Consider the following 106,457-nt stretch of genomic DNA (forward strand, 5'->3'; position numbering starts at 1 on the left):
ATTACACAAAGTGTCTTCTGAGATCTCTGTAACCTACAGTGAAGCTACACCAAAACCAGCTGTAGTCAGTACATGAAAAAAAATCCATTCCTCATCTGAATTCCAACTGAATATCTGATTTATACCTTTATAATAATCATAGTTAATATGATTGGGTAACATGATTAATATATTTTAAATTTTATATTTTTATCCAGTATTTTTGTACATTAAAATTATAAAATTGCACTTTAGCTTAGACTAGAACACTAGATTCTAAAAACCATGAGATTTCATGGCATTTTTATTCGGCATATGTCGTGGCAATGTTGCTGGTACTGTTCCTTACATGGCTTCATTTCATGCAACATGGGTTCACCATTCAGCAGGTCAGTGGGGTGGGCTGCTGAAGATTCATATGTAACGAAGCCATGCGAGCACACGAGTTACGACCGCTTCCTGATGTCCCCTCCGTGAGGCCCCCGTGAGCTGACGGATGTAGCATTCTCAGGTTGTCATCCTGTCACTCTGAATCAGCTCCGGCTTGCTCTATAAGTCAGCGCGGAGCTTGATGTGGGCCCCTGACTCGGCCAATTATCCTGACCTCCGCTGTAGGCTACCTGGCATTAGTGTCCCCCTTCAAGCCAGGGAACACCAGACCGCAGAGTATGACTCCACCGCTCCTTTAGGCCCTCATTGACTTTAACAAATCTTTCAGAGCCACTTTTAGTCCTGAGCTTGACTTACAACTTCAGCAGCAGCAGGAGAGGAAATATATAAACCATCTAGCCCTCATTTCACCCTTGTGTGAGTGCACTTTAACTGTTTATATCCACTACCCTTGGGAACTTCAGTGACGGTACATTCATGATCATGATGATGACTGCTTGAATGGGTCATGTTTTACAGAATTCCCCAAAAATGAAAGCTTGCTCAATATCAAAGAGGGCTTAGTTTTACACACGTATTACTGGCCATAGAGCATATCCCTTTAAAACCCATGTATGTGATAAGTATATTGATTCAATTTTAGATGGTGTATATTAAATGTTCAGTTTTCTCTCCATTGAAATAGTGATGAAATAACTAAGGAACATTCAGGAAGGACAGTTCAATATACCGGGCAGTTGAGTTCAGTACGGCTCATTTCTCTTTACTGACATATTAGGTGTATCCTGTCAGTCCTTTCAGATTTACTTTGCACCTTTAAGCAGAAATATTTTCTTTCATTTCTTCATCTTTTGAGGTTAGGCTTTAAAAACCTCATATCCATGCATATATATGCAGTTTTGTGCACATTGCTGGGGTTGTGACTCATTATTTTCCAAGATATACATATTCTGACATGACACTTAGTCAGTTTTCCCTTCCAACCTTTCCGTGCAGGAAAAGGTTGAAAAAGTTGTGCGCCATATTAGCAATCGTGTGCAACAGCAACATTGTTAGTAACTAGACAGGCAATGTCCAGTGAAATAAACATAAAAAAACAAGTTTTTTATTTGACATTTGATATTGAATTTTATATTTTAATAAATGCACCACATTTGGTAACCTTGCAATACTTAGTCTATCTTAGTCTAACATTAGACTTAGTCTAATGTTGAGTTTTTACTTTATTTAAGCATGGAATAGCTTAATATTCTGTCTGTGGCCTGAAACTCGGAGACAGACTGTAAGACACATCCATTAATTAATGTTACATTTACATTTACATTTATTTATTTAGCAGACGCTTTTATCCAAAGCGACTTACAAAAGACTCAACCAGTGTGATAAATTAATTTCACTACCCCAATGTGCTCATTGGTTATACAAGGATGCACATGTGCACATAAATGCCTGAAAGTATTGTAAAGTTTTCATGTGCCCTGTAGGTAGCCTACTATCGGCTCCTGAGGTTAGTGACTCATTGGTAAAGTCTCAGGTTTTCTTTGAAAGTGGTAGCTAGGTAGTGAACACAAAAGAAAATAATTTTATTGTAATACATTGCACTTTAACACTGTCCTTTGAAAATGGAGTTTGACATTTCAATGCTCATGTCTATTTGACAACAGCATTCAAAACTCAACACCTAATATGAATAAAAGATAAAAGCCTACTGAAAACTCAAGCTTCAGCAGTGGCATTATTTGTAGCTATAATTGAATGGTAGCTAGTTAGTTGGCTAGCTGGTTTGACTACATTGAATGCATTTTCTAGGTTTATGCACACTTAAGATCATGTAAATGAAACAATTTTCTACCAGATTGGACACAGTGCTGTGAGAGAGCTGACACAACTGTCCCAGAATAGTAAGCAATTGGAGCCACTTTGCAAGCTAGCTAGCTAGTCTGAAGTATTTGCTAATTCAGACCATAGAAAACCTCCTCTCCTACAGCTCACAGATGCCAGCATAAAATTCCACTGCATTCAACTTAAAATTGACAGTTGTAATTATACAGCTTCCATTACATTGTAATTCAAACAGCTGTAATGTACTACAAACTTCCATCCTTTGCTTTTGCTGGGTTATCTATCCAATGAATAATATGACAGAAAACTTTGAATTACGTACATGATGGCGTTTTCCTTTTTATAACTAAATTGTGACAGTCCACAGACATTTTTAAGTCATATAAATTTATTCAGAAGTATTGAAAAGGCTGATCTTGGTCCTGGACTGCTATTTTGTCTACAGTATCTGCTCATCTTGAATTATTGGGTATCTTGTGACTGCATTCTGCAATAAGGACTAATAACTCCATGAGAAAATCAGGCTCCAAGCAGGAGGGTGTGGTTTTCCAAGGCAATTTACATTTTTCCACAGTACAGAACTTTGTACCACCCATTTGAAGAGATATGGGGGTGTGTAAATTCAATCTGAATCCCCCCCCAAAAAAACAAAACTGAAAAACACTCAAGTATGGCACACAAAAAAACTCTCAGCTCTCTTAAGTCAGAATCAACCCCAAATAGACTTCTTCCTCATTGAAACTTTTCCTTTTTATGTTCGAGTGAAAACGCACGCACACTAAAAGACATCTCTGTCCTCTGTATCTGAGCATACATCCCATGTCTTCTCTTTACTGCTGAGATCAGACCTGCCTCCCATCAACTACAAAGGCTCTGCTATTCAACTCTGAAATCTCAGATTCAAGCAACCTCTTCATTTTGAATTTAACAGTGTGGCCCATTTTTTTAACTAAGAAGTTGTTCCTGCAAAAAAAATCAAACGCATGAGCTGATTTTTTTTTTTTTTTCAGTTCAGATTTTTAACTCTTTTTAATCCTTCCTCTTATTTTTAATTCTACAGCTGTACCCATGTAATGCTGGAATTTTTCTGTCTCCTCAAAGAGTGGGAGACAGAAAAGCAAGAACCCACCCACACATTCTACCTGTGTGAAACACATTCTAATTGATTTGTACACTGTAATATGCATGTTGCCATTAACGCCCACACTAATTAGGATTCACAAAACTGTTTCAAAACACATGGGGCCGGGGGGGGGCTGGGTGAAAGCATACAATTACGATAATCACACAAAGAGCTGTTTATTGCAAGCTCCATATTACAGAGTGATTGGATGGAGTTTCCCTGCCAGCAGCTGAGTTAATTATACCTCCCTGCATTTATAATTAAGGAGCAGTTTCTTTATGGGGACCATATGTGTCCAGCAATGTAAAGACAATGAAAAATAACTTCTTATTCATTCATCTCACAAATTAGATCATTTGGATGTTGCTCTGCAGCAAGCATTTAATATAATCTCATTAAGTCGATTTAGCTATAAGTATAAATAAGTATAAGATACAAGGGAATGTAGTGCACATTTCTTTTCATGGAAACGGAATGCATAATCTGGTACAATGTAGTCATATTGATATTTGTATGACTGTCTGCTAATCCAAACCATTAAATTATTTAAAACAGTTGAGTAGCACACATTTATGTAATACAAAACTCTACAAGAAATACAAAAACAACTTTTAAGACACAAAATCCTGAATTATGAAAAGGAGGCTAGGGTGTAAGAGTGGGGAAAAAAAAGTTTTGTTTTTTTTAACCACAGTATGGGTGTCTTAATTTACTCTCTTTGCTATTTTAGATTTTCATTCAATGGGTTTGTTAGGGGCAACTCACAATATTTTATTTATATATAGTAGGTCTCATTTGCCATATGGTTGAAACAAGCAGCAGTCTGAAGACTGTATTCTGTGTTTTGCTCTTCTCCACATCCTGTCAGTCCCAAACACTGAAGATATTTTAATATGCAAAATTTTCACAGCTTTAATCATATGAACATTTGACACATTCATCTGGGGTTTTATAGTGAAAATGCAGCTCCTAGTTGGTGTTCAGCAATGTAACCCCTGCTTATATTGCGTCTATAGGAAAATAGGATTGAATTGATAATGATCTGGTTTTCAAGAGGGTTCCCAAGGACGTGTGTCGTGAAAGACGGGACTGCATGTATAAGACATACACTGCTGTGTGTAAGTCTTAGACAATTAGAATTTTATACACTGATTTATATATATATAAGATACAAAAAGCCTTTGCTGGATGGAGATTTTCATATTTATCAATAGCGACCTCCATTGTGTTGATGGATGGTCGCTGGCACGTAAGCCTTTTGCTAGTTATACTCATGTTATGAATTCAGTGCTTGTTTTCTTGTATTCCATAAACACTACATTTCCTTCTTCAGCAGTGTTTCAGTCTTCCAATCCTGGATTTCTTACATTTATCTGCACTTGTTGATCATGCTTCAGGTAATCACACCCTCAACCTATGTGCTGTGCTGCGAGTAACTTCACTCAGTATTTTTTCATTTTAATTCAGTAACACGTTTTTATAGTGATGTTGTCCATAGAAGAAGTTATATACATATTTATACAAGTATAAATATATTTGCATAATTGGGGGAGAAGACAGATTCCTGGTGAGTCACCAATAATATGGGACACATTGCAAGGAGCTTCAGAGGAGGAGTTAAGTGATCTCAAAACAGCCAAAATGGAGAAACCAAGCAGACCACCACCTTATATATCTGCATTTATACATGCAAAAGGTCATGATGTGCCTGTGATGAATAAAAGCATATTTTTTCTTGTAAAGGTAAAAGATGCTGCATGTAATTGAAACAGGTTGAACTTCAGCACCAGGCTTTATCTGGGGACTGAATTCTGTAATGGTTCCAGAATGGAATAAGTTATATCTGATCTTGTACAAAAGGAAGGCATGGCATCTGAATGTAGAGTTCAGCAGTTGCTAGACAAAGGCCCCAACAGGTGAAAATGTTCCACAAGGCAATTGAATGCAAGCAGTAACATTTTTCTTGTCCCTAGTCCCTATTTTAACGTTAAACAAAAGAGCCCCCTTCTCTTTCTCCCAATGTGCCCAGAGACAGTATAATGCATAATGCAAAGGGGGGATCGGATCATAATATAGGCCCGATATTCACCTGATTGCAGTATAGCACATACATCCATCTCTCACAGAGGCATCAGGCAGAGGGCTTACCCTCCCATGAGTCACCCCTGTCTGTCACTGCCCCCCCCCCCCCCCCCCACCCCCACCACAAATATTTAATTACAGGCCAGAGCAACTACATTGAGAAACTCTTGCGTCTTTTCTAAATGCACTGGGTTATGAAGTTGCAACCAAGCTGAGCGTATTACGATAATTTATCATGGCTGTCCTCGGTTTGGTCGTGACCTCATAACGATTAAAGGAGATGATGAATTCCACACATGCTCGGCGGCACCATGAACACAGCCTCCTTTTCTGAGCCGCTCTTGAGGGACCCGTGTCAGCTGGCATTAAGTAATCTTTTATATAAAAAGGACCCCGCGATCGATAGGTGTGGGGGCGATCTTTCAGGTGGAGAAGATGAGCGTGCGTTAATACACAGTGATGTGTTTCTCGCACACACACCAGCCAGGTGCCGTGAAGGAGAACTCATATTTCTGTACTCCCAGAGGTTTATTACAATGGCAGGTTTGATGTGCCTTTTCGGGGGGAAACGGGGATCATTGAAACTTTGGCTGTGATAGGAGGTGCCTTTGGAATGAGAATGCATGTAGAAAAAGGTTAGAAAAAGAGACAGGTGCAGGATTTCTTTTCAAGTTATTAACGCATGGAAGATTGCTTCCTCCCCCATTTCGCGCACGAATGTGAGAAGGTGATGCCGGGATGAGAATGATGAATAATAATATTTTTCCACCCACTTCCATCTCCAGGTTATTTGCAAGAAGAAACAGTTGCATTTACAGTGAATTTGCAGGAAATTGTGAGGGTGGCCTTTTTTTGCACTTTGTTTTCGTGCCACACACCGGATGTGTCTCTCACTGTTAATGGCAAGGGGAGCCTAAATGCATCCTTAATGTGAAGATTCATATGTCATATTTGTACACTTCAGCTTTCACATTCTGAGAGAGTCAATTTAAAGACAAACTAGACACTGCCCTTCCAACAAACATGTACGTACTATTCAAACAGGCCACCCTCAGCTTACTGAAGGACTCATAATCGTTGTCTATTTACAGGAAAAAAATAAAAGTCAGCAGGGCTGTTCCAACAATCTGAATTGCAGATACCCAGGGAGGGACCAGAAAAATCTGTCTGCATGTCTGATATTTGATGACCTTTCAAGATGACTTACTGTGCTAATGTTGGTCTAAAAATCAGCTTGATTTTGAATAAAATGCCCCAAGGCAATCCAACACGGCACAGCAACCAATGAGAAAAACAGCAGCACTGTATGTAAAGTTAAGAAAACCAACTGCTGAGGCCTCTGACTTAAGCCTGGATCAATTGTAAAACATAAATAACATCACCATCGCAGTTCATCGGTCAGCCACTCACAAATGCTGTCTCCAACAGTCTCCTGAAAGGAAAGCTGAATGGATGCTGGCGGGAATAAGGGAAGTAACTGAGGGTAAGGCAGTACTGCGAGCCCCTCATTGCCTCCATCCCAACAGGTAATGAGTGCTGAAAGCCGTGAGTAACGGATGAGGCGGGCAGTGGACAGATTGAGGACACGCACCGGCTGACACGACCCCCTGAGGGGGGGTAGTCTCCTCTCCTGTATCACCATGCCAACCCCAGTGGCTCTTCGCCGTACCCCCACGCAGGGATCTTTGCAAACTAAATAAATAAACAAACAAAGGTCTCGCCCCCTCTCCTGTCAGTCCCTTTAGACTTTAAAGCACTGAAGCTCACTGCGGGGCGTTGAGCTTGAAAAAAGGAAGGCGAGGACAGAGCAGTGCAGGAGCTGAACCCGGGCCACAAGAGTTCTCTAAAAATGGATAAGCATGCTTGAACATCCATGGTACACTCATGCAAACTCGCCCCGTTCGCGCACAGCAAAGTGCTTAAAAGCAGCTGCACTCCCCCACACACAATGGCTGTGGCTGAAATGATTTTATCGCATGATCACTTTTAATCTGAAAGTGGGCATTCTGCTCCAAACTTACCTTTGGCTCACTTTCTGAACTGTTATTCATCCCTTTCAGCCTCAGGGCATTGATCAAGTCACAATTAGCCCCCAATACAGCAATTTTAATCAGCCAATTGTTTGCACTGTCATGACACTAATTGCCACTAATTACTTATTTTAATTGCATCCATTATACACATGGTGGGAGACAAGTGGCATGACCGTATTTACCTGAATCAGAGTTGGACATTTCTTTCCAAAGGTGGTGGGGGAGTGACATGCTTTTAAATGCGTGTTTGGTTTTTGGTTTAGCTTAATAAAATGACCATCGTCGCCCAATCAGTTGCTGAATCGCACAATCATGTGTTTGAACTCAGAGACATATGTGAACAACAACCACCATCTGCTTTGAAAAGGAAGTAGGGCAGTATGCTTCAGTGCAAAAGGTGCCATACAATTCTACCACAACCAAACTAATCCCCCCTTATTGTACTCTGGCACAAAGGATTGAGGGCCTTTATTCCTGTGATCAACGGAGCTAGAACATGAGCTCTGTGTTTGTGTCAGAAGAAGGACGACTGACATTTCCATTTAGCACCAATACTCTTCAACATCTTCAGTAGTAAACATCAGTAAAAAGTCAAATGAATCATGTTACGCTGCATGGCACATTGTCTCTGGCACTCAGTACATGATAAATACATGGTCACTCTTGTAGCCATTAGTCTACTGCACAACTTTGAACCAGGATCCTGAAGGTATGTGGTAAAGTAGCTCAGGGAGGTAAAAGAAACCAAAAGGAGCAAAAAGCTAACAGAAATAATGTTTTTGTCATTTATCATGTTCAGCTTCAGCTGTGTTTCTTTCATACCAATTATTCAAATATAAAAGTCACCTAGGTGCTACTTCAGATTTGAACGGTATGTGTGAACTTCCACAAAGGTACTGCATAGCCCAATTTTGACAAATGTTTTATTCAAGAATTATCTGTATTTATTATACTGTATTTTGCATATTTAGTTTTCTTCATGACCAGAATGTGAATTCTGTGGTTTTATTCTGTGCAATTATGTGTACGTATGTTGGTTGTGACAAAAATTAAGGTGTGATTTGGAATTAATATGGCATTACCACTAGTGGTAATATTGCTAATCTTCACTGAGTTAGAGATTAAAGTCTTTCCTCTTATAGCCAATATTTGCGTATGAAATGTAAAACATGCTTGGCAATTTTTAACTGAATGACATGCAATGGAAACAAAATGTTACAGCTACAGGATGTCCACCAGTGTCTACGAAAACAGTCAGATGGCGCTCCACAGAAGCTCCATCTGACAGGCACTGTTAACCTTTAGCTACAAACAATGCTGGAGGGCAATGCTTGTAAGCAAGCCATCTAAGGCAGGCAAATCTCTCCCCCTGCCCAATGCTGACGCTCTCTCCACGCTTCTCGCAGGTGTCAGGAAACAAGATGTTCCAGTCCCCCCCGCGCCATTCCTCCTCCTCCTCCCCTAGGCCCAGCGAACCACCGTAACTCCAACGCTCCTATCCTGGGGACCGTAATCGTAAGTGACATATTTGTAATCCCACAAGCCTCAGTTCCATTTAAGCTTGACTTGGCAAGACAGCAGAGTCATGAGAAATATTTTGGGAGTCTTTTTGTTTCTGAAAAGGCAATTTAACTATAAAGGGATGGAGGAAACCGATTTTGTATTTGAAACGTCCAAAGATAGGCCATTTGCATCTCTCAAAAGCAGTCTAGTTTTTGTTTTTTTTAATGAAAGGAACATCACTGTTTGGCTGCTGTAGCCATGAATACATGAGCATATGCAGTGCCCTCCAATGATCTACTTGTTTTTTTTTTTACATTGTGTTTTTATCGTGTGTTTTTATCATGCATATATACACAGCCAACACTGTGTCCCCTTCTCCCTCCCTCTGGGACCCCTGCACCTGTGACAGTGCAGCTCACTGGGCTGTGCCCCCCTCTCACATGAGCGCCCGGTGGCGAGCGAACCTCCCAGAGCTGGCTCAGTTCGGGGGGGCATGGAAGGAGAACAATCTGTCACTTGTGGCAGAGATACATTGACACATGTCAAGAAAGCACTGGGCGAGAAGTGAAGACAGTCTGTCTCTCTGCAGAAACAGGCAGGGGGCGGAGGAGGGAGGGGGGGGGGGGGTTGGTCTCCAGACAAGGCAAGTGACGGACAGCGGACAGCTCGAAGTCAAGGCATCCTCAAATAGGAGAAAGCCCCATCTTAATTTCATTCAGCTGCTCTAATTAGGAGATTTACCAACAAGTCCTTCTCTTCGCTAACACGGTTGGCCCTTGGATTCAGCAAGGGATCCCGTGGCCACAGCTGTGCTAATGGGCTCCGGCACAGTCATCTGTCACTGCCCTCGCAGTGAACATCACGAGGCTGCTGCGAAAATCACGCAGCTGTCATTGCAGTTCTGGCCAAATCATCACCCGCCCACGGTACAAGCTCGGAGAACACCGCAGCGGGCTCCAATACGCACACAAAGAGCAAGGTACTTTTTTCTGCCACTCGGCTGTAGGCACTCTGCTTTGCATTCCCCACACAACTACACCTGGGTTACCGGAATATTCTGCCCCGCTCCCAAGCGGCCGAAATAAACATAAAGACAGCGTCCATCTGTCACTGTTTCAGAAACCTTGTCTGTGCTCATGTTTCATTCTGTCGGTGAAAAATTTACTGCGCCCTTTCTGCCGAACAAAATTCACTCCTCCAGCTACTAACTTAAATTATTCAGGAAAGGAGTCAGCTTTGAGAGTTGAAAAATTAAAAACAGAAATACCATTTAACCCCCCCCCCCACCACCACTCACACACCACACCCTTATATTTTTCTTCATGCTGGTGGGGGTTTGCTGCCTGCGGTGGCTCGGGGCTGAATCTCAGGCCTGTGTTATGCTTTGCATCTGCACAGAGACAAATCGCCCGAGACGTGAGTAAATTGCCAGGGGTGGTCTCCATTTCCTGTTAATAATTGACAAAAGAGTGCATGTACACAGAGGTTAGATTGGTGTGGTACGAAGCAGGCCGCAGTAAATGTTGGCGTTAGTGTTAACCTCTGAGGACCTTACTCGGTGGCACCCTGCCATGAAGATGGCTCTGGATTTGCTCTGCCTGTCAGAGCACGTTAGCGTAAATTTTCCCTCACCTGCCAGCACTAGAGTAAGGAAGTATTAACCAGCATAGAAATAACTAGAACTTTAAGAACTAACCAGAAGGCTTCAGAACTAACATCTCACTTGTTTGCATGAGGAACGCAAGTGAAAAAAAACAAGGAAGCAGTAAACCTGGTCCTGTGTGTTGCCCACTGTGAAAATGAGGTCAGGAACCAGAGACGGCAAGAAAGCCATGTATGTACATTTGAGGCAGGGTGAGGCAGCTTTGTGATATGGAGGGAGAGCTAAATGGTGAGCTCACATTTAGAGCACAACATTTAGAACATTTAACGTGCCTTTTTTGCTTGAGCAACAAGGACTCCATTCTATAGTGGAGCACAAAAGTACAGTACAAGTTACAAAGCAAAGTAGCGCAAAAAAGGGTAATGTTGCCACTTCTTGTTAGATAGGGACTAAGGAAACACTCAGGGGACACTCAGCATTAGAGGGTTTTTTGTTGTATTTTACATCTCAGAGAGCAAGGGCCAATATGGAGGTCCATTTCAGAACACACCACTGACAGAGAACAGCAATAACACAGCTGCATGTATGCATCACACAAGTTCTCAGATTCCACAGGGCACTCATTGATCAGCAGTCTCTACACACCATCAGTCTATACTGACCTTTGCCCTCAGCCACACACTTTACCCAACAAAATGTCACCCATGGTTTCACCAGCTGAGCTCTTGCAATGGTTATCGCCGTGCATCCACAACAGAAACTCCCTGACTTGTTCTCTCCGGTTCATTTCAGAGACAATTTTGTTCATTATATTTTTGCAGACATTTCTCTGCTCAATAATTAATGTGAGTGAATTAAAGTGAGTCACTTTGGTAAATTGCTTGTTTTAATCCACAGTTTCTATGCGATGCAGTTATTAACTTTTGGCCTTGACAATGGCCCACACAAACAAAACAGTGCTTCCCCAAACACATTAGCTGTCTCCGTATTTATTCGACTGGTCCTCCACTGCTCGTTGCGTACTGAAACGGCTGAATAATTTTTCATGCCATGAAAACCAATGTAATGTCTTCATGGGAGGCCTTTAGAGGTTAATTGTTTAACTGCTGAATCAGAAAATTGAGACTGAACTGCTGAGAAATAAGAAATGCACATTTTACAGAGCATGAATACATTCTTTACTGCAAAAAAACCATGCTAACCATTTCAAGGTTCACAGAAACAACCTCTCCAACCTGAAATTGGGCAATATAACCAGTGCTGTTGTCACTGACAGAAGGTGACGTCACACACAGACTAGAGATGAGGTGAGCAAACACTACTGTCAGGGAGAGATATTGTGGGCTTAAATGCTTCAAACCTCTCTCCCATCTCCTTTGATCAATACCGCCTCTCTCACTGTTAAATCACAGTTCAGCTGCTACATCAATCAGAGTGTCTAGAGCAGATTTGATTTATCATTGCTGTTTGACCCTGAAACACGCGTGCACACGTGCACACACACACACACACACACACACACACACACACACACACACACACACACACGCACGAACGCACACACACACACACCTCCCCCCTACTCTCTCCTCCTACCCGAGCTCTCACTTTCAAGTGAACCGTAGAAGTAAATGAACTAGGCTGCCAAGGCAGTCTTATCTCAGGAGTGGGAGCAGCATTTGATTAACGTCCACCTTTCCCCTCCTTTCCGTGTGTCCCCTCTATTTCTTCTGAGCAACACCTTTAACAGCCTTCCACCCTCGTTGTCCAAAACGGCCCCACAGCTCCTCCCATTCACAGAAAAAGCGGCCAAAGCATTCATCTTATCCAGCCCCATCTCTACCTTAACGATAAAGAGCAAAGGGAATGAGAAGGAATGAGGAATAAATCGATCTAAATTACTAGGGTGGCTAAAAAAGAGGAGACTAATTTGCATTTAAAATGTATTTCCATGCGCAGAACTGCAAATATATGAAATGTAAAATACATTTCTCTGCATTTGAACGTGACAAGTATTTTAGCCTCCGCTTTTATTTCGCTTCAGTTTGAGCTCTGTGATGTGGCTGCAGAGCAAAGTGGTTGCAATAAAGTTTTCAATTCGAGGGATATGGGTGAGAACGGAGAGGGAGACTGTTGGAGGAGTCGCAGGTTTTTTACAGCACTGACTAAAGCTGTGTCAGAGCAGGGGAGTGCACACCCAGCACGTCAGTCTTGAAACAGGCCAGCTAGAGTGGAGCAAGGCTCAGGTGTCCATTCGTGCACTGTGATTACCTGTGAAAGCATCACCATGGAAAGAATCCCATATTTATAACCAGGGTGCTATGAGCTAGACCATACATGTAAAGTAATACAGCCAATGACACATTCCACAGATGTGTTAAAGCACATAGATTTACTAAGGCCCTTAACTTTTGTCGAATTCAAAATACACATGTCCACAACTTGGCTACAATACTTTATGGGGAAGAGTCAACATGGGATGTTTAAATACAACAGAATTACAATTCATTATGATTTCACCCAACACAAATACTGTCAGTGTGCACAATTCTTAATTATAATTCAAGTCTGAGAGAACAATAATATTATCCTATTCCATAATACCATGATATATACCATATATAACAGTGGTTCACAATAGAATCTGTATCAGTTTGATGCTGGTAATGTTAGTGCCACAGTCAGTGACTGCACATCAATATATGGTAAAATATGTGCAGTTATATTGTACATTGTGAAATGTGCACGCATATTGTGAAAAGGTTTATCATTTTGACATATCGGTGAATTGTTACACCTTTAGGATTTACATGCAGATAGCAGTTGTTAAATTATGCAGAGAGGTAATCTCCAGAAGGGGTCTAGAGTTGGTTCTGGGTCAGTGGCATCACAGGAAGAGAAGCCCGTCTGAGCTGCTGAAGCCTGCTGAAGACGCGACGCACACCCCAACACAGCTCACTCCTCACAGCAATTAAACAAACCGCAGTGGGCGAGCCGAGACCTCAGCAACATGGTGCTGTCAACATCTCCTGACATTATGTATTATGTATGTTCTCCATCCTGAATGTCTTTAATGTAGTGATGCTGTTCACACACAGATCCTCTCAGGAATTTCAACAGGAATGCTTCAGCATAGGAAGATCATTTGCATTGAACCTTCATTATAGCTTTTCAGAGTGCAGAATTAAGGTCTGAAACCTGCTTTAAAGTTTAAAAAACTGCTGATCCAGTACTGTCAGGGCTGCAAACCTAAACAATGTTGTGAAGTTTCTGCTGACAAGCTCAATATAAACACTTCAACCATCCCTCCCTCTGCGTTAATACATAAATCATTTGCATGCAGTTTGTTTCAGTGCAGCCATTAAAGAACAAACAGGCATGGCTGTGGATATCAAATAAGGATAAAGGAGTTGTTTATTTGTCAAACTTTCAGTGTACATATTTCCAACACATGATAAGATGAAATGATGCCTGTCTGGTCTTAAACATTGCCAGCCCTGTTTATTATTCATTGACAGACATTAAATCAGAAAATTAATTAGTATTTATGATTCTGTACAACTGTGGCTCTCGGTGCCCACACACAACAAAATGGGTCACCTCTAGTATTAGATTAAACTCATTAATTAGCGAATTCGTCTTTGATCTCTGGTGAGTCAAAGCTCGTCATTACCAACACACCGATCTCGCCAATAAACAAATGGCGCCTGCGAATTGACAGCCACTTTGATCTGCCGATGGAAAAAACAGGGCAATTCCCGGCAAAGGCTTTGTTCAACATATTCATCTGTCTTTTTTATCACTCGCACTTAGGTGCCCCATTCAAATCTAAACCATGCATCCCGGTCTGCTTTGACGTGATCAAAGCGAGTGATTAGCACGATGAGAAAGTGCTTTGGTGCTCGTCTGGCTACATAGGTTTTCAAGGCTTTAAAAGCCACGGGAAAGCCCCATTGGATTCCTCAACATCTGCTCTTGTGACCCAGCTGGGTTCTGAAGCTTGGAGTAGTGCTGAGAGTGGGAGACACCTCTGGCAATGGACAGGGAGAGGAACGCGTAATTGGTAAGGGGAAAAAAGGCACTGATCTGTGATCAGCGATGTCAGGCGAGAGGTAGACAGAGGTACGGGGGTGGAAGGGTTCCTCGCTGTGCTCCGCGCCACTTGTGATGTGCTCCCACGCACCCCGGCTGCGCTCTAAGCTTTGAGGGTGCTTTCAGACATCCTCAATACAGCGGACCTCAAAAGCTCAGTGGAGAGTCACTTGTCATCCCCCTCAAGACCGTGGTTTAACCGTCCACTTCCCCGGGTTTACAATTCAAGCTCTCCCTCCCTCCTTGTACATTTATTCATTTGGCAGATGTTTTTATCCAAAGCGACTTACAAATGAGGCGGAGTACAGCACAAACAAAAAGCCATATAAGGAATCAACAATATATGAAGCGCTGCATGACCAATTTTCAATATATATATATATGTTAAACAAAGCTTAAGACATAAGAAATTGCAATAGGCATGAGGCTAATCAGATCAATACATCTCTCCCATCCATGCTTCAGTCTCATCAATGAACATGCTCACGGAGCCAGACAGGTTTTGTACTGGGAACACTCCCAGCGGTTCCCGCGTCTCTCTCCATCTCCTTCTATGTCGCTCTTCCATTGCCAGCAAGACTCCCTGATCAATACAGCTCTAGTGGGAGCTGTCAGGGTCGGTCTTGTCTGATCTCCCGCTCGAAGCACACCATGCTGACAGACAAACCACAGTCTGCACGGAACAAAGATCTTTCAACAGCACCGGGGCTGGGATCGGCGAAGAGAGGCAGATGAAAAGAAGGAAGCAGGAAGATGTTGAGAGGAAATACCCTGAGACATGAGAAAGTGGGGGGGGGGACAGCGGAACAGCGTCAGCACCTTTTTTTTTTTCTTTTTTTACACAGGGTGCTAGAGGTGCCTCCTGCTTGTTCTGCAGAGCCCTCACATCACTGACCCAAGGGGCACTGAAGAGCAGATGGTGCTCAGTGTTCAGGATTCAGAAGGGAGAAGGACTTGTTTACAGCAGCATATTTTGTTTGTTTTGTTTTTCCCATCAGTCCGCAGAAGGCAATAGATTTTCACAGCAGTCGTCAGCGTCCTTGACAAGAAATAAATGCCAAACCACAGACGCATTGTGCATTCCCATTCAATGTGACTGTTTTGACAACTGTTTCAATGAATGATGTCCTTGGAAAAAAAGGTTTGGTATTATTCACAGAGTTACCTATACTTAGCAATAAATCCTTCTTGCTCTAAATACATTACTCATCGTCCTTTTAACAGTAGCAGGTAGATGCCTGAGTGGCTGCTACACCTTTCAGTGGAGTGCCAAGCAGGTAGTGGTTCTGAAAGGTTCTTTACACCTTTGGGGAACATTATGTTGAGCACAAATCAAAATGTCCAATTGTAAATTGTAATTCCAGATGTGGTTACAAATTAATGCTCTTGCGACACATGCCCTGTGGCACTATTCCAAACACACAGTAGGGGCCAGGTGTGACAAAACCTAGTCACGGTGGTCTTCTGTTTGCAGACATAGCAGTGTCTGCTGGTGTGTCTGAACAAAACATTTGGAGGTTGAATGATCATTAGAGATGTCCTTTTGGACATCGCATGTTGCATTGCTGTGTAGACCTTCCCTTTGAAGTCGCTTTTGAAGTCGCTTTTTGTAATCAACCTGCTAGCTACTGGGTAAGAAGGTCAGTTTGGGACAAGCCACTGAAGACCTGGGGTTGTGTGGCCTCATTTTGCATTATTTCATTTTTAAATGGCACTTTTCGACCTTTTCTAAATGGCACATTAACTGAATTATAAAACGGAGGCCAACGCAGGAGTCCCCAGGTCATCACTGCATGAAGTTCCAACAGACGCATGGAGACAGCAGGCTAGTGTGGAGGGTACGTGCTTTTATGCAAGAGGGTGAGTTGGCTATTCATCATGTACTCCCAGTGTATATGGGTCCAATTATGCCACAGTCTCACTCCAAAGTGCTTTGTTTATTTGCTTTTCTTTTCTTTGACTACACACAGTAGGTTGCAGTCTTCCCAGGTGGCCATGCAACTAGTTAGGTAAATAGCTTATACATCATGTAGCTGGTGAGCTCGTTATCCAGTTGTTCACTATAAAGGCTACACCTGTGAGGGGTTTAGAGTTGGTGTGCAACAGTACTAGAAATACACAGTAAAATATTTGTTCGTAATATTTAGCTTAATCCAACAATTTGGTCGCAGAACCAGGCCTTTACCAACGTGCAAATATCACATACACTTTCTACATCAAGGCAGTACTTACTACTGACTCTCACCAAACTTGGAAAGTTTTTGCTTGATGTAAATGAATACCTGGAACAGCAATGCTGATCCAAAGAAATGGGGAGATGCAGAAAGTGAAAAGTGCCTTTTAAAAGAAGAATTACACACTTTGATTCTGAGATTTGGCAATCCTAAGAATGCCAGCTCATTGGACAAAAAATCATGTTGATCAGGAATAATGTACAGTGTGATTTTTACATGAAATTTAATGATGACTCACACTGTCAAAAACATAAGAAAGTGCACACAGGCATGCATGCAGATACACACACACACACACACACACACACACACACACACACACACACCCCATAACCACAAACAAGCAGTTTGAATAGAAGGAAAGAATCAACAGCAATTCTATTTCAAAATGAAGCATGAATGTTTTATGAGATGGTTTTGGGGGTTTTTAAGTTTTACTGTGCATTGCTTCCCTATGAAACATACCAACCCTATTCTCAAAACCACAGCCCTCTCGTAGGAACGAAACAAAAAGAGTTTGTAGTGGGCTTCAGTTTTATTCCATTTTATAACAGTGCTGTAATTAAGGAACAAGCACTCCACCAAATGGAGTAGGAGTAGGAGTAAGGCAGAGGTGAAACATACTTGTGCATTTTAAAAATATAGCTAAAATTTTAAAAAGCTTTCTGTATTTCTATCAGATTAATTGAAACCAGGCAGCAAGTCTATGACATCTGAGATCACTACAGGTAAACCTACGCACTGTTGAAGGGTTTAACACATTTCCCACATTGATTTACTCAGTATTTTCGAGACACCCGTACCGTTCAGAATCATAATAGAAATGGCAGGTCTCACACTGTAATAGGCTGGCAGATGACCCATCCATTCAACCCATGTGACTTTGAGAAGCTGGACTGGAAGAAGCAGTGAGAACAGCAAGAAATGCAAACAGAACAAACCAATTCAACATCAGCAACACATTTTAAAAATAACACCGACTTGGTTGACACTTACTTACTTAATTCAGCATTCAGACCAGCAGATTGTGTTGATTCCTATGCCCAGCACTGAAACTCCAAGATAAAATTATGCCTAGTGGAGGAATAAGCCATGCGTGTGTTATTGTTTCAAAGATTTATTTCAAAAAAGTTTTAATTAAAAAAAGCATGAGTGTGAGCTTTTCTGACAAGAAAATCCATTTGGGTTCCAGTTTCATTTTGAGGAACTAGAGGAATGTAATAATCTCCCACATTGCTTTCAATAGCTCTGATATCGGGAGGCTCACATACAGCTGCAGGCTCTTGCTTGTTCAGTAGTGTTATAAGCTGTCTTCGTTTCAGGGTCTTCAGCTCAATTTTACAGAGCTTAAGAAAAGAGTGTTTTGGATGGCAGCACTTACATATTGGGGATTTTATTTAAAATTAATTCATAACTTAAAATGAAAGTTTAATTTATTGGCTCTCCTGCATTCTCTGTCTGCCCATTTCCATTTCAGTTTAATGGATAATATCAGTGCCTTCTATTTCAAGGATACATGAATGAATTTTGAAAATACACAATTGTAATGCACCATGAATTTTATTGTTTAGAGAGCCAAAACATAGACATATAAAGACCACCTGTTGGATCCAGGTCCCACTGTCTACATACAGTTATCAGTTAGTACTCATTAGATCAACTACATCGTATCCACACCTGACAGCAAAATTCATTCTGCTGTTTGTCTGACCGTAGAGTAGAGTAAGAGCTGAAGAGATATGGCAACTCAATAACAACATACTTCAAGTTATAGTATACATATAACATTAACACATTATGTGTATCAACTGTATAGATAATGTACTTATTATATACAATTCTTTTCTTGACAAAATCAAACCTAGACTTAGTCTGTTGCTGGGTGTACCTGACAAGTGCACCATCATTAGTCTGACCAATCTGTAATTGCTGACATTCAGAGCCAATCAATGCTCAGGAGGTGTGCACATACAGTCCTGCTGGGACCATAGGTGGCTGAGGAGGGGCACGGCTCAGCAGGACAATCTGCAAGATTTTGGCCTCTGCGCATCATGTCTGCATAGTTCTGCTGTGCGTGAATGCTTGTGTATGACGAGAGCGTGCGTGCGTGCGTGTACATGCGTGCGTGTGCATGTGTCTGTGTGTGTGTGTGTGTGTGTGTGTGTGTGTGTGTGTGCGTGTGTGCGTGTGTGCGTGTGTGCGTGTGTGCGTGTGTCTATGTGTGTGTGTGTCTGTGTGCATGTGAGTCACTGTAGCAGGGGAACTGTACACAGAGCAGCCCTGTCAGAGCTGGTTTCCTCGCTATGAGCAATGGCTCCCAGGCTTGTAGAAGCAGACAAATGCGGCCGCCGGACATGCCACCAGCATTGAAGGTCCCACACTTTTCAAGCTAATGCAATTTTAAAGACAGCATCAATCAAAGGGCCCAATCAATATGCCACACAGTGTATTTCAGCGGCCACGCAAACACACCAGCAGTCTACAAATCACCCCCAACAGAACATTTTTGTCAAACACTTTTTTACTCAATATGCTGCTGCCTGCACATCAGAATTCTTCACTTTATAAAACAAAAGTGAGACCAATTTATTTAGATTTGAGGTTACCTGTTCTGTGAAAAAAATCTAGAGGGTGTACTTTTTAAAACTTTAAAATCTCCTAAGACATAATCCTCACTCTCATAATCAGCATCATCAGGGGTGCAACATGGGAGACTGCAACCCACATTTACCAGTTAGTTTTCAACTTTCTTTCCCCTCCTATTGTATTTTACGGTCCAGTATATAATTGTCTTATTGTGCTCAAACATTATTGATTTTCCTTTTTTTGGTAATTTCTTTAAAGAATCAAACGCCAATAGGCATGCCAAGTTATTAACTGAAAACACAAGAGGAATATGTGCACACTCAAGGTTTCTACCACTCTCCCTTTTCAAAAAAACCCCGCAGCTGTATATTAAAGCATTTATACAAATGTATTCTTGCCTTATTCAAAGAGTGCTGCATGTAGGTGAATAATTAATCACAGTTTACAAGTCTGCAGTTTACTGTAAGCAGTCCCATGGCAGACAGAATACACAATACTGGCAATGTGCAGACACGGCTTCTCATATCAAACATTTAATAACTAAGCAGCTTAGCTAAGGGCAGTCAATTGAAGGGTGAGGGACACAGCCAGAATAATGAGGAACTGCATGAATGATTTTTTAAACATACAGCTGGACTGCTAAGACTACAGGTTAATGCCACATCTCTCTATTAGACAGCCCAGAGAGTGTAAAACTACAATATTAACATAGCCCACCACAATCAGTGACTCAACTGGTAATTGTATCTCAGTTTTAGGTGAACAGCTAAGCATGTGATAATATATCTAACCTCCCAGGGTCTCCAACACATTGTCTTTAGCGTCATTCTCAGCAGAGATGGCCGATGCAGGTCATGTGACCTGTGCTTAAGTAGGTCTGAGTTGGGGGCAAGTGAGGCCATTTGTGGCGCTTTCAGTTGTGCCACATAAAACAGCTGGCAGAACACAGTGGGTGAACTGGGCCAGCGCTGGCCTGATTACCCCACATGTACTATGCGTTCAGGTGAGTCAGAGCCAGGGGAGGGGAGGGGGCGACATTCTCCCGGGGGCCCCACGATGCGTTTCGTGCCATTAAAGGTGCACTGGAGGAGCACAGAGATCTCATTTGCAGCTGCCACTTCCACACGCAATTCAAGAGAACCTATTTGGGGAGCTGTGCACACATCACAGAGTTCATCTTATCCACAGGCAGTTTGATAAATAGTCACCTCGAACACGCAGTGAGGGGAAGGCATTTCTGCGGTTTCCATAAGCGGATAAACAACTCACAGGCACCCACATTAATCAAGAGAGAGCAGATGGATGGTTCCTAGATTGAGGTCACGGAGATGCAGAAACAAACTGCTGTTATGTAAGTGTTTTCACCCCTTACTGTGTTAAGAATATGGCTGAGCATTGTTTGAGGAAACCCAAGAGAAATTAAATTACGATAGGTTACTTCTCATTCACCTTGTTCAGCCATGCGCTGGGGAATTGTGTTTGCTGTGGTGTTTGGTTTGTTTCTCCGTTGAAATGTGCTTTTTCAGTCAAGAGTGTCATTTTTCCCCTCTCTTCCACAGGCCTCCCACACACAAAGGTAATTTTCTCAAAGTCTGAAAAAAAGTTGCAGTCCATTATAGTCAATGGTATTTTATACACGAAAATCTCTTTCATTGCAGTGTGGACACACTATGCTTAAAATCAGAGCTATGATATATAAATTGTCACAGGCAACCTTTGGTTTGGCATCCATGTCTCTCGCTCAATCATAGACACAGACTCACCCACACACCCACACACCCATACTCCCACACGGACACACCCTACCAAAATCCCACACACACTCAACTACTGTAACTTACACACGTACAGTCACAGTGCTCTTCACATACTGCAGACACACTGAGGCATCTGGCTGGAATTCTGGGCAGGCTGCTCTGAGAACACCCTTTCAGTAAAACAAGAAGCGATACCTTCCCCTCTCTTGTGTGCTATGACACACAAGCAAACACAACAATCCCGCATAAGGTTCCTGTGACAAAATGGCAGACCGATGACAGTAAGGTTCAGTTCACTAATGCAACCATTTCACAGTCACTGGCTTCAGCAGATGCACACAGCGAGAGACAGGGAGAGGAAATATCTCTTTTACATTCAAAGAGATGCCCCGATGGTCTGTTCCTGCCTTTATTTAACGATTCGCTTCCCTGTCCATTTAGGACAGTGGCACTCATTTTCCAGCAAGCATCAATTACCTGATAAGGGCCCCCCTCAGCAGCATACTAGTGACATCCCACTTCCAATGCTAAAATCTCATAAATCAGAAGCTGGACTCATTGTCACATCTCTCTTACACACAGTCAGCAACCTCATTATTTCACAACTGATTTTAAAATAAACTGGACTGGCAAAATAGCTGTACGTATCCAGACTGTGGCTGGAAACTGACTGTAACCGATTGCTTCAGTCAGCAGTGCGATCACGACAATATATGCATGTAACTGCACCTTTGAGAAATGCATACTTGGACAGGCACCACAGAGCCTTCAGTGAAGCAGCTTCCGTTTGTCACATACATACTTCTGGAAGGTGCTTTATCCTAAATAAAATACAAAGGGGCAAGGGGTCTTCATCTGAACACAATGTTTGACACTTGAAAAAATAAAATAAAATAATGATAATAATAATAATAATAATAATAATAATAATGACATGATCAAATGAAGATTTATCCACCCCACCAACACAGAGACTCTAGTAAATTCACCTCCTCAGATTTTTCCTTTGTCGTTTCTCTGGTGTAAATTATAAAGATGTGCTTCAATGACTCTGCAGACCTGAGTGCTTCTGAGGTGGTGAGAGGGTACTGGGTACCTCCTGCAGTCTGGCTTTCACTTTGCGGGGGAGGGGAGGGGGGGGTGGGGGGTTGGCAAGCAGAGCAGCATCATACCAGGCTTGCTCTGGCCTCCCGCGGGGAGCATAGCACGGCCACAGGAAAACGGCGGCGAGGCGCACACGTGGGAGGCCATTCCGGTAACGCGGGCCAAATGAAGCGCTCACAAAGGATGCATATGCACATCCGCGTCATCTTCACGTTTTCCCTGGAAACGGCTAGAGTGGCCCATCTGTGCTGGGTATTAAATCAATCAGTCATCTCGTCCTCGCCCGGGTGGAAAATGTCACAGCGGATGCAGACATGCCTCTGTCAAAGAGCGGAGTCACATAAAGAGGGCCTTCGATCGGAGTCATCGCTTAGTACAGGGAGTGCATTAAATTCACTGTGCTGAGTGAACTTCACCAGGCTCAGGGTGTCATTAACAGGAGGGACGATGATTTATCCATTCAATCCCAAATCAAAATCAACACATTGTATTGAATTACTTGAAATGCAGTATCTGTGCAGCTGTGTTTTTTACTTTCACATTTCAGGAGGGGCCTGGAAATGCAATAGTTCACTTTTTGCACAGACTGACCGCCAGCAATTTCAGTTGACAGAGGCAATTGGTGCTCAGTGATATTGCCAGTGTCTAAGCAGACTCGCTTGGGGTAACGCACTGTGTCATGTGATGAATTTCCAGAGCACTGCCTTTCCAGGAACATAATGAGAAACCTGTTTGCTCACTGCCTCCTTGTGAATTTTTAGCATCTCAAGGACACCATTATGTTCTCCATTCAGGTTCTCTTTTGAAAGCTACTCCACTCAACGCATATCTTCCCCATGATTCTAAACTATAATGGAGGCTACATGATGGGGGATTTTTAGGAGGGATTCAAACATCTTGGGAACAAACTGGGAGGGATTAGATGGGCTCTTTGTCATTTTAATTCCTACCAGAGTAGCATATTTCCCAACCACATTTCAGCCATGTTGCAAACAAAAGCTTGAATACCTCCTCTTCTATGGATAAGTCTCTATAGTTTGCAGTCTGTATAAAAAAAATCCACACAAAAAACACTTCCCACAGCTGACTTCAGTAACTCTTCATAATACGTGGAACTTTTTAATGTCTACAGTGAGAGTTCTGGAAATAAGCCAAGGCTAATTTTGCATATCTTTGGGTAAAGCATAGATTTTATGTGTGGAGGTGTGCAAGGGGAAATGTCCACTAGCAAACCGACCTTCATTAATCAGAAACAACCCTGGGCATTAGAGTGGAGGAAGAAACAGTCCATGACTGTGCTCCATGTGACCGCAATCTGAGCGGTCACCTCAGCCATTGCCTCCATTAACGCATCTATTTGAAAATCTGCTCATGTTTTTCATCAGCCCACAGATTGAAACACAGTCCTGGCTACATTTATCCCATTTGTTTCAAGGCAAGGCACTGCTCTCATGCATAGTTTTCCTGGAAGACTTCCATATCATTAGCAGCACATTTATTATAATGTTAGAGACCGGGATGTGTATCTGAATTTTTTCCTAATAGGACAACAATGTTCAGAACATTTATGCCGAAAGTCAGATTCCAAAGCCATATACTGTACTCAGACCTTCTTCATGTAGCTCATAGTAGCCAATGATTTCAATAATTTAAGTTATTAGTTTGACACTTTCATTTACAGTAAATTAGAAATCCATCAGGGCAAAGATATATTACTTAAATATTACAGGAGCAACAAAAATATACATATAAGTAAAACTATGCATCAAGCTTAATATCAGACCTATGTGCATACATAGTTACTGTTTGTGTAGACTAAATTAAATGCTATACACAGGATATGTCCAGGTCCTGGAAACCAAATGGAACTGTGGCCAGGTGGGTTTTCGGTCAGTAATAGATGATGGTGAGCAATTCTGTAGGTCTGCAGGTCGTGGGTGCTGTAGCTCATTCTGGTGTGTGTGTGTGTTTGTGTTTGTGTGTGTGTGTGTTGTCATGGAGAAAAGGAACTGCCAGGCTACTAGAGGTGGCAGAGCCAAGAGCTCTTTCAGGGGTTTAAGGTCTGACAATGTTATGTAAGTCATGCCCTTGACTATGCAGTAGATAAGCACCAGGGTACTGACGTTTATGCAAGTTGCCAGTGAAGTTAAATAAGAGGCCAGACATAGGCAGAATTTAGGAGGATGAGACCAGCCAAGCAGCATCATTCTGAAGGAGTTAAAGTGGCCCAGTGGCATACATAGGGAGGTAAAACAAAAGCCTTGCCTGGTTGGCATCTAGGTGGGAAGGTACAAAGGCCTGAACAAAGGAGCTGGGATGAGTAGATGTGTGAAACCAATAGTTTATTACATTGTTGAGGACGATCTTGTAGGAAGAGAGACTGAAGCAAAAATCTACACAAAGCTGAGCTTCTTATTGAGAGTAATATATATATATGTATATGTATGTGTGTGTGTGTGTGTGTGTGTGTGTGTGTGTGTGTGTGTGTGTGTGTGTGTGTGTGTGTGTGTGTTTGTGTGTGTGTGTGGAAATGCTCAGGTTAGTTAACCCAGCCACAAGAGATGAGAGGCATGCACTTAACTTATCAGTAATCATTTAGGGTTCAAAGTCATCATGCTTTTTTCATTTAGGATTCTTGACCCTTTAGCCTTGAATGAATGGTACAGTTTTCTTCCTGCTTTAAGAATAGCATAGGCCATTAGACTCTATTCCATTTAATTTTCCAATGGTATTTTACTCAGTTAAGTGCTGGTCTGCCATCTCATCTGGCTGAGATGATTAACCTTAATGTTTCCTTCCATTACGAGGAAAACATACTGCATGTCCATGCACATTGAACAAAAATATTGAATAAAATTGCTACAGATATGTTTTTTCTGGATAGTTTTCATTCATAAATATATACTTTCATCTGTATTTTACTAGAACAACTACTCAAAGACAGGGAAAAAAAAACAGATTTATCAATAATAAGAACAGAATACAAAAAACCTCAAATCTTACAATGCTTCACATTAAAAAGACAATAGCAAAACAAAACAAAGGAGCGGGTAAAAATGAAAATCAATGGTTGCTGCGTTATATAATGCTGAAAATCCTGGATACTGGGATGGATGTGAGCGGTGAGCTCAGAATGCAAAATTCAGGATCCTCTGTGCTAGAACTGCTCTAATCAAAATGTTTTAAAAATATGAAATGTGAAATGTTCTTAATTTTTTTTTTACTTCTGCCAGCATTGCAGGATTAATATGAATATAATACACAAGAGTGCAGATTCTATAAATCTAATCTTCTTCCCAGCCCCATAGTTAGAGCCAGCTAAGGGAGAAGCAAAGAAAGGCCACTGCAAACATCTGAAGGCTTATACCTTATCAGCACAGTCCTCCTGGGGCTTTTTCAGTCCTATTATGTCATAATGCTCTTGAACCACTCTTTCATCTACCTGAATGCTTTATTATTATTACTGCCATTATTATATTTATTGATCAGAAAAACCTTAAAGCCCCACAGGAGAGCTTTCCATTTTTTCCCCCCCACACCAAATTTGTTGTTTCAAGGTTCGATTCTACAGTTGATGCTGAGACACAATGGTCCTGCTGATTAATGTCCCTGCATGGCCATCTAATAAACAAATAAATCTCGGCAGCCACAGTTCTGGGAAGTTGCCTCTGCCTAGGCCATCTGCTGTGGAAATTCCCCAACCACAAGTTGCCTTTGTCTCTGCGCTGCGGTACTCGGAGGTGTGGAGGAGAACAGATGCTGAGATGGGATACAGCCACTTAGTGTCTTTAAAAAAAATCTGGACTGAGGCCAATAACCGCTGATGACGTATCCAAATAAGGAAAAACAGGATCAGTTTAGATACGGATCGTGCTCTCGACGGTGAGTGACACTGGGTCATGCATGGGGCAGCACAAGAGCGGTAATAATTTTAATACTTTTCAGCAGCAAAAACACACTGCAACTTGAAGTCACAGTAAGGAAACAATTCTCCACTTGAAGCACACGTCATGCTGTTCTCCAGTAGATGACTGATGTCAAAAATTGAGTAATTTGTTGATTTTTAAATAATCTGTATGCCCTCACCATTCCCCTTAGGTTCTCCCTCTAAATCACATGACCTTGGCCTCAACTGTGACTCACAGAGCCTCAGTCTCACAGGTTGACACAGGCTGAAAGCACAGCACTCTACCTCTAGCCCTCTGCCTTGATTTATGCAACAGGAAAAAAAAAACAGAGAGGAGAGAGGGAATGATGCACCTATGTATTGCATCCCTTATTATTCACCACTTTGCATTGACATTAAGGATAGAATTTTTTTTTTTGTCCTACATGTGTTTCACTGAGGCAAGCTGGGTTCAGCCACCATTGATGAATGAAGTCATTGACAAGTCTCCCTTCCCCAGTATGGTATTAGCTACCAACAGAAAATCTTCAATCTGCAGACAGTATTTGAAATCAATTTCTAATTATTTTGTTGAACCCACAGTCAGTATACAATCTCCTCCACAAATTAGAAAAGCTACACTTGCTGGTCAAAAGCAACACCATCTACTGTATGCTCTATGTCTCCATTCCCCACATCCCAAATTGCTCTTTTTGTTGCTGCAATAGATGTATATAGATGTGCAATATACTGTATGTGCATATATATGGATACTGTATATACCAATTCATCACGTGTGGTCATCCTCATTTACAGGCAAATGTATGCCCCCCAAGTGTGCATGTGCGTGTGCGTGCACACACACACACACACACACACACACACACACACACACACACACACACACACACACACACACACACACACTTATATCATCTGTCTCCACCTATGTCTCTCTATGTGTCAAAACAAAGTTTCACCTGAATTCTTTCAACTGTATCCTCCCTTGTTCATATCTTGACAACAGTTGTGCTAATCATAACTGGCCACTCCAAAACAATTATTGGTCATATCCTGGCCACCCTATGTGAAAAGTTCTGGACCTGCTGCTGCACCCAACCACTGCATTATTGCAATTAGAATACCACGCAGACCAACGTTGTTTCACCAAGCGTGACTGTTGTCAGGGAATTGTATTGGAAGCTTTCATCGCACTGCAATGTTGCTGTCCTGTTAGCTGGGGGTGGGGGGTGGGGGGGTGGGGGCAGGGGGTTTCCAGTGTGGCCTCTTTAGAAATGTAGGACCAGGTTACAACTGAAACATTGCCCTGCCTGCTACAAAAATGCCAAAAGCTAGAGCTGATGGCAGGTGCTCTCAAAAAGTACAGCCAAAAAGCCCTTGCTTAGCCTATGAAAAATGTTGCATCAGTTGCTGAAATCAGTAGGTGGCTAAAGGTTGGCACAGGAGCTAGAGGGAGATCATTTTTAATTTCACTGTATCCACAGCCTGGACTCAGCTCTTCTTTATTGTCGCTGCACAGCTGAGCAGTGCTCAGGGACATAGCACCTGCCATCGCTCACTTGATCGATGTCCCTCTCTCTCCTTTGTGCGGTCTTCACCCACGCTGAGTCATGGTTTTTGGATTCTCATTTTGGTCGTTCTGTTGCTCAATGGTCAAGTCAAGGTTTCATTCACAAATATAGCACACACTAGTGCCTTACAAGGTCATTGAGTCAATATCCTATGCGCACTCTGTTAAAGTGCAAGTTTCATGGTAATTTTTGAGGTGGTTGATTTTTGGTTATTAGCAACTATGCTGTTAAGTGTCTATATGCCTGTCGGTGAGCTTCGATTTGTGACCACTGGTCTTCCTTCCTGATGCATTTTCTCCTTGTTTGGCATATGCAGTCATGATTTTCGACATGTTCCCCTTGATACATTAAATACTTTAGCGGTTTCTGTGACTTACGGATCTGCAATTCGGGAATCTATTTGACCTGCACTCTCAAAATCCATTGCTCTCATGTTGCTTTAGATACTCACATTAAAATTTTAAAACATCTTTTTCAGCAGAAACACACTAGTAATTAGTACTGACATTAAGATGAAACACACGTGTAGACTCCTTTTTTAACTGTGATTTGGCTACTTCAAAATGTCCTTTGACATTTCCATTATTTTGTCTACACCCTTCATGTGAGAATTTGTTTTTCTTTAGGAGAAGAGACCGTGGCTTTCAAGAAACGCTGTTGATATTTAAAATGTTCTTCACACAGAGAGAGATTGAGGAATACCTCTTGCAATTTGGACTTCCCTGCAGTGAGGATGCACAGCAACAATCTTATGTTTTCATTAGATCTTGCAGACAAGGATATGTTCAAATGCAATTTCAAAGAGAGGAAATTGAATTCTGGGACTGAAGTTTTTTGTCATAAAGCGTAGTTCATTTCAGTAACTCATGCCCAAATACTTTAATAAATGAAAATAAAAAAAGATGCATCTGCACACACTCCAGGCTCTTGTATTCATTCAAGTTATTTGCAGTTTAGAAAAACTAGAATTAGACATTTTAAAAATTGGCCCAAGATGTTAAGTTTAGCATCTTGAGTATCCTGGCAGAATGGGGTGGGGGAGCTAAGCTACTCGGTGGTATTAGATTACACATAATATTATATTATTTATTTACTTTCATTTCATTATCTAGGGAATGTGCCATATCTTACATTTTACAAATTATCCATTCAGAAGGCCGTATATTTCACTGAGATAATTCACTGTGCCACACTTCTGCCCTGAGTTACTTTGTCTTGGCCACTTCAGGGAATTCAATTATGTTGTCTTAGAAACAAAGCTTTACCTCAGTCTTTTCTGTCTCTGAGTTTACTGCTTGTGTGCCTGCTGTGATTGGTCCAATAATGCTATTTGCATTAACACTCCCCTCTAGTTAATATCCCAAAAATGTCACATATTCTTCTTTTACTGTGTTATATGATACAGACAATTAAATAAATGACAATACATCATGGTGGGGCTTGTAGACAAACATCACTGTACTGCATCCTACCTACATAGCTACAGACTGAATGCCAGACATTACCAGGATCTTAAGAACACTTGTCATGTACTGATATGTTCAGTGAACAAATAATATAGAACATAATTCTGTAATACTTGAATATCACACAACATGTCTTTCACATTCACAAAACACTAACACACACACACACACAACATGCTGCTGTCAAAATATGCTTCCTGTTGGCAGAAATTAATTTCGGAAGTGTTCAACTGAGCATTTGCCCTTAAGGCATGCTACACAATATATGTACAGCACACATCCTATTATAAATACACACAGTATCTTCACCATGCCCCCAAGTCATTATAAACCATGCAATTAAGCTGCATGAGTGTTGCTTTACAGTTTTGTCTTGATTTTACCATTGGCTTTAATGCAGTTAGAGCTGGGTGGAGAGCAGATGTCAACCCTATTTTCACCTTGCTTCTCTGACACAAGTGAACAACTAGAAACCAGTGCAACTCTTAGCTAGCAAGATAAAAAAAAAAGCCCTAGGTCACTTATCAGCTAGGTATGTAGAAATACAGTCCAACTCAACAGATATTAATATCCCTCTGCACATCTTTGTCTGTAACATCAGATAATCACTTGAGCTTGGAAGAGCATAGTGCACAGAAAATATCCAATTGTGAATAAAATCAAAATGAAATTCTTCCTCCATGCAGGGAACAATGTTTACAAATGCCTGGACTTGTGTAATGTTCAGTTTTAAAAACATTTTAAACTGCAGATCACTCCATTTACTTGCCTTTCATCATGGATCCCATGGGCATCCCTACTTCTACCAAACAGAGCAAGACTGCCTTTGCCACAGTGAGTTCTCAGCAGCAATGCCTATCCAGAGGTCTCCACTGTCATCCCTGTCCTACCTACAGCTGGATCAAAGTGAAAATGTCCATGCAGGCATGGCCACTTCCAAACACACCTCGTCACATGTGAGAGTACCCCAGCCTTCACTTAATTGTTGTTAGGTGGCTCAGATACTATCACTTAGTTTCAAACAGCTCACATTGTTTGAGGCAGTGTTGTAACTACTAGCATCCCACTAACTACTACATACATACATCATCAATGAAAAGAAATAAGTGTCAAAAATGTCAAGCTTATCAACAGAGTTATGGAAAAGTAGCATTTAATGAGGCCTATGCTGAAATGAACTGATGGCACTGTTAATAAATCCCCATTCTATCTGAGGGCAGCCCTGCGGCCCCTAACGCACCTGCATCTTATCTCCAGCAATTGCTGCCTGATTACACAGGTGCAGGTCAATTAACTGAGTGCAAAGCCTGCAGCAGACAGTCTTGTGTACTCTCTACTTGATTGATAATATGCACTGTTTAAACAGAATAGTTGTCCAATGAAATGATAAGGGTACACATTTAAATTCAAACCTCACAGACTCTGAATCTCACTGAATCTTTCTATGCTTTTCTATGCTGTGAAATTCACAGGCAGGTTAACACTTTCATCACACTGACTGTTTTTTTTAAGCTTACCCAGGTAATATCTCTGCAACATGTCTGCTGACCACTATGTGAATGTACACCAAGAGCTTGCATGTTGATATGGAAGAACATTGTGGGTACAGTGGCCTGTGACAGAATGACTTAGCAACTCTTCACAAAGATGGCCTTAACAGTACATTGTAAATATGAAACCCTTTACATCTATAGTTTTCCTGCCTTATAACATCTGTGTTGCTTGATCATCTGTGAGTTGTTTATATTCTCTCAGATCTTTTTCCACTAATAAAACAGGAGCTCCTAGGCAGCTCCTTACCAGTCTTGTGAAAGCAATCAGACCAGAGTCCCTGGTCTTTCTTTAAGCACGAGTCAGTCTGACCACTGTGGCATCACAGACTGACCCCAGACACACAAAGAGGAGATTAAAGGAAAACTCTACACCCAAAAGACTGCAGAGTCCAAATGTGAAGTGCAGCCAGCTTCTGTCGAGTGTCAGACTCCGCTCAATGTGAATCCATCTATGACTGAGAGTGCACTTAAGCTCATGAAAAAAAAATCTACTCAGGGCTGATCAGAAACTGCCAGTTAATCACAGCCTGCCTTGAAAGAAACCAGTCTCAATGCTTTCACCACATATTTGGGAAGCCATGAAGGATGGAGGATGGAGACACCTTCTTGTGATCACATTAGTTCTGCTATTAGGCTCAAAGTCATCCAGGAGCTTCCGAATTATTCTAAAGGGTAGTGAATGGTACACCTGCCAACACCTGCAAACACCTGCAAAAGGGTGTAACAGAGACCTAGCCAAACTGGCTGAGGAGGTTAGCATTGCTGGCCATGAAAGAGAGACACTTCCTACCTGGAAGCAGCCACCATGCCTACGTGACAGTAGAGCAAGGCCTCCCGTGGTGCTCACTACACGGAGTGACACGACAAGACCAGTAACCTTCCATCTGCATGTGTTTAAAGCAACCATAAAGCCCCCTGTATATTCCCAGTTGAAGAATCTTCACAGCTTCCCTGACATGCAGTGTTATTTATCTGGAGCAGCTGACATCCTCACAGACCTCCGTCTGCTTGTAAATTATGATGAAAAGGACCTTTTGGAATTTCCTGGTACCAGTTGATCATGATGTGTTCCCTGGATTTATCACTATAGCTTAACCGAGATGCAGCTTTACTGTCAATGGTCTCCCAATGCTCTGTCTCACACATTTTGCTTAAAAAGGCACACACCGTAAATACCACGGTTAAATATATCTCCTCTTGGCATAAATGAGCCTGAGATGTCCATCTGACCACTTAGCCATTAAGCATACAATTTGATATTAAACATACTATACTGTCCATATACTAGGTTTAGTAAGAATATACGAATCTGAGGCCATGCAGTTATTTTGATGATGCTTCAGGGTTTAGTTCTGAGCACTCAGGGACTCACGCCTCATTTCAGCGATGTAGTACCTTCCTCGCTCAGGCGTTGGTTTTACCATGTGCTAAGTCGTTTGAAACTGTCACCAACACCATCTATACTATCGGTTTTCATGATGGATTTCCTCCTTCCAACGCGGTGGCAGCTAAAGCTGTGACAGGAGCATCACAGCGCCGTATTTTGCCTACTTGCCCATTCGATCCATTTGCTGTCCACGCAGTTATCAGTAAACTTTTGTACTGGTCGTACTTGTAAATCGTTCGTCCCTTGTCTTCAGATCAATGAACATATTTCTTCCCACCTCAGCATATTTTTTCGCCAGAGGTATTTTAACGTAAACCCCAATATTCGCCCTATGTTAAAGACATCAGCATCCTTATGTCAGGTTAGGGAAACATTTTTCAGTTCCCTCGGATATACCAATTAATTTCTTTCCGTATTTTAAAGTGATTTTTCATAAGTGATTTACTACGGCCTCGTGAAACATGCACTAAATACTGTGGATATAGCCCACCACCTAGCGGATCATTAAGCAACGGTTGTCACAATTACGGAATAGTAACATCTGTGTACTTTCTTGTACCTGATTCACTTGATTGCAGAAGTCGTGATAGGGTGCAGCTATGGTCACATATTATATTCAGTTAATTTCACTGTTGACTTCGGCCAGCTGCTTCAGGTTAGGGTTCGTGCCACTCGTCGTAGTGAAATAGTCTACTGTCCAGAAAGCTAGACATACCAAATATATGTCCCATAATGGACGAATCAAGTCGCCTATGTTACGTGGATACAGTAACGTTAAGACACCATTTGGCAGTATTGTTGTTAGGATCGTTATTATTTTAGCATCTCAGCAGGTTCTCATTTCGTTTCATATCTCATTTTTTATAGCAGGATATTACCCTAGTGTGGATTTCGTTGGGTAACAGGATTTGGTGCACAAGTAGAAATACATTCCTAAGCGCTCGCCCCCATATAATAATAAGCGGTCCATTCATGGCTGGTTCATAATACCTGGTTAAACTTGCACTTTCACACTTTGAGAAACACAATGGAAATCACAGACTCGTAACATGTACCAGCGACCTCCGAAGGACTGAAGTTGACGTAACTTGCAGTGCGCCCCAAGTTCGAATAGCTCCGTGCTGTCTCCGGGTGGTTCTCTGATATACTGTAGGTGTCGAGTGCCCTGAAGTGAAGTAAAACAGGACAAATGCGTAGGTGAGTCCATGTCAGCCTTTAAACTATGTATGTCAGCAGTGTTTTTGCGTTTGCCGTGAGTATTTGAGTTATTTGAGTTTGTTGTTGTAAAGAGAGGAGTAGGCCTAATAATGCATTAACTGTTCAATAGGAAGCGATGCGGATCCGCAGAACACTAATTTTGCTGGTTTGATCAAGTGTTCTTGATTCACAGCCTCAAATTTTTAACCGCTCCACAGCAACCCTTTTAGTAGCCTGACAGTTTAATCGACTGTATTGAAAATGACGTGAAAGTTGAAAAAATATTTGCAACTTATTAACTCATGAATCAGTAGCTAGGGAACGAACACTTTCTTGGACCGTACAGCAAGACCTCGGAGTGCAGGTGCTATTCCTTTTGACACTTCAATTTGTTGTTTTCACGCATGAAAGCGCGATGCCAGTTGGTTTTTCGTGCGCTTTCTTCTCGATCGACTGTGAATGAGGGTTGTCATGTTCCTATAGCGGAGGCCGTATGGCGGTTCTGTTTTTAAAAAGTATAGAAAGAAGGATGGATTTTAACGATGGAAAGTTATTTTATAGACGTGTTGCTCAGACAACTTTAAGGAAATTACAGTAAGTCATCTATTGACGGTAGAATTTTTGAAATCATTGCGTAACGTAAAAGAAAAAAAAAACAGCAACGAGTATCTGTAACGGGAACGCTTACCACTGTGAATTTTGTTTGAACTTGTACTAGTACGTATGTTAATTGTTATGGCAGCGTTTGTCAAGTTGTCAGCATATGTAAAACATTTGCCTTTGGTCTCTTTTATCTTATTGAATAAACACAAGTCTCCTCCCTTGATGTTTTAGTCGTTTATAGTCAGGATTCTTTGTGTTTCAGCACAGAACATCAATACAGTTCACCTGCTATGAGATAAGATCATTTTGATTCATGTGAACAAATTAAGTTGCTCATCTGAACTCCATTATTATTATCAGAGGTGTCCAAGCACAGTACTAAGGGTCCAATCAGAATTAATTTATGCTTTAAAGCTACTGGAGCTGTAGTAGTAACAATGATTTATGATTTAAACACAGAGAGGAATAGGAGGTAGAAAATAAATGAATTTTGGACATAATTCTGAATTATGAGTGGGCCATTTTTTTTTTTTTATCTGGAACTTGCCTCTCACTTACCAAACCTTTGGTAACTAATGGCCCAGGTAGAACATGCACTTTACAGTACTCATTCATTACATTACGCCCAAAACATGTTAAGTACTATGCTTAACAAGACAATCAATAGCATGAATACTGAATACTGTGTATGATTCTCTTTTCAATGAGCTTCTTAGCAAAGCAAGGGGCAGTGTTTGGTGCTGAGCCGAACCGGGCACGCCTCCAGCGCAGTCACTTGACTCGTTGTGCCTGTGAACTTTGGAGAAGTTGGTCACTGGTGAAATGTGTTTTAACTCTACAAGCCACCTGCAGTTCACAAGGTGGGATTTGTTTGTCTTTTTTTTTTTTTTTTTTTTTGCTTTTTCCTCATTGAACACCAGCATATTTAAAATGATCATGGGATGGTTTTGATCAAGGACAGCCAGCCTCTGTTTTTAGTCTTGCTATCTGCAACTCAGCCATCTTACCATTCAATGTCAATGCCATCAAACATTAAGGTGAGCCCAGTTTTTTCTCCATACCCGGAGAGAAATATTGACATCCTATTTTGTGAATTATCATTGGAACTTAGATCTGTTTGATTTGTTTGTTTTGTTCAATTGAAGCAGTTAATAGGTTTCTGTGGGAACTGACATAGGACCTGTTGGCCAAAACACACACTTAAGAAAACCAAATTACAAAGACTGTTAGGGGTAGGTTGACACATTCATTTTAGGGTTAACTGGCACATGAGAATGGCCTTTACTTAGATATATAGTATATTTAGTTTCTTGAAAACTATGCAAGTCAAACTTCAAAACGAATCAGTGAGAAGTGCAACCACAAAAACATTGAACATCAGCTATCAAATATAGATTTTGCCAAAGTTCACTGTGGATCAAAATGAGCAGCTATCAAATAGTCATTCCAAAGAAGGTCAGATGCAGTACTTTGAATATGAAATGAAGACTCAAAAGGCTTGTACTGTCAAATTTGCCAACACACGTATGTCACTTTTGTGATGCCTGTAATTCAGAGGAAATGTAAGAAATACACTACCTGTATATGATTTCTCAAAGGAGTGTCCTTTGTTTGCAATTGAACCAGACAAGGACTTTTAAATAATAAAAGTGTGGCACTGAAGATTACTGTAAAGATAAAAGTAAGCTTAAAAGTAACAACTTTTGCATGCATTGAATAATTGATTCCTTTCCATCCCCAGTGTTTTGAATTGCAAAATAAAAATAATGTGATAAAGATGAGTGCTTGATTATCTAGTCTGTCAACCATTGAAAAGTTATTACATTTAATGAGCCCTTTGAGACACTATTTGCTGGCTTTTTATATAAAGACTATGATCTGATTTATTGCCATTTTCCTGTTTTCTTATTGTTCTCCTGTTCAAGTGGGGTCTTTTTTGGGTTCACCACATTTTTATTCAACTGTTGTCCTAGTATGTATCTATTGTGATATGTAATTAAACACTGTGTTATGACTCTGAATATATCTCTGTTTTAAAACATTATATAAGAGTGGTATCTCCTCTATATCACCGATCCACACATCCATTTTAAAGATTACATTTAGCAGCTGGGCTTTTTGTGGAAATGTATTCTTGGTAATATCTTGAGGGTATGTCTCTAACTTTTTAAATTTACTGTTATGAACCTAACTGGTATGAACTGTAGATGGTATAGCAATGGAAACGACAGTGTACGGCTTTTAGAACTGCAATAACTGTAAAATGTAAAAAGAACCGAGATAGTTAACTGTTCTCTGCTCTGTATGTTATGACTAGTGAACTGTAGATTAATCCTGTTAAAGTATTAAAACATTCCAGACTTGCTTTTCAGATGATTTCTGGTAATGGTGAGCATGCACCACAGCCATTTCAAAATAGCGTTTTTCTCCTCAGTAGTGCCTATCAACCTGCTACCTGCTACATTGGCTGCAGTTTTCATCATAATTTTAAGATATACTGAATAATTTAGCTATTCTGCTGTGAAGGAGTTTTAATATTACAAACAAAAAGATATAATTACATGGTAAGATTATTAGATTCACAGCTGCGAAATAAGGTATTCACAGATATTTCTTAGCTCTGTTTGAATTTTGCCTTCCTTACCTTGAAGAAATGGAGAGTTTATTTTTATCTTCATGAAGCATTGTTATGTTTTTCCCCACAGTGCTTTCATTTTCTAGAAGGAACAAAATCTCAGCCCTATCTGGCTTCAGTGCTTTCTCATGTTGCATGTTTCCTTCTGTCGTTGTGTACATCTAACAGGAGCTTATTAGTAATTAGTGTTTAATTAAAAAGTTATTGTCTACTAGGAGACACCACTCTTAGGAAACACCACTGTTATATAAATGTTTTAAAAACAGAAGTAATATATTTAACACAGTGTTTAACTGAGACCTAACACAGTATTTATGTCTTATAAACACTGTGTTAATTAGAGCTTATTATAAATGAACTCTAGTTGGTCTAGTTTGATGTACAAGCCAAACATTAAATCAGTACCCCCTGCAAGGCAGTTTTATCAATATGTAAAAGTCCAAGCAACCACTTTCCATGGCTTTTATATATTCATACAACAATGCTAAGCATCTTTTAAAGGGCATCAAAACCAAGAACAAAGCAAACGAGAGCCTTGAAAATTAATTACTTGTTGCTCTAACAGGGACTGTTGCTGTCTAAGGCACTGTCGCAGGACCATCCAGCTACATCACTAAAACAGCTTTATATTTTTCCCATCATGCCTAATTTCATCCATTCAGCTTCTCAACAGAACGTCTGCCAGCCGGTGGAGAGGTAGTGCTTAACTATGCAGTCTTTCCATTGCCTCTGAGAGTGGTGCTTTTAGGGGATACAAGCAGCCAAAAATGGAGTCAGTAGTAGGTTGTAATGTGCACTCTTGTAACACAGTAGGCATGTTGTGGTGAACTTGTTCAGTTTTCCCTGTATAATGCATTGAGTTCAGGTTCTCACTATACCAGCAATACACCAGAATAATACCAGCATCACTCACAACATGTCCTATTATTTTGACATCCAACAAAATCAGTGTGCCTGCAGGATGCTAAAGTTTGATTTAACAGATTTGGCAGAGCGGCAGGGACTCTCGGCCCTCGCAGGTGCTGTGTGACTCCAGATGGGGCGGAGCAGGGTGTGGTTAATGAGTAACTCGGCTGGGCAGAGGGCAGGTGGGTGCAGTCCTGTTTGTGTAGCCCGGAACCCTGTGAGAGAGCAGTCAGTGTTGCGGCCGTAAGACACGAACCTCAGATTCACATCTCTGTCGCACTAAAGGGTAAGATTTGATTTTGATCCTTACAATGTTCCTCCTTCAACTGGTACTTTTGTGGTGTGCTGCTTTCAGTAAACTGCCAAACAAGCTGCCAACAAGGATGTGGTCAAAGAAATGCCTAGAGAGCCTAGACAGGGATAGGGCAGAGTATATGGGGCCTTTTCTTTCAAGTGCAATATTTTACTGAGTGGTGTGATACTGTGAATAGTAATGCTACAGTAGAAGTACAGAGTAGAGGTAGTTGTTAGCCAAATGGGAGAAAATATTTGTCCATTGTACAGTCCCATGTAAAAGTGTAGATTCTTTGTATTTTTTCTTTGTGCAAAATCAACAGAGGCTATGTAAAAACTGACATATCGATGATGATACTATATAATCTGCTTTTATCAATAACATGTTTAGATACCTGCTGAGAATCTATGGATGTCTCAGTTTTGAGTGAACAATGTGTGTCATTTCCAAATGTTTCAAGTGTGTAACATTACTGACATCAAGCCAAGCTGTGTATGCTTTACAGGTGTGACTCAATATACAGCGGACAATGGAGCTGTGTAAACATGTCTCACCTGAACTGAAGGCTGTCATTGCATTGCCCATTCTTGCATGAAATCTTTTGATAGGCACCATTAAAATGAAGCATATGGTAGTTTTTTATGTATATATTCAATATTACTGTTGATAGCCATATCCAAGCACAGAACAGAATAACAAACTGAGGCTGTATGTAGGGAGTAACCAATCCTCTCTTTGCTGTAGAGACTTTATAGGAGCAAATGTGCATACTTTTACAGATGAGCACAGACCCATAGTGCACAGGCCCACTCCCTGATCCAAGCCCTCATTGCTGGGAACCAGCGTCGCCATGGAGACAGTGGTGATTGTGGCCATCGGAGTGCTGGCCACCATTTTCCTGGCATCTTTCATCGCTCTGGTGGTCGTCTGCCGTCACCGCTACTGCCATCCACCTGACCTGCTGCACCAGTTTGAAACCAAGTCAGTACCGAGGGGACTGGTGGGGGGGTTAAGGTGTCGCTCAGAAGGGTGAGGGCCTCGGAGCAGCGGGACTCCATGTAAGGGGTGATGTGTACTGCACCTTGCAGGCTTGTGAGAAGGGGCAAGTGAAGCCGGTGAAGGAAGTGGGGCCCACATGGCACAACACCCTGGGCTACACTCACCTTCCTGACGTCTCATCCTTGCACAGGGTGCTGGGCCACTTCTTCTGTTTGCAGTACTTCAGCACACAGTGTGCACTACACAGCTCTGCGTGTCACAACCATCTCCTGTCCTGAGGCCTGGGGAGGGTTTCAGTAAGCATTCAATGAGTAGTAACAAAACTAGAGACAGAGGGTTCAGCTGTTAACAATCCACAGTGCGTAAATCAGTAAACCCACACAGACAAGATACCTATGCATCCACAAAAGGCTTCTCATTGGAATTCTTAGGTAAAGCCTCTGTGCAATAATCATAAAACATTATATACAGCTCTGCAAAGAAGTACTGGTACATTTTTACACTTAAATTGCTGGGAAATGGGTGACAGAATTGCTTTAACCATCAAACAACACAGCTGCCTCCTATTGCAGTAGTAAAATAACTCATAACTGGTAATAACCGACAATGAAAGGAATTCAATCTGCCACACTGAAATATAGACATGAATCAAAATATTCAGTGTCCTGCTGTTCAGTGGAAGTCGGTAATTGACAAAGGTAATGTGGGCGAAAAGAGCCAGGCTTTTTCTGAACAAACACAAAAAACAGTTTCTTCCAATACAAATAATGGCTTCTAACAAAAGCGATGTTTGCATCTAGCTCAGTCGGTAGGGCAGACCACTGTGTCTCACACATTAATGTGTAATATTGGCCTGTGTTCTGCCTGCTGGGAGTGGGGCCTGTTTTAATTGACTTAAATTGCAATGTAAAGCTCATCTCAGACACAGTGTGATTTTCAATACTGTTTACAGCCAGCCATTATTGCAGGCACTCTCTGCTTTTGGTGATCAACAAACATTTGATTGCAGATAAGTGCTACTAAGTTATACTTGCATTGTGCTCCACAAACAAAATTAAAAAAAAAAAATGATGGTGTGGTCTGTTCTGCGTGGAGGTTTAGATGGTGCGGTCTGTTCTGTGTGGAGGTTTAGATGGTGCGGTCTGTTCTGCGTGGAGGTTTAGATGGTGCGGTCTGTTCTGTGTGGAGGTGTAGATGGTGCGGTCTGTTCTGCGTGGAGGTTTAGATGATGCGGTCTGTTCTGCGTGGAGGTTTAGATGGTACGGTCTGTTCTGCGTGGAGGTTTAGATGGTGCGGTCTGTTCTGTGTGGAGGTGTAGATGGTGCGGTCTGTTCTGCGTGGAGGTTTAGATGATGCGGTCTGTCCCTCACTGCAGCTGCATGCCCCGTCTCAGCCTTTCTCTTTCGCACCTGTGCTTCCACAGGCCCACTGCTGACCTCATAGGTGCCATGGAGACCCAGAGCGAGCCCTCAGAGCTGGAGCTGGACGACGTGGTCATCACCAACCCGCACATCGAGGCCATCCTGGAGAACGAGGACTGGATTGAGGATGCCTCGTACGTCTGTCTGCAGCTCTTACACCGTCACCATCAGCATCATCGTCACCGTACCCTTTATCACTGATCTTAACTTCATCAGCAGAATGCAAACTGTTATCAGTGTCCACAGCATTATCTCAAACATTGTAACTAATGCTCTTTCGGATCATCTCACCTACCAGTCAAATCCACTAGCCAAAAAACTTGCCAAACATTTGTTTTTTTAACAATTATTCTTTTTTCTGTTTTACAGTGGTTTGGTGTCACATTGTATCTCAATCTTAAAGGTAATGTTTACAGTCTTAAAAATTACATATATATATATCATATGTGTGTGTGTGTGTGTGTGTGTGTGTGTTTAACAGCAGTTTGAGCATGACCTGACTTAATTCAGTCCTTGTTTGTCCCCTGGAGATATGCCACACACTGACTGAAAAGCTCGTGGCAATGACAATGGGCTCAGGGGCAAAGGTCAAAGCCCCGGCCAGCCTCAGTGACATCATCACTGCAGCCAAGCGCATCAGTCCCAGGTGTGTCTACATATCATTGCAGGATCATTTATAGATTTGTGCAAATGACAAGTGAGATGAACCTGTTGTGGCAGTACAGCACTTCTGCGCTGCTTTCAGCTGTCTCTCCACCATTCTCTGTTGCTACAGGGTGGATGACGTTGTGAGATCCATGTACCCACCCCTGGACCCAATCCTTCTTGATGCCAGGCAATTATGTTTTAAAGCATTCATGGGGCTCAGGTTCAGCTCATAGAAGATTACAGCCTTACCTTATCTGAAGACTGCAAATGTCATGCATATAAGCAGGAGATTTGTTAATTCTGCTTGTATGTTATGTTAACAGTAATCTGATACACAATATGAGCGCTGAGGGTTTCATCAGTAGAGAGTGCGAAGGAAAAGGCTGTTTCTCTGGTATCTCTAGTGAGTGATCATTTCCTAATCACGAGCATGTGGCTGAATTGTGTCCCCGCAGAGCCACCGCCCTGCTGCTCTCCGTCAGCCACCTGGTGCTGGTGACCCGCAACGCTTGCCACATGTCGGGCAGCCTGGACTGGATCGACATGTCCCTGCACGCGGCCGAGGACCACATGGTGGCGCTGCGGGAGGCGGCGCTGGCGTCCGAACCTGACCGCAACCCGCCGGGAGCGGAGGCCATCCAGAAGGAGCAGGCCATCTAGGTCTGCTGCGAACATCAGCAGGCTCCAATGCCAGGGCAGCAAGCACACATATTCTATACGTGCACATACAAGCTATAGCGCATATAGCTATAGCTACGTAATACTCTCACAGGTGCATTTTTGCTTCTCAAACTTGACTGATGCAAGAGCTAGAATGAGAGTGCTGATATTGAGGTAGGAGTGTGCAGTGTCCAGCAGCAGCTCTCTATCCCTCTTTTATACCTTTACTTGTGATATTTTCATGCCATTGAATGCATAAGAAAGGACTGTTTTATTTTTCCGCGTAAAATATGAAATCCTGAATTTCACGCCTCGTACTGCCCGAGCAGACGCGAGACACAAGGGTTCCCGATTTCCTCAAAAGGGAGGATTTCACAGCTCTGGGTTTTTAAACGGGAATCGCTCACAACAATGGTTTCCAGTCTCGGCCCTGCACTGTAATCCGGGTGCTGAAATTACTCGACTTTCACGGCTCTGAAGCAGCCGATCCTGGGCTCGCGCTGATGCTGTGTGAGAGGAATGAAACGGCAGACCTGTGCAGCTACAGCATTAGCTGTTCCCACAGTTCAGAACATCATGCCGCAATCATAAGAGTGAGATGTCCAAAAATAGCAGAATAAAGCATAAAAGGCCCTTATGTAAAACAATTTGAATAATAATGAAAAAAGACACTCAAATAGGCCATTGTCAGAGGTCACTTTCAGATATGGCATTCACTTCCTATCTGTTTACTTTGATCCTTAATTAAGGATTACTATTTAATCTTTTCACAGTGCGCATTGCCTAAACATGTACAGTATATAGGGAATATAAAAGACATGCCACCATTCATTTATATTTATGTTATAACTCTCTAAGGCAATGTAAGCAACACGAAAGGTGCCATCCGTATGTAAGGATGAAGATGAAGGTTGCTGTGTACTGTGTAAAGAAAAGGTTTGTCAGGGTCCAACAGTGTCCTGTGTTCCTGGAGGTATTTTTAATGCTGTGGGCTTCCCCATGCTCTGTGGCCTAGATGCAGCCCCTAATCCGCTAATAATTGGAGACTAACATCGTGTCATGGAATGTCGTCCAAAGTGGCTTATTCCTCAGTAATCCATACCCTCCTCCGTACTGACAAAACTGCAACAAAAAAACCACACATGAAGGGTCAGACCACAGTGTGACCATGATGTGGGCAGAAAGTGCCAGGATTTAACTGTCCGTGGGAGAGGAATGGGGATAAAGTTGAGTATCTGGGCAGGGAATAACTTTCTGAGCATAGGATTAGTGATTCTGTGCACATTGAACAGTGCATAGTACACCAAGCCTGTGAGCAACATGCCTCTCAGAAAGTATAGAACAAAGATCTGATAGGTCTTGCACATTGTAACCACATGGCACATCTGTAATGTAAACTTCTTGCGTAGTGATAAAGTGCATACAGTACATTTTACATTATGTTAAATGCAAATTTGGAGAAGTATTCAATGGCTAAAATATTTCCTGTTTATAATGTTTGATGTTTCTAAGCCTCATTGGGGGCCAGCCACTTTGATGTAATTGTGATTTTTCTTACAGCAATGTAATTGCAGCACAAAGGCCAGATGAGACATAGAGCTCTGCTGAGGCAATGCTGGGGTGAAACTAATCAAGAAAAAACTGCACTTTTATCTTCATTTTCCTTTTGCTTTTAACCAATATGTTAAGTACTCTTGTGTTCTGTTATTGCCATCATCTGTCCCTCTGTTACTGATGTTCCCTTATGTTCTATCCCCCCCCCCTCTCCAATTTGTTTCTCAATTCATTTGTACATTTAAATTAAAGTTTCTTAGAAAAATAAATGGTTTATATGGTTTTATGGTCAAGCATCTTCCTTCTAGTCTGCTGAAAGGCATAATGGTAACATGCAAAGAATTAACACATTTAGAAACAGCATTAATAAAAATACAGAGAAAGCATGTTTTCAGCTACAGAATATGACAAATTATCCATGGGACAAAGCCACATATTCCCACCGTAAAGGTTCCATAAGGTACACAAAAAAGGGCATCACGTTTCTTAAAAAACTACAGACTTTTATTTTTTCTTTCCACAAGAGCACTGTGTGTTATATAAATTCATAGCTTTGAAGGCGGTTCACCACTCAGGTGGCTAGCAGAGCGCAGACCGTGGACAATGAGGGTGAAAGGAAGAGGAGTCGCTGCCCTGGACACGCTACAAGCGCACAGGCCGGCAAGGAGGAAGGAGGGCTTCAAGCTTAAGAACAGCTTCCCAGAGGACGGCTGCCTTTGCACTACACTCCCACGCATGCCTCAAGCACCATCTCTGTCATTTGTGGATCTCCCTCTATTGTCACGGTTCCTGTGACATTTGCACATGTGTGTAGAAGGGGGGGGGGGGGGGGGGGGGGACAGTACGTTTATAAAACACTAATAAATCAGGCTTTGTCTTGAAAATGTATAAAGGCGAATAGAGTATTTGGAAAATGGTAGGTAAAGGCTGCCTTTCCATCGGGCAGAAACAAATCACTGAGTGGGATAAGTTCAATTTGACTGTACTTAAATGACACACAGAGAAAAAAGGTTTAAAACAGCAAATACAGAATGTACATTTAAACGCTGTTGCTTTACAAGAAAATACGCTCCTCTTAAAAATTCAACATACAAAAAAGTGCAGAAATTCTTGTAATTTCTTTTGTTTACAGAAATAAGGTAAGATAATATTGTTTCTCTTTTTCAAAAGAGTCCTTTGCTTTTTTTCAGGTTGACTTGTTTCCAGTTCGGAAGGGAGTTGAATTCATCCCTGCTCATCTCCAAAATCCGCTGAAAGAAAATGGCATGTACTTGAATCAAAAACGTCCAACATTGTAAAAAGTTGCACAGGGTGTGAAAACTATGCAACTGATTACAAAATACACTGTCTACAGCAGTCTACAGCTGTTAGTGAGTCTGTAGCCTATAGCAGTCAGACATTCAGGGGTCTATTCCAGTTAAAAATGTACTGGTCTATAGTAGGAGTAGGAGTCTATGAGAGAAAATGGAACAGGGGTCAAATTCCTCGTATGTGTAGAAGCATTCTTATAAATAAAATAAATTCTGATTCTGATTCTGAGTCTGAGCGAAAGGGAGAGTAGCGTTGAGCTGTGAGGCTACAGAGATGAGACAGGTGGGAAGCACCTTACTGGATTGGTAGAGGAGCATAGCTTACCTGGAAGTCTGGGTCAGAGAGGTATATCTCCAGTCGCAGAGCGTCAACCCCCTCGGGCAGCGGCTTGGACAGCAGCTCGTCCACTGAGTACTGGGTCCTGCTGAGCTTGGCCAGGGCATCCTGCACCAGCGTCACCTTGCTCCTCACAGCCTCGCCCTGCACCCAGACACGCAGATTACCATGTGCGCACACATGAGGATGACTCGGTTGCGCAGTGTACAGGAGGTTCTCCTCTCCTACCTGCAGCTTTTTGGAGTCCCTCTCCCAGCGGGGGAAGATGTTGGTGAATGTGAGTGGCTCTGTGCCTGCATCGATCAGGTAGGCCTGTGGGGGGCGTCTTGAGTTCTTCTCTGAAAAACACCAGTGATATGTTCTCAGCTAGCCTGCAAGGAGTGACACACTGTGCTGAAGTTCCAAAGGGCCTAGACTGCCTTTCCCAAAGAATCAACACAACTGTGTTTGGACCTGGTTTCTCACGACACAAACAAACAATACCATTTTGACAGACATACAGAAGCAAGGTTAAAAAAAAATATTGCAGCACTTTTGTTGAAAACTGTTTCTATTGGGGGTTCTTACAAAAACACATTTCAAAAGTCTTGTGTTTGCCTGCACCATATTGTCCCTGATACCCTGATTCTGTGCCCTCCAGTCATCAGCCAGGAGACTCCATTCCTAGTGAACTCTCACCTTTGCAGTACTGAAGCACTGTCTCCATGGCACACTTCCTCTCACTGTCCCAGCGGATCCTCGCTGAGGCAGTGGGCTCTGCATCGTCGGGCTGCTTGCCCTGCCACAGGTACATCTCCATCCGGTTATCCAGCAGAAACAGCGCTGGAGGGAGACGGACACAAGCACTAAGCATGTTCCTAGCAACACAGTAGCTCTCTCACATTGTAAACGGCATTTTTTTAAGCGAGACATGATCGTGACAAAATCACTGAAACACAGTAGCACTCTCACATTGCGAACAGCATTTCATGAAAATAAGAAAAATTTAAATCTATGTGCTGTACTTAACACAGTCTATCTAAGATGGCAGGCAGCAGTGTAGCATAGGGGTAAGGAGCAGGGCTCATAACCAAAAAGTTGCCAGTTTGATTTCCCACTGCTGCCGTAGCCTTGGGCAAGGTAATAAACTCAGAATTTCCTCAGTAAAATCCAGCTGTATAAATGGACAGCATGTAAAAATTGTATCCTATGTAAGTCACTCTGGATAACAGTGTCTGCTAAATGACAATAATGTAATAGAATGTAAGATTCTGTGACCGCACTTCCACCATCTGCCCCATGTGCGTTTAGTCTTTCACCAGCAGGCACGTAGCAGTGGCAACCTTCCAAGACAGCCAAGCTGGAGGTGGTGTTGGTGAGTTACAACTGTCCCTACTACTGATGACATTGAAAACCAATCCCTATTCAATGTATGTGTAGTCTCTTCGAAGATCAAATGTACAAAGACATTTTCAATTTGCTTTGTAAAGCATTCTAGATAAGAGCATCTGCCAAATGAATAAATGTGAAGTGACAGGGGCACTCTGCTGTGGGAGGATGTGTCTTCCAAATGAGATGATGTAGATGTTATAGAAAACTGAGCTGCCGAGTCCATTATAGTCAATAAATATCTCATTACATTTATATGGAGTATAGGCATTACTCTCGGTGCCTTGCCTCATTTTCAACCTGGCAATTTAAATTTAAACACCCCCAATCTAATACACAGAGTAGCTGAGTTTCCTTACCCAAGGTACTATATAAATGCAAGTCATGATCATCATCATCATTTCAAATCACTCTGGTGTTGCAGTGTGTGACATATGGAGGTGTGTGGGAGTGGTGTTGCTGCCCACCTGGCTGTGGCACAGAGTACAGGACCTCCTGCGGAAAGGGCATGGCCGTGACACTGCCGGTCACCCGGGCGGGGCCCAGCTGCTCCTCCCCCTCAAACACCCCCGAGCAAGCGCTCAGATGGAACAGCCGTGGGGTGAAGTTGTACTTGCCCGGGTCTGTGGAAAACGAGAACAAATCCGTCAAGGCAGCTGCATGTGCCTGACACGGTCAACATCTGAATATTCTTCTATGCAGCATACTGCAATGCGGCTTTCATAAGGGTACCACTGAATGGACACCCTAAATGGGGTTTAGTATCAATGTTACAATCTCAGTGTGAAAACAATCCATGGCTCTTTCCCCACCGTGAAACTGGGAATAAGCTAAGCTCCATGCATACCTGAAAAGAGCTGTATCAGTTGTGTAAGTGCGTTTGCTACCTTGCAGCATACAGTCATAGGCCTTCCTGTCCTGCTGCCCTAGAGCATTCCAGAACTCTACCGGCTCTGCCCCCTCCTCCACCTCTTGCACCCTCAGACTGCTGTTACTGTTCAATCCCAGCTCAGGAGGACACCTAGCTCAAACACACACACACACACAAATAAACATATTCATAATCAGCAAAACATTGCATTGATTTACTGTCATTATAACTCATTAAAGCAGAGCGCATTCTTGAGAACGGACGCAAGGAGGACTTACGTCTGCATGAGGCACTCCACGGCCCTCTTGCCCACCTCGCGGGTGCCGATGAGGGACTTGCAGCCGTACCACAGGAAGAGAGCCCCCTGGTGGGCGTTGAGCAGAACGAGGGAGCTGCGGGAGCGCAGGCTGCTGCAGCAGCACTCCACCTCCAGCAGCGAGCCCTCGGCCGCCGCCTCGCCCTGCACGCAGAACAGGCGCCAGCCCCCTGCCACACGCACAGACAGCAGTCAGCACCGACAGACACCATCACATTCTAATCTGCACTGCGCAGAGAGAGACTGGAATGTGCCTGTCAGTGGCATTCTGAAAAGCACTGTGTGCTGTAAAGTACTGTATACACACCCACAAGAGCAATTAGCGCTTGTTTTAATAAGCTTCTGCGCCAGATATACTACCTGCTGTGAGGCAGCCTAAAATTATTATGTTCAGATTCTTAATAGCAGAATATTTAAATAGCATTAGTATGTGAATAATTGTTGTGTCAGTGTTTCTGATGAGTACATGTGATGAATTCTAACACTGTATCAGCAATTCTTATAAACATGCACACAGTAGGGCAGGAACTAAAAGGATGGTGCAGGAGTGCGCACTAAACATAGACAGCAGTCAGACTGCCTGGACATGAAAAAAACTAGCTACCTGAAGAATCAAACATAATATAATGCACTGCCTAACTCACATAGGCAGGCCCTAGAGTTACATATCGCTGTGTTGGCAGTCTCACTTAAAGACTATCTGCAGTGGTGGAATTAGTGCTGACTGCACCTGTGCTGGCGGCACTCTCATCACGTCTGCCTTTGTGGATGACCAGGCCTCCCTGGAAGAGCTGCAGGAAGCAGGGCGGCTCGCTCCCCTGTGCCACCAGCACCTGCACTCAACCAGCACAGAGAACACCAGGTATCAGTCACCTGCTGAATACACCTCCTGCTCTCTCGCAAAGCAACTATTCAGTGACATCCCCATTTACAGTGGGGGAACTACTACCTCCCTATGCCCCCCTCAATTTGCAAAAAACGATTGTGAAGGTCCATTTTGTGACTGAATGACATTACAGGATAAATCTGAAGATGTTGTAAAATAACCACACCAAATGAGACCAGACTGATAGACACTCTATATGTGCTGAATCTACACACAACTGGTGGAGGTATTAGGAGACATGCTTACCTGCGCTGCCCTGTGGTTGCCCAGCTCCATTGTCATGAGCGCCGATGTGCCCTTCCCACTGACAGTGGAGTGCCGGCCCTGCCAGAAGAAGCAGGCACAGCGCTCGCGCCCCTGACCCCCGCTGGCCAGCTCCGCAGGGCTCTGCCTCTGCCCCTCTGGAGACACACACACCCAGTTACAGACGCAATGTATTGTTTACATGCATACATAAAAAACAAGAATACAAACAACGAAACACATCTTATCCCTAAAATTATTACTATATGCATATTTGTCTAAGAAACACATGTCCCGAATGACAATATATCAATTTATGAATTGAAATTATTGTAAAGTGAAATTCCTATCCTGCAGTTTTGTTTGCGTTCTTCTTTTTCATCTCAACCAATCATATTTCACAATGATGCAGGCCTGATTCATGCATCAAAACCTTCCAAACAGCTGTGGAAATGATGGCTTCATTGCATGTGTTGCATGTTCGCAAACAGTTTGACAAACACCAGAGTCTGAAGTCCAAATACTGCAGACTATCCCTGAACAGCCTGAATCGGCTGAGTAAGCACGGAGCTCTCCTGTGCAGGAGTGCTGGTGTGCCACGCCTAGGAACTACACTGTCATTACATACCTCATGTGAGGTACAAAAATGTAATGCCACCACATACTGTACATGTAGTTTACTGAAAAGGGAGCCGGCACCAGATGGGTGCTCCTCATTTAAATTGCCATGAAAAAAAACAATCAACTATTAGCCTGTTGTATTTCAATAAGTCTGCATTTGCATGGACACTAACTTGATTCAAAAATATTACCATGTAAATTAAATATAACTCAGAAAATGTCCTCCAATTTCCAGTAAAGCAACTTCATAATATGTATTATAACTCAAGTTACATCACAGACTCCAGATGGCAAACCTGAGATAAACACACCATGGTGACAATCTTTCTAGAGCCAGAGACTCACCCACGCTGGTGACGGAGTACTTCCAGCGGACAACATAGGTGTCCCCCTCGTGCAGCTGGCCGAAACTCTCGCGCGGGAGCTCGCAGTCACCGAACTCCTGGATGTGCCAGATGTCCACGGCTACGGTGCTCAGCTCCGCCTGCTGCCCTTCTTCCAAGCACACTGGACCGTGCCCCCTCTGTACGTCCACGCCCTCCAGGATCATGCTCACCGCCCCTCCCCCGCCTGCCAGCAGGGCCTTGGCATCACAGGGCCGCAGCTCGCACTCGGGAGGTGCGGGATGCACAGGACTCTGGGTAGGAGAGAGGGACACACGGGATGATGTCAGGCGCCACACTCGCTCTCTCTACCCAGTTCAGCTTCACAGAGGAGCAACAAGGAAATACATCAACATTCAATCCATGTATTGATTTGGTCATAAATTGAGAATGTGACGGCCACACAGATGAAAGTGTGGACACTGTGCATATAACGATGGCTCAAAAACTTTGTGACAAATCATTGAACGCCCATATCAAACTACGCTTCCATGAAGCTGAGACTGAGCTGACTGATCTCGGATCAGTTCCTCCCCCTTACCATCAGCTCCTCTACAGCACCTTCCTCCTTGCTGCTGCTCCTCTCAGCCCAGTCCAAGAACTTCTCCCTGAAGAGAGCGGTTTCGTTGTGCTCCGACAGACGGCCGAACAGCGCCCAGCTGGGCCGCCCCACGCCCTGCCTGCAGGGACACATCAAGACTGCCACTCAGTGCCAATACAAGAAGGAAAGCCCCAAGACTTCACTGTGCTATTTAAGGGAAATGCTGTTTATGGATCTGGAATACAGCATTAGAGTAACCTGGATTTTATTTAGGAAAAAAACAAATAGGCAAACAGTTTCAGGCTAAATCCTATGAGGAAAGGTGGATGGAACAAAAGGCAAACATAGGCATTGTTTCACGTGCTGGCAGCAGCTGCAAAAGCAATGAAACCCTTCCCTGAGGGAGCCCCATGTTGTGCCGATTGCAGTGCAGTGTGTGCTTATAATACAGCAGATGAAAGATAAAGGTAAAATCACTGCTCAAAGCTCAAACAATCGGGGCACCAGTGTTAACATTTACTTTGGCTGCAATGTTCAGATTTTATTATACAGTGCACATAACTACCAGTTACACAACATGTGTTAAGCAGCATGATTAATACAAATCCAAAACATAAAAATCCAAGTAATTCAGATTCAGACTGCCATTCGTCTGCAGTGGCAGAAGCTGAATAATACTAGGAATTCCCATCGAAACACCCAGCCGCACTGCAGCTCCAACCAAACGCACTGAGTGAATGATCAGATCCCTCTCCACAATACTGCTTAGCCTCATCTTATCTGTCATTCCACTAGGTGTGTACAGACTACATCCTGAGAGAGTGATCTGTGTGTGTGTGTGTGTGTGTGTGTGTGTGTGTATGTGTGTATGCCTGTGTGTGTGTGTGTGCATGTGTTTGTGTAAGGACTCACTGTTGAATCTCTGTGCTGCAGGCTGAGGGGTTGAGAGGGTTCACCCTACAGTTGCCGTAGTCGTAGGGCCCGCCCCACACCTGTCTGCCCAGCTGCAGCGCCACCTTCCTGTCCCCCAAGGGAACGTCCTTTCCATGCCATACGTAGACCTCGCTGCCAAAGTCAAACACCAGCACCTGGGAGGCAGAACCCACAGACAGAGATGCACTTGTATATTCCACTCAGCATCCCTCTGTCTGAGAGGTAATCATGGTGCAATCGCACAAACACACGAACACGCACACACATGCTCCCACACATACAGACAAGACATGCACAGCTTGAATTAAAACAGAGACAGAGCAACAGTCAAGCAAACACCCACACATATAGGCACAGTGGAAAACAAAGAGATACACATACACAGACATACTCAGGATCAGACTGACACTGGTCCTCAGTGTAGTGGATCTGACCTCTTTGGAGTTGAGCAGGGCAATGCTGGGGATGGTGGCCCAGGCCTCATCATGGGGGACCAGCCTGTCCTCCACCAGACGGTACACACAGTTAGATTCCACCACTCCACTCTCATATACCTCGTCCTCCTCTGGCCCCCCAGGTCCTGCTTGTGAACAAACAGCATGCGTGCGCACGCACACACACACACACACACACACACACACACACACAACAGGGACAGGACACAAGACTATCAGGCACTGACTTTCGAATACTATTACTACTTTCTACTTTTACGGATATTGAACCAACAACCTCAAATCTGACTTAAAGCACTTAAAGCAGGTTGAATTACTGACTCTCCATGTGTTTACTCTTCAAGTAACTGCAGCTGTCCGTGTGTGTACGTATATGTCTCTGTATACTGTGTACGTGTGTGTATAAACATTTACATTTGTATGTGCGTATATGCCAGGCCATGTGCCTTTGAGTACTGGGTTTGTGTCTGTGAGTCCGTGATCTCGCACCTCTGTATTCCACCTTGCCCCCCAGCAGGTCCCAGAACTCCTTGGCCAGGGTGCAGTCTGTGTTGACGCCCTCCTCTAGGACAGTCACCTGTGGTGCCCTGCAGCCCAAGTCCCGCTGCCCCTGGACAAAGGACGCGACCTCCGAGGCCTAAGGGAGGAACGCAGGTTCAGAGGGAGTGGGTCACTGCTGTGTCACACTGCTGAAGTGATTACAGAGACAGAGAAAGCCCTTTCCCACACAGAGGAACCCTACCCCTACACAGAGAGCCTATTCAAGTACGGGATTCACAGAGAAGCGAAAGCATACTGCAACACTATTGATAATACCACAAGTATATTCCGTTTGGTAATTTACAGTTACCAGAACATGCAAATAATCTCCAGGATACTATCATAGAAACTGGTGTAAAACTGGCAGACAATGAATAAACAAAGACACACTGGCTGTACCTTGAGCAAGGTAATTAACATGTACAGTTCTGAGGAGAAGCTGTGTAAATTGATAGATTTTGTGTAAGCATCAACACGTCAGTGACATTTAATACAGACATTACTTAGTCTTACATTCATTTGGTCACCCTTGTCTTGGATGACTAACACTACATTTGTTTTATGTATTTTTCATTTAACAGGTAAAACACCATGTTCAGGTACTACAGTAGTGCTATGGAATTTAACCCTGCAGCAGTTAATTTCTCTAACCCCTGTTCCATACTACTTCTACCACCACACACTGATGGTGCTGAAGCAGTACCTTGGCTTTCTCGATGACGTTGGCAAACTCCCCAATCCACAGGAAGCAGTGCACGGGTGTGATGAGCAGGAAGCAGTCCCCGCTATTTAGCGATCGGGCCATGGGCTCCACCAGGCGCACCTGGATGTGTTGCCGTCCTGGCAACGGAAAGCACGCACACCATCAGTGACCTCACCTGCCAGGTCACGCTCAGAGAGCATTAAACTCTCTGACCCTAACAGAATTAGCAAACTGCAAGCTCCTGATGGCATATGATATTTCTTACTGGTGGGTATGTTTCTTACATTGATTTTTTCACATTAGAGACACCAATGTGGAGGAAGTGCATTTGAAGCCAAACTCTGGCTAAATCCACTTCTGCAAGACTACTGCAGACTATACAACAGCAGTTTCTGCTTTACCCAAAATGCAAAAAGAAATTAAGAAAAACTACACCCCAGCAGCTCCAACAGCCTAGTTACCTATCATTCCCTGCCAGACATAAGGTTTGACAGCCCGCTCTTGTGCTGACCTTTGATGTGGATGAGCATCAGGTTGCTGTAGGGCAGGAAGCTGTTGTTGGTCACCAACTCGGTGGAGCTGATGTCACGCAGGTTCATGTCAAGGAAGTTCTCTGTACTGGCTAGTCCTGCCAGGGCCTCTTCTGCCATGCTGGAATGCTCGGCCACTACAGAAGGAAACCACACAAGACGATTACGCCAAATGTCCAAAACAAGCTTATTTATTTGGTTGTGAACACATAGACGTTTAACATTAAATCCACTAAATCATATTAAGATTAATATGATTAAATATTCATTGCAAACCATTAATCTCAATCTTTCAAATACAAAATCTTTCAGAAGCTTGAACAGAAGAAAAGTGATTGTATGAAGTCTTCAGTTTTTCCTTGATATCAAGTGATAATGCATCTGATACACCCTGCTGGGCCGCCCTCCAGATTCTGATCTCTCTCAGACTCTCCTCAGAGGAGAAGAGATCATTCAGGCTGAGTGAAGAACATGGACAGGGATAGAAAATGACTGCTCATCTTCTCCCAGAGTGCTCTTTTCCATCTGGTGTTTATGTACTGTTACATATACATGACTGTCTTCTTCCATCTGCACATTACATATGCACTTTCATCACTGTGTGCTACTAGGGGACAGGTTTCATTAGGGAGTCAGGCAAGCAAACAAGGAAATACAGTGCCAGGGAATGGAAAGGGCTGCTTCCGTGTTACTAATATCAGCTGCCCCCCCCCCCGCCTCCCTCCCCTCCCCTCCCCATCCCACAGTGCGGGTCATGTGACTCACTCTTCTCTACTTGTATACTGGTTGTCTCCACTGAGGCCACACTGAGGTGCTGCTCTGTGTACTCCTGCCGGATGTCCTCCCGCGCAGCCAGCGCCCGCAGCGGGTTCCGGGAGCCCTGCGTCTTCCGGGCCGGACGCACTGCCCGCTTGTGCTCCGCCACCGCAGACGTCAGCCTGGTGTACAGCACAGGAGAGGCAGTGAGCGCGCGCACACACACACACACACACACATGTGAGGACAGGCGATAGGCAGGCATGAGCACATTTACACACACATGCAAAGAGAGGGAGGTGACATACAATCTGTGACACTGGCACTGAGATAAAGATTAGAGATGATCAGAGATAAACAAAAACACAGAAGAGACACACAAATGAGGAAACAAATACAGAAACACACACACATACAGTACAAATCCAGAGAAAGAGAAAGATATAGTATCTGACACAAAAAAAGTTGCTACAAAGATAATAACAACAACAGACTGACAGTGTCATTGTCACAGAGAGAAAGACATACAGACAGCTTTACTGCTATAGGAAAAAATCCCACTGCATACCAAAGGAGACAGGCTGATGGAAAGAGGGACAGGTTACACATGGGTGTGGCTTACTTTGGCGTAGTGGATTGGATGATGGCACTGAAGTCCTGCCCAGTGTCAGCGGAGCTGTGAACAGAGGACACAGCCCTGTAGAAGCCACCAAACGTGTCCCCATCATCCAGAGTCATCACCTCCTTCACCATCTCCGTTGTCACTTCAATGGAAGTCTCCCGTTGCCCAGATGCTAGTGAAAGGGGGAACCAGGGGACAGTTTACAAGAATCCTACTACACTGCACAAACATCATTTTTCAGATCTTCAAGAAGACTGTAACACCCCTGCTAATCATCATGGGATGTGAAGGGAAAAATATGCTGAAGAAGCAATCAACTAAAATGGTTAGGTCTGGCTTTGCTGCTTTCTGAAGCACTGCTTGCCCCTCACAAACTGCTCCACTAAGGCAAGGTTGTCATTTCTAGGAGGGGACATGCTTTGCCCCCCTTAGGACATGCTTTAGGACACAGGCCTTTAGGACATGTGCTGGGACGCTTTACGACATGCTCACCTGTGCTGTGCAGCTTGTCCAGGAAGGACTCCAGCTTGTCCAGCCTGCTGTCCTCCTCAACCTCCATATCAGGGTGCATGGAGATCCCTGTGAAAGCCAGAGAAGTCAGGCTAAGACGGGCCAGAAAAACAACTGTCTAAAAATGATCACCCCTAATGCAGAGCCCAGTCCACAAGAGCAGTGCTGGTTCAGGAAAGGATGTTACCTTCTTGTGGCTTGCCAGGAGGTCCTGTGGTAGACTCCCTGCTGTTGACTGTTGGAGAGTTTTCCCTGTCTGATACAGGAGACACCAAGCCTGTTAGGAAGAACATGCTGGGGTCACCACACAGTCAATGGGAACGGACAATCAGTGTATCTTAAATGAAGAGATGAGGTGTCTTCCGCATTTATTCATACCCCTGAGTAAATAGGAACAAAAACATGCTATAAAAGAAAAAAAATACATACTGGTAATATTTTCTACTTTAATAATTTAAAAAAATGTTGTACTTTAATCTAAATAGCACTGCAGTGCAACTTCATGAGATTAGCTCTTCACAGAACTAACCTCCCATTACGTATAATGTAAAGACAGTGTAATGTAGGAACCGATCTGAAAAGAGATGTTCTGACCCCTCATGGCCAAGCGTCCGGCGACAGTGAACTGCGCGGAGTCGTTGGAGACGCCCTGACCCTTGACCTTCCACTGCTCTTCGTTCTCCTGCAGGTTGCGCATGCGCTCCGCCAGCGACACCTTCGTCTCCACCTCCCCTGCGGACTTCCGTGCAGACAGACAGCATTTCTGTTACTCCAGCAGCACTTCCATAAGCTGCAAGAGTCAACAGCTCAACCGGAAAGAAGTGGTATTGATGTTTATGGCCCCAGAGTCCCGAATTAAATCCTTGATCAGATACAGCCCTTTGTCCATTAAAATAGCTGCAGTCAACAGCAACTCAGCAAAGTCTCATTTAATGCCGGGTTTGAATGAAACCAATGCTGAGTAAAGGCTTTCTTAAAAAGTTCAACACAACTAAACACACATACACACACACACACTGGTTCAAGTTTCAGAGAGGGCTTCTGAATCTGTAATACTGATTTAAAAACTCAGTTTGCGCCGTGCAGTCATGTGAGTGAATGTGTGAATGAGTAAGTGGCTGTAGGTGCCTGGGGAAATGCGTGTATGTGTGTATGTTTGAAATGTTTAAGCTGTGAAAGAGACTGTGTATCACCTTTTGCCTCCACTGGGGCTGAGAGTTGCCCTCGACAGAAGAGCAGACCTCTTGGGCCTCGTAGGAGAGAGTGGTCTGAACGAGGAGAAGAGGAGAAGAGGAAACACGGCTGAGAGGTAGAGAGGAAGCAGCTCAAACTCTGCACGCAAAGCACTCCATGCTTTATTGCAGCTTTCAATTACATATGTACTGCACAGGCATGGAGCATGGCAATGGTGTCGCGGGTCATGAACCACATATTAGTTCAATGTCACAGTAAAGCCTTGATGCAATGACTCTGATTTAGTGAAAGACAAGAAAACGGGCTCCCGAGTGGCTCAAAGGCTAAGACAGAGTCTGAGCTGTATGAAATGCCAACAATGACCAGGAGTACATAGCGCCAGCATGCAACTGGCTTCATTTTTCCTGACATGAACGTGTCTCATCAGTCATGGGTCCTTTGTGGCACTGCTCATGAGTCTTGCCTATCCCCTGTTCAGCATTTGCTCTCCTGGTGCACTATGGGAGGCATGCATGTGTATTAGAGGATTGCCTTCACTATGCCCCAGGACTCCTGTGTGAGTGCAGAGGACGTTGAAAAGGGTGGCAAAAATAAAGAAAGAAAGACAAGAAATTGCAAGAAATCTATAATAAACTGCAGCCAGCTGGTTTTGTTACATTATGGCATGCAAAAAAAAAAAAAAAATCAATTTCTACATACACCCACACACACACAGAGCAGACGGAGAAAAAATACACAAAAGAGAGGCAGATGAACTCCCAATATAGTGCGTGCTTGAACCCCACAGCAAGGGGGCGCCAGAGTCTTGGCTCCAGCCACAGTCTATACACACTGGCATCTGATATTTACAGCTCCTACAGGTGCTGTTGCCACACCAGCTCGTAAATTCAAACTGTTGTTCATGTTTCCCTCACAAAGACCCATTTTGGTCAGGTCCTCTTTGGTGGCCACCCTAGGCTGAGTCACAGGAGAGGAAAACAACACAATGCACACTGGTGTTGTTGTGATCCTCTTAGCAAGAGGAAATGCCTCAAACTGACAGTCGGAGAGACCACTCTGACAAAACCCTAAGGGAAACCTGCAATTTACAGCCATGAAAGATGCCCTAAGCTTGGCCTGCATTTGCCTTCTTACTTATAGAAGCTGGATACCACAATGCACAACAATCAAAAACATGATTTCAACATTCCAACTGGCACTGACACTCAAGAATATGGTTCAAATTAAAGTACAGCGTACCTAATTAAGTGAAAAGTTCAGCAAGTAAACATGCATGACTTTGACAGTCACACAAGAAAAACAGTCACAGGCATAAACGTCATGCACGTGCAAATACTCACCTGATTGTAACAGACTACATATTGGGAGGTGGTGCTAGCAGGTACAAAGAGAGAGGAGAAGACGGGCTCCTGGGACAGACAGGAGGGGGGAGGAGGACAGGGCAGGGTCTGGGTAAAACTGGACATACTGCCTGGACTGCCACAGCTCTACAGTCACCGATTATGACTTCACTTTCCTATGGCTCAGGATTTCCCCAGCAGTCTCCATATTTATTTATACCCTTGTTAAATTTAGACAAAAACATGATTTAACTAGTATCCAAATATTACTCAATTGCTCAAATCAATTCAAAATGTGGTTGCGGAATGTCTTTCACAATTAATGACATCTTAAAAATCAATAGCCAAAAGTATTCACATTTTGAGAGGGTTCTCTGATTTTAACTCTGATGACAGATGCTACATGATAGATTTCTTTACTATTGTGTTACCTCCTTTCATGCCCCATGGAAACAGGTGATCTTTGCAAGCTTCTGCCATGTTCCAGGAACTTAGTGTTAATGTTCACACAACAGAACTTTAAAGCAGGATATTCTACAGGATTTTCGTTTACTGATACTTAGAGGATTGAATAATACTGATCCATGTGTTTTTGAGACACAAATATTGGAAAGCAAATCATGTTGTCCGTGGATGTTAGTCTTAAGAATATGACTACTTTCCATTTATCTGAGCAAGAAATATATGATGAAAATATACTTTGTTTCTTCTGAATGATGGTTTTGTTGAAATTTAACAAGGGAATGGACAGGGGTTCCTGAGTGGCTCTTGCTTAGAGCATGTCCTGAGACCTACTGCCAGGGTTTGAAACTGACCGTGTCATCTACTAACTATAACTGGGAGCCCACAGCGGCAGAACAAACTGGCTTCATTCCACCAGGGATAGGGGTGAGTAGGCCTGCCAGGGTCTCCTCATTGCACTGTGTGGAATGTGTGTGTATGGAGGATTGAACTTGTTACACTCCACAGGTTTCCACAGTGAAACAAGCTTAATGCACAATTGGAAATTGGGAGGGAAAGACAGAAAAGCATAGATGTAAAATGGGGAATGGATAAATATGGAGAGACACATTCGTGTGTGAGGAAATGTAAGTTAAAATGAAAAACAAGTTCTCAGCGTGAACAAAGACTGACGTTTGCCCAGTCATGAAAGCATGATCCTCAAATACACCTCTCATTGCGACAGGAGCCTCATTTCAATGCAACATTCTTTCCCTGCCTGCCAGTGACCAATATAACCATACCTGGCATCTGTACACGCGTCAATGTGATGGACAAAAACAAAAACAAGTCCTATAAAGGTTTGTGTTTACTCATGATACAGGCTTGCTTTGATAGCTTGTTCACTACCAGCACAACAGCATGGAGAGCCAAGCTTACCCAGCACATAGTGTGGACAGTGGCATCATGGCAAATCTCACTCTCAACCTACAAGGGAAAGCATGGGGAAGGGAGGGAGGAGGGAAAAGAGGAAAGACAGAGAAGGCAGAGGAAAAAGGGATTGAAACATGGCAACCAGGAATAAAAGAGGATATAGCTTGAGCCCCAAAGTCTCCAGAACCTGAGAATGAACTTGGGGCTTAAGTGAACCAAGCTCCCTCAACCATTACACAGAAATAATTTAATCTCTACATGTTCTTTAATGGCAGAGATACATGCACAAAAAGCCAATCATAATACCTGGCAGGAGGTTATAAATGAGGGCTCTTTTGTCAGTATATAAGAACAGGCTGAGTAACTGAACAGACACCAGGGAATTAAGGAAGAAAGACAGGAAAGAAAACGGTAGAGAGGGCATTATTATGATCCCCAATCTTCCCAAAAAGTTTTTCTCTTTTTTCAATTCCAGTCCACCTATGATGTCAAGGCCCCAAGGGTGAAGGTTGGAGGGTAGGCTGAGAGCAATTTGTACAGTAGGTTAGGATGAAGGTGAGCAGGGGAGGAGATTTGCATCTATTTTGCATCTATTTGCATCTTTTTCATACCAACAGCCTCATAGTCTTTCGGTGAGTTGCTCTGGCTTGTTTGGTTTTGTTCACGTTTGCCCAATGATCAACAGCACGGTACAATGAACATGACAGAAATAAAGAACCGCACAACTACTCCGAGGGAGACCTGCTTCTATGAACGGTTGTCTACTGATTAATAAAACTGAGATAACACATGAGCACAAGGCACATATCTTATGACTCTTTTCTTTCAGTCCACTCCTGAGAGGCCACAAAACAGAATTGACTTAATTGGTGTAATTGGCCACTTCACCCTTCACTGGAAAAACATAAACCCCTGCCTGGAACTTGAGTGTCAACACAAACCAGCTGAGGCTAAAAGGTCAAGAGGGAGTCCTTTTCAACAAGCATGTCTTGGTCTTAAACTAAATGACAGCTATTAAACACTAGAATGTAATTAGGAGTGTTTGGGGAAGGGTAAACTATACAAAATGGTCCAGGATAGCAGATGGATGCTACACAGTCCACAAATTTCCAGACCTGTAAGGCTTTATTTGTTCTAGTGCAAAGGTAGGCTTTCCTTTTACTCCTTTTCCTCTCACCCCCAGAGAAGACACCCTGCTTCGTGCTCTCTAATGGGATTGCACTTGAGCTGCGGCCTGGACCATCCCAAAACCAGGTCACCATTTGTGTGGCTGCCCTCTGTGTGAACCCTGCACTTTCACTCAGTGACTCCATGGGATCCAGACAAATTCACTCAAGATTAGCTGAGACAGATTAAGGCAAGAAATCCTCAGACTTGTCTTGGATGGTGTACAGTTCTTATCAACATGCTCTCCGGAATCCCCTGAGAGACCTCTATTTGGTAATCTTAGGATGGCTACAGAAGCACTTTTCGGGCTGAAGACAGATTTGGCTTGTTCTTAAAATGAACTATGTCACAGCATGAATGGGTATCACCTTAACTAAGTATGCAAATTCCTCATTCCCCAAACCTACCTCAGCACAACAATATCAGACAGAACCTTTATACTACTCTGATTACAATGATGCATTCCATAATTCAGATCACTAAAGTCTCAACCACTGCATTCTACACCCAGAATTACTAGGAAACCCAACACACAGCCTTGCGAAGGGAGGTGCATGAGGCCTAAAGGAGGAGATGACAGTATAATAACCATACAGCCAGGTTCGAACACCCTATCTGTGTAACAGGACGGCAAAGAGTGTGGGGTACTCTGCTGTCTTGCACTGAGCTTAGTATGGAAGGCCATACCTTCTTCCTCCAGGAGTTCTCAGCATCCTGCAGCTGACTGCAGCAATCAGCCAGGGACACTTGGACCGGCTCACTGGGCGTGCTCTTCATCAGCCCAGACGTCTGTTCATTTTCACCACTGTGCTGGTCTTCCAATCTGCTGGAGGGCCAAGAGACTCAGAGAAGGACACACACACCACTCCCTAGTGACAGTCAGCATGCCAACCTTACATCATATGAGCACTCCACTATTTAGATCACATTATATGTATTTAGCAGACGCTCTCATCCAGAGCAACTTCCAGCACAATAAACGCAAGTATATCCATTCAAGTTAAATGAGTAACAGTGTCAGACCAGGCTAACAACACTCCCAAACCAGTGAGTGTGAGCATAACACCATTCAAACACCATTCACTTATCTTTAGAGGCTGAAGATATTAGACAGAGCTAATAGAGATAATAGATGGAGGTGCTTTAATCTACAGTGTTAGCCTCGAGTTCAGTACCTGTCGTTCAGGGAGGAGTTTTGGCTGCTGTCCAACTCCTCAGCTTTCTCAGACAGGGAGGGGGTCTTCTCCAGCGACAGGCATTCTTCAGGGGAGGGTCTGCAGGGCTTGATGCTGGGTTCCCCCTTGGAATGGGGGGTGCTGGACCTTGCCCTCCGTCTCCATGGGACAGTTGGGGCAGGGCTGCCATTTCTTGACAAACCCTCAGTGCTCCCCTGGTCATTGTGACTGCCTGCCTCCGTCAGCACGCCCCCTTCCTCTCTGTGATCGTGCTCCCTCTTCTCCGCTACCTTCTGCTGGCTGACGCTACCAGCAACATCGAGCTGCTTCCCCTCAGGGATTTCGTGAGCTGGTGTCCCCGTCTCCCTGTGCCGACTGCGCCGGTCCATCCTGGCAGATTCAATCCGGTTCTTCTTCAGGATGCTCTTGATCTCTGGCGGCTCAGACTTTGGCCGCTGCAGGATGGGCAGAGGGGGGCGGAAATGCTCTGGCTTCACGCTGGGAACCACGCTGGACTCCCAGGCGTCAGTAGCTGGGGGCTCTGGCTGGGGCTGGGGCTGGAGCTGGAGCTGAGACTGGCGCATCTCGCTGGGCTTCAGGTTGACGGACTGGGACTGCTGTCTGTCAGAGAGCTGGGCGGACAGGTGCAGAGGGGGCAGCTGGATGGGCCCTCTCTGGAGCTACGGTGACAACAGGGAACAACAGGACTGTGGCGGTTAAACTCACCCCCAAACCCACCCCCACTTCTGCACGTTAACTCTATCCAACCTTGTATTTCGCAAAACTTAGCTGTTTTAACTTGCACTTCCCCATCCATCCTACAGGTGTCTCCTGATGCTGCTGCACTGAATCAAATGTGTGTGAGGACTACAGGAACAATGTATCATTGAGAAGAGGACAGCTGAAAAACATATGGGGGCATCCCCCCACATCCCCCCCTTTCCCACCTCCCACTTCTGTGCAAAGCCCTGGCATTACTGGGCTGTGTTTCCTCCTTCAGTGCTGGCTGCCCACAGGGGCATTACTGGAAGTGAATTTGACCCATTGGAGCCTGTGTGCCAACGAGAATATGTTGACTTACAGGGTGCATTCCACTGTGGTACATGGGCAGCGCGCACCATCAGCTGGCTGTGCTCTAGGGGTAGGACTGCGAGGTAGAGTGGAGGAGGGGAGGTGCAACTTGCAGTGCGTGGTGGGGGTCTGTGGTGGTTTGTACAGCCAGGCACTGGAGCAGAATACTACCATTGATCTCTCCTCTTATGGCCAGCTGTGCACAGCAAAGGCTGTTCCATTTGGAGCATCTACCCTAGGGCTATGTCCACATGGAGTTGGTGACACACACATTGCATGTATGTATGGCACTGTAGCATAGTGGTTAAGTACCCACGGGGGTACTACTGCTGTACCCTTGGGCAAGGTACTTAACCCACAAATGCCTCAGTAAATATCCAGCTGTGTAAATGGATAACACTGTAAAAACCTGCAATTGATGTAAGTCGCTCTGTATAAGAGCGTCTGCTAAATGCCAATAATGTTATGTAATATAATGTATTTAATCCACACCAACAGCTCTGAGACCAAAGGACACTCCTTACTCCCTGCCCTGTCCTGCTTTCAACTCTCAACATAAACATACAAACTGTCCACTATTTATAGCGATCTGTTGTTGATTGCCCAATGTTTAATTTCTATTTCTGATGCAAGATGCCTTGTGCTGCTGTTCACATGGGTGTAAACATGTGCTGTGTGCATGCACTGTACACTTCCTCTTACATAAATTCAAAAATGAACAGTTTTTCATTGGCTTCACACACACGGGTGGTCTGGTTTGGCTCACACATTTTCCCTCGAGTCAACCGTTACAAAATGCGCATATATTTGACATACACAACATTCTCCTGGGAGTTAGGGGAAGACTCCTGGGAAAGTCAGGGGTGAGTTTCTCAGACTTTCGGGCTCACCAGTTTGACCTCGTCCATGGTGATGGGCTGAGTGCGGTACCGCGGCCCCTTCTGCCTGCGCTTATCTGAGGCCTCCGGCGCCAGCTCCGGCTTCTTCTCCGGCTGGGCCAGCTTGTTGAAGAGGGCCATCTTCTCGCTCAGGGTCAGCTTGGAGCTCTCATCCTCCCCTTCCGGCCCATCTCCTTCCTGCCCCGCCAGCTCAGCCTGGGCCTCGCCTGGCGCCGCAGAATTAGGCTGGCTGAGGTACAAGGGGGGAAGAGAGAGAGAGGGTGGGGGATGTCATGCATCAACATCTGAGCCAGCACCATTTAACAAGGACAGGTTGAGTGAAAGCTTGCTTGCTTCGTTTCAATCAGGACTGAAAATGCTATGTTCGGCATTCGAATGTGCGGAGTAAATCAGTGTTCAATGGAACAGTCCAAATTCCTCTAAGGTCAGTCGAGCCTGGATCTAGGAGGGTCTTAACTGATATAGCTCCCGCTAGTTATGCAGATCAGCTCACTCCTCTCAGTAAAGGCGCGTAAATACGTCATCCCCTGATGTGCAGCCACGCAGGTGTGGGTCAGCCCTGATTTACAACTACCCCACCAGTGATAACTCCCGCACCCCTCCCTGCACAGAGGCATTCGCAATCAGGCCTGGAACTGAGAGTCCAAGGCCCCTGCTTGGATACACTCTCTGTGCAGCTCTTTCACTGGTAGCTCTGCCAGTACCCCCACCAGATAACAGCCTTGTTCTGTTGTTTTTATGCTCTGATTTACTCTTCAGCACACCTCCAATTGATGGGGTGGCAGTAAGGGGGGGTGGCCAGCTCAAGGCCCACGCAGTGCCCGGCTCTGCCTGAAATCCACTCAGGCGGAAAGAGGAGGACGCTTGTATAACAACCTTTTTATCTTGTCTCTTGAGAGGCACTTCAGCTTGGTGGACACTGACACACGACACTACACTACACAACACACAGAAAGCAGTGGGGAGAGAGAGTTCAGGACCCTCAGGACCCTCAAGATGGGGGCAGGAAAAGATATGCAGGCCCAAGCATTAAAGTAAATGGGTAAGGTCAAATGGGTTCTAATAGAGTAGGCAGTGGGATGTAGTGGAGTAAAGTAATGGGGATGCAACAGAGTTAAATATTGGAGATGTAATGGAGTTATGTATTCGGAATGTAATGGAGTTACGTATCACATCCTCAGGTGTCTATTTGACAAAGTCCCCTGTCTTTCCCCTGTCTTTATGTTAGTAATCAGCAACAGCAAGGATGACATATGGGAGATGGGTTTAGTGTACTGGCATTGGATATGACATTCCCTCAGCTTCTCTTCTCACATAACCTGAGCTGAGAGGACATGCCTACCTGACGGCCACCACCATTTCCTTACAGGTGATTGGCTGCGTGAGCGCTCGGTGATCATTGGCGTGACGGCTCCGTCGTTCGTATATGCCACTCCCAGTGCGAGGCTTCAGGAAGGAAGACACTTCATGGACAGCCGACTTCTCCAACTCCTGGGGACACAGACGCCATATTGACTCTAAAAACACATCCAGAATGACAACGCAGAAATACTGGCATAGCTCACTGACCTCTGATGGCACCAGTGACCGTAATCTGTCATAACCTGCTACCAAATATCTGATATCAGTCATTCATACTGGACCTGCAAACTCCTGTAAACTACAAGTTATGGTCCTCGCTGTAATGTTTATGCAAATAAAACACATAAATATGTGTATGTGTCTGTGTGTGTATGTGTGCATTTTTTTGCTTGAAATTTAATGCCAAAATGATGATGAAAACAGATAGGTCAGAGCAGGTACCAGAACATAACTGGCTGATCTGTCCTATGTGCCTTGTGACTGTCACACATAAGTGCAGAGAATGCAAAACAGCTACCATTCACATCTAATGAATGCCCGTACTTTCAACCTTCACCAGGGGACAACTGGCAGGAAACGGATGGAAACTGGTGGAAACCAAATGCCAGAAAACTCCTAGCATCAAGCCCTGATACTATTCATTTTAAAGAGATGCAAGTACATAGGTGGAAATGCAGAAATGCAGCATGAAGCAGGAAGCTGGTGAACTGGAGTAAGGAAAGAGAGTAAGGACTTCATTCATACTAATATATTTCCAAAAATCATGCATACATGTCAAGAGTTATAGAATCTTAGTTTTAACAAATATCTGAATTTGAGAGAGATGGTGAGAGATGAAGAGATGGTGTCCAATGCATAAACTGAATATTTAAATGAAAAAACTGAATTGGCATTTTTGTTCAGCCGACTGGCTCAAAAGCTTCCACACTCCCATTCATCTGTCACCAGTCTGACCAATGTGTCTGAACAAGGTATGTCCCGAATCTTAGCCTGTATAAGTGTGTTAAGGGGGGTCATGTTCAAGGCCATGAATAGCTATGCTGAATAGCAGCATACACTGTCTGGTGAGAAGCCAGGGGTGAGCTGGCCCTGAGGGAAAGCTTGGCATTAGTGGATGGCTTCAGCTCAGCCTCCTTTATCCCAAATGTGTAGGAGAGATGACCCGTTCCCTGTGGCAGAAGCCCTCTTTTGACTGAAATCCCTACTTTGGCTTTCAGGGTAGGAAGCCATGGGGAGAAGTGGGTCAAGGGCTGGTAAAGCAAGCTCCGATACCTCTGAATAAATCAAAGGGCCCAGAACACGAGCAGCCACCAGGCGTGACGGATGGAATCACTGTCCTGCAGGTCACAATGTAACCAGACTCCGGAGTGTTCCGTTACTGCCAGCCTCCACGGTGAACCTAATTATAGGCGTGTAATCACTTTTAACAGCAGTGCCCCCCCCCCCCCCCCCCCCCAAACTGCATTTTCACCTGGCTTTCACAAGCAGCACAGTCAGGACTGGGGTTCAGAGGGCTGCTGTTCTCAATCAGACCCTGCGGCGAGGCTCAACCCAACACGAAACCCAACACGAAATGTGATACTCTCCTTCAGAACACTCCCCCCCTAACATGATAAGGTGCAAAGGTAGAAAGAGCAGAGACCGAGGCAGTGCCTGAAAGCTCTGCGTGTGCAAATCTCTGTCACGCAGGTCTTCTGCTTTTTGCAGCTGTGAAGCGGAGCTGCTCAGCAGCCTCAGAGATGCTATTATTCAAAGCTGCCAGGACTAACAGGCATTGAAACACCCAGAACATGTATATAAACTCTTTCTGTTGTGTTTCCAAATCAGCCGAAGTTCATACATTATGTATCATATTGACCTCAAATAGATCAATACCAAAACATTATGTGACAGAAACTCATTACTTATCTGGTGCTGGAATACAATTTTAAGAGTTATGTTATAAAACTGTATTAAAAACATTTAGTTCTCATCTAAGCGATCAGGGCAATGACTGTCCTAATGATCAAAAGTTGTGACTCATAGCTCTGGAAGGCTTTTGGATTGGAGGTTACCAAACAAAGCAATTTTTCACTAAGCTAATATTACACATCTCACACCCCCCAATAGAAAGAGAATTACTACATTGGTTCAACACATAAAAAGCAAGGCCCAAATGCAGGTTAGGTTAAGATTTGTCATCAGGTAGCAATGCATTCTGAATGTCCACTGAGGAAGCCACATTGGATAGGATGTTTTCACTCAAATCAAATTCCAATCAGGGTAGCTCTATATCAGTGCACCCAGATCCATTTCTGTGTTCAATTTTTATTTCTGATGACTCAGTGCCAGCAAAAATACTGACACTGGCCCCATGCCAAGACAACTTGGCCTCCTCCCAGGACCCAGTCACTAAGACCTCTTCTATTTTTCCACTACAAATAATAGTGTGTCAGATCAATAGGGCAACAGGACTGAGACAGAAAGGACAGTGTGTGTGGTTGGCCAAGGACCATCAGATACTGTGGCAACACTTTGGTGTGACCACCATTGTACTGTCTGAAAGGAACAGAGTCTCTGTATGCTTATACCTCCTGTGCTAGAGGTTAGAGCAGCTGACAACACTTTCCTCTGGGACAAGGGTAAACATGTACACCCCATAATCTGCCCCCAAACAGCAATAGTAACTAAGGTAAAAGATAGGACAATAATGGCACCACCGCCTCATCAGTCTTGTGGCCTGGCTGTTCGCTTTCAGCGTGCACTGAACCTGAACTTGAATCAACAAACCAGTGTGAATCTGATACTCCAAGTCAACAACCAAACAAACCCACCAACTGCTGAATCCCCAGTATCAATGCATTTACTGTGCTTTTGCGTAATCTCCTAGGACAAGCCTTATTTAGTTAGGCTCCCATGCGTGGAAGCTGTGCACCGTTTTTCCAACTCAGGGGACACGGCTGCCTGCATAGGCCTGCTGGTTGACAGCAGGGGCCACAGTAGCAGGGCTGAGGCTCCCATTTCACCATACTGAGGCCAGCGAGACTTACTTTAAACAGAGACATCTTGGCAGCGACACTCAGCTTGGCTCTGTCGTCTGTTTTCACATCAACTGAAAGGACAGAGACAACAAGAAATCGTCAAGTACACAAACTGATGAGAATGCTTGCAGAAAACACAAATTCAGACTTAACTCAAAAGTCAATCAGCAACATCACATGTGTACTGAATGTCATTAAGACAAATAAAAAGTATATATTTTGGCTTGATTTTACTGCATACACGTACTGAGATGTGATTTTTGCAATTTTTTTCCCCATTTCCGCCATGATTCTGAGTAATGTTTCAAGACAGATTTGCACAAAGATGCTATCCAGCAGTTGATTTTTTAACAGCTAAAACTCAATCTGGGGAAGGCAACAAAAACAACTCAAGTGGGTGAGGAAAATTTATGAGAATTCAACTCACGGAGCCTGTAGCCCCAGGCAATCAGAGTCCTGTCTATTCCTTTCAGACAAACGACAGCAGCAGAATATCACCTGGACTGACTCACAGGACACTGACCCAATGCTATTTAGGCACTGAGGTGACGTGGAGACAACAAAGGAGTCAGATCTTCGTAACTGTGGTGGAACCATTACTATTTTACAGGAGCCCAGGTGCTACACCTGTCGGTAATGTTCAAGGAATGCTGTGATTAAAGGACCAGCAGTGGGGGTGAGTGGGGAAAGCATGACGGCAGCAGTAACATGTCCTATCCTTACCAGGTGCTTTTATCAGTCATAAATTCATCATTAACATAGCTTCAGTAATGTGACATTTTAACGATTATGTATCTGTTTATGAGGTGTGCCGGATGACACTGTCTAGACTGTGATTTAGAGTGTGTCAGGTTTTAGCGTGTACCAGAGAGGGTGTGTACACTGTGGACCAAACAGGGCCATCCAGGGCCAAGTAAGGCCAAACACAGCCAAGCAGAGCCATGCTATGCTCTGGGACAGGAGGACTGACCTTTGACAATCTACTCCTCTGTGGGAACATTGTCTGAGAGAGCACATGGCCAAACAACACCTCATTAAGCACCTGTCGTCTACCTTTTGTGTTTTTGGCTTGTTTTTTTTTTTCCTGGAGACATTTAGGAAACAATAGAAATTCAGTATATGCAGACAGAGTTTTAGTGAATGTGAACCAGAGTCCACTGGGGTCTTGAGCATGACCCTACGGCTCCCGTTTACATGTATCTAACAGGCTGCATGGGGGAAGTGGCAGGGGCAGAGAGAAATGTGAGTTTGCGCAAACTCTGACCATTTTTTTTCAGTAAATCAAAGCAAAATCTTTGAAGCTGAAAAGGGACTACGAGGTCATGCAAGGAGGAGGCTTCCAGTGAAATGCCAGGCCAAGCCAGCTTTTAAACATTCTCCTTCTCTCTGACTCTCAATGATTCCCTCTCTCCCTCTGTCATTCTGACTCTCTTCTTGATTCTCTCACTGACTGCCTCTTTATCTTTCTCACTCTGACTCTGTCATGGATTCTCGCTCTTTCTGATTCTCTCTCTCTGACTCTTTCTCACCATTTCTCTGACTCTCTCTTACAGATTCTCTCTCTCTAGCTGTCTCACTGATTCCCTCTCTCTCTGACTCTCACTTTCACATTTTTCATCTCAAGCCAGCACCTCACACATGCCGCTGTTTAAACAGGCATTTCAGACACATCTAGATGCTAAGGTTCCATGTGTAAATTTCTGTTACTTTCTGGATTCTTTTATCTTTTCCAAACAGTCACTCTTTGTAGCAGATAAGCCAATTAGCAAACTCATCTACAGTTTACTGGAGGGGAACATTACCTCACACAGACCTGGGGGCACTGCCTTTGATTTATCAATAAGAGCGAACCCCTGGGCATCCAAATAAGCCAGCTGTCTCTGTGAGCAGCCTGTGGCCATGCAAATGATTTTCACCTGCTTTGTTTTGTCAGTTCCCAGTGAACCCCCCCCCCCCCCCCCCCCTTTTTGTTGGAGGGGTGATCTGTGTAGCTTTAATTTTACAGAGAAAAGACTTCATGCAACAGAGGAAAGAATAAATTCCACAAAAAGGCTTTGAAAATTGAGAGTTGTTTTTGTACCTTTTGGCTTGTCTCCTTCTTCGGTGTCAACAGAGCTACAAGAGAATCAGAAGACAAAAGTGGTCAAAAACTGACAACTGGCAGCTAGACAAAAGAATTGGGACTAGCCATCTTTCCTTGTCTCTTAATTGCAGGACCTTTGAGTCAGGCAAGGCTCTGTAAAATGCACTTAGATGATCCTGGCTATCTACTGAAAGGGTCCCTGCTGAACACAGCCTGGCAGCAATCATGACTATAACATCACAATGGCACCACATGCTCATGCTGAAAGATCATACACTGACAGCAGCTTCTTTAAGGCAAGGTTTAAGTACAGGTTTTCTAAGGTTTTCAGTACAGAATCCCCCCCCCCCCCCCCAGGCTTTTGAACACTGCACTATATCATATATATCATATGTATAATACACACAGATATCTTGCCTTTCCACTATTAGAGTCAAGCAATACTTTCAAAAATTCTATGCAATTCAAAACAAAACCAATATTAGAGATATACAGTTGCCATGAGGTTTGCAATTATGGCTTGGTGATCTTAGGAGAACACACAAATGTTAGAGGCTTTCGGCAGGTAGTCTGTTGACAGCCCAGCTAAACCAGGCACAAATCCAACAACCTACCCAGCATCTACCAAGATTAACACACATTACATTTTCAACCCACAGGTGCACAAAAGAAATGCATTAGTGTAAGACACAGCACATTGCAACGTGACACATCACAGCAAACACCATGCTCTCAATCATCGTATCAGGGGAGCACTGCTCAAGCGAGCTCCAGGCCTCACACCACACTCCAGGCCTCTGGGGCCCTCATGCTGGGTTTGCAGCACAGCCCCTACCAGCTGCTCTCCTGCACCTCGCTGGCCGTGATCGGCTGTGTCCGGAAGCGCTCGCTGGTCTTGCGGCCCCCGGCCGCCCCCAGAGGGAGGTAGCGCCGGGTCCTCCGCCGTCCCTCAGACCCTGGCCGTACCGCCAAGTCGAGGGACAAGGCCACAAACCCGCCGTCACCGCTACTACCCAATCAGGTAAGGGAGGAGAAAGGGAGAGAATTAAGGGAGAGGGAGACAAGGAAACGCTGAAGACTGGCAGAAGAGTGTCAGCCAAACACTCACCCACACATCAGTCACTAACTCTCCCCTTTACCAACAAAGACAGACATACAAAGCTCACACAGTAACCATTAGCATGCATGATCTCTGAGGGTACTGGGCAAGCGGTGCCATGCAGCTTTGCCATTCCAGGGCGGTCAGCTCTGGTTCCAGACGAATCATGCAAAAGCTGCCCTGGTTGGCCCCTAATTGCATGGAAAAGCCCAGCTTCCCCCTGTTGTGGCTCATCAGCGCATTACTCATGCTTCATCCCTGCGTAGCTCCAAGCCAGACAAATCCCCCATGTGACACAATTACGCTCTCGGCGGAGATCAAGGCAGCACTCATTTAAAATGCACATATAAAGAGCAGACGGAGAACTGTGCTTGACAGCAGGGTATAGAGAAGCAGAGGCATGTGGGATTCACTGGTGAGAAAATTCCCTTTCCAGCCCTTCAGCATGAAAGCAGAGCCTGCTGCTGCGAGAATCTGGAACAAGTGAGAACCTGGAACATGTGCACCCTGAGTACCTCTCGTATGTTACTGCATGACCTCTCCCACGTTATCGCTCTCAATAGTAGTGCTGGAACACAGGGGTTTTTAATCCTCGTTCATTTCATTGCAAAGCAAATTCAATCATCCTTGGGTGTTCTTGTTTCCGCGGAGAAATGTACAACCATGGTGAAAAGGCATTTTTTTTCCAATGGTTTTGCATTTGATAACTTTTCTTCTCAATCAAAACAATCAATAAGTCTTGGTGTTTTGTAAAGCTCCCTTTAAAATGATTCTTTAAAGGTTCTCTCCAGTGCCAATAAAATGAGCACTTAGCTGGAACAAAGAATAAAACTGTAAAGACCAGAGAGAAGGCAGAGCAGACGAGAGGGACAAAATCACTCAAAGAACAGAAAAAGAAAGGGGAGGGGTCAAGAGCCTCAGCTCAGCAATCCCCCTATGCTCCTTCTTTAACTTTGACACTGCGACTCTCTCTGCCTGATAAATCAGACTCCGCCGCCCAGGGAAGAGCACAGGCCGTGACAGAGAGTGTTCTCTCACCAGAACTCTTTAACCTTGGGCAACAGTAACACCACTCAAAACCAGGGCTGAATGGTTCCACAAGGGGGAAGCTTTATTACTGAAAAATGTAACCTGCAGTTTGCTAGGTGAGAAAAGATGCCTCCTAGACAAACAGAAAAAAGCAAAGCAAAATTTTCCATACCAAGAAAAAGACATACGTAACCAAAAATGAAAATGGTCTTTGGGATCAGCATGGAATGTGCCTTAACACAGCATGAACATATGAGCCCTGCAAAGCAGTTAGTAACAGTTTTAGATCAGGGACGGCCAATCCAGGTCCTTCAGATGCACAGTCCGATGGAATTTATAGGTCACTCTTCAAATAATGCCAAACTGTACATTATTTTGAAAGTAAATACCTTTGAATTTCTTTGAATCATAACAATGAATTCAGTTTTGACCTTATGATTGTGTCTTGGAGTTTCCATCTTACACATGGTCTTTTAATCCAAATGAGCCGTGTCTTACTTGAACGAGTACTTGAAAGGAGACAATTGCAGAGACCCTCGAGAGAGGGTTTATTATGGGTGACCTTGCCATCAGGCCAGCTGGACCTTAGTCTGACGCCCCCTTGTGTTGGCTCTTAGGGAGAACACGGGTCCCGTGCACAACGTACGCTTTCTCAGGCTGTGTCCCACTGCAGGTCTGCTGAAGCAGAGCGCTCCTCAGCTGGCCCACTGACACCCAGGTGCACAGCTGCGGTGCATCCGGGGCTGAGGGGTGCAGGGATCGGCCCCCGGTCCCCAGATTGGGAGTACCCTGGGACCACTGCCTGGAGGGCGTACGGGGGGAGGGGGAACGAAGGTGTGAGGTAGGTGGAAAAAGAACAACCAGAGGATGTCTATAGAATGTTTCCATCAACAACCACCACGATCGCTGTGTCTCAGACTGCCAAATCAATGGGGGAAAAATACATACAACCAAAAAGCAGTGTTGTTTACAAAAAAAGTACAAATAAAAGCTGGCTATGCTATGTTAGAAAAATGTAAGAAAAATGGTGAGCTTTCATTTACAAATTTCTGAAGCCATGGGGAACAACAAACAATAATCAGGTGAGATAAAAGCAGAATGTGCCACATTTTGTCTGTATAACTGCAGGTGGAGGTTTAAACCCATGCTGTAATGTGAGAGCAAACCATTTTACCTGACAGCTGAAGTAAGCCTTACGCTTTATCTGCACAGAAAACTTGCAGGCAGGGCCAGCTGGATCAGCACAAACCAGCTGACTCTGACAGACACATCACCCAAGGTAGTGCAAGACCAGAGCTGCCCCCCACCCTCCACCTTGGGGCTGAGACTGAAATTTCATGACTACATCAGCAGGTGGCTGAGTGATTGCACTGTATCAGCAGAAGATAAAAAAGTTAAGAACCACTTGGAGGATAATAAAAATGGAAGGGTCACAGAATACATTTTCATTGTTCAATAACACACGTTTCGGATCAGAGCCTTCACTAGGGCAATGGCACTGCAAGGCTGCAGCAGTACCTTTCTGCACCATTACTGCACCAACGGAACCTATACAATAACAGACACAACCAACTGTGACCATCTGAATCCTGTATTCATATTCTTAATGTGGGTGGGGTAGCTTATGTCATTTGATTGGTTCAGATTTCAGCAGGTTTTATATTCTAATCCACCAGTCAATCAGTCACTTTAGGCAAAACTGCGGTTCATTCTGGAAAACATCCCTAATATCCTGCTCCAGGGCATCAAACAAGAGTCAGTGCCTCTGTGAGCAACAACTTCATCCACAGGCAGAAAGCAGAAGATAAACTGAGAGGAGAAAGGGAATTAATTCTATGTCTAAATGGCCACCATATTCTTACAAATAATGCCTATTTTACAGTACTCCACACCCTCAGTATTTCCATCCATTTGTTTTTAGTTTCATTGTTGTTTTTGCACTTAAGTGCAAAATACTCTCATTTCTTTACTGCCCAGTTTACTTCAGCAAGGAAAGCTCATACAGTGTACCAACAAAGGCGGGTCTTGTAACTATACAACCTGCATAATGAGCCACAGAGATGTTTGAGGCAAGTCATCATTTATCAGTATTTAGAGTGACACCATAACCACAGATACAGCATTTCATGTGGCCCAAACTGCTAGCTGTGTAAGTGCAAATCAGATAAAGAACATGAACAGCCCAAACTCTGTGGAGTCCTGGATACATATGGGATGGACTCACCTGCTCGTGTGGGAATCCACCTCTGTGCCATTGGAGATTTTCGGAGCTAGGGGTTCAGGCCCAGGAGCTGGCGTGGTGTCCCACTGGAGCTCCCCACCGCCTCCTCCCTCCAGGGGGACGTCTGCAGTGCCCATCTCCTGCCGCACACATGTCCTGCCGTTGGCGTCCCTGGCAGGAACACTGTTTATTACAGACGGGACACCCTCGGGCTCATTCGGCATCTCTTGATGGGTCACAGGTAGGGTGTCGGAGGCCTCTCTCCTGTCCCTCCTCACGTATTTGGACGGGAGCTCCTCCAGGCTGCCATAGCGCTCTGCCAGCTCCCTCCTCCTCTCTGCTTTGTAGCGAGCGATCCTCTCTGCCTTTGACTCTAGAACCGGGCTCTCCATGGTGTCCATGCTCCCCTCTTTCTCTCCTTTGGTTCAAATCAATGGTTTCAGCAGCACCTTCACCTCTGGCAGTGGTGTGGCATTTAAGAACGACCCTCGGCGTTCCTCTAGTCTTAACACAACACCAAAGCGATTTAACAACGGAGGATCAAGGCACAGAAGAGCAATTTTAAAGGAGGAGATCCCAAGGTTCTCTCAACAGAAGGTCTTATTCCAGTGTCTCTCCCCCCTACTGGTTGATCACTCCACTGAGATCATCCCACTGCTGAAAGAGATAAGAGAGAGACATCAGCCAAGAAAGCCAGGCTGACACATCCTATCACTGCTAACAGCAGCATTCTGCTCTGTATGAACACACATGTTCATTCTCTCTTTGGTCTTTCTCTGCAATAACAGATTTATGTGTAGCATTTGGATCTGAAGTTGATATTGTGCACCCAACAGCACCCAATACTACACGCAAAAACACACACACTCAGACACAGACAGAGGAGTCCAAATACACCACAAGCCATTCCGTTCACAGACTTTACCCTGTAATCGGTGAGGGCTGTGCTCCAGCCCTTTGTGTTAAGCATTAGGAGACAGAAGGGAGGGATGTGTGGATGAAGTATGCTGCTGCAGCATTTATTCTTTGTCCAGCTTAGTCCAAATCACTTCACGGATGAAACCCTGCTGGGTAGAGCCCACAGCCACAGCTGAGCACTGTGCTTTTGCATGACCTCAAGCCTCTGATCCATATACCTCTGAAACACACCCTTTACATCCACTGACAGCAGCAACCTGTCTGACACACACAGTCACACACACATACATACACATACCTGTACATCACACAGACTATAAAAATCACATCAAATGAGGATATAAAAAAAAATCAAATGAGGACATAAAAGTACATACCTAATGCAGTCTGTTAAATTGAATAAAGATGATGTGCAACCTCCCTTATATTAAGGTTTCCACAGTAAAAACTTGTTGATTATTTAAAAAGGTTGCTTGGAAATTAACTTTGAGGTAGTATTGTGTGATGTATTTGGATCCTAACTCAAACACTGCCCTAAATCCTATACAATTATGGGACTATGAGTATGTATTAATATTGGAAATTTCATGAAAAGGTAAAAGGTCCACGATAGTGCTTTAGGGTGAAATTGTTTAGAGTGAAGCTCTGCAATCCCCTTTTGAATAGCTACAGCGCAAATGAAAGGGTTAATGCACCACATCTGGGCCACCAGATCTGATCATTTTCAGTAAAGGGAGACAGCGGTGACCTTGGCCCTGAAGGAGCTACTATAATTGTCTCTGGAGGCAGTGGTTCCCACATCTGGCTGAGCCCACCACCTGCTGAGGCACTAATGAGGCCCAGGATGTTGGCTCTCCCCTCTGTCCCCCTGCTAAAAAAAGCACTGGAGGTCAAGGATCGCTCACACCACAGGGACTCTGCACTATGAGACGGAAAGCCCACGCAGTCCTCCAAAACAGCAACAGGAGAGGCAGCAAAAAATATCTCGGCCTTTCTAAGGAGGTGCAAGGAACAGGAACTAGAGGAGGTGTCACCCAGACCACACTAGGGGTGCTATTTGAGACAAATGATTCAACTACATTTCCTGTGCTGCAGTAATAGGCTGTCTGACGTCTGCTCATAATCAAGCGCATGTTATTCAGCAAATGGAACAGCTCCTGATAAATAGCTCCTGGCGAAAATATATTCCTGCTTTGGGACGAAAAGCCCCTGTGAGGCCTAATCCAATACATTTGCATATCAAGGCTGCCATCACATCCTCAGAATGGTTTTTTGCAGGAACTTTTTGGCATGTTTCAGAAACCGCACTGCTCCACCCACCAGCAGAACAACAAGCCAATGTGTGAAATATGCAAAATGTTTTCACCACCTGATCTTTACTGAGGCCGCAAAATAAGATTCAGGACAAACCAGACAACTTAAATAGTTAATCTTCCATTTTGTTTTGTTTTTGTTTGACAATCCATTTATCGGTTGCAAAGATCAACAGTCAATCCATTCCCCAAAAGACTTCTGATTCCCTTCAAACTAACAGTCACAATATGACAAGCTAACGGTGAGAGCACTGAAACCAGCCCTGGATTTTGTAGTTTGCCATGCTGAATTCTGATCACTTGTGTCACGAGGGGCGAGTCTGAAGCTGTGAGAAACTGTATGTCAGCAATGCTTGTGTAAGCAGTGCCCTGTGCACCTCATCCCCTTACAGCCATGCATTCATGAGCACTGCATGTGCCTTCATTAGTCTCACTAACATTCATTTTAACCATGCCTGTCAGTACGCAAAACGTCTTTTGAAACCCTAAAAATACTACTCTCCAGGAGATTCAAAGCTCAGTGTCAGCAATCAGATCTAGATCACTTTTTCCCTTTTCCCAAAGTAGAGGCAAGGCTGGCTCCCTTACTTTGGGTTCCAGGTGGTTTTCCATAAACTACATATTCTCCTGCTTATCGGTGTCAGCTTAGCCCCGCAACACTACTGGTTTTGGCCTATTTGCTAGAGAGCAATGAGTGCAGTTGGCAAAGACAAGACCTACGTTCCTTGGGTTAGCACTGGGCTGAAAAAAAAAACAGAGGAGATAAGCACAAAAAACCTTCCCTTCAATGGCTGTATGAAAGATGTTCACTACTTTATGAGGTCACTTAGTCTGCATGCCCTGATGATAGATATGGTTAGTGAGGAAATTTTCATTTATTTTAATATGAGTGCAGATACCCATTTTCAGAGAGTACGTCACATTAAGAAAGGAGCCTGACATGTTTACATGTATCACTAAATGAGCTTTTTCATGTACTGATCTGACAGCCTGTTTATTCTACTGCAAACTGTCAGCACATGCAAAACACATCCTTCCTGGTTCTTTGCTGTGTGACCACACACAAACAAACCATCTACCCAACAAACCATTAATAAAGCAGTACTACAGACATAGAAAATTGGAGCACTCTCCAAGGTACACTGCATAGATCAAACATTTTGAATGAAGTGCTCTTTGGATACAAGGCTCCAGGCATACCACTGACAGATGGCTGGTTTGTTTGAAAACTGCTCAATTCCAAAAGAAATACCAGTTCTTCACCTGCTAGGTACAGAACAGAGACAGCCAATGGCTACAATGGTGTCCAAAGCCAAGCACATCTGAGGTTTCAGCAGCCCGCCCCGGCAGTGTGTGCGGGACAGGCCTCCTGAGCCCCACAGGCTCCGGCTCCACTGCTACAGTCAGCGCTTCTGTCCTGTTCCAAAAGCTCAGCCTCAAATCGCCTGGGTCACTCAGTCACACAGGGCACTGCTTAACTTAAACACACTTTCTCCCACAGCCTCATTCCCATGTACATTATCTCCCCTCTGTAGTTACACATACCCTAATGGCCCATATGTGAGAGCACACACATTTCATGAAGACTGAAAAGAAAAACTGACATTGGCCAAGTTCTTAAAATCATAACAGGTGCTTCACAGTGAAGTATTACTGGCTATATTATGCATTACACTTTGAAAGCTATTTCTCAGGTAACAATGTGACAATCATCCATGGACACAGACAGAGTACAAGTACAATAAAAACAAACCACTGATGCTGTTTTCGTTTAAAATTCAGTTTAAGATGAGCTTCTGCCTTACCAACACTGCAAAGGCCATCAAATCAAATGACGGTATACCGCAAGAGCATACAAGCACACTACAGCAGCAGTAAAGACACAGAGGGTAACAGAGCCCACACACACACAGCACAGCCGCTCAGCACCAGCACTGCGGATGGAGACAGCGGGCCACCCACCGGATTTAGCAGGAACGACACAATCAAGTGGTGGCAAGACTTCCGGATCCTACTGCCCCATCAACGTTCGAAAAAAACCATTCGGTCACAGGGCAGATACGAACAGGACACAGCGAGATGTCACAACACAGCGGCATCACAGCCCTCCGGTGTCAGTGTCTCCACTGAGGGGCTGGAATGCTTTACACATCTGGAGCTGCTGTCCGCCCCGTAAACAGGACCAAGCCCATTACAAAAGCCTACAACACGCATCCCCCCCGCTGTGTGCGTGCATCCTTCATATTATTGTTCACTGCACAGAGGCTCCTGTCCCCGCTGGCTGTTCCCTGTGGCTTGTTGGCATTCTTCATTGTGTCCACACAAGCACGCAGAGCAGGAATGCGGACACAGCACAGGAGCTCCTGGACACGGCCACTGCGGAACGCTTGGAACGTTTTTTGGAGTGAGAAAACAGGTTTCCCGCTTCCCTCCAGATAAAAAGAGGAGAGAAAACCGGTGTAATTTGGGGGGAAAAAAACTGAAAGGGATGGCACTATTTAATTTCAGAAACTTTAGACTTGCACTTTAATTCCAATTGCTAAAATTACACCTAAAACTTTAAAATGTGGAAAGTGGATCACCCTTAATGCAAGAGATGGTTCTGCCTATGATGTCAGACTTTGCCAACTGCCTACTATGACAGACTTTCATCATGCTGAGAACAGTCAAGACCAACAGCATCAAGGGTAACAGATATCAATGCCTTAAGGCAAGAAGATGTGCTGAGACTTCTAACCAGGCTCTACATGAACCTTTAATGCCTCTCTGGTTGGTAAAACAAGTTTTCCAGCACTGCCTCAAACCATGCTTCTGCTCTGAGATGAATGCAAGGCTTGTGGAGCTGGGTGCATTTCTAGAGCGGAGCCTCTTCAAAAATGTAAAAGGTGAAATTACATACACAATTTCATAAGACCAAAACAGTGTTACTAGAAAAAAATACATTTGTAGATTATGGATTTAGTAAAAACACTAATATATATGGCCAGCATTATGCTGTACATTGTCTAGTTTTCTGTTCTGTTGCATCTGGACTTGTAGACAAGCCCTGTATTTCTTGGTGCCCCTGTATCCATGGATAACACGCTATCCACTGTCACTGGGGTAGAACATACCATTAAGAGAGGTCAGACGCAGATGTAAGTATGTGTCTTTAATGACCTGTACATGTTAACCTCTGAACTCCAGTAGCAGAAGTGCCAAGGAGCCATTAATTGACATGTAGAGACATGTGACTTACAGAGCAAAAAAAACATTGACCCTTTCCAAGACACTGCATTACTAGCATTCTTTAAAAATGCTTCCTACACAAATCGCAAAAAATATAGTAGACATTAACACACACAATTAAGACACACAATTCAGGATAATGGTTGGGACATATCTCTATATTTTATATTAAGTTTTGGCTGTTTTCCCACATTATCAAAGCTCATGAAGCAGTCAAAGTTCCAACAATGTACAGTATATGACTGGGCAATTTCCAACAGCAAAAGTGAAAAAAAAATGCATTCAGTGGAGGTCTGAACAAAAGGCTACCAGACCGCTGCACAAGTCTTTTTTTCACTTTACAGTTTGAACAAGCTGGCTAGCCAAAGTGCTTTATGACAGGACGTGGAGGTCAAGACAGGGGTATGAGGGACAGACAACAGACATTCAGACAACCAGAGCTGAGATGCTGTCCTACCTTCCTCTGAGAAAAGAGCTGGCGAGAGAAAAATGCCACGAGTCCCCGCCACACTGGTAAAGAGGGGAAAAGCCCTGTGCCGGTGTGCTGTGGCGTGTGTCCCGAGTGGCAGTGAGAGAGGCTGTCTCTGCGCTTTGTGATTCCTAGAGGTCATGTGACTGGCCTGGGGAAAGGGGCTCAGCGTGGATCATCAGCTTGTAATCCAATAATGCTAACTGACACGTACATGTGCTAAGCAGCAGATTGAGCAGACGTGATTCACCATTAGCACAGGGAAACACATGGGTGTAAATGGTTAATGAATTATTGGTTCCAGAAAAAAAAAAAAAAAACAGAAAAATGTGTCAGAGACAGAAATGCGTAACTTTCACATTCAAAGGCATATCTCCTTGGCGAGCATCTCCTTGTTTACAGCCCAAACTGACATCACTGGCAGAGTAAGTTACTAATTACAAACACAGGAGCTCCACTGAGCCTACTGTTCCTACACTGTCCCCACACACTGGTTTTTAAGGGCTCACAGAGGCTTTTCCAGAGCTGTTATGAGCACTGGTAGAGGAGGGTGTTTAAATCACAGGAACTCTGAGGATGTAACATCTGACCTTCACCGAGGTTTATCGGCCTTTACAGTGAGACAAACTCTCTGAGAAAAGGGGGGGGGGGGGCTTGCTGATTCTGAAAACAGCTGAAGTAGGTGGTGGATCTCTGACCAGATATAAACAGGACTTGACACAATTTCAAGTCTTCAGTCTTTACAGTGTCCCACTACTCTCTAATTTAGGTAGGGCCCAAGCAGGAGAAAGACAGACATTAACATGTACATCTCTACATACAACACAATACAATACAACACAATCAGCATCTGCAAGCATATGAGACAACAGAACAGGAAAGAAACAAGAAATAATGCTTAAGCAGCTGATGGTTCTGCCCCGTGCTGTTTCTTAACCGCTACCCTCAGTCTTGAATCCCTAACCACAAGGAACAGGACGACACCACGCAAGCAGCTGTGGCTCCCGATCAAACTGAGAGCAGTTACTGAGAGCTGGATGGGGTGCAGAACGTCTTATCGGTCTCACCAGATCTAAAGCATACTTTCAAACACACCAACCAACCATGTTCAGATGCACAGATGAATTAACTTCAGGGGAAAAAAATCCATGGGAAACTGATTACCACAACACTTTGTTCAACAAAACATTCCCACTGCCATATATACTGCGATGGGGGTCTTTTCCCTTTTTTCCTGTTGTGATGTTACGCCCAGTTCTGCTGAATACTCCTTCAAGAAGCCCAGATATACAACCAACCTAAAGCTCTTACGCTACACACTACCATACAACACATAAGCAACATGATTCTAACCACTACATGCTGACATCAAAAACACTCTGCAGAGGAAATGTCATGCTTGTCATGGCAGCTTGTGGTCATGATCTGAAAAGAAGGTAGCACATCCAATTACATTTGAGAAGGGATTAGAACTCTTTTGAGTGTGTCCCTGCCATCTGAAGCCCTGATACCACCTGGAAGACAGTGACTCAACAAAGGAAAAGAAAGATAGGAGTTCAAAATAACTACCAGTTACAGTGTTTCAAAAAATGTTGTATTTGTCAAATGGAACTAGATACACTGTAGTTACTCACGTAAACATTCCCTGGGAGAGAAACACTCCATAATAACACCGATCAGCAATGCAACATCTTTTAATATAATGTATGGCCACAGGCCTTCTAGTCCTCCCCACCCTCATGCAAAGGGGGCCAGTTATACAGTTACACTGCCAGAGGACCTTTAGCATTCTATGAGAAAATGCTGAAAGAATGGGTGGCAGGAATGAGACAGTTGTCCAAAATGCACAGTAAGGAGACTTACTGAACAGCTACAACTATAGCAAACGTACTACCAACAGGAAAAAAATGGAAACTTAACATGCGTACACAGTACATGTACAAATCTCCATGCCTGTTAGTGAACATACAGTCAAGTGACAGAAGATGAAAACTCCAGGTGCCGGTGGTCTCTCTAGCACAGGACTGTCACCAAAACATCCAGCAGTAATGTTACCCGCAGTGTAGTTATGCAATCTGTCATTAGCTGACTCATCATGGAGGGGAGACCTGGCATCCTTTTAAACCATGAGCTTTCACATTAAATATGAAGAATTTTGTGCTTTCTGATAAATTTCAGCAGTTTTCGCTAGTTTTAAAACACCAATTGCTCCAAAACCAGCAGCTCCAATACCCCTGCCCTATTGAATTCCCTGTTCTGCCTGTAAACATTTGATACTGTGAAACATCCCAGTAAAAAGCCATTACTGTCAATGCACAGGAAACAGGACCGAAGGTAAAAGGGAGGTGGCTTTATTGCTCAGGACAGTACAGACAGTTACAGTACTCGAGATGTTCTTGAACCTGAAACCTGAGACACTTCTCACAACCATAAATCCAGTACACTAATGAAACAGTTGTGTAAATTCTGATACTGTTAAAACAAGCTACAGTGAAACACTGCACTGCTCACTGCATGTAAAACTATATTACGTAACATATAAATCCATCTCAGTCTTACTGTACTAACCCATGACACTAGCACTGCACTGACACTGCACACTTTAAGGCTGGGCCTTGAAGAGCTCACCAAGCATGCACACTTTGTGACTGAGAATGTGCAAGAAATAACTGAAACACACTGACACCCGCTCCTCAGTGTCAGATAGTGGCAGTGAGAGACATAGCACAGTTTAGGTGTGTAGGCAGGTTCAGACTTGAGTCTGAAAAATCCTTTTACCTCACAGCACTGCCTATAAATTAGCAAGCAAAACATTGGCATAACATATGATGCAGATGAGTCAAACTGACTTCATTATAAAAGGGTCATAAAAAGAACTCCCATTCAATAGAAAATTCCAATGAAAGATAAATAAATAATATTAATATTAACATATTAATATGTTTAGACTAGGTCTCAACTACAACTCTGGACCATTATTTCTTCTTTAGAGGTGTTCATATCCCCCCCTCTTTCTTCCACCGTAAGTTCTTCAGTTAGGCCTGATCCTGCAGGTTGGATACAGTGCCTGAACCAAAAAAAAAGTAGCTGAAGAAGCCCTTCCTCAAAAGCACTAACTTACTGTTCACTGCATAGTCCATCATGAGGCTCTCTGTCACTCACCTGCACCTCTCCGCCAACCAGTCCCGTGGGCACCCCAGACCCCTGCTCTCCCTTATGTGTGACAGCCAGTCACTCTGGCGCACAGCAGAGCCCCTCTGCCCCTGAACAAACAGGATGGTGTTCTCTGCCTTTCAAAGGCAACTGGAATTCCGATGTCACCGAGGCCTTTGTAATCCTGAAAACTCACACAGAGAGCCAGGGGGGAACACGCAACTGGAAAACTATGCGCTTGGCTGCGGCCAGCCCACCCAACAAAGTGACAAATTAACAGCTGATTGCTGGTTTGACATCCACACTTAAACAGTGGGATTTTCCTGCATTAGATAAAAGCCGTATACCCCTGGCATATCATGGAAGTGTCCCTGTTTGGTCCAAGAATAACTTGTCACTGCTTCCCTCTGTCTGCATGGTAAAGCCAAAGTGATTTGTCTAGCTGAATCCCCCAATTAAAGAGACAGACATGTAAACACGTCATCATCAGCCTGTTGGCACAAACCAAAAGCACTTAATGAATCTCAGTCTTTTTAACTGACCTGAAGCCTGAAGTGGTGGTGTGTCTGCCATCTGTGGCTAATCGCCCCATCCCTACCATGACACACACACACACACACACACACACACACACACACACACACACACACACACACACACACACACACCAGTGGCTGCTCTGCTGATTCCAACCAGAAACCTCTACACAAAAAACATGACCTGATAAGACCACCCTCACAAACAATAATACAGTACCACTGATACTATGAACTTTAGTACTGAGATTAGTGAGGAGGACTGAACATGAAGTGGTCCCTGGCTAGCTGACTGCCAAAGCAATATGTGGGTGCAATATTCTTGTGCAGACTATCTGTTTTTAACTCTTCCTGGCAAACCCGGGGCCACCCATTTTCTGGGCGTTATTTTATCAATACAGTTCACAGAGTGAATATATAGCGTTCATCTTATCACAGTGTGGCATGGCTTCTTATCTCATTGACATTGCTGCATAAAATCCTCAAAGTACAGAGCATCAACAGCCTGCGCTCCTCTGAAGGATGCCAAGTCCAGACATGGATGGCTCAGAGGGGTTGGAGTGTATCCACTTCTAGTGGTGGGAAGCAGCTTGATGTAGCACAGCCCCTGGATAAGACATCTGGCTACCACAGCACCATTACGCCAGTCCATCACTTTTTAATGATGAGAGCCAAGCAGAGAGATCGTCGGTACTATTTTTAAGGTCCCTGGAAAAACTGGGCAGGATATTGAACCAACTACTTGTCAGACAGTTGAGCCACAAGAACAGTATACTGTACGTAAGTGAGTTAAAAACATTTTAAGATAAATAAAATTTAAAATTTCTTTCCCTGTCCAAAGTAAATAATGCTAAGAATGAATGTGCACCTAAGACTCTCCTAAGACACCCACTGCTGGATGCTCAAATAGTTTCAAATGTCCTGCAACCTAGCAACTGCCTGTAAACAGAAGACAAAAGGCTAGCTGTCTGTAAACAGATGGTAGGTCCTGTGGCCTTTATCAGCAGCTCTTAGTTAGCCACACCTGAACCACTTCTTTTGTCTTTAAACCTACAAGCCACACTATGTCAGAAAAACTACCCTTTGCTGTAATAGCTGTAAACTGCAACAGAAATGGATATAGCTGGCACAGTATATTGGTCCAATAAGTCTCTTGCTCCTTCACCCAAGTCTGTATATTGTGTGCGCAAAACATTTGCCTATGCAAATGAGTCACCAGGAAAAGGGTTGTTGGAAAGATCACCTGATGCCAGCCTCCATTAACACAATCTAGCCCATAGTTTGTCCTGTTTCAGAAGCATGTATAAGCACAAAAGTACAGTATCAGTGTTGTGTGCAAAAAGTAAAAAAGAAACATTTTAGGGATGTTATGTTTAGTAAGCTGTTCCACTCGGACTACTGCAGTTCTGCCTCCTGAAGCTTTCTAGTTAGGTTCCATTACAGTTCAATTTCCTAGACTGGGGATCACTAACAGACTCCACTAGAAAAAAAAGAGAGAAAAAAAAAAACTTTGGCAGGGCTTTCCTTGGGCAGCATGGACGCCCGCTTTCAGAATGAATTTGGAGTGACTATTGAAGTTTGGAAGGTTCCTGGGTTCTTGAGATTAAACAATATCTAACATAGTTCTAGTTATGTTATGTCACTGCAGTACCTGTCAGTGGGGAATAGTATCCAATTCTGAAGATGTCTTGTGTTTTGGTTTTGATCATTGCAATGCTCAGGTTTTATTTAACTTAGGGTTTGAGGGCTAACATATTACCACACCTATCACCACACAAGTACATGATGAGATACAAGAGATAAGATGTTTGTTGTTACGTCAGCTTTGCATACATTTATTTTCTCAGCAAATGCAGTTATGGTCTTTTACATATTACAAACAAAATTACAAATTTACAACATTCTGGTAACACATGCAATAAACTATACCACCGTGCTACCAAATTTTAACTTTTTTTTCCAAATGCAGTTATGTAGTCAATGGTCCTTAACTGACATCACCCTACCCATATACCCTAAGAGTATACTAAGAGTTAAGCTGCTGCTGACTAAGAAAAGAGTGACAACACCAGACTGGAGATGCAGAATAAGTAACAACCTCACAGCAATTTTCAGCGAACCCACACACATACACATACACATACACACACATACATACACACACGCACGATGTTGCGCATTTGTTTTTATATCAATAAATTGTAACAACGCAGGGGTCTGGTTTACTCTCGTAAAATACAGAGTAACTACAGTTTCAACTTTGTTGAACACTAAAAATTTGAACATACTCAACAAATAGCCTAATTATCACAATGCATCTTCCCCACCGTAAAAGTTTTTTTTACAATTCCATTTGCTACGGAAATGCAACGATAAAAGTAAGTTTAAGTACTCGCTAAGCAACATTTTTTATTTGAATTGCAGTACCGTGTTTAAAGACCATGCTCCTGATAATTCTGTAATAAAACTAATGTGTTTTGCCAATTATTTCTCATTTAAATGTTTGACTGAATATTGCCAGTCTACTGTAACAGCTATCACCATTTAACCTGGTATCAGCAACACCTGAAAATAAGCGCTGTCCTTACACATCCATTCAGAGTATGAAACTAAATATCGAATGCTGCTGCATTTAATATACACGTAGATTGGTTCACCGTGCTTAACACATTCCTGTTTTTATCCATCGCCTGTGCATCTAGTAGTATTCCACTAACATAGTTCGAGTAGTTCGACTGGAGAAACTGTAGTTGCCGTAGCCATACTGTGCAACTAATTTCTGCACACTAACTTGGAAAGCATACTTTTTAACTATGACACAAGAAAGTTCGCAACCGCAGAAACTGTACACATACAACTGTTTTGTTTAGGCAATGAGAACAATTCCAGCAGCAGCTGTTGTTGGAATACCCATTTTCTTTGAAAACATTTACCTTTTCAGGAAGGACAGCTCACCGCTTCATCGTAGATAGGTACCGTAACCATTTACATGTAGATGAACACAGCAGCACGTAACCTGTTCGAGAGCCTTGCTCTTTACTGAAACCACCCGCTCCTGTTGAATCCTGCACACATTAAACGCCCGCACTTTTTGGACTTTACGAGTTACACCAACATACGCATGGAAAGGACGTCTCAAACAATCAATCAACTCAATTTCTGTAACACTTCTTGCCAACAAAATAAAACAGAGACCAATAAAATTTGTACTGTAATGCAGCAGATGAATTACTGTAGACATAAATTTAACCATTTAACTAAGGATTACTCCTCAACTTATTCATAAAGCATTCACCTCATCTCAAACTGAGCAACCTGGAATATTATATTTAAACAAAAACCATTACAAGTATTTACTCTTGTTTGTATCTACCGCTGAAGTTGTATTGGTACAATTTTTAAACGCTTTTGAACTTTCAGGTGGTAAATTTTATAACATCGGTGCTGTCTGTATTAATGCTGTAGGCTGCATTTAGAACATTAATACAAACAAGTGAAACAAAGAATTCAGGAATAAATATTATTAGGATTTAGGGATTAGGGAGAAAAGTTTTTCTAGTATTTGTTGAAAAGTGGTTTTATCACCCAGCTGAATACAGGTGGATTAACCAGACTATTTGGAATGATTTACACATTACGTTGGGCATTCTCATTGGAGTGTCAGTCAAGCTAAATAGGACAGGAAACAAACATTAAAATAACCACTGCCTGTCAAAAAAGACAGAAAAAAGGCAGCTCTTCTGTTTTGGATAAAAACATTGAACATTACAAAACAGGGCCAGCCCAATATCTACAGAGCAGTTCCATACAAAGCAGTTTGATTCTTTATTCTATACACGACCTATACCTCTCTGAAAAACAGCAAAATGAAAAGGCTCAGCCCTATAATGGCTAAAAACTCACACTGGTGCCAGCTTTAGGAAGTTTGCAGAGGTACTTACTTGAGTTGCATCAGCTGAGGGATTGGGATCAATGGCCAATTGGTGGTGTTGGGACCTGTGCAGGCCATCTGTGGTCCGCATTGGAGTGCAGGGCAGTCCATGTAGGGAAAGCAAGCGTTGCCCTGATAAAAATATCCCCCCCGCGCCTCAGCATTCCTTCGGCAGGGCTGAGGCCAAGTGGCACAAGACACAGCCATCACTCATGCAGGCACACACAAATGACCACCAGCCAATCACACATGTTGAGAAACACATAGTCTAAAGCAGTTTCACTGAAAAATGCAGAATGGACTATATGGACAACTTCAATGGAAGACTTTGATTATCTGAATGAAAGCGTTTCTATGCTTTTCAATGTCATCTGAATGTCAGTAATGGGTTACACAAACAACCTACTCCAAATATTGTTTTCTCATATTAGACGTTATATATTTAAATTTAAGTTAAACATTTAGAAAATTAAAAATATAAATTATCTCACACAGCAAGATTGCCCCAGTAAGAGATCTTGCCAGACTGTCATACATGTTGCAGAACAAACTAATTATTCCCATTACTGTAGATAACCCTCAGAACACAGCAGAAGCAGAAATGAGCTCATGAATGTGAAAAATTAACCTTAACGTCATCAATGTTGGTTTAACAGAAGTATTTAACAAAAATTTACATGGCTCAGAGTGCCACTTACAGCTTTGCAACAGTGACACCTGCTGTTTTTTCATCAGGGTACAGTTTTTTGTAAGGATGCAGGCAGAAAGACCTTAGTTTTCCATTCATTCATAAACAGACGACACAAAAACTTACAAAGGTGAGCCAGAACCTAGAGGCTTTTTATTTAGTCAACATGTTCAGCCAAAAGTATGAGGCTCTTCTTACTTCTCCCAGCCTCAAGAGGCCAAACATAACCCTTGGAATGACATACAGTAGTAAGTCAACAATTCCTTCAGGTTCTGCCTGTGCAGCCACGTAAAGGAACAAGTGTAATCTTCCTTTGGGAATTTGGTGGGCACACAGGCTGAGGCACAAAACGTTGCAGTATGTGAGGGTGTAAAACTGCTGGACCTGGTATTTTGACAAGCAGCAGACCAACTCAAGAAGAGGAGAGCTTGGCACTACAGCACCAGGCTATGCAGAACGGGAAAAATGGCTATTTAGAAAAAACAGCAAAACAGAACATACACATATACATATGTAAAGTTCAAAAACAAACATTGGTGAGTGTGGATTGCAACTCCATTCAAACCAGGCCCAACAGGTAAAAAGCTGCTCATTGACCTAAGGGAAATTAATGAAAACAATTACCCATTAGTATAACAGTTATTTTCCTTGTACAGAACACCATGAAAAACCAAACAATACGAACATTACAGAAAATGTCTGTTGCACTAAAACACGCTATAGATTTGCACTAAACCAATTTATTGCTATTAGTATTTTGTGTTTTTTTTGAGCCCACCTGCCAAAACATATAATCTTTCCATGAATTCCTGAAAAGCTCTCAGCCAAGACTACGAATGAATAAAGACACCATGCACTGGAAACATGAAAGACAATGCTGGTGAAACAACATCAATTTCAGTAACAGTTTGTTGAGGTCATTACCTGCAGCAGCTTAGAATTAATATATATCACTCATCATTATTATAATATTCCTCCTTTGGAAAAATGAATTGATATATTGTATGTATGTCCTTCATACCCGAGTGATGTCTAATAAGCAGCACATCATTTCTCCAGTCTGAATTTTACCATTGCCCCCACACAGAGGCATTGGGGCACTTCAGGCTAATGCTAACGTGTACAATGAATTGATTCATAATGCACTTTCACTGAAACAGGCATTGCGTGAGGTCTGTTCAAAAATCTTTTAGTAGTGGCTCTTGCAAACTAACGCCAATGTGTTCCTGTACTTTCATTTGTTATCTTTAAGTCAGATCCTGTTAATCTGTGATATCAAATATTCTTACATACATCTGAAAATTCCTGTTCCCGAGATGCAAGCCATAAACTGATGCTTCTCATCTTATCTGGCAGGTACATCGTGATGGTCACACTTCACAATGTGTGGGTAAAATCCAAGTTGGAATGTTCAATGTAAAACAAAATCTACTCCCACTACTGTATATTCCTTTTCTAGCCCTGATTTCATAACTCTGTGGACCATAGCAGACATGGGATGGAGTAATCCCACGAATTTTCCTACAAGCTGAAGAAAGACGAATCAGTCTGGAAAAACATATCACTTCCACTGATTATTATCAGTTGATGTAATTTAATTAATTTATTTATTTCATTCTTTTAATTTAACTCTCTGACCTTAAGTCATTCAAAGCCTTGGAGAATGACCTGTTTGTGAAACTGCACCCTGTCTACATTCCTCTGTGCTTTACCATTCTCTGCTTTACACATATAAATGGGACACAACACTTGTTCACACACCCTTGGTGGATCATGGCCTGTATTCAGTAATATGAATACGTAAAAACGAACATACTGACAATTATCGGCAACATATAGACTTCGCACTTGTTGCTTTGTTTTTACCACTGAAATGTTGTTGCAGTAATATCAATGATTACCAACAAGACATCCCTTCACTTATCTAATGGGGTTTCTGATGCCATAGGGTACAGCTTCTCTGATGAGATGTGGAAAAAATATTATACCCGTTTTAATGAGGTTTTATATGTCAGGGATTCCATTGAGATGAAATTGAAACAAATACACTGCGCTTTAGTTACACATGATGGTTTATACCGTAGCTTTCCTAGTTCCTCTTCCCATGAAACCAGTGCTTTCCCCTTCCTGATTTTACAGAATAAGACACACCTTACCACATGAGAAACTTGAGTTTGAGGGACTATTAATATCTGGTCAAAATACCAATTCTATCTGCAGGGGAAATGGAATATGAATTGAAAAAACAAATCCATTCATCTCTAACGAATCCATTCGTCACAAACCCTTGAGTTGTGGTGTGGGGCCCAAACAAGGGCACTCCACCTTAAGCGTCTGCCCTAGAGCTCTCAATTTTCTCTGACCCAGGGTCTTCAGGGGCCTGCCAGGAACGAGTGGGCCAAAGCTCTGGAGGCCGAGATTCTCTTGGTGGGGTTGAACGTCAGACATTGCTGCAGGGGACACACAAGGAAGAAAGAGTTGCACACAGAAAGCCTGTTGATGTTGCATAACACCAAACAGATAATATACAAAATGTTCTTATCACTTAAAACTATCACTGTTACAGTGTAGTGATAACAATAGTGACATGGCAATTCATATAGTGAGCAGGACTTGTAACCAGTGGTCGGTAATCTGTGTTCCATTTTACTCAACCTGAACTGCTTAAGCAATATCTTGCTGAATAAATCAATTAGTAAATGCGTAAGCTTTGCATGTATAGGGGTGTCTGCTAAACACATAGAATAATGTCGTAAATGTGTTTCTGATTCCATTCAAACTTACGCTTAGCAGATCATTCTCTTGTTGGCTCAGGTTGGGTAGCAACTGGGCAGATCTAGCACCTGTTCCCCAGTTTGAAGAGTATGAAATCGGGCTCTCCACTGGCCAGTCCTCCTCCCCGGGCAGACCAATTACTCTGAAGACATGACATTTCAACACCAGATGGAGCCAAGTGCTGCCAGGCAAGTGCAAACCCCTCGCATTTAGTCAATTTCAGCACCATCATATGAATTGTGCTGTGAAAAACACTCACTCAAATATCTTCTGGAGTTGTCGTGCCTCAGAGTATTCACGGAACAAGGGCCTATGATCACAAGTTGATAAATTACAAACAGTACAGGCCGATTCCTCTCCATACCCAAAGTACAAACTTCTTTAACTAAGGAGATGGGCTGGTCAGTACTCTCAAAAACAAAATCCATAATGCTCAGTTAAAGAGCTTACATATAACAGAACTGGACCCCATCCACCCAAAACTTCTGTTGCCATAATTATTCACTTATATGAACATTGTGAAAATGATGGGCCGAAGGTTATTCCATCCTAGCTCGTTGAAATGGTGCTGCTGAAATACTGACACGCCTCACTATTGGCATCAAAAGTGTATGTTAGAGTTGACCTCTCCCTACCTAAGGAGGAAGAGCTCAGCAAAAATGCACCCAGCGCTCCAAATGTCCACAGAGGGCATGTAGCCAGAGTGGAGCAGGACCTCTGGTGCCCTGTACCACAGCGTCACCACCTGGGTAAAACAACACACCCAGAGGGCCCTTAATTACAGGAGCACATGAGGTGGATCAAGTATATCTAAATTACAGACAGAAACAGCTACTTGAGGTGTACACTGGGGCGGCAGTGTAGCATAGTGGTTAAGGAGCAGGACTTGTAACCGAAAGGTTGCAGGTTCAATCCCCGCTGGGACACTGCCTACCCTTGGGCAAGGTACTTAACCCACAGTTGCCTCAGTAAATATCCAGCTGTATGAATGGATAACATTGTAAAGAACTGTAACCTATGTAAGTCCCTTTGGATAAAAGCGTCTGCCAAATGAATAAATGTAAATGTAAATGTACTTCCTGGAGTCATCCTGGCAAGGTATACGCCAAAAGGCAAGATGAAAAAGATATACCTTAGTAGTCCTACTCATGCAAAGCAATCAGTTTCTCTGATGAACCAATTATAATTCCATGAAACCCTGTCATCTTGAGCATCTACTCATACTGTCAATCAAAAACTTCCCATAGCTTTCAAAACTTCTAAAACAAGCATTTTTGCATACAGGGACAAATTTCGACAAAAATACAGGATTATTAAAATTGCACCTGAAAGTCTGGTGGAAGTTTGCTGTTGAGTGTCCAGAAACTTACACAGGGAGTAAGAGCAATATGATAGGTGTAGATTCGTGACAGTCCAAAGTCAGCAATTTTGACCTCCCCTCGACTGCTGACCAGCACATTGTCTGGCTTGAGGTCACGATGCACCAGCATGTTGGTGTGGAGGAAATCCAAGCCATGCAACAGCTGCCGCATCACATCCTGTACACACAGGAAGCAGTGTAGGTTATGGCTCAAACACAGTCTATGGATGTAGCACTATCTGCTCAGGTAAAGGAATGTGACACATCCACTGACTCCACAGACCTCTCACAATGTATGGGCAGTCCAGCTATAATCAGTTAAAGAAGTGAAAACAGGAAACTCTGGAGGATCACAAAAATGCTTAATGGTGTCTACACATGAAAAAAATAAGGTTCCCACACAAGTGAGTGAATTGCTAGATAAGACTTAGGACTCACTTTAATTTTTTCACGACTCAGCCCAGTGGATGGAGCTGAGGCAAGGAACGTTGACAAGTCCTGATCAATGTACTCAAAAACCAACGTTAAGTCCAGCGTTCGATTCCGGAGTATAGCGGAGACGTTGAGTAACCTACCAACAGGGAAATATCAGCTGCGCAGTTACACTCTTGCTGACAGACAGACAACATAGATTATTAAAAGGGGATCTAAAGCATGATTTAATTCAGCGCACTGGAGTGGAGCGGAGTGGAGTGGAGTGGAGCAGTCCACTGAACAATCCAAAAATATGTAACTAAAATCATGAGAAACATACATTACATTTCAGGCTTACACTTAAGATCTACGCTCTTAACGCAGTGACAACTAATGTATGTAATGTATATGATGTTTCCTCTTACTTTACAATATTTGGGTGGTTGAAGTACTCCATTTTTCGTAACAGCGCCACCTCCCGGATCATGAAAGCAGGGATGCCGCTTTCTAGATCGTTTGGTATGTTTAGCTTCTTCAGCGCAACGAGCCGTTGCTGGCCCTTGGTCTCTCTGGCTTTGAACACTTTGCCGTAGGCTCCCTCTCCAATGTCCACCAGTATTTCGTAATCCTCAGCATCATTGCAGGTGTGGGTGTCCATATTTACGAAACTGTAGGGGCCAATGACAAGGACGGAACAAAGTGTCATGGTCTGTTATGTCTGGCTAATTACGTAGATACCCGCCTAAAGAGTGTGCGTTGTGCATTACCTCGTGCTTGACTCCATCACTAAGGCGACTTAACGTTTTACTTCGGTCAGGAAGCTAATGCTAAGTTAGTTGAAGTGGCTGGTAGTTTAAAACTAGCTAACAGGAATATGTTTATAAACAACTACCTTGCTAAATAATGCATACTTCCAAACTGTAACATCCCTACCTCTTAATTCTGTAGACATTTTAAAATCTTGCTGGCAAGTTTACACAGGCAGATTTTTTAAATAAACGTTTTAACAAGGGGGACAGCTCCTTGAATTCGAGCTTTTCACGCTGCACGGTTCTGCTAATTAGCCAATTTACCTAGCTAACGCCGTGGGTTACTAGCTACCAATGCTAGCAGGCATCAAAACAGTATTTTTCAGTTAGATTTAGAAACATTCACATTTCTGTTTCAAATCCAACCATTTCCAGCATAAAACACGGGGAGAAATTAGTGACATCAATCAGAAGATCAGTTTAGCCACTTAAAAAATTTAAGCTCACCTTCGCCTTTTCACCAGGATGGCCGATCTGGGAGACTTTAGACTTGCATATAACTTGTTGCAGTTACAATGGAGAGAAATGCTTCAGCATACACCCCCAACAAATCAAATTGCTCTTCATCTTCATCTTGTCTGACAGTGGTGGCATGTACGAGGACGTCACTTTCACGTGCTCCCTTCATGCATAGCGTTTTTAAACATATTGCTAAACTAGCTAGCCAACAGCCTAATTTCAGCACTGTTACTGGAAGAACACACAGGTTCACCCGTTGCTGTAAATACCCAGAGAACTGTTGTAATCCGTTTGTGAATTATTCCAATTTTATATTATTGCCGTTGTGAGTTCATTATACACCTATTGTATTTTGTTGTCTAAAAGGGCACAAACTCACTATCAGGCCTGAAGGACAGTCAGCCCTAAAGACTCAACAGCTATCAAAACAGTACATAGTCTACTAAGCATCCATTGAAAACCTGAACCCATTTAGCTGTCTTTGCATTTTGGTCCCATTTTGTAAACAGAAGGCCAATTTAAATGTGAGCTGTCATAATCCTTATTTAGGAAACTGAAAGAGTGGGAGTAAGACTGGGGTGATCTGCATTGCTACACATATTTATAGATGCAAAGATAAATTGAAATAATGTATACACAACATTTAGGAGACTGAAACAGTGGGAGTAAGACTGGGGTGATTTGCATTGCTACACATATTTATAGATGCGCAGGTAAATTGAAATAATGTATACACAACCTTTAATGCAAGAATTTACACTACATTATTTTATTAAACTTTTGAGAAGCAATATGGCTATGACTCCACAAAATGATTTCTTTAAAACATAATGTCTTTAACATATTTTCCAGAAAGTCTCAATGGGGAGAGACAATGAGGACAAGGAGGAGTTTGATGCCAAAGAAATAATGTGCTGTGGAGACAACCCTTAGTATTCCATGAGCAACCAAACTGCATCTGTAGATTTTCCAGCAGCTATTAAAACAAAGTAATATTGCAGTGTTGGATTTAGTGAGCAATGATGATAAGGAAATTACACATAACGCATGTGGGAAAAAATGTTAGGCCAAGCACCACAAACAAAGTTCAATATAAGGCTTGTGCACACAAACTGTTATTTCCTCCATAAACTGTGAGAGAATGATCACCGATCCCACAGGTATGAAGGCATGTACCGTTGTCTGAATAATATACAACAATAAAAAAAGAAAAAAATGTGAAAATATATTGCGAACATTCAACACAGTGAATACCTCCAACACAAGAATCAATATTAGGATTTGATAATCATTCATGAATGAATTCACACATTAGCCTATTATCAAAAGTTACGTCTGTGAGACATATGAGTTGGTCAGTTATGCTTCCGTCAATTTTGGCCACTTCCTCAGGTCAGATGCAAAATATCCCTCAATACATTTCATGAGTAAAAGTAAGGCAGAGACAGAAAATGGCAGCCCAAGTGCTCTGTGTACAGTCATTCAAGATTCTTGGACAACATGACATTCTAATAAGAACCTAGAGGGCAACAAAGAACAGTCCACTGTACATCTACAAAATCTTTCTGAACTGCCCATGTGTCACTCAGTAAGCTCCTCCATTGCCATCAACCAATAAACTATCTAGCCTATGGATGTCTCCAGTTGTGGCATTAAAGCTCTGTGGTATCCATTCCACATAGAGATCCATCAGTGTATAATGGGTTGGGCAAAAAAAGTGTTACTAATATAATGGTTTATGTTTGTATTGTTAACTATATTCATTTATACGGTTGGATCTCCTTTTCACAGGATTAAAAGGGAAGAGCTGATAAAGTGCCATTACATGGTTATTAGACCCCAATTACAGAGCTTTTGCACCCTCTCCAGGCTGACCATTACACCGGGAAAGGGAACTCATCTCTCCATTTTGAGGGAGACAAGCCTCATCCGGGGCTCAGCGAGGAAAGCAGGTGGGGGGGATTACTGCCCCTTCTTGTTCTTGGCGTTATTAATCTTCTTAGCCAAGGAAATGGCATCCAAATGCAAGTTGCGGTTGAGAATGACGGAGCCGCAGGTGAGGGCCCCCGCCAGCGCCCCAGCAAAGCCGCAAACGAACACATCTTGACCTGAGCAGACAAATACACACCACAGAATAAACAGACGTGTGAGACACTCATCATCTACACAGGTGAGCCTGCGAATTTTACCAATCACTGTTAGGCTTGAGTCAGCCAAAATGAAGCTCAAAACATTTTTCTAAATGCTTCCCCATACAGCTGCCTGTCACCTCTTAAGTCCAAAAAGCATCCCAGTGGGAGCTGTCTGTCATTCAGATGCTACTACTTGGGTTACTGGCATACAGGCAGAGTATGACTTAGATTAAACTTGTGCACAGCAATATGATTGGAGACCTCTTCAGAGCAACATTAACTCTCACTGAATGACCTGTGTGTAAGGACATTAAAACAGAGCTGTAAGGGAACCAAGATCATACACCTGCAGACTCACCTGTGAGATAGAGGTTTTTAAAGGGTGTCTGGGGTCGAATGGTAACATTGAGTTCGGCACTGAAGCGAGATTTGTTGTGGTCACAGCCATAGATCTCTCCACGAGGAGCACTGATGTAGTGCTGGTTTGTTACAGGGGTTCCAGCATCAATGTATTCAATCTGAGACAAAGCAGGAAACACAGAGTCAGGGATGATCTCGGTAAATCATCATACTGGTAGTTTCCATTGAGGCTTTTAGCTTATGCAACAGCATTTGCTGAAATGTGGGTCCAAAAGTCTGTTTGCATAAGCAGCAAGTGCAGTCTGAGATGTAGACTAGGCCCTAGTGTGCACTAAATCATCAAACAGATATTCATCATTTTGTTAATTAATCTGCAAACATATGTTCATATAAGAGAATTTAACATTCTATATATACCACTACTTTCTCATGTACATGCGGGTCTATAGCAGCAATGGGTGTTGGCCACCCCTACTGTATACTGTATTCAGTGCAATCACTGCATTGATAATGGGTCAGGTTTCTTACCCTGTCCTTTATATTGGGGAAAACTTCGACCACAGTATCTACAATCGAATTGATGAAGGCCTCCTTCAGACTTTTGTAGTCTGGCCCCCTATTGGTCACCTTCCCATCCTTCCATTCTTCAAACCACTCATATTTGGCAAATGTGACCAGACTCAGTGTTGACTTGCCTGGAAAAAAGTGTCAGACAGCACATATAATCTTTCATTCTATAAGATTCTATAATCTTCTCCAGAGCATGTAGTCTTATCCTGGATATAACCAGGAATGAAAATTCAGGCAAAATCAGACTCAAGCAAACAACTAAGCAAAACTGCTAATACAGTGCTACATCCTATGCAAACATATACTATTTGTCCATGTATGAGACACAAATGGGGTGATCCTTACAGATGTTGACACTGTTTCAGCACACATTTTCATATTGCTAAAGGTAGGCACATTTCCATTTTTCTACCTGGTTGTCTTTTCTCCCACGTTGGATCTTTGGCTGAAGGGGAAGCAACGAAAAGCAGAGGTACCTTCTTGGCAGACTCCTCCCTGTCTGCATCCATATAGCTCTCCACCCTGTGGGTGTGGGCAGCCACAACACCGATATAATGAGCTCAATCAGCATGCAGCCTCAATGGGATTTTCAGCAACACAGTATTTCAGGTGCTTTATTATGGCTTTGCTGAGTAACATTTCCACATGAAAGAATAAATGGTTTGCCTTCCGAATCTGCAGTATTATCACTGACAGTAATGAAAAGAGGGGGACATACAATATACGGCTGACTTGACATAACAATCTGATATCATAAGGTCATCAATTTGTGAATTTCCACAACACTGGAATTGAATACGTAACATCTGTGCAGCAATAAACACGGCATATAACATGTAGGTTTCTTTACTAAGCAACAGCGTGATTTGTGGTTATGACAATGGGGGGCTGACCAGAACACCAAACATTCTGCTACACATGCAGACTGTTTATCTGAATTACTCAAATAAAATGCATATTTTTAGGAGTTTTAAGGAATATTTGGATAACGCACAGCATGTAATCACTCTGTGTAGGGAAATCTGCTGAGCAAAAAAATTACACAATGCATTCTTCTGTCTTAATTTTTTCATATTTTTATGATTTAAAGTACAGGATAAATAGAATTCAATTAAATTAGTTGGTGAATAGATAATGCCTCTTAATTATTAGAGTTTGCATGTGATAAAGGTGTTAAGCTACAAGGTGCCTCCAGTGAAAAAGGTGGACTCACAGTTCGTCCAGGTTGTTCTCTGTGAAGATCCAGTAGTTGTCAGCTTTCAGATCCAGTTCCTCCTTTGTTCCGTTCAGCCCAAGGAATATACTCAATCCCCCTGCTCCATTCTTCATCATGTTGACTTGTGCCTGGATTGCTATCAGACACAATTTGCAACACCTTTACAAATATACAATGGATACAGCTATATAAAGCATGCCTGGAAAGCACAGTACTGAATGCACAAAGTAATGCAGCATATTGTGATTCTGTAAGCACAGAAACTGATTTACTGATTTTGTCATACACACGCGGCCTACAAAATATCATGCTGAAGCTGAATTTATTGATGCCGATCCAAAACAAGCAGCTGTGCTACTACCAATAGGCCAACTATTAAAATCATCCAAGATGTAATATCAAAACTGCCAGAGACAATACTCTAGAGGAAGTTAACTTTCATTACGCAAGTCACGTACAAAGCTACCATCTCAGAATAAATTGTTCCTGCTAATTTCCAGTAAGTGGGTGGGGACTCCCCATCAAAATCTTAAAAAAGAACAAGCATATGGTAATTATTAGCTCGCCATGGCTATTGGACAGCTGAGTCAACGGACCGCTTTTACCCACCAGGAAGGGCCTGGAGCTCCTTGGGCAGCAGCTGCTGGTATGTGTTGAAGAGGCCAGCATTTGAGATGACCATTGGAGCGTGAATGTGGACCTCCTCCTGACCCTTCAGTACACTCACACCTGAAACCAGGAAGACACTACTCACACCCGGGGCTTTTACAATTCCTAATGACAAACAAGCTTTTGCTTTATTCTATACTGTAATTTTTCTGATATGCTGCTAAATTACCACCGCAGGAGAGCATTTTCATACAAAGTGAAGTGAACACGAGGGGCAGTGTGGCATTAGTATTATAGTGCACTATAGGGGACTGCACTGGAATGCTGTTCCATGCAGTGTAACAAGGAAGACAAACAGCTCATCTTTACAAAGACACCACCTTACCACAAGCTTCCTTGGCTTCATTGAACAAAATGCGATTGACAGGAGCGCGGACAAAGACCGCACCCCCAGCCTTCTCGATGATGGGGATCATGTGGTAGGCAATCTCACTGGCGCCCCCCTTTGGGTACCAAGCACCATTCAGGTAGTGGCACACCAGGAGACTGTGCATGGAGAAACTGGCATCCTTTGGGATATTTCCTTAAAAACACAGAAAACACCAGAATCAGTACAGGAACACAAGGGGTGTACAAGGTGCGTGCAAGGGGACAACATACAGTGCAATCAAAAATGATCATATCAAACTGCACTCAATTAACAAAAGCGCTGTCTTCTAATTTGTCTGGCCCACCTTACAGGCAGCCATCAGGTCTTGTGCTGTATCAGATATCATCTTTGCATAGCTTGCACATAGACAAAATATTCATGCAATGCATGAGTATATCATATGCTCGGTCTGGCTGTGCGTCCTGAAATGCATGTCACGCCCTACCATAGGTCCCGAAGATGTAAGAAAAGACAGCCCTCAGGTCCTTGTTGTCCGTCAGCTCGTTGACCACTTCCGTCAGGCTGCGTGAGGCCATCTTGAAGAAGGGGGACAGCCAGTTGGCCAGGCCGCTGTACGCCAGGAACTTAGCCAAGGGGGCTGGGAGGATTTTCAGCATAGGCATCAACCAAATTCCATTCCCCACTTTCTGCACAAAAGCACAGACACACCTGTGTCACACCCATTGTTGCATCACTTCTTACCAAGACAGCCCTGCAATTCATAAAAATGAATAAGAGGATGTTCCACTAGAAATAAGAATAATGTATTTTAATGCCCTCTCATACTGCATCAATATGCAGTACCATGTTCACTAGTCTGAGGGGTAAGACCAGGACATTAATTCTACAAAAGCCCAAAGACTGTTCTTTTACCCACTGTATCCTGGCTCACTTATCTTCCAGATGCTAGATCATCAATGCAGTAAGTACAATTCCACATAAATGACAAATTTAGATGTGATTTGTAAATGAAAGATAAAGGGGGTAGGCAAAATAATAGAAACACCAAATAAAAAAGGGCTCATATTTATAAGTAACTACATCACAATTAAAGAGGAGTGTACAGGTTTCACATTTGAAGAAAGCCATAGGAAACCTTCAACATAGGGGAGGATCTGTTATGGTATGGGCAGCCATATCATGGGAGTCATCAGGTCCGATAACTACTCTGCATGGAAGAATAACAGCAGCCAGGAAGCCAGGTGGACCCTATAGGACAAACACTGTTTCCTCAAGATGTTCCCACATTCCAAGATGATGACACCCCCATACACACTGCTAAACAGATTCAAGAGTGGTTTCATACTGAATGCTACGGCCCGGGTTCAATCCCGACCGTGTCAATAGCCGACAGTGACCGGAAGCTCACAGGCGGAACACATTGGCTTCGTTCCGCCGGGGACAGGGGTGGGTACGTCGGCAGGGGCTTCGGTCCCATTAGCAACAGCGACCCCTGCTGGTCGATCGGGCGCCTGTGGTCCACGTGCCAAAGCTGCATATGAAATGTCTTCCTCCGACTCATCTCTGTGCCAGCTTAGCTTGTGGACCGCAGTGCAAAAAGAAGCAGCGACTGACATCACGTGTCGAGGAGGAGGGCACGTGCTTGTCCACGCTCTCCCGGATTGACAGTGGGGGTTGTGCAATGGGACCGAACATCGATAACAAATTGGGCATTCCAAAAATTCGGGGAATTGGCCATTCCAAATTGGGGAGAAAATGAAAAAATGAGAAAAAAAGAGTGGTTTCATGAACATCAGGATGAAGTCAAACATCTTCCATGGCCCCCCCAATCATCAGATCTAGCCCAAACATCACTGAACCTTTATGGGACGTTGTCGAATGATAGAGTGCAGAGTAGATTTCCACCTTCTTCATCTCTCAAAGAACTGGAGGCGTTCCTTCTTAAGAAAACTTGTTAAACAGCATTCCAGTGCAGACTACAACTGCTCTAACCTGAAAGGATAGCCTAGCTCCTTATCAGTTAACAAATATTCATATATTGTTTGGTGTTTCATTCATATATTGTTTGGTGATTATTACTATTTTACTGTAAATTATTATTAACCAAAACAAGGAAATGCATGATAAGCTAAAACTGTGATTCTCTTCCTACTTCTTCCTCCTTCTACTTCTACTCTTCTGTGATACTTAATTGACAGAGGGAGAGTATTGCATTAAGAACTCATACACATTGGCACTGCTTTCAACAATTAAAATGACTGAAAAAAGTCCTTCCACTGGGGCACCCATTCAAAAACAAACATTTGTGCAACTCCATCACATAAAGTTATGCTGATATCTGCAGCATTTCAATTTAAAACAAGCACTATGGAATGTTTCAATTTAACTGCCAGAAAGCAGGCACAGATGAAACCGCATGGTGCATACTGAAACACACAGGGCAAACTGCGTTTCTTTTGCAATCATTTAAAGTCATGACCTGTCTGCTTCAGCTGTCTTGCTTCATGAACGGATGACACAACAACATCAGCCGACAGACTCAGCGGACATGCAACTGTGATAAAGGATGATGCCACAGTTCACTTGAACAGAACACATGTGGGTTTCTGCCAAAGGTTGAAAGTTCACACTCATACTCAGACTGAAGGGAAAACACAGCGCCACAATTACTCTTACCCCACTGCAGAGCTGGCACCAGGCATGCATAAGCTGGAGCCAAAGCTGGCTGATACAGTAAAGTAAAATTGCTTTTCCTTTGCATTACCCACAATCGGACCTGTGCCATATGCTGTCTGCCTGGATCAAAACAATTGCCTGGACTTCATCCTTTGTTCAAGGCTTATTTTTGCCTCCAAAAATACCAGAGTAGAAAGAAAAGAAAGAAATCTTGTCAAGTCAAGCTACCTCCAATTCTTCACCTGGCTGTTTCCTGTGATCTCCTCAGATTTTAGCACTAACAGATGCAATGTACCAGTGGTCATGCAAGTTCCTCACAGGTCACGGGTAGGCAGGCTGGAACTGGCAATGCTACTGAATAAGTAAAACACAGTAACCTATTTTGCCAACCTGGTTCCAGCTCTTGAGAGGAAAAAGGGACATGGGACAACCACATGTCACAACAGCGCAGCAAAATCATTCATTCTGGTCCTTATCTTAAACCTGCAAGTGTCCCATGGTACTTTGCAGTATATGGAAGTATTTAATGCTGGATGAAGGAACGGACAACCTATAAGCAGAACTGAGGCAGCAATCCAATCTGACTAATATGAAGGTTTTGTATAAGAGAAGGCATATGATGGCACACTACAGGAAGCCAGATGAAATTCAGCCAGTTGCATAACAGGAATTCAGTGCATAGATCAGGACATTCAGCATGAACCTCTGCATCAGACTACTGCATCTCGCTAGAAAGAAGCTATGTCTCCATGAGAATGACACCCCCAAAAGGGAGCGTAATTTCAACCATATTGATCAACCAAATATAATCTAAATAACTTCAATAAGTTCATTTTGACAATGTTACTATTTATAACTATTGACAAGTTCGTCCCTACTGGGAGATTGTTGTCCAGATTGTAGTACAATCCCTCATTTAAGACAAGTACTGCAGCGCTGCTTCCACAGACACTTTAACAAATCTAGTCTGCCTTTACACCCAGAGCAGCACTCTGCACTCATTCTTATGAGCACCTGCTGTACCTTGACAAGTTTCATGTATTTATCAATGGCCTCCTCCTCTCCAGGGAAGCACCTCTTCAGCTCTTCTGGGAAGCGATTCTTGCCACTGTAGATGGGATAGACCCGTCTGCTGCCAGGAGGGCCCAACACCACCTTATCAAAGGGGTTCTCCAGAGGCACCCACTGCAGCTGCCCATTGGTCATCTGGTCCAGCATGCAGCGGAAAGGCTTGTGCTCCAGCAGGTCTCCAATGTAGTGGATACCTGCAAATTACGAGGACAAAGCCAGACCAAAATCAGAGGCCATCAGCACAATGCATAAACCAATAAGGCGTTTTCCACAAGTCTAGCACATGCAAAAATCCATGGTGCACCACAGTCCTGAAACTGACGACACTTAAGAGCTCAGGTCAGTGCAGTAATGCCACATAGCCTGGCCGAGCTGTGACCTTTTTCCGTACAGTGACATGCTGTAAACATTATGTCAATCGACTGAGAAACAAACAGTGGTGGCCTCACCAACATCAAACTCGAACCCTTTCTCAGTGAAGGTGTGGCAGCAGCCGCCGGCACGGTCATGTTGCTCCAGGACCAGAACCCGCTTCCCAACCTTGGCAAGAAGCACCGCCACCCCCAGCCCGCCAATTCCACTGCCAATCACAATGGCATCCAGGTTCTCTGGAACCTTGCTGGCAAGAAACCCTGGAGATAAAAGACAGGACACAAAGACAAGACTTATCAAACACAAATAAGTGTTTGCAATTAGTGTCAGGGGTCTTCCCAAAGAATTTAACAATGTCACTGTAACACCAGAGTCCAACTTTCTGAAATTATGGCCCCCTGACAATTTTTGAGATGGTTTCCAGTAAAACACTCAGAGCAAGGAGGGGAGTGGGGGGATTTCCCCCACCCCCTGCTTCACTTTCTCCCAAAATGTGGGAGCACCATTATACTCAAGAATGACCCTGAATGTGTTAGTCATAGGACACAGTTGATAGTAAAGTATGAGATAGTAGCTAGCAAAGCTATCTTGCTAAATATTAGAACACTTACTAGCTAAATACGCTGACAGATACCTTAAGTTAAATGCACTTACAATTTAGAAACTAGCATCAGCTAGCAAATCTTACCGAGTCAGTTAGTTAACTGGCTGGTTAGGAGAGTCGCTATACATCTAGTTAATAGACAATGTATGGACGAAACTTCATGGCTTGCTACCTAACAAATTAGACTAGTTAGCCCATTACTGCTGTCCTTATGTATATTATCATAATGTTGGTTAGCTAGCCAATCATTTATGTCGCCTTCGAGATGGCTTTTATACATCAAAGACATACGGAGGACCACAAAGGTTTCACACCGCAAAGTGCAAGTGATAGGTAGCTAACTTGGTAGGCTATTATCTTGTCACCTACGTGCTGCAACGAGCGGTCACTGACACTTACCTTGTTTAAGAACTTTATTTTTTTCCTTCTTATCGGAGACCAGAGGTTTGGGCGGCTCTCGGGTATCGAAATAGAACGGATTCAGTCCGCGGTTTCGCGTGGCATACTTGAACAGGAAAACGACCAAGGCCACACACGAGATCGCAACAGAGATCCACATTGTTGGAACCGTAGCTGGAGTCCCACCAAAATGTATTTCCGCGATCGGCTCAATTCTCCTCCAAGTTCAACGCTATACAGTGCGCTGCTCCTCCTACACCACGCCAGACGTAGTAAAAATCTGACCTATTACAACACAGTCACGTGTATCTCGCTCTGTAGTTAGAGAACACTCTCCGCCCGGGTTGACAGCGCTCCCTGCAACCGATTCATGATCAGCTAAGCATAATATTGATTTAACTACCAGTTAACGACTTATTAATTTGTTCATTACACCCTTTTGAACCCTTTATGCTCCATGGCATAGATTAACCCTTTCATGCTTTAACAGGTTGTTATTTACATGTCCTGCTAATGCTCCAAGCTTTGTCTAAATCTCCAAACTTTATATAAATTTGTCTTAGTTAAATCATATATTACATTAGAAGACAATTAAGAATACCCTCACAAATCATTTGATGATAGTTTTCCTCTGTGCTTTCACCTTTTCAAATGTGAATTATGAACACAAAATAATGCTCCATCTTTTCATGCTAAAGTTGCATTTCAGAAATGTTGGATTTGAATCAAACGAATCATTTTATCCATTGTATTCTATTAGGTAAGTTGTAATATCAATGCAGGTTAAACTACATTACTTCCATACTGTATTACAAGCATTGTTTTAAAATCTATTTTATGAGTCATTAAATGGACGTTTCAGTGTCAGCTGGTGACTGAATTGCCTGCTGTGACAACCTACCTCTTCAACCTACCTCCATAAAAATATGAAACATTCTCTAATTTCTCATCTGATAATTGCACTTACAATTACTGTGATGTACTGGCCAGGCTGCAGCATTCAAATTCAAGTCCAGGTTGTTGGCATCCATCTAGTGCAATGTTTTCATGACAGACTTCTTTTAGCTGAAGAAAATACAAATCACCTTGAAACTTAATGTGGTTATATGAATCACATATGAATGTGGTCAAGTGAAGCGCTTTTCTTACAAAGACCACATTAACCATGAACTGCACTTCCTGAAGCAAATGACATTAACTGAAATTTACATTTGATTCTTCTCCAAGGGCACATTAATTGCCACATTTTAAGACAAATAAACATAACTGCAAAATAGACAGGAAAAAAACAAACCACATCACATGGCCACTTGCAACTAGGATTAGCTATATATCATGTTCCCATTTTATTGACAGTTTTCTTCCATTTGTAAAAACAAAGTCCATCCATGTTAAAAGAATACAACAGGATTCAAATGAGACATATCCATATCCACAAAAGTTCCTCTAGACAAGGGTTATATTTTGAAGTACCTGTTCATACACAGCATCCTTTATTTAGAAATGCATTGTCATGGGTCCTCACTCTGCATTTAGTAACTGACAAAGTGGTCATTAAAAACTAAATCCAGAGAAGACTAATATAACATTTCAGGTAGCTGCACTAAACCATATTCTACTCCATTAAATGGGTAATTACCTCTTTCATACCATTTTGTGTTTATTTAAAAATATTGACAACAGTTTCATATTTGACAATGATCAATAAAACAATACAATACTGTATTGTAGTTCATTTACACTGTAAAACTGCAGGTTGAATAACTGGAGTGAAGACTAAAGAAAACAAATATCAATATAACAGAACCTTATCATCATACTAAAACAGCACTCTGACCAAAATTTTCCTTGCTGCAGTCACACATATTATGTCAGGTTCTTAAACTACTCGGATTCTTGATTTAAGAAGCAATAC

General features: G+C 43.2%; 4 protein-coding genes across 7 annotated transcripts; 1 reads left to right on the top strand and 3 right to left on the bottom strand.

Moving 5' to 3' along the window:
• The first annotated feature begins 37,787 nt into the window (after positions 1–37,787).
• On the top strand, positions 37,788–43,013 carry tmem98 (transmembrane protein 98). The gene is made up of 7 exons (XM_036553370.1): positions 37,788–37,839; positions 38,628–38,829; positions 40,271–40,402; positions 40,638–40,671; positions 40,799–40,914; positions 41,044–41,103; positions 41,372–43,013. The coding sequence occupies exons 2-7, from the start codon at positions 38,699–38,701 to the stop codon at positions 41,574–41,576; spliced, it is 678 nt and encodes a 225-aa protein (XP_036409263.1). The 5' UTR covers positions 37,788–37,839; positions 38,628–38,698; the 3' UTR covers positions 41,577–43,013.
• Positions 43,014–43,962: 949 nt separating this feature from the next.
• On the bottom strand, positions 43,963–87,707 carry LOC118794800 (supervillin-like). 4 transcript variants are annotated; one of them, XM_036553067.1, is made up of 34 exons: positions 87,648–87,707; positions 74,093–74,746; positions 72,515–72,670; positions 70,576–70,749; positions 69,738–69,772; positions 67,667–67,728; positions 64,618–64,766; positions 63,267–63,504; positions 61,306–61,985; positions 60,818–60,956; positions 58,970–59,017; positions 57,590–57,658; positions 56,249–56,323; positions 55,650–55,794; positions 55,243–55,332; positions 55,038–55,124; positions 54,546–54,717; positions 53,933–54,105; positions 53,149–53,304; positions 52,638–52,774; positions 51,884–52,031; positions 51,374–51,519; positions 50,919–51,094; positions 50,007–50,145; positions 49,428–49,719; positions 48,465–48,619; positions 48,063–48,165; positions 47,295–47,502; positions 47,033–47,166; positions 46,613–46,768; positions 45,456–45,599; positions 45,006–45,115; positions 44,766–44,921; positions 43,963–44,380 (listed from the first exon to the last, which is right to left on the bottom strand). In XM_036553067.1, the coding sequence occupies exons 2-34, from the start codon at positions 74,488–74,490 to the stop codon at positions 44,294–44,296; spliced, it is 5,337 nt and encodes a 1,778-aa protein (XP_036408960.1). In that variant the 5' UTR covers positions 74,491–74,746; positions 87,648–87,707; the 3' UTR covers positions 43,963–44,293. The 4 variants fall into 4 exon arrangements, with proteins under 4 accessions (XP_036408960.1, XP_036408962.1, XP_036408961.1 ...); XM_036553069.1 differs by having other exon boundaries at positions 44,294–44,380; positions 70,576–70,746; XM_036553068.1 differs by having other exon boundaries at positions 44,294–44,380; positions 60,818–60,953.
• A 2,990-nt stretch (positions 87,708–90,697) lies between these two features.
• Positions 90,698–93,532, bottom strand: cdk21 (cyclin-dependent kinase 21). The gene is made up of 7 exons (XM_036552881.1): positions 93,300–93,532; positions 92,899–93,031; positions 92,471–92,638; positions 91,736–91,845; positions 91,360–91,410; positions 91,110–91,242; positions 90,698–90,775 (listed from the first exon to the last, which is right to left on the bottom strand). The coding sequence occupies exons 1-7, from the start codon at positions 93,530–93,532 to the stop codon at positions 90,698–90,700; spliced, it is 906 nt and encodes a 301-aa protein (XP_036408774.1).
• Positions 93,533–94,958: 1,426 nt separating this feature from the next.
• Positions 94,959–104,801, bottom strand: LOC118794281 (all-trans-retinol 13,14-reductase-like). The gene is made up of 11 exons (XM_036552503.1): positions 104,543–104,801; positions 103,617–103,799; positions 103,120–103,361; positions 99,905–100,106; positions 99,415–99,612; positions 99,030–99,149; positions 98,418–98,556; positions 97,617–97,726; positions 97,163–97,329; positions 96,633–96,792; positions 94,959–96,250 (listed from the first exon to the last, which is right to left on the bottom strand). Exons 1-11 carry the CDS (start codon positions 104,700–104,702, stop codon positions 96,105–96,107), a joined length of 1,827 nt encoding a protein of 608 aa, XP_036408396.1. The 5' UTR covers positions 104,703–104,801; the 3' UTR covers positions 94,959–96,104.
• Between the last annotated feature and the right edge of the window lie 1,656 nt (positions 104,802–106,457).

Source organism: Megalops cyprinoides, chromosome 19 (genome assembly GCF_013368585.1).
Source record: "Megalops cyprinoides isolate fMegCyp1 chromosome 19, fMegCyp1.pri, whole genome shotgun sequence".
Lineage (NCBI taxonomy): Eukaryota > Metazoa > Chordata > Actinopteri > Elopiformes > Megalopidae > Megalops > Megalops cyprinoides.

Excerpts from the sequence above, each read along its gene's own strand:
- tmem98 (XM_036553370.1), top strand. The coding sequence starts at position 38,699 with ATGGAGACAGTGGTGATTGTGGCCATCGGAGTGCTGGCCACCATTTTC. Across the intron at positions 40,403-40,637 it reads GACTGGATTGAGGATGCCTC|TGGTTTGGTGTCACATTGTA; the intron begins GTACGTCTGTCT and ends TCTGTTTTACAG. Across the intron at positions 41,104-41,371 it reads CCAATCCTTCTTGATGCCAG|AGCCACCGCCCTGCTGCTCT; the intron begins GCAATTATGTTT and ends GTGTCCCCGCAG.
- LOC118794800 (XM_036553067.1), bottom strand. The coding sequence starts at position 74,490 with ATGGACACCATGGAGAGCCCGGTTCTAGAGTCAAAGGCAGAGAGGATC. Across the intron at positions 56,324-57,589 it reads ATGTAGTCTGTTACAATCAG|ACCACTCTCTCCTACGAGGC; the intron begins GTGAGTATTTGC and ends CTCCTCGTTCAG. Across the intron at positions 51,095-51,373 it reads CCCTGCTCAACTCCAAAGAG|GTGCTGGTGTTTGACTTTGG; the intron begins GTCAGATCCACT and ends TCTGCCTCCCAG.
- cdk21 (XM_036552881.1), bottom strand. The coding sequence starts at position 93,532 with ATGGACACCCACACCTGCAATGATGCTGAGGATTACGAAATACTGGTG. Across the intron at positions 91,411-91,735 it reads GCTGAGCTCTTCCTCCTTAG|GCCCTTGTTCCGTGAATACT; the intron begins GTAGGGAGAGGT and ends TTGTGATCATAG. Across the intron at positions 90,776-91,109 it reads AAGAGAATGATCTGCTAAGC|CAATGTCTGACGTTCAACCC; the intron begins GTAAGTTTGAAT and ends TGTCCCCTGCAG.
- LOC118794281 (XM_036552503.1), bottom strand. The coding sequence starts at position 104,702 with ATGTGGATCTCTGTTGCGATCTCGTGTGTGGCCTTGGTCGTTTTCCTG. Across the intron at positions 99,150-99,414 it reads TGAAGCCAAGGAAGCTTGTG|GTGTGAGTGTACTGAAGGGT; the intron begins GTAAGGTGGTGT and ends TCCTGGTTTCAG. Across the intron at positions 97,727-98,417 it reads GAGAACAACCTGGACGAACT|GGTGGAGAGCTATATGGATG; the intron begins GTGAGTCCACCT and ends CCACACCCACAG.